The sequence below is a fragment of the Oncorhynchus gorbuscha genome, linkage group LG05 (assembly GCF_021184085.1).
Source record: "Oncorhynchus gorbuscha isolate QuinsamMale2020 ecotype Even-year linkage group LG05, OgorEven_v1.0, whole genome shotgun sequence".
NCBI classification, from domain to species: domain Eukaryota; kingdom Metazoa; phylum Chordata; class Actinopteri; order Salmoniformes; family Salmonidae; genus Oncorhynchus; species Oncorhynchus gorbuscha.
The window spans coordinates 20,112,195-20,256,373 of NC_060177.1; the positions used below are offsets into that span (position 1 = coordinate 20,112,195).

A 144,179-nucleotide genomic window follows, 5' to 3' on the forward strand; every position below is an offset into this window, starting at 1 on the left:
ACACACCTGTAACTATAGCATCAAAGGGTAGATCAAAGTTATTTTGCGGTTCCACCACAGTTCATTCTGAAATATTAAAATGTAAGAGCCGAACACCTTTGAGAGACACATGGAAATTCTTAAAGAAACTGGCAGCTACCTAATGCTAATAGAATATAAATGGATTGGGGAACTGATGCCATCTGGCGGGCACTTAGTATAATTCCTGTCAGGTTTTTGCATTAGGCCAGTGAGACATCCTCGAAGTACACTACATTTTACATGCAGTACTGGATGGGATGAAAACGTGATAATATATATATATTTTTTAAAACCATGATATTTGATTTGAAGTATTTCTGATATGAATAGGCTGCTATTTTCATGCCTGTATCCTCCAAGATACCCTAGACCCACTTAAATTTGCATACCTCCCCAACAGATTCACAGATGACGTAATCTCCACATTGCCCTTCCCCCCTGGACAAAAGGAACACCTATGTGAGAATGCTGTTCATTGACTACAGCTCAGCATTCAACCCCATAGTGCCCACAAAGCTCATCACAAAGCTCATCACTAAGTTAAGGACCCTGGGACTAAACACCTCCCTCTGCAACTGGATCCTTGACTTCCTAACGGGCTGCCCCCAGGTGGTAAGGGTAGGCAACAACATGTCTGCCACGCTGATCCTCAACACTGGGGCCCCTCAGGGGTGTGTGCTTAGTCCACTCCTGTACTCCCTGATCACCCAGACTGTGTGGCCAAACACGACTCCAACACCATCATTAAGTTTGCTATACATGTTCTATACATGTTCTTAGTTATACAGTAATTGTAGTGCACACATTTAAAATCCTGAAATATTTTATTTAAAAGGACATTATCAGAATGTTGTTAATAAGTTAAATAGCCTTTCATGCAAAACAATCCAGACACAACATATTTAGACAACACAGACTATGATTTTAAAACATATGAGTTGTGAAACACCATAGGAATAGAACAATAGAAAGTTATTGTTTTTGAAGTACATCCCAAAAAGTAAACATAGACATTTAAGGCATTGATCTACTGGTCATGTACTGTGGCTTCCACCCTGTACGCAAGAAGGACATGAGGAGTCAAGAGTCTCCCAAGGGATTGTGTCTGTATGGCTGAGAGTGGTGTTAGTCAAGCACTGGAATATTGACAAGCCTGAGATAGTGATGTAGCACGTGACTTTGAAGTTGAAGTTATACCAAGTCAAATCGTCCAGGGGTATATTTTCCACCATCAGCATGAGAGGATATTAACATTTCCAAAACAGATTAGTTCAAAACAGATGAACCTAGAAAAAGCCTACAAATAAAATCTGATCAATATATTACATAATTAACTGCATTATAAGACCTAAACCTACATTGAGCAAACTATACTTTACAAATGTAATCTGTACAACAATCTAAATAAGTGATTTGTTTACTGAACCTAATATGGCAACTACTGTACATACCCCAACATTTTTCATGTGTATACAGGCTGTGATAAAATAGTGTGAACTGATTGCTGTAAAGGGGACATTATGCAGGTTAAATGATGCATGTTTCCTTACATTGAATGTCTATGGGACAGGAGATTGTGATGCATACTCTGAGTCTATATACTGTATAGCTAACACCTCTGTTTTCACAACTCACTTTACAGTAACTTGAAATCTATTCAATAAGCTACAGTTCCTTTTGAAGTTGAATTTTATAACAATTGCTTTGCAACATGTAATCTAAAGTCAACTTTCCTTTTAATATGAGACCATCCAGACATGTTGGAATGATTGACATTAAACAGTAATAATGTAGTGGGGTTTTCTGTCTGAAAGACTCATTGGCTAAATAAAACCTGTCCCGTATAAGTGCTCTGTGCTAAATCAAGGCCACAAAGGCCTCCCATTGTGCTACTGAGTACAAATATAGAGTATGACTGAAAAGCAGATAGGAATGATCAACTTAACTTAAGTGAGTAATGACTAACAGGGCTGAGGAATCTGATTTTCCTGCTTACAATGAGTTTGATAAGTGTCAAAATAAAGAGCAGATAGATATGTGCAAGTAACACAGGCAAAAACACATTTGGGTCCCACACCAGAAGAAATCACACATGCAAGTTGCATATCTTGCCATAAATCTAAACAAGGAAGTGGAATGCAACCCCAAAAACAGGGCTAATATTTTGTCTGGTTTGATTTAATATGCCACTCAAAACATTTCAAACTGAGTGTAGATTATATTCACTGGAAAGGGCTCTATCAGACCAAACATATATACAGTAGACATGGGTGTATTACCGTCTTGGACCATTACAGTATCTCTATTCATCATTACCCAGCTGAGAGAAACCGTTTTTAAAGGGCCACTACAGTCAAAATGCTTTTTTTCCCCCTGTGTTTTATATTGAAATTATACAACGGCTGATGAAATTAACACTCTAAAAGTGTGAAAAAATGTGATCAGTGTTAATTCCTGATAATCGCTGGTTGAACATACAATATACACAGGACCTCCTAATCATCAGGTTTGCATGCATGGGAGTTTCAGCTTTCCATGGTGACATCACCATGTGGTAAATTTGTTGATAGACCAAAAACAAAGAGAGTTCCAAACCTCTCTGCCAATAACATCTAGTTTTGAGTTTTCCCCTCCCCACTCAGACTCCTCCCAGACAGTCCTAGCAAAATTCTTGATTGAAAAAATAGTTTTTTGATAAAAAGCGATTTTAGCCAATTTTTTTGTGGAAATCTATTACGGTACTTAATTGTTACCCAGAAATGATTTGATATTGATATACAGACGGTTGCATTGGTCCTTTAATTGACAGTTTTTACATCGACTCCCATGAAAATATTTCAAATACATGACATTAATCAAAGGAAAACACATCACATTTAATGTAGCCCAGTTCCAGCCAAATTGCAGCAGATAACATGCCAACATTTGAAGGCAAATAAATTAGATTTTATATGTTACATTCTATCAAACACGCATATGACTTTAAAGGTAATTCATTAGATAGCTGCCGATAAAAGCCATGGGATATCTTTGGCAGTCTTTGCTGGATATGTTAGTAACATATGACATTGTGGATAAGGTGAGCATTATAATACATTTTTTCAAGAAGCTGTATATTGTTGGTACAATATCATGAATCCCAATAAGTATTTAACAAGTTGGCACATACTTTTGTAGGATTCCATAATATCCTATCACGATCAACACTGGCACTGAATGACTGAATCAGTTGCAAGAAACATCATTGCACAGAAGATATGAAGCAAGCTGAACAATAGAAGCTTGCATTGCAACAGCATTGGACGCTGAGAAAAGGTGACGAGATGGGGTCATCGATCAAATTAATCCGTCCCTGCCTCCAATGAAAGTCCTAATATAGGCGAAAAGGTTGAAATCTGTTAGCTGCTCATTAGAAAATGAACAAACAACAAAACAAAGAGAAACAGTTGATAGGATTGCAACCACTGACAGAATCCCTTTACTGTACTTCTGTTTGCCTTCAGCGGAGGAGACTTCACAGCAACACCCTCCCAGTTAGGTTAGCCAGGTGGGTGTGAGTTACTGATTGGGGGCCTACAGGCACTCTGATAACAGGTCATGCATGTCGGTGGCAGTGCAGACCCCAGGTTTGGGTTCAATGATAAAACTCTGACTCAGCTGGATCTTGAGCTTCTCAACCTCGTAGTTGTGCAGGTATTCCTGGATGAGGTAACGTTCCCGTTTGATCCGAGCCTTCACCTCGGATGGCACATCCGGGATCAGCCAGGCCACAAAGAACTTCACCACAAACACCACGTGCTGATGGGAAAGGAAGAGGGTTTTTACAGAGCATACCATTATCACACACTCACCTTATGAAGTGCAGATGATAACATGTTGAAAGACAGTGATAGCAAAGATTGGGCTCTGCTGCATACTGTATATAATGGAGAGAGGCACCTGCTGGTTTAGAGTGGAGAGATGTGCTGTGTTCCATACACATATTTTGGATGGCTTACCTCCATGATAATGATGAAGGCCAGTTTGGCTGCCAGGATGTGCCAGAACTGCATAGTGTGGGAGTACTGCCTCTGGTGGCCTGGAGGGTAGCGGTAGTCACGGTACCTGAGACAACATATAGGACTAATGTCGGGACACAACAACTACATACACTAGTGCTAAACCCCAAGCATTGACCTGTCCTCTGTAAACATCTGGATTAATACAATCACAGCTCCATAGTCAATACTTCAAGTGAGGTCAAGACAAAGGGTATTTAAATGGGCAAGTGAGTGGCCTGGCATTGCAGTCGCTTCCCACCTGCAGGTGGTGATGAAGGAGCTGTTGAACCAGGCAGGAATCGCCCCCTCCTCGGGCGTACTGAGGAGAGGGATCTGGGAGATGTCATACACTGACAGGCTGTTGTTGATGTAGCCACTCATGGTGGCTTCAGAGCCAGGGTGGTAGGCATACAGGTAGACCAGGCGGGGGATCATGTCTGAAGTAAAGGCCATGATGAATGCCTGGGGAGATGAGAGAGCATGAGAGGGGATCCAAGACACACTGAACTATTGAATTATGGTATTTTGATTATACAGTATATATGAATTATAAAATGGGGCTGTTTAACAATAAAGACATAGATTTCAACACTTGATAACAACAATGTGGCTACAGATTAATAACATTTAATCCTACTCACATTGGTGACAACGGACAAGATGGCCACCACATTGAGGATCTCCTGCCATGCTCCGATGTTGTGGGCCTTGGCCGCCACAGGCCGGCGGAACTGGGTGGTGAACTTCCAGGCGTCCACTCTGACCTCCAGGATGTTGTTACAGAGGGCCAGTAGGGGGGCCAGGGGGAAAGAGGCCACAAACAGAGTGATGAAGCCAAACTGGATTACTGCACAGCGAGAGAGAGAGAGAGAGAGAGAGAGAGAGAGAGAGAGAGAGAGAGAGAGAATGTTAATGAACAGCCATACATAGTCTCCTGTCTATGTGGGAAGAGAGTGAAGTGGGTTAAGGGCCTCCTTACCCATCTCCAGGTACTCATAGAACAGGCCCAGCTGGCTGAAGTTCTGCAGGTCGTGGTCCTGCTCCCAGCGGCTGTACTGGTCTTTCCGGGCCTTCCTGCTGCACCACCAGTTCCTCAGCAGCCTGACAGGATATAATATTGATCAAGAGAATACTGAACTCTGAGGAGGGCACGTGTACAAATTACATACTGAATGTCAGACATGTTTAACAAGTTCAAGCTGGTTCACACCCAATGGTGGAGTAGATATGCAACTGAAAGGTCATTGATGTACATTTCACAGTCTATCAGAAGTAGGTCAGAGGTCAGTGAAACTCACGGTAGTAGGGCCTCCTGGATGTTCCCACACACCTGCTTCCCTGTCATGACGATCACCAGCTGGGTGGTCAGCTCAATCAAACAGCCTCCTGGGTCACACTGGGACAAGTTGCAGTGGGTGTTTAACAGTTAGGTTTGAGATCTAAACATAAATACTGTAGTTTATTCTTCAAAAGGTGTGAGTTTCATATAGTAAAATGTGTTCATATACTGTAGATGCTGTGTGACAAAGCTCACCTCCTCGTTCCTCAGCCTGCTGTATTTGCCAAACATGTACGTGTAGTTGCCTGGGTAACCCACAAACTTCCCCTTGAAGAAGGCCACGTAGAAACATGAAGAATAGTAGTTGACAAACTGGAAGAGGAACATCTTCATTGTCAACTTGTTTTCATACTCCAGATGTGTCTTGGGAATTTCTGTTGGAGCAAGTAGTTGGAGGTCAAAGGCATTCAAGGCACACAAGATACCTAAACTAACGGTGCAATGTACTGCTGAGGTATGAGTGAATTTTTAAAGGAGAGAAAATATATTTTTTAAATTAACAGGAAATGGGTAGTTAATGTGACCTGGGGTAAACATCACTTTAACTTGATGTGCCATCTGTGTTCCATCTCCCTGCATTTCCTGCTCCTCCTGATCTAATCGCCATGATAGCGAGCTACTCCTCCTCACCCATATCAGTGATCCAGATGGCCACTCGCTCATAGAAGAAGTTAAGGATCATAATGATGACAAAGTTGATAAAGGAGGCGGTGACAGAGGTAGCGAGCTGCGGGGTGATGAGAGAGCCCACCAGATGGATCTTCTTAGTGGGGCTGTCCTTCATGATGCTGGCGAAGGCTGCATACACAGCCAGCCTGTAGACTATTACCCCAGTGATACAGGCCACAATCAGAAGCATCTGTGGAGAACACAAAATCCACATGCTACTGTGCGCATACAGCACACATACAGTATACTGCACACTGGCGAACAAATGCTTGCAGACACACAGAGTTGATGTAGTATGTTGGCTTACCCAGAACAGAACAGTAACACCGGAGAGGCAAAAGCGACCACACTTTTTGGGGAGGGGTAGGTATGGCTCCATTTCCTGCACAATAACAAATAACGGAAAGCCCAATCAGTAGTTTACATTGAAAACTTTAGAATTTTCACACAAGCCGTGTGTAATAACCAGCTGGCAGCCCGTACCTGGGTGATCCGGTTGAGTCTCTGGTCAGTGCACTTGGTCTCAAACTCCGGGCGGATCTGGAGCTGCTGCTGCTCCTCCTCGAAATCCACCAGGTCCCACTCATACTCCAACTGGGCCTGGCGCCGCTTCCAGAACTCCAGGAACAGAGTCACTGCAGAACCGACAGGGTCATTACACTCTAACAGTAACCGTCTGTCTCCCACACAGGGGATGTACTGTAATTCTCCAACAGGGTAATACAGTAACAGAGTGGACAGACACTTACCCCAGATCCCCATAAACATGGCAAAGAACACGGTCCCCTCGTTATCAAACAGATGGGATTGCTGGAAGAGGGAACATGGGACAGGATGAGCTCCTAACCATCCAGAGGAAATGATATGCTGTGCTTTGGCCACAGCAATATGACATACTGCACACTCAGCATGGGAGATTTCACTGGCTTTGATTGACAGGATGGTTTAAACAATAAGCTAATCACGCATAATATTCACAGCCATAATTTCTTTAAGTGTGAGGAGCCATCAAGAATTAGATGTAATGGTTAATCATCAAGAGATTATGATTAGCCATTTTAGGAAAGGTTACGTTGTGACTGAATGACAGAATAAAATGTGTATGTTCCTTTACCCAGGATGAGAGGCACGTGGAGTTGAGCTTCCAGTAACTACACTTCTTATCACACAGCGGACACATCACAGTACTCCCTCCAATGCTGGGGTCACAGATCTCCTTACTGTGGGAGAGATAAATAGGAAGAATATAAAGTGGGAAAGAACATTAATACATTTGTTTATCTGGAGTACTTCTCCTGTCCTATTCGGTGTCCTGTGTAAATCTAAGTGTGCGTTCTCTAATTCTCTCCTTCTCTCTTTCTTTCTCTCTCTCGGAGGACCTGAGCCCTAGGACCATGCCCCAGGACTACCTGACATGATGACTCCTTGCTGTCCCCAGTCCACCTGGCCATGCTGCTGCTCCAGTTTCAACTGGCCTGGGCCCTAGGACCATGTCCCAGGACTACCTGACATGAGGACTCCTTGCTGTCCCCAGTCCACCTGGCCATGCTCCTGCTCCAGTTTCAACTGTTCTGCCTTACTATTATTCAACCATGCTGGTCATTTATGAACATTTGAACATCTTGGCCACTTTCTGTTATAATCTCCACCCGGCACAGCCAGAAGAGGACTGGCCACCCCACATATGCTCTCTCTAATTCTCTCTTTCTTTCTCTCTCTCGGAGGACCTGAGCCCTAGGACCGTACCCCAGGACTACCTGACATGATGGCTCCTTGCTGTCCCCAGTCCACCTGACTGTGCTGCTGCTCCAATTTCAACTGTTCTGCCTTATTATTATTTGACCATGCTGGTCATTTATGAACATTTGAACATCTTGGTCATGTTCTGTTATAATCTCTACCCGGCACAGCCAGAAGAGGACTGGCCACCCCACATAGCCCGGTTCCTCTCTAGGTTTCTTCCTAGGTTTTGGCCTTTCTAGGGAGTTTTTCCTAGCCACCGTGCTTTTACACCTGCATTGTTTGCTGTTTGGGGTTTTAGGCTGGGCATCTGTACAGCACTTTGAGATATCAGCTGATGTACGAAGGGCTATATAAATAAATTTGATTTGATTTGATTTGATTTGATTTGATTTGATTTGATATGACGTGACTTTACATGTCCTGTATAGACTGACAAAGTTGTGTGATTTAGTGTACTGTTGGATGTGCAACAACAAAGATTTCATTTTTTTTACACAATTATTATTAATACACTGACTACACACCATTAGGTGTGTGTGTATGATAGCCCACTTAGGCATGATTCAATGGCGGTGTTTACACAGGCAGCCCAATAATTCAATATCAGATCTTCTGCCAATAATTTGGCGAAATATTAGAATTGGGCTGCCTGTTTAAATGCAGCCAATTAACTGTTTTCCTGTTTTTCAAATAAGGCACATTTCTGCCCCCTGGTGGTACTAACCTTGTTAAATTATCATCGTAGCTTAGCACCCCATAGGTAAAACATATGACCCCCATGACCGCAGCAAAGAACAACATCTCGGTGTAGAAGCCCAGCCAGGCAAAGTAGATCCCAATCTTCTCCCCATAATACTTCCTGTTAACAACACAGACATAATTCAACTTATTTGGCATTAGGGAGTAGGGACACTTAGTATTTGCATGGAGCTATAGATCAGGGGTTCCCAAACTTTTTATCTCGGGGGCCCCCCTTCCATCATTGGGGGACATCCTGCATCTCCCATGCGCATGCACACACACCGCGTCTATTTCTATGGGCACAGGGACTGTTCATGATATAAACTGTTCACACCTCTCTTGTAGGTGGAGAGAAGGTTGCAGGTTTAAAGCAAATTTTCATGCAATTCTATACATTTGGTCATGTCTAATGTGTGTTCATGTGATATTTGAGTGACAACAATTATTACAACAATATCTATGGGCTAAAAAAACGAAATAAAAAACATCAGCTGACATTTCTGACAAGTTATAAATAGCTCTCTAAGATATGCAATGACTGACATGACAAGAGGAACTGATGATGTACTACCCTATTTAGAAATGGTACCTTGTGCATTCTACTATTACAACTTTCAAGAGTAAGTTTAAAGCCGGACTGAGTTCGCCCCCCTCCCTCCCCCTGTTACAGACGTAGATCTTTGTGTCTATGCATAGGGGAAATGTATCCGACGTCCAACCGATGTCTTACCTGATGAGGTTGAGGGGCTGCTCCTTGTAGAAACAGAGGAACCTAGCCCAATTCTTATAGAGGTGGTAGCGTTCGCTCTCACACTGCTCATTTGTGTTCCTCTCCCAGTATCGACACTGACAGCATAGAGGACAGGAGAATAATCAGCTCTAGTTTAGAAATAAATCTGACATCCTCACATGAAATCTACTGTGAGTATGTTGATGTGATGTAGGTGGGGCGTCACCTGTTTCTTACATCATGAAGTGGGAAGGCTGAGGTGTAGGTCCCGTTGTTCAGCAACCGCTTGATACCTTTCTTGTCTGTCTCCTTGAGGTCCTCTTTATGGTACGGACAGCGAGACAGGATGTAGTACACCTGACAGGAAGGGACATCAGATCAGTGTGTGTGTGTGTGTGTGTGTGTGTGTGTGTGTGTGTGTGTGTGTGTGTGTGTGTGTGTGTGTGTGTGTGTGTGTGTGTGTGTGTGTGTGTGTGTGTGTGTGTGTGTGTGGCTGGATTCTGTGTTAAGATACTGTACTCACTATTCTGTTGCGTGTGGAGGGGGGGAAGAAGGTGTCTTTGTTTTTGATGAGGAAGAAGTCTATCTTGTCCTTATCAAATGGAGAGGTGAAGTAGTCAGGCTGTGGGCGCATCACCTTCTCTGGCAGGCGGAACGGTCGGGAGAGCCACTCCAGTGGAACGTCCTGTCCGTGGGGGATGTCGCTTTCCTTAAAGGGAACCTTGATCTTCAGCACGTCAGCGTAGGTGGCCAACACCTCCCACGGGGCGTGGATCTTCAGGAAGTACGTTTTCAGATCATCTGAGTCCTAAGAGGATTGAGTTGAGAGAGGACAGAGAGAGGCAGTTTGACTGACCATACCATTTAAGCAAAAAACAGAGGAATCATTGAAAATATTGAGTACATTTAACATTTATAATATTTTCTACATTTTCCATTTGAATATAGTACACATTTCACCTAAAAATAGTAAAGAAAACATAGAAACACTGAGTGTATAAAATATTAGGAACATCTTCCTAATAGTGAGTTTTTTTGTTTGTCCTCAGAACAGCCTCAGGGGCTTTAAGTTGACTCCAATGTTCACACCTCTCTTGTAAGTGGAGAGTAGGTTGCAGGTTTAAAGCAAATTTTCACGCAATTCTATAAATTTTGTCAATGTATAGACCAATTTCAGTCTTTGTTTCCATTCCTTGCAAGGACTCCAGTCAATAACAACGGAGGTGGTGGTGTAAACGTGGTGGTGTAAACGACTGCATTGTGTCAAGTTGGCTGGATGTCCTTTGGGTGGTGGAACATTCTTGATACACACAGGAAACTGTTGAGGGTGAAAACCCCAGATGCGTTGCAGTTCTTGACACACACCAACCTGTGCACCCGGCACGTACTACCATACGCCATCCAAAGGCACTTAAATCCTTTGTCTTGCCCATTCACCCTCTGAATGGGACACATACACAATCCATGTCTCAATTGTCTCAAGGCTTAAATATCCTTCTTTAATTAACCTGTCTCCTCCCCTTCATCTACATTGAATGAAGGGATCATATAAGGTAAGCTTTCACCTGGATTCACCTATGTCGTGGAAAGAGCAGGTGTTCCTAATGTTTTGTACACTCAGTATACGTTAAACACCCTTCTACCACTTAGGAAAGAAGACTGTTGAGTGGAATTACCCTATAAGAAAGCTCTGCTGAGATATGCCCCACCTTGCAGTAATGTGATGTGCTGCTACATGATGACCACTAGAGGATGCCAGCGTGCCACGGCTTGGCTAACTCACCAATTTGTCCTCAGTCTCAAGCTCCAGTCCAGCCTTCTTAAGGTTGGCCTCAAACTCCCTCCTCCTCTCCTGTACAAATACAGAGACAGACACACATGCACTTTAAGCAATAGCAAGGACCAGGGCAGAAAAGCATTTTTCCTTGTATCTCCCCCTCTATCATCGCTGCTATTACTTTATCCTTCCATCCATCCTTGTATTCTAACTTCCCCATTCATTCTCATAATCCATTTTGTTCTTGTAGAAGCTCTGTTCAAAGACTGCCTGGCACCAGTCACAGCATTCTCAAAGTTCAAAAATCAGAGGGCCTGGTAATAATGAAATGTGATCTGTCTATGGTCTGTCTGTGGCATGAAATCTTTGCTTCTCTGTCAAGAAAGAGGTGATGCAATTACCCCAACAACAAAGTTTCAACCACTGGGAACTTGTCAGCCACTTCCTTTTAGCCACCTTCTCTTCTTTACCGCCCTGATTCAGGCTGATTATGAGTCATGGTCACGTGGCCAGTTGACCCCAGACACTGTCTTTACTGTGACAAAACGTTTTGCAACGGAAAACTTAAATATCTGTGTTCTTACTGAAGCCAGTCAGGCTCAAAGCAAACCTGACCACTCCAAGGTTAAGGCTCTGTGCTGTCATGTCCGTGTTGATAAACTGCCATGTGTCTCTCTGTAACCACACAAGGCTCTCTGTCTCTGTGTTGATGATGGTGTGTTATGCTGCCCACCTGCTTCTTCTCTCCATCCTTGTCATCTAGGTACGACAGTATGAAGTCAATCCTGCGAACCCCGTCCCTGAAGAACACGGTGTCTTTGTTCTGCTGTAGTCTGTCCGTCTGGAGGGCAGACAGAGAAGAGTGTCAGAACACTAACCCACACAAACTATTTCTCTCCTCCTCCTATGAACAGAGAACATCTGCTTAATGAATGTGACGATGTACGTTAGAAGCACATTAAAAGTACATGGTAGTAGTTTAGTATATGGTTTTGGACACGCCCAAAATGAAATAAACAGATTTATTTTGTAACGATTGTGGACTTTCTCTCTTTTGTGTAGTTTGTTTTATGTAACTTGAATAGGAGTTAGGAGGCAGTGGATCCTGGACATTTTCCAGTGAAGGCATGCCTATCATTATGCTAAACGTAGCCCTCAACTATGGCAAGCAAAAGAGGTACATACTGTACTAGGGCCTGAAATGAACTTTTTGTTTTTAATAATAACATTAAACCTAGTCTTGATATTCTCAGATCATCCCAGACCAGTATACAGCCACTTCTTGATTCAAGCCCCAAACCTGGCACAGACAATACTCTTCAATCACAATGCTCCACACTCCAGTTTGCATCTACACTCCACACTCCAGTTTATTTATAAGCATATTAAGCATATGCAGGAGTAAGTCTTAGTATAGAGAAACTGCACCCTTGTTAAAAGGAAAACTGCTTGTGAAATTGTATATACAGTGGGTTAAAGGCTGTTTCTCAACTATGTTTGTTTACTCCTGGTTTTATTCCACCTGAGGGGTACAGCTAAGCATATACAGTGGGTTAAAGGCTGTTTCTCAACTAGGTTTGTTTACTCCTGGTTTTAGTCCACCTGAGGGGTACAGCGAAGTATTTACAGCGCTATGCTCTGCAGCCAGGACGACAGAGGGAAAACAACCTTATCGACACAGCCTTGGACCTGGAGTGGAGGAAAATGGCTTTTCTTGATCCAATCGGCTAAGATTATGTTCACCAATTCCAGGTATTACATCATCTTTTGAACCTCATTTGTGAAAAAGGATTGTGTGGGGTCAGTTTCATCATGTGACTAGGAGGAAAAGCGCTTCAGTCCGATTAGCAATAAAGCACAGGCGTGTCCCTAAATTCAGCAGTATCCTGGCTCTGCAGGACACACTGTGGTCGGGAATAGAAACAGAGCCCCTCCCCTTTTTGTTTATCAGCCCCACACCCCCAAACAGGGAGGAAGGAAACAGGATGTGGATACAGCATACAATTCCCAAGATCATCAACAGAATTAGGTTGGCGAAAGCATATTAGAACAATTTGAAATGTATGGCCTTCCACCTTCATGTGTCAAAGCACGCTTGAATATGAGTGAGAGAGAAAGTGTTCAAGTTCCCTCGTTCTTGGACAACAGATTAATGCTGGATAGAGAACACGGACACAGACACATAACAGACACAGTAATATTCTCTCTGTAGGCAGTATTTTAGTTTGTGCTTATTGCCTGGGGAGATCTGATAAAGAGAGGAGCTCTCTGAGAGACACTGAGGTCTTGTGACTGAACAATGAGAACTGTAGTAGAAAGAGGTCAGTTGTTACCAACATAGGCAAGTTACAGAAAGGCATGCAAAACAACCTCTTTTCAATACACACTCACTATTGATCAAGAATATTGATTACAGATGAGGATCAATCAAGCATGTGGAGGAAGACTAAAAACAAGCACATAATCATACATTTCTTACAGCGATGTACACATAAGTGCAAAAATGAATCTACTAATCCAGTATACCTTCAAAGGCTTTCAATTAATTTGCCCGTTGCATTGCAGAACACTGCTGCATAACAGCACAGAGAGCTTGGGAAGTCATCTAGGGTAGGGACACGTTAATGCAGAGGGAAAGGAGAGTGTCCAGGCAGGTCAACATGGGGTCATGGGACTCAAATCAACGTTTATTTGTCACGTGCGCCGAATACAACAGGTGGAGACCTTACAGTGAAATGTGTGAAACTCACCTCTGTGTGTCCAGGTAGCTGTGTTCCTCCATCCTCTATAGAGTTATTATGACTGTGGCCATTACATTCCTCTGTGTAGAGAAAAGAAACACGAGCAGAGATGTGTTGAAAGGGGCAATCTGCAGTTGAAGTCAGAAGTTTACATGCACTTAGGTTGGAGTCATTAAAACTTGTTTTTCAACCACTCCACAAATTTCTTGTTAACAAACTATAGTTTTGGCAAGTCGGTTAGGAAATCTACTATGTGCATGACACAAGTAATTTTTCCAACAATTGTTTACAGACAGATTATTTCACTGTATCACAATTCCAGTGGGTCAGAAGTTTACATACATTAAGTTGACTGTGCGTTTAAACAGATTGGAAAACTCCAGAAAATGATGTCATGGCTTTAGAAGCTTCTGATAGGTTAATTGACATCATTTGAGTCAACTGGAGGTGTACCAATGTATGTATTTCAAGACCTACCTTCAAACTCAGTGTCTCTTTGCTTGACATCATGGGAAAATCAAAATAAATCAGCCAAGACATCAGAAAAATAATTGTAGACCTCCACAAGTCTGGTTCATCCTTGGGAGCAATTTCCAAACGCCTGAAGATACCACGTTCATCTGTACAAACAATAGTTCGCAAGAATAAACACCATGGGACCACGCAGCCGTCAAACCGCTCAGGAAGGAGACGTGTTCTGACTCCTAGAGATGAATGTACTTTGGTGCGAAAAGTGCAAATCAATCTCAGTGTCACGCCCTGGTCGAAGTATTTTGTGTTTATCTTTATGTATTGGGTCAGGCCAGGGTGTGGCATGGGGTTTTTGTATTGTGGTGTGTTTTGTCTTGGGGTTTTGGTTATTGTGGGATTGTAGCTTAGTGGGGTGTTCTATGTAAGTCTATGGCTGTCTGAAGTGGTTCTCAATCAGAGGCAGGTGTTTATCGTTGTCTCTGGTTGGGAACCATATTTAGGCAGCCATATTCTTTGGTTGTGTTGTGGGTGATTGTACTGAGTGTCTTGATGGCCTTGTGCTGTGTTAGTTGACACAAGTATAGGCTGTTTTCGGTTTTCGGTGCGTTTATTGTTTTGTAGTTTGTGTTTTGATTCGTGTTACATTTGTTTTATTAAACATGGATCGTAATCTACACGCTGCAGTTTGGTCCGACTCTCCTTCACCATTAGAAAACCGTTACACTCAGAACAACAACAAAGGACCTTGGGAAGATGCTGGAGGAAACAGCTAACAAAAGTATCCATGTCCACAATGAAATGAGTCCTACGTCGACATAACCTGAAAGGCCGCTCAGCAAGGAAAAAGCCACTGCTCCAAAACCGCCATAAAAAAGCCAAACTACAGATTGCAACTGCACATGGGGACGGAGAAATATCCAAAAATGTACAAAAATTCACCCAACTTATTGTGGGAAGCTTGTGGAAGGCTACCTGAAACATTTGACCCAAGTTAAACTATTTAAAGGCAATGCTACCAAATACTAATTGAGTGTATGTAAACTTCTGACCCACTGGGAATGTGATGAAAGAAATAAAAACTGAAATAAATCATTCCCTCTACTATTATTGACATTTCACATTCTTAAAATAAAGTGGTTATCCTAAATTACCTAAAACAGGGAATGTTTACTAGGATCAAATGTCAGGAATTGTGAAAAACTGAGTTTAAATGTATTTGTCTGACGTGTATGTAAACTTCCGAATTCAACTGGACATACATTTTGGACTTAGGATATATAGTATAATGATATACTGTATATGAGTCCATTGATTCTTGAAGGATATTACTTAAAAATGCCTCATGAGCTTAGTTTAACTGAACCCAAAACATACATTTGTTTTAATCCAATGTTTGTAAACATTGTAAATGTAAACAAACACTGTATGGCCTCATAACATGGTTAAAACTATATTGTTGATATCTTGGAAGGTCAGTCCTTGAATCTATTCCACAGGGCAAAAACTGGTTGAATCAATGTTGTTTTCACATTTCAAGAAAATAAAATCTAATGTGATGACATTGAATCATCATGGAAAACTGATTGGATTTGTAAAAAGACATCAACGTAAGGGAATTTCATTTCTATTTCACCTACCTTTGAACCTGAATCCAATGTCATGGTGAATTCACGTTAGTTGACAACTCAACCAAATGTAAATAAAAAAATGTACTTTGAACTGTGGTCTGTGCCCAGAGGTCTAAGGATGACCTCTAGCAGAAAACTATTTACAATGTACAAATTACATAGTGATATGTGTATCTACTCATTTATTTAAGAGAGAGAAAGCAATGGGTTGTTTGTCTAAATATTTTACTTCACTAGTCCAGAAGCGTAATTATTCCAGCTTCATCACACCAATTAGCCTAATAGGTCTTAATAAGATACATTTTCATATCTAGTGTATGTTGTGTATGTTGTGTATGTTGTCAAACATGTTCACTGTGTATGATACCTTCACTACATACAGTCAACTGGCTAAATGAATCCTGGAAAAATAAAGCTATGTTATTTAACAACAATTACTTTGTAATGTCATCAGATACACTCCATGAAATCCCATATACACTCCATGAAATCCCATATACACTACTAGGAATCCCATATACACTCCATGAAATCCCATATACACTCCATGAAATCCCATATACACTACTAGGAATCCCATATACACTCCATGAAATCCCATATACACTCCATGAAATCCCATATACACTCCATGAAATCCCATATACACTCCATGAAATCCCATATACACTCCATGAAATCCCATATACACTCCATGAAATCCCATATACACTCCATGAAATCCCATGTACACTCCATGAAATCCCATATACACTCCATGAAATCCCATATACACTCCATGAAATCCCATATACACTCCATGAAATCCCATATACACTCCATGAAATCCCATATACACTCCATGAAATCCCATATACACTACACTGAAATCCCATATACACTACATGAAATCCCATATACACTACATGAAATCCCATATACACTACATGAAATCCCATATACACTACATGAAATCCCATATACACTACATGAAATCCCATATACACTCCATGAAATCCCATGTACACTACATGAAATCCCATATACACTACATGAAATCCCATATACACTCCATGAAATCCCATATACACTACATGAAATCCCATATACACTACATGAAATCCCATATACACTACATGAAATCCCATATACACTATATACACTGAAATCCCATATACACTACATGAAATCCCATATACACTACATGAAATCCCATATACACTACATGAAATCCCATATACACTCCATGAAATCCCATATACACTCCATGAAATCCCATATACACTCCATGAAATCCCATATACACTCCATGAAATCCCATATACACTACATGAAATCCCATATACACTCCATGAAATCCCATATACACTACATGAAATCCCATATACACTCCATGAAATCCCATATACACTAATCCCATATACCATGAAATCTCATATACACTACATGAAATCCCATATACACTCCATGAAATCCCATATACACTCCATGAAATCCCATATACACTCCATGAAATCCCATATACACTACATGAAATCCCATATACACTACATGAAATCCCATATACACTCCATGAAATCCCATATACACTCCATGAAATCCCATATACACTCCATGAAATCCCATATACACTACATGAAATCTCATATACACTACATGAAATCCCATATACACTCCATGAAATCCCATATACACTCCATGAAATCCCATATACACTCCATGAAATCCCATATACACTCCATGAAATCCCATATACACTCCATGAAATCCCATATACACTCCATGAAATCCCATATACACTCCATGAAATCCCATATACACTCCATGAAATCCCATATACACTCCACCCATATACACTCCATGAAATCCCATATACACTCCATGAAATCCCATATACACTCCATGAAATCCCATATACACTCCATGAAATCCCATATACACTCCATGAAATCCCATATACACTCCATGAAATCCCATATACACTACATGAAATCCCATATACACTACATGAAATCCCATATACACTACATGAAATCCCATATACACTACATGAAATCCCATATACACTACATGAAATCCCATATACACTACATGAAATCCCATATACACTCCATGAAATCCCATATACACTAAATCATGAAATCCCATATACACTACATGAAATCCCATATACACTCCATGAAATCCCATATACACTACATGAAATCCCATATACACTACATGAAATCCCATATACACTACATGAAATCCCATATACACTACATGAAATCCCATATACACTACATGAAATCCCATATACACTACATGAAATCCCATATACACTACATGAAATCCCATATACACTCCATGAAATCCCATATACACTCCATGAAATCCCATATACACTCCATGAAATCCCATATACACTCCATGAAATCCCATATACACTCCATGAAATCCCATATACACTACATGAAATCCCATATACACTCCATGAAATCCCATATACACTACATGAAATCCCATATACACTCCATGAAATCCCATATACACTACATGAAATCTCATATACACTACATGAAATCCCATATACACTCCATGAAATCCCATATACACTCCATGAAATCCCATATACACTCCATGAAATCCCATATACACTACATGAAATCCCATATACACTACATGAAATCCCATATACACTCCATGAAATCCCATATACACTCCATGAAATCCCATATACACTCCATGAAATCCCATATACACTACATGAAATCTCATATACACTACTAGGAATCCCATATACACTCCATGAAATCCCATATACACTACATGAAATCCCATATACACTACATGAAATCCCATAAACACTACATGAAATCCCATATACACTCCATGAAATCCCATATACACTACATGAAATCCCATATACACTACATGAAATCCCATATACACTACATGAAATCCCATATACACTCCATGAAATCCCATATACACTACATGAAATCCCATATACACTACATGAAATGCCTTATGGCTAACGAGACATGGTGTGATCAAAGAAACATACAGGAACTCAAATCCTTCTGTTCACCTGATTTAGAATTCCTCACAATCAAATGTCGACCGCATTATCTACCAAGAGAATTCTCTTCGATTATAATCACAGCCGTATATATTCCCCCCCCAAGCAGACACATCAATGGCTCTGAACAAACTTTATTTGACTCTTTGTAAACTGGAATCCATTTATCTGGAGGCTGCATTCATTGTAGCTGGGGATTTTAACAAAGCTAATCCGAAAACAAGACTCCCTAAATTTTATCAGCATATCGATTGCACAACCAGGGGTGGAACAACCTTGGATCATTGTTACTCTAACTTCCGCGACGCATATAAGGCCCTGCCCCGCCCTCCTTTCGGAAAAGCTGACCACGACTCCATTTTGTTGATCCCTGCCTACAGACAGAAACTAAAACAAGAAGCTCCCACGCTGAGGTCTGTCCAACGCTGGTCCAACCAAGCTGATTCCACACTCCAAGACTGCTTCCATCACGTGGTCTGGGATATGTTTCGTATTGCGTCAGATAACAACATTTACGAATACACTGATTCGGTGTGCGAGTTCATTAGAACGTGCATTGAAGATGTCGTTCCCGTAGCAACGATTAAAACATTCCCTAACCAGAAACCGTGGATTGATGGCAGCATTTGTGTGAAACTGAAAGCGCGAACCACTGCTTTTAATCAGGGCAAGGTGACTGGTAACATGACCGAATACAAACAGTGCAGCTATTCCCTCCGCAAGGCTATCAAACAAGCTAAGCGTCAGTATAGAGACAAAGTAGAATCTCAATTCAACAGCTCAGACACAAGAGGTATGTGGCAGGGTCTACAGTCAATCACGGACTACAAGAAGAAAACCAGCCCAGTCACGGACCAGGATGCCTTGCTCCCAGGCAGACTAAATAACTTTTTTGCCCGCTTTGAGGACAATACAGTGTGACTGACACGGCCTGCAACGAAAACATGCAGACTCTCCTTCACTGCAGCCCAGGTGAGTAAAACATTTAAACGTGTTAACCCTCGCAAGGCTGCAGGCCCAGACGGCATCCCCAGCCGTGCCCTCAGAGCATGCGCAGACCAGCTGGCCGGTGTGTTTACGGACATATTCAATCAATCCCTATACCAGTCTGCTGTTCCCACATGCTTCAAGAGGGCCACCATTGTTCCTGTTCCCAAGAAAGCTAAGGTAACTGAGCTAAACGACTACTGCCCCGTAGCACTCACTTCCGTCATCATGAAGTGCTTTGACTAGTCAAGGACTATATCACCTCCACCCTACCTGACACCCTAGAACACATATGTCAGAGTCAAGGCCCGCGGGCCACATCCGGCCCGCGAGAAGGTTTTTTACGGCCCCTGGGATGATCTTGATTTATTATTAGAACCGGCCCGCAGACCGCAGCAAGCCGGCAGCCCGCAGATCTTTTACACGCACCAATACTACATTTCCCACAATGCAACGGTGACGCACCGAGCAGTAGGCTGCTTCATTTCAATATTTATTGGCACAGCAGTTGTCAGCATCACAGTAAAATTAACTTTCAGATACCCATCAAAAATGGCAAAACGGAAGGTGGACACTGAGAACCGGGGGTTTCAAACAAGGTGGGAGTCGGAGTATTTGTTCACGGAGGTAGCTGGAAAACCTGTGTGTCTTCTGTGTGGAGAAAGTGTGGCGGTACTGAAAGAGTATAATCTGAGACGACATTATGAAACGAAACACGCGGACAAAAACAAGAATATGGACATGGAACAAAGGCTACAAAAGGCAGAGGAATTAAAACGAGGCCTCAAATCTCGACAGGCTCTGTTCAAAAAAGCCAAATCACAAGGCCAGGCTGCTGTCAAGGCCAGTTTTATTTTGGCAGAAGAGATCGCTAAATCAGCCCGGCCATTTACGGAGGGGATTTCATCAAAAACTGCATGATTAAAGTTTGTGACGAAGTTTGCCCAGAAAAAAGGCAACTCTTTTTAAATGTGAGTCTGAGCAGAAACACCATTGCCGAGAGAGTAGACCAGTTGTCCATCAATCTAAAAGAGCAGCTTGTGAAAAAGGGAAAAGATTTCATTGCATATTCCTTGGCTGTGGATGAGAGCACCGACATTTCTGACATTGCCCAGTTGTCAATTTTCATCCGCGGAGTGGACTCCAGCCTAAGCGTGACAGAGGAGTTTTTGGCTTTACGTCCTATGCATGGCACAACTACGGGGCATGATTTGTATGAAGAGGTGTCAAGATGTGTAAATGAGATGGAGCTGCCTTGGGAAAAACTCGTGGGTTTGACAACCGACGGAGCACCTGCGATGTGTGGACACAGGAGCGGACTGGTGGCAAAGATACGGGAAAAGATGCAAGAGGAAAACGCGACAGGTGAGCTGACAGCTTATCATTGTATCATACACCAGGAAGCGTTGTGCGGTAAAGCCTTGAAAATGGAGCATGTAATGAGCATCATCACGCGCACAGTTAACTTTATCAGAGCCAAAGGTTTGAATCACCGCCAGTTCAAGGCATTTCTGACGGAGTTAGAAACGGAGCATGGTGATTTGCCTTATCACACAGAGGTGCGATGGCTAAGCCAGGGAAAGGTGCTTCAAAGATGTTTCGAGCTTCGTGAGGAGATTTGTCTGTTCTTGGACAGCAAAGGGAAAGACACAACACAACTCCGAGACGAAATGTTTCTGTGTGAAATGGCTTTTCTGTGTGACATTACGAGTCATCTGAATGCAATGAACTTGCAGCTGCAGGGTCGGGATCGTGTCATCTCTGATATGTACAGTACAGTGAAGGCATTTAAAACCAAACTGACTCTGTGGGAGACGCAGATGCGGAAAGAAAATTTGAGCCACTTTCCCAGCTGCCAGACCATGAAAGAGAAGCTCTCTACCAGTGCGTTCCCGAGCGCACAGTTGGCTGATAAAATAGGTATGCTTGCCGCTGACTTTCGACGCCGATTTGCTGACTTTGAAGCACAAAAAAGCAGGTTGGAACTGCTCGGTAACCCATTTGCTGTTGACGTGGAAAGCTCACCACCAAACCTCCAAATGGAGTTGATTGACCTCCAATGCAATGATGCACTGAGGGCAAAATATGCGGCAGTGGGTGCTGCGGAGTTCGCCCGTTTCCTCCCGACACAATGCCCCAGCTGCGCATCCAGGCTGCTCAAACGTTGTCTATGTTTGGCAGCACATACCTGTGTGAACAACTGTTTTCTTTGATGAACTTGAACAAAACATCACACAGAAGTCGACTTACTGCTGAACACCTCCACTCAATTCTGAGGATTTCCTCAGCTCAGAGCCTTACCCCGAACATTGATGAACTTGTGGAAAAGATGGGACACCACCAAGTATCACCCTCAACCTCAAACAAGTGAACATTACTGTGCAATCACATATTTAGAGTTTTTACTCAGTTCAAGTTTAAAAGTTCAAGTTTAATATTTGTTTTCACTGCATGTTACTTCTCCTTAAACAAAGTGTTGTTTTTGATTAATAGATTTTTGCACTTTATTTTATTGTATTTCAATCCAATTATATTTTTAAAATATTTCAGTTGAGTGGATGATAGAAAATTGCTATTATTGTTTTTTTCTTTGAAGTAAATTTAGCCCACTTTTGCTAAAATAGAAAATATAGGCTACTGATGGTGCCTTGAATACCGGTTTCTTTCATTTAATGTTCATGTTATGGGGATTTTTATATAAAGGAAATTTGTCTTTTGTGTCTGTTGTAAATTAAAGATTACTGACAGAGCCATAAGAAAATATTGCTTTATTTATCTGATCATATTGGAATATATTTGTTAGGTTTTCAGTAGGTTCAATTAGGTTCACTAGACTATATGCGTCATTTAAAAAATTTTCAATGAACATTCGAACAGTCCGGCCCTCGGCTTGTAGCTAAATTTTTTATTTGGCCCTCAGTCCATTTGACTTTGACACCCCTGCCCTAGACCCACTCCAATTTGCTTACCGCCCAAATAGGTCCACAGACGATGCAATCTCAACCACACTGCACACTGCCCTAACCCATCTGGACAAGAGGAATACCTATGTGAGAATGCTGTTCATCGACTACAGCTCGGCATTCAACACCATAGTACCCTCCAAGCTCGTTATCAAGCTCGAGACCCTGGGTCTCGACCCCGCCCTGTGCAACTGGGTACTGGACTTCCTGACGGGCCGCCCCCCAGGTGGTGAGGGTAGGCAACAACATCTCCAACCCGCTGATCCTCAACACTGGGGCCCCACAAGGGTGCGTTCTGAGCCCTCTCCTGTACTCCCTGTTCACCCACGACTGTGTGGCCACGCACGCCTCCAACTCAATCATCAAGTTTGCGGACGACACAACAGTGGTAGGCTTGATTACCAACAACGACGAGACGGCCTACAGGGAGGAGGTGAGGGCCCTCGGAGTGTGGTGTCAGGAAAATAACCTCACACTCAACGTCAACAAAACTAAGGAGATGATTGTGGACTTCAGGAAACAGCAGAGGGAACACCCCCCTATCCACATCGATGGAACAGTAGTGGAGAGGGTAGTAAGTTTTAAGTTCCTCGGCATATACATCACAGACAAACTGAATTGGTCCACTCACACAGACAGCATCGTGAAGAAGGCGCAGCAGCGCCTCTTCAACCTCAGGAGGCTGAAGAAATTCGGCTTGTCACGAAAAGCACTCACAAACTTCTACAGATGCACAATCGAGAGCATCCTGGCGGGCTGTATCACCACCTGGTACAGCAACTGCTCCGCCCACAACCGTAAGGCTCTCCAGAGGGTAGTGAGGTCTGCACAACGCATCACCGGGGGCAAACTACCTGCCCTCCAGGACACCTACACCACCAGATGTTACAGGAAGGCCATAAAGATCATCAAGGACAACAACCACCCGAGCCACTGCCTGTTCACCCCGCTATCATCCAGAAGGCGAGGTCAGTACAGGTGCATCAAAGCTGGGACCGAGAGACTGAAAAACAGCTTCTCAAGGCCATTAGACTGTTAAACAGCCACCACTAACATTGAGTGGCTGCTGCCAACACACTGACACCGACTCAACTCCAGCCGCTTTAATAATGGGAATTGATGGGAAATGATGTAAAATATATCACTAGCCACTTTAAACAATGCTACCTAATATAATGTTACATACCCTACATTATTCATCTCATATGCATACGTATATACTGTACTCTATATCATCTACTGCATCCTTATGTAATACACAGGTGCATCAGATACTTCAAATGCAGAGTACAACATGTTACTTCCGGCGCCGACTGAGATGGCCGCCTCGCTTCGCGTTCCTAGGAAACTATGCAGTTTTTTGTTTTTTTACGTGTTATTTCTTACATTAGTACCCCAGGTCATCTTAGGTTTCATTACATACAGTCGAGAAGAACTACTGAATATAAGATCAGCGTCAACTCACCATCAGTACGACCAAGAATATGTTTTCCGCGACGCGGATCCCGTGTTCTGCCTTACAAACAGGACAACGGAATGGATCGCATGCAGCGACCCAAGGAAACGACTCCGAAAAAGAGGGAAACGCGGCGGTGTTCTGGTCAGACTCCGAAAAAGGGCACATCGCGCACCACTTCCCAGTATTCTTCTTGCCAATGTCCAGTCTCTCGACAACAAGGTTGATGAAATCCGAGCAAGGGTGGCATTCCAGAGGGACATCAGAGACTGCAACGTTCTTTGCTTTACGGAGACATGGCTTACTGGGAAAACGCTATCCAGGGCGGTGCAGCCAACGGGTTTCTCCACGCATCGCGCCGACAGAAACAAACATCTCTCTGGTAAGAAGAGTGGCGGGGGCGTATGCCTCATGACTAACGGGACATGGTGTGATGAAGGAAACATACAGGAACTCAAATCCTTCTGTTCACCTGATTTAGAATTCCTCACAATCAAATGTAGACCGCATTATCTTCCAAGAGAATTCTCTTCAATTATAATCAAAGCCGTATATATCCCCCCCCCAAGCAGACACATCGATGGCTCTGAACGAACTTTATTTAACTCTTTGCAAACTGGAAAACATTTATCCGGAGGCTGCATTCATTGTAGCTGGGGATTTTAACAAAGCCAATCTGAAAACAAGACTCCCTAAATTTTATCAGCATATCGATTGCGCAACCAGGGGTGGTAAAACCTTGGATCATTGTTACTCTAACTTCTGCACGCATATAAGGCCCTGCCCCGCCCCCTTTCGGGAAAGCTGACCACGACTCCATTTTGCTGATCCCTGCCTACAGGCAGAAATTAAAACAAGAAGCTCCCACGCTGAGGTCTGTCCAACGCTGGTCAGACCAAGCTGACTCTACACTCCAAGACTGCTTCCATCACGTGGACTGGGACATGTTTCGTATTGCGTCAGATGGGAATATTGACGAATACGCTGATTCGGTGTGCGAGTTCATTAGAACGTGCGTCGAAGATGTCGTTCCCATAGCAACGATAAAAACATTCCCTAACCAGAAACCGTGGATTGATGGCAGCATTCGCGTGAAACTGAAAGCGCGAACCACTGCTTTTAATCAGGGCAAGGTGTCTGGCAACATGACTGAATACAAACAGTGCAGCTATTCCCTCCGTAAGGCTATCAAACAAGCTAAGCGTCAGTACAGAGACAAAGTGGAATCTCAATTCAATGGCTCAGACACAAGAGGCATGTGGCAGGGTCTACAGTCAATCACGGACTACAAGATGAAATCCAGCCCAGTCACGGACCAGGATGTCTTGCTCCCAGGCAGACTAAATAACTTTTGCCCGCTTTGAGGACAATACAGTGCCACTGACACGGCCTGCAACGGAAACATGCGGTCTCTCCTTCACTGCAGCCGAGGTGAGTAAGACATTTAAACGTGTTAACCCTCGCAAGGCTGCAGGCCCAGACGGCATCCCCAGCCGCGCCCTCAGAGCATGCGCAGACCAGCTGGCCGGTGTGTTTACGGACATATTCATTCAATCCCTATACCAGTCTGCTGTTCCCACATGCTTCAAGAGGGCCACCATTGTTCCTGTTCCCAAGAAAGCTAAGGTAACTGAGCTAAACGACTACCGCCCCGTAGCACTCACTTCCGTCATCATGAAGTGCTTTGAGAGACTAGTCAAGGACCATATCACCTCCACCCTACCTGACACCCTAGACCCACTCCAATTTGCTTACCGCCCAAATAGGTCCACAGACGATGCAATCTCAACCACACTGCACACTGCCCTAACCCACCTGGACAAGAGGAATACCTATGTGAGAATGCTGTTCATCGACTACAGCTCGGCATTCAACACCATAGTACCCTCCAAGCTCGTCATCAAGCTCGAGACCCTGGGTCTCGACCCCGCCCTGTGCAACTGGGTACTGGACTTCCTGACGGGCCGCCCCCAGGTGGTGAGGGTAGGCAACAACATCTCCTCCCCGCTGATCCTCAACACGGGGGCCCCACAAGGGTGCGTTCTGAGCCCTCTCCTGTACTCCCTGTTCACCCACGACTGCGTGGCCACGCACGCCTCCAACTCAATCATCAAGTTTGCGGACGACACAACAGTGGTAGGCTTGATTACCAACAACGACGAGACGGCCTACAGGGAGGAGGTGAGGGCCCTCGGAGTGTGGTGTCAGGAAAATAACCTCACACTCAACGTCAACAAAACTAAGGAGATGATTGTGGACTTCAGGAAACAGCAGAGGGAACACCCCCTATCCACATCGATGGAACAGTAGTGGAGAGGGTAGCTAGTTTTAAGTTCCTCGGCATACACATCACAGACAAACTGAATTGGTCCACTCACACTGACAGCGTCGTGAAGAAGGCGCAGCAGCGCCTATTCAACCTCAGGAGGCTGAAGAAATTCGGCTTGTCACCAAAAGCACTCACAAACTTCTACAGATGCACAATCGAGAGCATCCTGGCGGGCTGTATCACCGCCTGGTACGGCAACTGCTCCGCCCTCAACCGTAAGGCTCTCCAGAGGGTAGTGAGGACTGCACAACGCATCACCGGGGGCAAACTACCTGCCCTCCAGGACACCTACACCACCCGTTGTTACAGGAAGGCCATAAAGATCATCAAGGACATCAACCACCCGAACCACTGCCTGTTCACCCCGCTATCATCCAGAAGGCGAGGTCAGTACAGGTGCATCAAAGCTGGGACCGAGAGACTGAAAAACAGCTTCTATCTCAAGACCATCAGACTGTTAAACAGCCACCACTAACACTGAGTGGCTGCTGCCAACACACTGTCATTGACACTGACCCAACTCCAGCCATTTTAATAATGGGAATTGATGGGAAATGATGTAAATATATCACTAGCCACTTTAAACAATGCTACCTTATATAATGTTACTTACCCTACATTATTAATCTCATATGCATATGTATATACTGTACTCTACATCATCGACTGCATCCTTATGTAACACATGTATCACTAGCCACTTTAACTATGCCACTTTGTTTACTTTGTCTACACACTCATCTCATATGTATATACTGTACTCGATACCATCTACTGTATGCTGCTCTGTACCATCACTCATTCATATATCCTTATGTACATGTTCCTTATCCCCTTACACTGTGTATAAGACAGTAGTTTTGGAATTGTTAGTTAGATTACTTGTTGGTTATCACTGCATTGTCGGAACTAGAAGCACAAGCATTTCGCTACACTCGCATTAACATCTGCTAACCATGTGTATGTGACAAATAAATAAAATTTGATTTGATTTGATTTGATTTTTATACGTATCACTAGCCACTTTAACTATGCCACTTTGTTTACATACTCATCTCATATGTATATACTGTACTCGATACCATCTACTGTATCTTGCCTATGCTGCTCTGTACCATCACTCATTCATATATCTTTATGTACATACACTACATGAAATCCCATGAGCCATTCCTCTGTTTCCATCCACATTCCTTCTCTATAGATTTGCCAACGATTTTGCAGATGACAAAGTCGGTCTCCCTCCTATTACACAATAGTTCTATATTGAGAGCAGGGATTGCTGATGTGAAGAAAACAGCATTAGTCTGTGTTGTGGTCAGATGTCAGAACACCCCAACACAACACTGCGTTGACATGGACTGCCCTCAGGGCAACAGCATGGTGAAATAGACATGAAGACACTCATTCTCCCAAGAGCTCTCAGACATAAAACCAGGGGAAAGAACTAAACACATATACCTATAAAGACCCACTATCATAAAATCACACTTTCCATCTGGAGACACACAAACAGAAACACACAGCATTCCAGCAGCAGAGCAGAGCACTCCCCCAGCCTGGCAGACCCTGCTAGAGGAAATGTGCTCATGTTGCAGCACTGCCTGCCTCCTGGTTATTTCTGAATGCTGGGAAACAAGCACTTCCCGTGGGGGAGGTTAGGCCTCTACATGCACGGAGGGATGGGGGAGGGGGCAGCAGCCCAGTCAGAGGCCCTGTAGTTCCCTCAGACATAACACAATCTAGCTTACCACAGGAAGGACTTGTTCTGCCCTGAGCCTTTCTCCCATTGGATGAGGGGGATATTTTTTAAGAACCAGAATTTTACTGAGTGCCTTGCAAGCCAATGAGAGACTTGAGGGAGCAGCTCTGTACAGCTGAGAGGTAAATTATAGAGACAACTCATGAGGAAGGAATGATGTTGAGACTGCCAGCCAGCCAGATGAGTCTGAGCACAAGCCTCCCTAACCCCTATGAAGGTCACAGAAGTTGTGCCAAGCTGTGATGATTGTACTGCTAACAGTCCCGAGCTGAGCAAACACGGAGAGAGAGGGAGTGTGTTACCAAAGACAGACAAGGCCACTTTTATTAGACATTTACAGATAGCAGCACATCCACACACACATGCAGAAACACACAGTATAGTATACGTATAGTATACATACGTTCACATACACCTCAGCACCCAAGCAACACACATTTTTCAATGTTTTCAAAAATGAATACTATGGGGAACACATATTCTCAAATAAAACTACCACAGTATGGTTTAACACATAAATACACACACAAAGGTATGTGGACACCCCTTCACATGAGTGGATTCGGCTATTTCAGCTACACCCGTTGTATGAAGTGTATAAAAATCGAGCACACAGCCATACAATCTCCAAAGACAAATTTTGGTAGTAGAATGGCCTTACTGAAGAGCTCAGTGACTTTCAACGTGGCACTATAATAGGAGGCCACCTTTTACAATTTCTGCTCTGCAAGAGCTGCCCCTGTCAACTGTAAGTTCTGTGAAGTCGAAACATCTAGGAGCAACAACGGCATAGCCGCAAAGTGGTAGGCCACACAAGCTCACAGAACGGGACCATTGTGTGCTGAAGTCTGTCCTCGGTTGCAACACTCCCTACTGAGTTCCAAACTGCCTCTGGAAGCAACGTCAGCACAATAACTGTTTGTCAGAAGCTTCATAAAATGGGTTTCCATGGCAGAGCAGTTACACACAAGCCTAAAATCACCATGTGTAATGCCAAGCGTCGGCTGGAGTGATGTAAAGCCTGCCGCCATTGGACTCTGGAGCAGTGGAAACACGAATCATGCTTCACCACCTGGCAGTCCGATGGATGAATCTGGGTTTGGCGGATGCCAGAAGAACGCTACCTGCCTCAATGCATAGTGTTAACTGTAAAGTTTGGTGGAGGAGGCATAATGGTCTGTGGCTGTGTTTCATGGTTCAGGCTAGTCCCCTTAGATCCAGTGAAGGGAAATCTTAACGCTACAGCATACAATGACATTCTAGACGATACTGTGCTTCCAACTTTGTGGCAGTAGTTTGGGAAAGGCCCTTTCCTGTTTCAGCATGACAATGCCCCCGTACACAAAGCAAGGTCCATACAGAAGATTGTTGAGATCGGTGTGGAAGAACGTGACTGGCCTGCACAGAGCCTTGACCTCAACCCCATCGAACACCTTTGGGATGAATTGGAACGCCGACTGCGAGCCAGGCCTAATCGCCCAACATCAGTCCCCGACCTCACTAATGCTCTTGTGGCTGAATGGAAGAAAGTCCCCGCAGCAATGTTCCAACATCTAGTGGAAAGCCTTTCCAGAAGACTGGAGGCTGTTATAGCACCAAAGGGGGGACGCACTCCATATTAATGCCCATGATTTTGGAGTGAGATGTTTGATGAGCACATACTTTTGGTCATTTAGTGTACCACCTCTTGGAACTAGACCCACATTCAGATAGTAGGAGATCCACTAGTGAAGATGAACATCTAAATAACACCCACTGTCTGCAGAACACCAACTTACTGTAAACACGTCTGTAGTCTCCAGCACACGCTAAATTAAACTGACATTGATAACCCCATTGATGAAGTCCTAGAGAACATCTCATCCTACGGTAGCTGACCTACCAGTACCTTCAGTGGGTAGTCTGGAGTGATGAATAACTCACATTCATTTAAACAATAAAGTCCGAGGGGGTGTGGTATATGGCCAATATATGACGGCTAAAGGCTGTTGATATGCACAAGGTAATGCAGAGTGCCTGGATACAGCCCCTAGCTGGCCATATATTGGCCATATACCACAAACCCCCCGAGGTGTCTTATTGCTATTATATAAACAGGTTACCAACATAGTTAGCCTTAGCTCTTTATAAAGGGAGAGATCTGGCAGGTTTCTGTTCATGTTTCCCTTTCTGAAATATAAAATAATCCACAGAGAGATGCATATACGTAGATTAAATTATCCCAACAAAATCACACAAAACAATATATTTTAAATGTCAAATATGGTGTAGGTAAATTCAATTAATGTAGCGTATTGGATTTGAAATGTAATTTCCTTGCTTCCTGTACTAAATCAAATGGAGCGATCCACTGGTAAACCCAGGGCCTTGGCACTCACTCACACAGGACCAAAGGACTCACACTGGCTCTGCAGCCACTGGCATGAAGGGAGGGAGGCTGAGCAGAGTACAAGAACAGTACAAGCCTCAGAGTAACCAACAGCAGTACATACAGACACAGCCACTGACTATGAGGTGAGGTTTGGAGAGGAAATGATGAAAGGATGGATGGACAGACAGGCGTAACATTAAGCCTTTCATCTGCCAGTACCTGTTAATATGATCATCCTGAATGCTGTCAGCATAGCAGGTCCATCTTCTTCAGAGGAGAGACACGGGACAAAGGGGTTAGTCTGCTTAACAATATGCTGCTGGACATTGATAGATGGATTTATGATATCACAAATACACAAATTCTGAATTATAATATCTAGAGAAGCAGAAAAACAATCTGTTTTTGCACCCACCACTGACACAGACATACTAGCCTCAAAGAAACAGGCCAGCTGTTAAATATGTTTGATATATTCTCTGTTTGGATCAATCACAGCAAGTGGCAGTGTGAGGACAGGAATACATTATTCAAGTTTTATTTGTGCCATAAAGAAGCTGTCACTTTGATGCTGGTGAGGATCTAACAGCACCTGCGTCACCTGCTCCCACCGGTAGCACCTATCTACTTTCCAGTGATAAAGATAAACCTTTAGACAGCCTGGTAAATTATGTATTTCATCAGATCAAGCCAATCTGGTTAGTGATTTAAATGGTAATACGAGGCCTGAGCTTTAGGCTACTTTCCTCTAATGAACCTTCTCCTCTTCTGTTTCAGATACTTGACATCCCCTGTTATTCATGTTTCAAGTTTTATTAGTCGTTTGTACAGGATACACATGGCATACAACGTCCAACAAAATGTTTACTTGCAGGTTCCTTCTCGACAATGCAACAGCAATAAGAAATAAGAAAAGATAAGAATATGAACATAAAGTAAATGGCTCAGTTGTCACACCTTGACCTTAGAGAGCCTGTTTATTTCTCTATTTGGTTAGGTCTGGGTGTGATTTGGGTGGGCATTCTAGTTTTCTATTTCTTTGTTGGCCGGGTATGGTTCCCAATCAGAGGCAGCTGTCTATCGTTGTCTCTGATTTGGGAATCATACTTAGGCAGCCTGTTTTCCACCCTAGTTTGTGGGATCTTGTTTTTGCACAGTTATTAGGTAGCCTGCAGAACATTGCGTTTGTGTATTCTTTTGTTGGTGTTCATCTTAATAAAGAAAGATGTACGCTTACCACGCTGTGCCTTGGTCTCCTTCTAACGACGGACGTAACAGACGATCCCACCACCAAGTGACCAAGCAGCGTGCCCAGGAGTGGAGGACATCTTGGACCTGGGAGGAGGTAATGGCAGGGGACAAGACCCTGTCATGGAAGCAGGCGGAGGCAGCGAGAGAGGAACGGCGACGAGACCAGGAATATAGGACTCGACGCAAGCACGAGAGGCAGCCCCCCAATTTTTGGGGGGCGGGGGCACACGGAGTGGTCGGGGGAGCCGAGGGGTGAACCAGAGCCAGTCAGGGAGTCGAGTGAGGAGCTCGACACAAGATTCCGGAAAGAGGTGCTGGCGTCGAGAGTGCTGCAGAGCGGGCGTGCTGAGGAGCGTGACACCAGTCTGGTGTCATGTGCACCGGTTTCACGCATCTGGCCTTCGGTGCGCCTCCCCAGTCCGGTGCCTCCTGTGTCTCCTCCTCGCACTCACCCTGGGGTGTGTGTCACTGTTCAAGCACCATGTTATGTGGTTCTACGCACCGTGTCTCCACACTTGCCGGGCTAAAATAAGCATGCAGCCAGGACGGGTTGTTGCAGCTCTACGCTGCCCACTCGGACCCTCCCTCATAGAGTCAGGTTTTGTGGCCGGAGTCCGCACCTTTGGGGGGGTACTGTGTGTGTGAGTGAGTGAGTGCGTGTGTGCTAAGGTGAGGAGAGTCAGTGCAGGTGGTCAGTCCAGTTCAGGTGTTTAGAAGTCTGATGGCTTTTAGATAGAAACCGTCTCTAAGTCTGTTGGTATCAGACCTCATGCTACGATACAGTCTGCCCAATGGTAATGAAGTGAACAGCTGATGGCTGGGGTGTGTGAAGTGCTTGATGATGCTGTGTGTGTGAGTGAGTGCATGTGTGCTAAGGTGAGGAGAGTCAGTGCAGGTGGTCAGTCCAGTTCAGGTGTTCAGAAGTCTGATGGCTTTTAGATACCAACAGGCTTAGAGACGGTTTCTATCAGACCTCATGCTACGATACAGTCTGCCCAATGGTAATGACGTGAACAGCTGATGGCTGGGGTGTGTGAAGTGCTTGATGACGCTGCAGGCCTTCCTCAGGTACCATTTTGAGTAGATGTCCTGGAAGGGTGACAGCCCGGTTCCAGTGATGTGCTGGGCTGTCTTCACCACCCTCTGAAGGGGCTTGCGGTCTGGCCTGAGAAAATCCCGACCGTACCAGGCCATAATGCAAATAGTCAGAATAGTCAGGACGCTCTCGATGGTGCTCTCAAATTGCTTCAGCCGCCTTAGGAAGTAGAGACGCTGTTGCACCCTCTTGACAAGAGTGGTGGTGTTGTTGGTCCATGACAAGTCCTCTGTGATGTGGATGCTGAGGAATATAAAACTAGTGACTCTCTCTACTGCAGTCCTGTTGATGTGGATCGGGGAATGTTCCCTCCTCTGCTTCCTGAAGTCAAGAATCAACTCTTTTGTTTTGCTGATGTTGACAGAGAGGTTGCTGTCCTGGCACCACTATGTCAGTTCACTGACTTCCTCCCTATAGGCAGACTCATCATTGAAGGTTATCAGGCCTACAACCGTGGTGTTGTCAGCAACTTGATGTTGGAGTTGGTGTCGTGCAAAGCCACACAGCCGTTGTTGAACAGGAATTACAGCAGAGGGCCGAGGACACCCCTGGGGGCCCCCATGTTAAGAGTCAGTGCGGATTAGGTGTTGTTGCCTATCCCCAAAACCTGTGGTCTGCCCATCAGGAGGTCCAGGATCCAGTAGCAGAGGTTGGTGTCCAGACCCAGGGCTCTGAGCATCATTATCATATTACAGTTGGCTCTACCAGAGAAAGCTTATTGATGAAGGAGAAATTGTTCTCTGATGAACTAAAAAAGTGTTTCAGTCTCATCTCATGTTAGGCTAGGGATTCTCACTGTTTATAATAGATAGAAGGACAGTTTATAATAGATAAAATGGCAGTTTATAATAGGCATTGTGATGCTGCACAGTGATGCTGTACCCTGTTGCTAGCTATTTAATTAGATGTATCTCTAGACTAGAGGTTAAAGCATTCCAATATGTCTGTATATACTGTAAGTCAATAAGTACTAAATGGAAATCAGTGGCCCATTATGTGTCATTCATCCCCCACATAACTAGAGCTGATTAGTTTATCAGGGAAACACTGTCGGCCACATACATTCACAACATTCTCATTCACTCCTGACCAACATGGTAAGATAACCGGCCATATGTCTTATGGCCCTACAGACAGCAGATGGATCATCTAGAAGGCCAGCATGTGAGGCTTGTGCAACATACATCCTATTGTTGAAAGATGTTAGTGTTTTAGGAAACACAATGAATACACAACAATGTCACTATGTTGCTACCATGGCCTGATGTGACCTATTATGTCTAAACTATTATCATCCTTGTAGCTCCAACTAAAAATAGCACCATGATATATCAGATTGGCTTCTTTTAACTGACTCAAAAATACATGACTCCTGGCTCCAATAGCCTTACTATTGACATCATCCCCAAGTTCATTTTCTCAGGGGAAAGACAACATACAGGATACCTCACTGAAATTACAATGGTTTCCTTACCCTGTAGGAAGAGAGACCAATCCATGCTTTGCTTTTGTTTACCTTACTGAAGTCACCAAATGCTAACTTCAGGATTTTAAGTACATTTTATTTAGCATGTTTTAAATGAAGCAGCATAGGGTCTATGTTTAGGGGGAGGACATACTCCCAGTGCTAAAGGTAGAAACCCACTGGGTGCAGACGTCATTTCAACATCTAGTTTTGATTTACATTTGGTTGAGTTGTCAATGAACATTAATTCAACAGTGAAATCAACATTGGATTTAGGTTGTAAATTCAATGAAAAAAATATTAAATTCCCTTTTGTTGATGACTTAAAAAATCCAATCAGTTTTTTTAAAGCTAATTTTTTGTTGTTGAATTTTTACCCGTTTTTCTTGGTATCCAATTGTTGTAGTAGCTACTATCTTGTCTCATCGCTACAACTCCCGTACGGGCTCGGGAGAGATGAAGGTTGAAAGTTATGCGTCCTCCGATACACAACCCAACCAAGCCGCACTGCTTCTTAACACAGCGCGCATCCAACCCGGAAGCCAGCCGCACCAATGTGTCGGAGGAAACACCGTGCACCTGGCCACCTTGGTTAGCGCGCACCGCGCCCGGCCCGCCACAGGGGTCGCTGGTGCACGATGAGACAAGGACACACCTACCGACCAAGCCCTCCCTAACCCGGACGACGCTAGGCCAATTGTGCGTCGCCCCACGGACCTCCCGGTCGCGGCCGGTCACGACATAGCCTGGCTGCGAACCCAGGGACTCTGATGGCACAGCTGGCGCTGCAGTACAGCGCCCTTAACCACTGCGCCACCCGGGAGGCAGTTCTCCACGTTGATTCAGCGTCACCACATTACATTTTTTTGTTGAAATGATGTGGAATCAATGTTAATTCAACCAGTTTTTGCCCAGTTGGAAAGCTGTTTTGTATCCCTATTCTCACATCGTCTGTTGATGACTTTATGCACATGGAACAAACAAAATCTCCTTTCTTATCTCCAGGATACAATAGGCCTTGTCCCAGACGGGACAAAGTTAGATCAGTAGAGTGGACCAATACCCCGGTGCCCCTCCCAGCGAGGGATCGTGGGCAGAGCAGATAGCAGAATTCATACTTTATCTTCTCTAACACAGACATGAAATGTCATCCTTCTAACACTATACTGTTTGAATGAGGCATTCTTGCATAAGGAGGAAAGGTAGAAATGTTAGAATATTACAGATTTTATCCTTCCCCTAATTTTCCTCATCTCCCCCCTGTTTGGCCTTGCTGCTTACTGCATAATCGCCAGTGAGGATATGGCAGAGTACATGAAAACAAACTGGTGTTCTTTGTTCTTCGTAGCTTGTTGCCTGTTAGCCTAATCAGATGTGATGCCCAGGTTAACCCAGAGATAGAACATGAAATGCTTTGGCACAGAGCTTCCGAAACCCACAAAGCAACACAATCAAAGCCCACTGTGATCAAGTGCATCGATCAATGTTACTCAAGATGTATATATTAATCTGCTCATGGCCACTGAAATGTAATTGTGGAAGACCAAAGAAGGGATAATAACCAAATGGAGGTGAAAGGAGAAAAGTCCAGACATATAATGTGTTTTATCATCCAGTGCACTAACAGAAATGAGAAGTGGGTTAACCCTCACGCCAATATTCAGATTTTCAGATTCTGCCCACAGTCTGTCTAACTCAGCTATCAAAGAGAAAATATAATTACTCAGCTAGTTTCCATGGCAACACCGGGGCTCCCCCTAGTCTGTGAGCCAAGATGAATTCACTGGCTTGCCCTCCACACAACTATCTAATACGTTTCTTTTAGATCATCAATGATTAAGGGTGAGTGCTGTAATGCAAAGATGATTATTTAGGCCTAGTTTGTGCCGGACTGCCCCTGATCAAGACCAATTAGACATGCAGAATTGGAAACACACTATGACAGGCTTCGGTCTCATCACTTGAAGCATTGAGTTTGAATGAATAGAGGTTTTACTGTGATAGTGAGAGATGTTGTTTGTAGAATAGCAGGCCTAGTATTTGATAATACTACAGTGCCTTATCAGAACCTTTCAGTACAACTATTTTGACTATTTGACTATTTGACTATTTAAATGATTTAGAGCCATGAGAGCCATAACAAGGCAGCCAGTGTGAGCATGTGGGTAATATAACTATCAAAATAAATGATTCTGTAATAGAACTGTACTATAGATGCAGATGAACCTGAAGTCTATTCACGTTCAGTCCCTACATAAAACTGTCAACATGGTGATCCACAACACAGACGCACATATAAATAGATATTTTTTGTTATTGTGTAGGAAGGGTTTACCTGATAACACCCAACACAAATTTGTTGGTGTGAAAGGGCAGTCTATCAACACAGAACTCCACACTATCTAGACCCACTGTGGGTAGTCAGCCATACTGTGGATCTTTACTAACAAGAAGCCTTACCACCAAAGGGCAAGTGACAGATTGTCCTTAAATTAACCTGCTCAGTCAACTTACTTCACATTAAATGCCTATTGCTCAGAGATAGTGGAACCACATCGCTTGGCCTTGTTTCCGTACTACCAAAATAAGTAAAATGGACAGCAGAGTTTGTTTGAGGAATCTTCTATTTACGGTTTCCATTTACATTTTAGAAGACCCGCTTATCCAGAGTGACTTACAGGAGCAATTTGAGTTAAGTGCCTTGCTCAAGGGCACATCAGATTTTTCACCTAATTAACTCGGGGATTCAAACCAGCAACCTTTCAGTTACTGGCCCAACGCTCTTAAACACTAGGCTACCTGCCGCCCTATAGGGGGTGAGATGCTAAGAGGGATGTAAACAATGTGAGAGAGGTTGGAGAGATGCCGGACTGTTTCCATCCATCAATGAACTTGCTCCAACTCACTTAATTTCCCAGCAGAGGAGAGACGGATGTAACAATATCTCAAAACCATATTTACTGTGGCATTATTGAAACTGCTCTACTGTCAACATTATGAATGCTCAAGTACTTTTCTTTCTGTGAAGCCATACATAATAAATTGTAGCCTACAAAGTAATTTTAACAAAAGGAACATTTGTAATTGTTCAATATATTTATTACCCACAGCAGCTCTACATTTTCTGAGCTATCTCTCAACCAGCAACATTTCATAGAGGGACCCTTGCTACCATGACAGCTTAACACATTATGCAGTGGATGGCTGTATTGGAGACCAAGTTGGGTCTGTGGGCAACTCTGTATAGACACATTGCCACATTCTCACGAATTGTGAGAAAATATGACATTTCTGTTACAACAAATGTGATCTTGTAATATATTCTGCATATATTCTGACATGTATGTCTATTTGTCACTAAGCACAATTGGAAAAAGAGTAGTACTGTTACAGTCCAACTCCTCCCTACAGATCTCTTCAGTGAGTGACTGCTCAGTCAGTCCATAGCATCATGGTATATTCCCTGTCTAGATTGGCACTCAAGGTAGAGAGACTATCAGCAGATAATTGTGTTTAAGTGTTCATGCACTTAATGTTAACAACTATCTGGTCTCTAGCGTGTAATTATGTGAGTATTACCCTGGGACAGTGTTGCACCACACAAAGCAAAGGTTATAGATATGGATTAGGGAATAACTGAAAACAATTAGCAATCCAATTTGTGTTGGATTTTACAAATCCATGATTAGACAGTTAAGGACAACCCCATGCCATGTATTGGGAATGTCTGTTAGCACACCATTGCAGATGTCTATCTATAACGTGTTTCCTTTTTGCCATGAAATCTTACAGAAAACATGAACATAGGACACAGCTTATTCACACAGGAGCACATTAAGGGGAGACGTAGGGGAGCAATACTGAGAGCAATACTGAAGTTATGGAGCAGTTAATGGTGTTTAAAAGGGAGGGCATATACACAACAATGGCCAGTTTCAAGCGACATTCCTTGTGCAGTGTGGCGTGACAAATACTGTCAATTTTCAATAAAGGGATATAGATAAGCAGAGTGCCGCTTGCATCAGCTTTACTAGGCCTATACATTAGCACACCAGACCAACCTTCCATCGAATAAGACATCCATCTGCAATTTTTTTGAAAAATCACAAACCTGCTTGGAAACTACATCATTATGAATAATATTGAACTTATTTGGGGTCAATACTGATCACTTTGAATGCTGATGTATAAATCAACAAAGAAATGGCCAAATACATGCCATTTTACACACTTCTGCAATGGGCTTTAAGTAACTGTCCAGTAAAAATCTCTTTAAAAAAGTCATATTCTGATAACTCATACCCAAATAATGTTGCTGACTCATATTTGTGGCCAAAGCATAAATTGGAGAAAAAACACTATAAAAACACCCCTCCTCAATCCTGTATGTCAAACAGACATTTCAAAAATGCATGTTATTTCCTTACAGAGGATGATGTCATCCTAGATGGCCAATCAGCAGTCTACTAGTGTAAATATGTTTTGGGACCGGTATATGCCCACACCATTCTGTTGTTGGGCTATGCCCACACCATTCCAACACCATAACACACTTAATTGCTATTTTTTGGAAGGACAACTATTTCACTCATATTGCAATTAATTATTGGTCATATTTCATATAAAGACAGAGACACTGGACAGTTACTTTAATTTGTCAGTTTCTCAAACTTCAAATTTGTCTCCCAGTAGACCTGTCAGCATGTGAATGACGTCACCGCATGTATTTTCAGTCATTTCAGAACTATACATTTAGTTGTACAATTCTACAAACACATGGAACTGTTCCCGAAACATAATCTGTTATAAATAACATGTAAATTCCCTGAAATGTGCTCATCTTTAGGCTAAACATTGTATGTGCCTCTCATCTAGGTAGCACACTAACATAGTGACATATGTCACAGACACAAGTAAACCATTAGCCAAACATTATTCCAAACCCAAATAATAGACCGTGGTAGTTCCAGTCACAAAACTGATAGAAACAATTTTAAGTAGTGAACTGAGTGGGACATCCTATAGGTTAAGGAAGGATCACATAATTCCATCCAGGTCATCATGATCGGCCAATTAATTATACACACGATCAAACATCCAAATCGCCAACCTTGGCTTTATACCTGTTCAAACAACACTATGGGTGGCAATATGACTCCTTTCAGTTTGTTTCCTTGAACATTTTCTTAAAGCGCAATAGTAAACTTGTTAATAGCCAATGAAAACAAAGATTATGCTATAGCCTACGTTTACCGTGTATATTACCAAAATCGTCTAATCTCTGAATGTGCTCTTTACCTCCAATCTGCGAATCCATTGCGCTCTTCATTTCGATCAAAGTTTCTTCCCTTGCCATTCCCGTTATTCTTCTCATCTCCACCGACTACAAGGAAGGAGCTGCTTTTTCGGGAAAGTGAGGACGGAGAGAGAGGATGCACCCCACGACTCGATCCTAGCCACACTGTATTTAAGTTTGAGGCTTGGGTTTCACACCAAAATCAACGTTTCGGGCATTTATTGGCTGAAAGAATGCCCCGAAATTGTCTTGACATATCCTATCATATTATGGTTGAACTCATACTGCTTCTCTAGCCACTATACATATTTAAGGGGAGTGGCAAAACCAAGCACATTCTGTCGGCAAATCATTGTGCATAAAGAAGTAGCCTATTCACACAAGTAGCGCTTGGGAATTAGTGCATCATGCATTGGAATTCTGTCTGTGAGGGTTATGCTACCCATGTGAATGGCCTCAAACTTGATGTTTGGCAATTTTGTATGGTTTTGAAAACCCTTCAAATCTCACCAAATGAATTGATATTTTGTAGAGCCTAACCATATGAGCCTAATTGACTAGCCTACTCAATTCCTTCAATTTGAGCTATGTGAAGAAACACAGTACACCAAGCAAACTGCTATATATATTTTTTTTATTTTTGAAATCTTTCTCTTAGAATTAGGACAAATTGATTTATAATATAATTATATTTTATTCAAGAGATGTTCTCTCTGACAGATTACAGTACTAATTGAAGATGGGTGATGGTTCTTAAAATGTAATCTACTTTCTATCGTTATTTTTGTAGAAAAAGGGGGAAACACTGGAAGATGTTCATCGGTAGATTCGGTGGAAAAGGTTGTGTGTCAACTGTAGGAGCGTCCATGTTTACTGGGGATCGGGAGTGTCGGTGCCAGAGCGGCAGGTTAAATTGGCCAGGGTCAGAGTAAGTAGAACAGAAGGTGTTTTATGCTGAGGCACTGAAGAAAGTAGCGGAGGATGGGTCAAGGGTGAGGGATCCTGAGAGAATCCCTGTGAGTAGGCCTAGTAGATATATATAAATATATAAATATATATGCCATTTAGCAGACGCTTTTATCCAAAGCGACTTACAGTCATGTGTGCATTCATTCTACGTATGATCTGTGACAGCACAGAGGGATAGGTCAATTACTGACGTATGCTTCATAAGGATGGTTTTAATGAGTGTAGGGTTAGATGGTTGGGTCAGTTAAATGTTTTTACTTTCCCATTTTGTGGATCAAAATATAATTAATTTATACCCCAGTCTTGGTGGCGGTAATGCAACAGACATTGAATGCCATCCACCGTTAAACCTCAGCGAATAAGATAAAGGTTTAGCAACTCTGATGTAGGCCTACATGTACAATCCTGCAGACTATGGCGATAGGGTATCGAAGATTGGGTTATTTGCCCACCAAAGGTAGGAGCGGGGAAAACTACCCTACCCAGCATACATTGCAGCATGCAAACCGAAGTTGCAGCGCCAGCGTGAAGAAGGTAAAGACGGAGATGCAGCTAGCAACACAGATCAGCTTTGAACGCTTTATTTAGTATCTAGATAGTTTAATGAACACATCAATGAAGTATTGTAAGATATAGAATGATTATGTGGTTGTGGTGTGTTCCTCCCTTTATTCAAAGTCAGCTAGCCAACCAGGCTACTAGCTAACGTTAGCTAGATATCTAACGTGGATTTCCATAACTGGTTTACTTCGTGGTGGACTACTCAACCCTCCATGTTTTTCTGCTGTCTTCCCGTCGAATACCATGACAAACAAAAGCTAGCTAGGATCGCTGAGAGATGCTCGAACTAGCTACTAATGTTGGGGGGCGTAGTCGCTGTGTTAGCTCTTGTCCGTCGCACGACGACGAGGTGCCCATGTTCTGTCGTTTTCCATATTTTTTCATCGTAACTCACCAAAGTAAAACATTTTAGAGTGCGGGATTACTTTTCTCTGTATGTGCAGTGTGTAATTTCTCCCAAAATATGAGTACTTTGATTACCGTTAAAATACCCTGATCCACGCGTATGCGTGGGATCTGCACTACGAGCTGCGTGGACAAGAGCTTGTCTGGCGGTATAATTGAGCTGGATGGAGGACTTAGGCCCGTTTTAGGATGGCAGCGCCATTGAGGTTTTTAAATAATTTTAAGTAGTGAACTGAGTGGGACATCCTATAGGTTAAGGAAGGATCACATAATTCCATCCAGGTCATCATGATCGGCCAATTAATTATACACACGATCAAACATCCAAATCGCCAACCTTGGCTTTATACCTGTTCAAACAACACTCTGGGTGGCAATATGACTCCTTTCAGTTTGTTTGCACACTCCATAGTAGTAGAAGGAGAAAATTGACTACTTCAAAATGGAGGTGGCCTCAGTGGCATTGCCCATGCTCTAGCAGATTTCATAATGGGACAGATACAATGTTCCATCCTCTAACTACAAATCTCTATGGGTGGTATGGTATACAAGGCAACTCATAGTCGTTGCGTGATGGACCAGAGCTATTGTGTTGTATTTAGATCCATCTAAGTATATGACTCTGTAATCATTTTTTACATATATGCAGTGAGTGGTTAACAGACTGTAATCTGTGTGTATTTATTATTATTTTTTTTTATATATAGATTGTCGCTACACCATTTCACTCTGGTATTGGTCACACCATGGCAAAAGTTGGAGCTGTCATCTATCCCCACACGTTTGTTGTCTTATCTGAGCTGAGCAGAATTCCAACCAGCTCCCACAACCTGTGAGTCTGCAACTCCAGTAAGATACGTCCTCACACTAACACAAACGGTAACATTGCGTAGGATGTCAAACATTAAATTATTTGAAGGCCCTCGGTACTTACAGTACTCAATGCTCACACGACGCTGCAGAGGACTTATAGGCCTACTCCTCTGCAGTTGACTCACCACACCTGATGTCACACTTGACATCTTGTGTTGATGTTGTGCAACTGCTCTGTAATGAGTTTCATTGTTTTTAGCTGTCAATGTACTTATTATTTACAGTATAGGCCTAAGCTTTAAATGGCTAGATCCATATGGCTGTTTTTAATGTATATCTTTCTGTGTGTCTGTTAAGGGTGGAAGGACTGCCACCACCATTGAACCTCTCTGATACAGAAAGTGGCGGTGTTGCAGCTCTACCAGGCTAAGGTTAGTCATTTCTTGACAAAGTGAAAATATTATAATGCATGCTATATTACCATACATATTATATGTTTCAATTACCACTCAGAACAACCCTCTCATACTCTTCCAGGCTCTTGACCCCTTGACTGTGTGAAAGACGTCATTTCTTCCTGTGGTATCAGACCCAGGCCCTTGAGAGCAATGTGTGAGCAAGAGGACCATGGAGACAGTGGCCATAACAAGCTGTCCAACAGTGACGCCATCAAGCTGACAGATGACCTCTCTCTGAGTGACTCTGACCCTGAAGAGCGTAATGAGTCCATAGACCCAGAGGTGGAAGACTTGTCCTCATCTGATGATGAAGTGCACCAGAACTCCGGTCCCGGTCCCAAGAAACCCGCATTCAGTCTGACAGGTGGCAGCTCAAGCTTCTCCAACCGCAGCCGAAGCATCTTTGATTGCCTGGAGAGTGCCGCTAAGCTGTCCTCGTCCAATTTGGGCCAGGACAATGTCATTGACGGGGTCTTTGCACGTCCCCCACCACCCCCACTGCTGCCGAGTGGAAAGAAGTATGGGGAGAAGGTGGGGGAATTGGTCAGCAAGCCTCCTCAGAAGAGAGGAGTGCCAGATTACCTGGTGAATCCTGAGCGCTGGACGCGCTACGACCTGGAGGATGTGCCAGAGACCAGTGACAGCAAGAATAGCATGGTGGCTCAGCAGTACATACAAAGCCTGCAGCAGCAGAAGAAGGAGAACACGATGGAAGATGATCCTGAAGAGCCTTTTACACCTACTTTCAACCAGGGCCAGAGCAGTAGCTCAGAGCATAAGATCGTGTTCTCCAGGCCTAGCCGGCCACAGAAGGATGATTCTGAAGAAGTTAACAAGCCTGATCGAACCAAGAAGGTAGGGATGGGTCTCTGTCACTTAGATGATGATGATGAAGAAGAGGAGGGTATAGGCCTAGCAATCGCCCCCCAACGCCCAAAGGAGAGTGAGCGGAAGAGGAAGTGGACCCCGGTGGGAGAAGAAGGGGGCGCACTGAGTGATCGGAAGGATCAACCGCCTATTGGCTTCGTCATTAATAGGAACGTCAACAGGAAGAACTTCCGCAAGACATCAGAGAAAGAGGAGGACTGAGAGTACACATACTTGACCTCAATCAATTGAAGTCCTCTGGAAATAATGGAGGGCCCTAAATATGGACAGTATTTTAGTGCTTCCCTGTAGAACCTCAAGAAGAGGAGTTTTTTTCCTAATCAAGGGAATGGTTTCGACCTCTTGACTTTTCATCAGAATTAATGTAAAATGTGTATTTTGAATATTAACTTCAGACATGAAAATGCACTTGTCAGTAATGCTAATGTATATGGCTGTTTCGAAGTCCAAAGAATATTGAATTTAGCTGTCAAGTATACTGGTGGAAGTGTAATGTAAACAATTGTATTTGTAGTAGACCCTTGTAAGTGGCATCATTTTTCATATTGCTGTAACTATTATTGATTATTGGAGCAGTAAAGTCTTCCCACAACTAAATAGTTTCTTTGTCACTTATGAATCTTTGTTCCTGTATTTTCCGTGACTGATGTGAAGCCAATGGGTTATATTACAGTATTTGAAGAATGTGCTTATGAGAATCATAGACATTGCTACGTTCATATCAACTAATTAAATGTATTCGTTGGTTTCACAGATAAGAAAAGTCCATCATTTGCATGCACTTTCAGGAGTAGAGAGATATAAAGAGACTCAGTTTTGGTCACTAACTGTAGACCTATTAAACGATTGCGACTGTCCGATTATGACCAGATGGCCGCATTACTAATCCACCCGAAGCGCTCAATATCAGCGCCTCACCTTTTGAGAAGCATGACGCTACCTACCTGAAAGTAATTGACTCAGAAACGCGGAAGTGAAGTGAACTTATTTTTTTTTAGCTCAGTACAGTAGTTTTTCATATTTTTAGTATAATTAGAGCTCCCCGTCTGTCTGAAGTAGGGGTGAACGTTTCGTGAGTAATGACGACAACGGCGCTCGAACGACAGATGTGAATGGGGATTTTCAATATTCGCTCAATTTGGATATCGAGCGTATTGCAACATGTACTTAATGGATCCAGAGCAGGTGAGGAAGATTATTTATAAACAACTTACCTGCAAACAGTTTAGGAAACATGTTTTCATGTAGCCTACAGTATTTTGAATGAGTATAGAATTTGTTTGACTGAATAATGTCTTTTAAAAATGTTATGCTCATGGATAATGGTAATTAAACTTTTTTAGATAGTTTGAGGTGACGGTCATAGCAGGTTAAAATCTATTTCCGTATAGCTATAACCTGTATCAGACATCTATAAGTTTGTGTGCAAGTATGCTGAGTTGTGTTATGTTACCGTACCAAAAGTGATCTACAGTGCTTTATCTATGAACTAGATGTGGGTCAAACATCAAAACACACCCTAGATCTAGATCGAATCCCTGAGCTGACAAGGTAAACATCTGTTGTTCTGCCCCTGAACAAGGCCGTCATTGTAAATAAGAATTTGTTCTTAGCCGACTTGCCTAGTTAAATCAAATATTACATGTGTTTTATTTGGACTGAGAACACATGACTGTAGCTCATTGTAGCTGACGTTCCCTGAAACTATTTTCTGCCTCACCATGTGCAGTGCCTTTGAAAAGTATGCAGACCCCTTGCCTTTTTTTTAACACATTATGTTACGTTTCAGCATCGAGTCTTCTTGGGTATGATGCTGCAAGCTTGGTACAACTGTATTTGGGGAGTTTCTCCCATTATTCTCTGCAGATCCTCTCAAACTCTGTCAGGTTGGATGGAGTGCGTTTCTGCACAGCTATTTTCAGTTCTCTCCAGAGATGTTAGATCGGGTTCAAGTCCGGGCTCTGGCTGGGACACTCAAGGACATTCAGAGACTTGTCCCAAAGCCACTCCTGCGTTATCTTGGCTGTATGCTTAGGGTCATTGTCATGTTGGAAGGTGAACCTTCACCCCAGTCTGAGGTCCTGAGTGCTCTGGAGCAGGTTTTCGTCAAGGATCTCGCTGTACTTTGCTTTGTTTATCCTTGCCTCGATTCTGACTTGTGTCCCAGTCCCTGCCGCTGAGAAACATCTCCACAGCATTTTTTATTTTTATTTCACCTTTATTTAACCAGGTAGGCTAGTTGAGAACAAGTTCTCATTTACAACTGCAACCTGGCCAAGATAAAGCAAAACAGTGCAACACAAACAACAAAACAGAGTTACACATGGAATAAACAAACGTACAGTCAATAATACAATAGAAAAAAAATCTATATAACGTGTGTGCAAATTAGGGAGGTAAGGCAATAAATAGGCCGTAGTGGCGAAGTAATTACAATTTAGCAATTAAACACTAGAGTGATAGATGTGCAGAAGATTAATGTGCAAGTAGAGGTCCTGGGGTGCAAAGGACCAAAATAATAACAATATGGGGATGAGGTAGTTGGATGGGCTATTTACATGTATGATGCTGCCACCCCCATGCTTCACCGTAGGAATGGTGCCAGGTTTCCTCTAGACGTGACCCTTGGCATTTAGGTCAAAGAGACCAGAGAATCTTGTTTCTCATGGGGTGAGAGTCTTTAGGTGCCTTTTGGCTAACTCCAAGCAGGCTGTCATGTGCCTTTTACTGAGGAGTGGTTTCCTTCTGGCCACTCTACCGTAAAGGCCTGATTGGTGGAGTGCTGGTTGTCCTTCTGTAAGGTTCTCCCATCTCCACAGAGGAACTCTAGAGCTCTGTCAGAGTGACCATTGGCTTCTTAGTCACCTCCCTGACCAAGGCCCTTCTCTCCCCAAGTCTTGGTGGTTCCAAACTTCTTCCATTTAAGAATGATGGAGGCCATTGTGTGCTTGGGGACCTTCAATGTTGCAGACATTTGTTGGTACCCTTCCCCAGATCTGCGCCTCGACACAATCCAGTCTCGGAGCTCTACAGACAATCCCTTTGTCCTCAAGGCTTGGTTTTTGCTCTGACATGCACTGTCAACTGTGGGACCTTATAGACAGGTGTGTACCTTTCCAAATCATGTCCAGTCAATTGAATTTACCACAGGTGGACTCCAAGTTGTAGAAACATCTCAAGGATGATCAATGGAAACAGGATGTACCTGATCTCAATTTCGAGTCTCATAGCAAAGGGGTTGAATACTTATGTAAATAAGGTATTTCTGTTCAAATGTTTTAATAAATTAGCAAAGAATTCTAAAAACCTTTGTCGTTATGGGGTATTGTATGTAGATTGCTGAGGAATTGTTTTTATTTAATCCATTTTAGAACAGGGCTGTAACGTAACAAAATGTGGAAAATGTCAAGTGGTCTGAATACTTTCCGAAGGCACTGTATAGGCTAGATTCATTGCAGCAGCTAAATAAATTAATTATTTAAAAAAATCCCAGACCAACTTAAAATATTTACAGATTTAAAGGTCGCTTATCTGGCCTTTTGTGTTTTAAAGCATAACTTCAACTCATCTAAAGCATGCAGATCTTTGAGAAGTTGTCAGGTCAGCTTTTTACCTTGGACCATGTTTCTCTGAAGAGTGTCTATGATTAATGTGATGCTGAGGCCTGATGTATGACACCATTCCTCTGGCAACCCATGCCATATCCACTACACAGTAACCTACATCAGAGCCAGCCTCCTTTCAATGTTTGCCTGGTCTTCTTGGCTGTGCTCCTGGTGAAACAGGTTATCTCATTAAATCTTCTGCAAACTGCACTAAAGAGGGTAATAGTGGCACACCTCCAAAATATAATCAGTCAAGATTGTATCATATCTCTCGAGACATAGCAGAGCATAGAACTCCCACCCACTGAGTATGAGGAGCAGTCTATGGGATATTTTCACTGACGGGCGTGTTGGAGCATGTCATCTGGAAAATCCTGTGGGAGTCTGGAAGAATGAAAGTGAAAGACTGACAGGCTTTAGAGAGAAACATGCATAACAACAGAGATGGCAAGAGGGATGGCCCAGTTGCCTTTATTTGTTTTACCCCTTTGCTTAGAGATGTGTGTTATTGATATCTCATGGACTGTAACTGTAAAAAGGAATTTGCCTAGTGTCCCTTTTTTCGACACAGGATAGTGAAGCCACAATGACAATTTGGCGATAGTGAATGAAGGCATATCATTGACCATTATGTTAGCTGAGAGGTTCCTTGTGGTCCATGTTGACTGGCACATGCCTGGCAGACCACTTCAGTGAGGTGGGGAGGAGGGCCAGCCCTTGTATCACAAGAGAGATGTCAAATTGTCCCTCTTTGTTACCCTGTGTTTTAGGATGGTATTGAGCTGCAGGAGAGAAACACGGATGGCTTTGACAATACCATGGAGGCATTACTCCCAATTCTGGTGAGACCGCACAACACACACCATCTATTCATTTCACTGCATTCATAACTTAGAGACATACATAGTCATACAGGTGATAATTATTCAAGCTGTTTGTATGACACAGTCCCTAGAATACAGAAAAGCTTGTATGTCTCCCATAGCACCAGCAGAGGACATATGATTATGTTCTAGTTGCTGATGAAGTTGAGGACCAGGATCACCCAAAGTTTCTGAAGCAGGTGGCTTTTATTGACCACCTGAGGAAGAAAAACATGAAAGTAACAGTGAGTTTGTGACTTGATTAAATCACGTTTAAATTCCATATGGAGTGATGTTGAGGCAATGTTACTTTATTGGGTTGTGTACAATGTTTTATTGGGATGTGTACAACTGTAGAAAATGTGTGACATTTATACTGTAACATCATGGCCAATCTTCTCAAAATGAACCTGGTTCAATGCTCATCATGAACTTTGCCTTTTTGTGTCAGAAAATCGTTCATGATGACAAGGTGTTTTATGGTGTCCGGGCCCCAAAGGAGATCTTTGACAAGTACAGGTACCTACTAAAGGTGTCTGATGCTTGCAACTGGAGCGGCGACCGGAAATGTGTCATCATCCCTCACTCCACCAGGTGAGATGCATTGAACTCTCACTCTTGCCATTCCATATGCAAATAACGTTAACTTCCAACATGTCCTCTTACCTTCTTCCTGTTTTTCTTTCAGAATCAGAGTAGTGCATTACATCCTACACCACACCCATATCAACACAGGAGGTATGTGAAGTGCTCCCTCCATTGATCTCTTTAGCAACATATTTGTCCCTGACTTCAATTGTTCTGCACTCCTAACCCTCTTTTTAATTTAAACACAACAGAGAACCTCAGAGAGCTCCAGGAGAAGGGTGTCTTTGAGGCCGCGTTCTGCCTGCATGAGGTAAAAAAAACAGACATCATTATTTGTATACCTGATTGCTTGTTCAATTTTGAGGGGCATTGTAGCTGTTTATGTCTTATATGATCGTAAGTAGCCCATATGAAAATCATTGATGTGAAATACGTCTACAGTATGAGCCTCTTTCTGTTTTTATAGAGGAACAAGCAAAAGGTGTTGAAGCAAAAGTGGGCACGATGGTCTGCTCTCTGTATGACCCAGCCTGTCGATGATGTCAGGTAAGACCTTCTATATATCCTGCTGTGTTTCTGTGTCTTTTGGTTTCACAGTGGCCTTTCCTCAATTGGATTTACTCAACTCTTGCATCCTCTCACCTCCATCCTCTCTGGCCTCCTTTTGAAAAAGGTCATAGGTAATCAAGGAGATGAGGAAAAGTGGACAAAATTGTGCTTGTAATTAATGAGACTCCTTGTCATTTACATTTACATTTAAGTAATTTAGCAGACGCTCTTATCCAGAGCGACTTACAAATTGGTGCATTCACCTTATGACATCCAGTGGAACAGCCACTTTACAATAGTGCATCTAAATATTTTAAGGGGGGTGAGAAGGATTACTTTATCCTATCCTAGGTATTCCTTAAAGAGGTGGGGTTTCAGGTGTCTCCGGAAGGTGGTGATAGACTCCGCTGTCCTGGCGTCGTGAGGGAGTTTGTTCCACCATTGGGGGGCCAGAGCAGCGAACAGTTTTGACTGGGCTGAGCGGGAACTGTACTTCCTCAGTGGTAGGGAGGCGAGCAGGCCAGAGGTGGATGAACGCAGTGCCCTTGTTTGGGTGTAGGGCCTGATCAGAGCCTGGAGGTTCTGAGGTGCCGATCCCCTCACAGCTCCGTAGGCAAGCACCATGGTCTTGTAGTGGATGCGAGCTTCAACTGGAAGCCAGTGGAGAGAGCGGAGGAGCGGGGTGACGTGAGAGTACTTGGGAAGGTTGAACACCAGACGGGCTGCGGCGTTCTGGATGAGTTGTAGGGGTTTAATGGCACAGGCAGGGAGCCCAGCCAACAGCGAGTTGCAGTAATCCAGACGGGAGATGACAAGTGCCTGGATTAGGACCTGCGCCGCTTCCTGTGTGAGGCAGGGTCGTACTCTGCGGATGTTGTAGAGCATGAACCTACAGGAACGGGCCACCGCCTTGATGTTAGTTGAGAACGACAGGGTGTTGTCCAGGATCACGCCAAGGTTCTTAGCGCTCTGGGAGGAGGACACAATGGAGTTGTCAACCATGATGGCGCGATCATGGAACGGGCAGTCCTTCCCCGGGAGGAAGAACAGCTCCGTCTTGCCGAGGTTCAGCTTGAGGTGGTGATCCGTCATCCACACTGATATGTCTGCCAGACATGCAGAGATGTGATTCGCCACCTGGTCATCAGAAGGGGGAAAGGAGAAGATTAATTGTGTGTCGTCTGCATAGCAATGATAGGAGAGACCATGTGAGGTTGTGACAGAGCCAAGTGACTTGGTGTATAGCGAGAATAGGAGAGGGCCTAGAACAGAGCCCTGGGGACACCAGTGGTGAGAGCGTGGTGAGGAGACGTGGTGAGGAGACAGGTAGGACGCAATTGGGCTGCCCAACCAGAGGGTGGAGAGGAGGATCTGCCACCTGGTCTAGAACACATATGTCAGAGTCAAGACCTTTTTACGTCTTGAGGTAGGGCACCCGCAATCTTTTACACGCACCAATACGTGGGTGACGCACCGAGCAGTAGGCTGCTTCATTTCAATATTTATTGGCAGAGCATGCCAGATACCCATCAAAAATGGCAAAACGGGAGAGGGTGGTGGGAGTCGGAGTATTTGTTCACGGATCTGATGGTTCACTGAAAGTATAATCTGAAGGAAACAGCACGACAAAAACAAGAATATGGACATGGAACAAAGGCTACAAAAGAACACAAATATCTGTTCAAAAAAGCCAAATCACAAGGCCAGGCTGCAAGGCCAGTTTTATTTTGGCAGAAGAGATCGCTAAATCAGCCCGGCCATTTACGGAGGGGGATTTCATCAAAAACTGCATGATTAAAGTTTGTGACGGGAAAAAAAGATGCAAGAAACACCATTGGAAAACCAGTTGTCCATCAATCTAAAAGAGCAGGTGAGCTGATATTCAGCTTATCATTGTCATCATACACCAGGACAGAGGAGTTTTTGGCGTCCTGCATGGCACAACTACGGGGCATGAAAGCCTTGAAAATGGAGCATTTAATGAGCATCATCACAGCTTATCATTGCATACACCAGTTAACTTTATCAGAGCCAAGCCAAAGGTTTGAATCACCGCCAGTTCAAGGCATTTCTGACGGAGTTAGAAACGGAGCATGGTGATTTGCCTTATCACACAGAGGTGCGATGGCTAAGCCAGGGAAAGGTGCTTCAAAGATGTTTCGAGCTTCGTGAGGAGATTTGTCTGTTCTTGGACAGCAAAGGGAAAGACACAACACAACTCCGAGACTAAATGTTTCTGTGTGAAATGGCTTTTCTGTGTGACATTACGAGTCATCTGAATGCAATGAACTTGCAGCTGCAGGGTCGGGATCGTGTCATCTCTGATATGTACAGTACAGTGAAGGCATTTAAAACCAAACTGACTCTGTGGGAGACGCAGATGCGGAAAGAAAATTTGAGCCACTTTCCCAGCTGCCAGACCATGAAAGAGAAGCTCTCTACCAGTGCGTTCCCGAGCGCACAGTTGGCTGATAAAATAGGTATGCTTGCCGCTGACTTTCGACGCCGATTTGCTGACTTTGAAGCACAAAAAAGCAGGTTGGAACTGCTCGGTAACCCATTTGCTGTTGACGTGGAAAGCTCACCACCAAACCTCCAAATGGAGTTGATTGACCTCCAATGCAATGATGCACTGAGGGCAAAATATGCGGCAGTGGGTGCTGCGGAGTTCGCCCGTTTCCTCCCCGACACAATGCCCCAGCTGCGCATCCAGGCTGCTCAAACGTTGTCTATGTTTGGCAGCACATACCTGTGTGAACAACTGTTTTCTTTGATGAACTTGAACAAAACATCACACAGAAGTCGACTTACTGCTGAACACCTCCACTCAATTCTGAGGATTTCCTCAGCTCAGAGCCTTACCCCGAACATTGATGAACTTGTGGAAAAGATGGGACACCACCAAGTATCACCCTCAACCTCAAACAAGTGAACATTACTGTGCAATCACATATTTAGAGTTTTTACTCAGTTCAAGTTTAAAAGTTCAAGTTTAATATTTGTTTTCACTGCATGTTACTTCTCCTTAAACAAAGTGTTGTTTTTGATTAATAGATTTTTGCACTTTATTTTATTGTATTTCAATCCAATTATATTTTAAAAATATTTCAGTTGAGTGGATGATAGAAAATTGCTATTATTGTTTTTTTCTTTGAAGTAAATTTAGCCCACTTTTGCTAAAATAGAAAATATAGGCTACTGATGGTGCCTTGAATACCGGTTTCTTTCATTTAATGTTCATGTTATGGGGATTTTTATATAAAGGAAATTTGTCTTTTGTGTCTGTTGAAAATTAAAGATTACTGACAGAGCCATAAGAAAATATTGCTTTATTTATCTGATCATATTGGAATATATTTGTTAGGTTTTCAGTAGGTTCAATTAGGTTCACTAGACTATATGCGTCATTTAAAAATCTTTCAATGAACATTCGAACAGTCCGGCCCTCGGCTTGTAGCTAAATTTTTTATTTGGCCCTCCGTCCATTTGACTTTGACACCCCTGGTCTAGAAGGATGAGAGCAGAGGAGAGAGAGTTAGCTTTAGCAGTGCGGAGCGCCTCCGTGATACAGAGAAGAGCAGTCTCAGTTGAATGACTAGTCTTGAAACCTGACTGATTTGGATCAAGAAAGTAATTCTGAGAGAGATAGCGGGAGAGCTGGCCAAGGACGGCACGTTCAAGAGTTTTGGAGAGAAAAGAAAGAAGGGATACTGGTCTGTAGTTGTTGACATCGGAGGGATCGAGTGTAGGTTTTTTCAGAAGGGGTGCAACTCTCGCTCTCTTGAAGACGGAAGGGACGTAGCCAGCGGTCAGGGATGAGTTGATGAGCGAGGTGAGGTAAGGGAGAAGGTCTCCGGAAATGGTCTGGAGAAGAGAGGAGGGCATAGGGTCAAGCGGGCAGGTTGTTGGGCGGCCGGCCGTCACAAGACGCGAGATTTCATCTGGAGAGAGAGGGGAGAAAGAGGTCAGAGCACAGGGTAGGGCAGTGTGAGCAGAACCAGCGGTGTCGTTTGACTTAGCAAACGAGGATCGGATGTCGTCGACCTTCTTTTCAAAATGGTTGACGAAGTCATTTGCAGAGAGGGAGGAGGGGGGTGGAGGAGGATTCAGGAGGGAGGAGAAGGTGGCAAAGAGCTTCCTAGGGTTAGAGGCAGATGCTTGGAATTTAGAGTGGTAGAAAGTGGCTTTAGCAGCAGAGACAGAGGAGGAAAATGTAGAGAGGAGGGAGTTAAACGGATGCCAGGTCCGCAGGGAGGCGAGTTTTCCTCCATTTCCGCTCGGCTGCCCGGAGCCCTGTTCTTGTCCAATAGCACATTGACGAAAATTACGCTTACAGGGTGGAATCCCCAAGTAAATGTATACAGTGATTAAAATAAATGTAGCTAGCTAGTTGTGCAAGACGTTGTAGATAAATGATCAATAGAATATTGTTATGAAATGTTTACATGCTTTTCTCCTTAAGAAAATAGCTGATTTCAAACTGAGTGCGGAAGATTAAAACTCTTCCGCAAAGCAATCATGTAGAATTAATTTGTGCTTCCATTACAAAAGGATGCTATCAAGGAAGGGAGGACCATCTTCAGTTTGCCTACAAAAAATTGTCGCTCTCCTTGACCACTTATCGGTTTCCAAGTCAACGAGGAGAGAGGACTGGGGAGAGAGGGTGGAGAACAGACTTTTGCCCAATGAAGAAAAGGCCTATTTCTCTCGCCCAATGAAGAAAAGGCCTATTTCTCTCGCTTTCAAAGCAATTAACTCTGTTACCAAGAAGTATGCCAGCTAGTGGTTATATCCACACAGAACTTTGGGTTTGCCGATGCAGCTAAACGTGATGTGCTTACCTAAAGCAGGATTTCCCAAACTCGGTCCTGGGCCCGCCCCTGGGTGCTCGTTTCGTTTTTTTCCCTAGCACCACACAGCTGATTCAAATAACCAACTCATCATCAAGCTTAGTTTAAACCAGCTAAGAACAGCCCTTAGCTATGGTATATTGGCCATATACCACACCCCCTCATGCCTTATTGCTTAAATATACAGCATGCAAATGGCAATACAACATGTAATTTACCTCAGTCATGTGAAAGGGAAATTATCAAGATAAACTACATGTTAATTAAATATTTATTTTGATCCCCCTGGAAACCTAGTAAGGGGTGTCAACTGAAAAGAAATGTAATTTTCCTGGTTTGCATGTATCTATGTCTGTCAGGAGTTACTTTGGAGAGAAGGTGGCTCTGTATTACCTGTGGTTGGGCTGGTACACCATCCTGCTGGTCCCTGCAGCCATTCTGGGTGTGATTGTGTTCCTGTATGCACTGGCTTTCTTCAACACCAGCCCCCTCATGTGAGTTGACAGGCCCACTGAGCCAAATTCTTTATTAAGCTGATTGGTGCTGACATTTTAGTAGGAATAAAAAATTGGTTACATGGCGTTGCTCCTCTTTAAAACTCATGTGTTTCTGAAGGTGCATTGTGTGTCTTCATATTACAGAAAAGAGGTCTGTGAGTCTGACACTGTTATGTGCCCGAGGTGTGACAAGTGGTGTCCAGTATGGCAGCTGCGTGACACCTGTACCTATGCCAAGGTAACTCATGTCATTCTACCATACTGCATTGCAAACTTTACTATTTAAAAAAATAGTTAATTAAGTTTGTATGTTCAAAATGTGTCTTGTGTGCAGGTGAGTCATCTGTTTGACAATGAGGGGACGGTGTTCTTTGCTATGTTCATGGCAGTGTGGGGTAAGTCTCTCACACAGGATAAAACTGATTCTTTCCACCCAATACATTTTTAATTCAGATAAATCTAGACATTGTTATGACTCATGCCCTTCTTATTTTTCCAGCTACCATTTTTCTGGAGCTGTGGAAGAGACACAAAGCAACATTTGTGTCTAAATGGAAAGTCTTTGACTGGTGTGAGGAAGAGGTATGGCTTCACTTAGGCTTAAGAAACCATTATATGTCTGGATATACTGTATACTATAGGATGTTTTTAGCATGGTTTAGGTTGTCTGTTACTCATTCATATTACCCAATAATATGCTCTTTCAAATAACTAAAATAATGTCCCATTGATTACTGTCATCTTATGGTAGTGATCCATTGTGTGATTGATATGACCACAGACCTCTGTGGTATAATCCTGAATATTGTTCCATCTGGCCTGCAGGAGGAGCTCATCCTGGGAGTAGTCAATGATCCAGACTGCCATCCCAAAGCGTTTCGCCATTCTTATCTGCGCAGCACTCTAGTTCTGGTGCTGGTCACTCTCATGGTCAGTCACTCAGTACCATATTGAAACAGACGTAGCAATTTTCATCCTGGGCTATACCTGTGTTTAGCTCCGGTTCAGTCATTGTTGTCCTCTCACTGTGTGTGTTCTTTTACCAGTTGGTTCTGATCATCGGGCTAACCCAGGCTCTGGTGGTGTTCCGTGTGGTTGCTGCTGTGCTGTTGTCAGAGGGAACATGGGTTTTTGTAAAGGACCATGCCAACACTGTAGCAGTAATGCTGGGTGCTGTACTACACTACTTCACCATGCAAGTTATGACCAGAGTAAGTTCAACCAGCAACCCCTCTAAGTCATGTAGACCTGCACAGTCCCTAACTCTTCTCCTGTCTTACCCGGATAGGTCAACAAGGCCGTGGCCTTCAAGCTGTGTGAGATAGGTGAGTCTGAAGAGGGAACATCTTCATTTGGATGAGCAGAACATATGTTTGCATTGAACATTTTCATTTACAATCAAACATGTGCAGTTGAAGATGGATGTTTACATACACCTTAGCCAAGTACATTTGAACTCAGTTTTTCACAATTTCTGACATTTAATCCTAGTAAACATTCCCTGTATTAGGTCAGTTAGGATCACCACTTTATTTTAAGAATGTGAAATGTCAGAATAATAGAGAATGATTTATTTCATCTTTTATTTCTTTCATCACATTCCCAGTGGGTCAGAAGTTTACATGCACTCAATTAGTATTTGGTAGCATTGCCTTTAAATTGTTTAACTTCGGTCAAGTGTTTCGGATAGCCTTCCACAAGCTTCCCACAATAAGTTGGGTGAATTTTGGCACATTCCTCCTGACAGAGCTGGTGTAACTGAGTCAGGTTTGTAGGCCTCCTTGCTTGCACATGCTTTTCCAGTTCTGCCCACAAATGTTCTATAGGATTGAGGTCAGGACTTTGTGATGGCCAATACCTTGACTTTGTTGTCCTTAAGCCATTTTGTCACAAATTTGGAAGTATGCTTTGGGTCATTGTCCATTTGGAAGACCCATTTGCGAGCAAGCTTTAACTTCCTAACTGATGTCATGTGATGTTGCTTCAATATATCCACATCATTTTCCTGTCTCATGATGCCATCTATTTTGTGAAGTGTACCAGTCCCTCCTGCAGCAAAGCACCCCCAAAACATGATGCTGCCACCCCCGTGCTTCACGGTTGGGAAGGTGTTCTTCAGCGTGCAAACCTCCCCCTTTTTCCTCCAAATATAATGATGGTCACTATGGCCAAACAGTTATATTTTTGTTTCATCAGACCAGAGGACATTTCTCCAAAAAGTACGATCTTTGTCCCCATGTCCAGTTGAAAACCGTAGTCTGGCTTTTTTATGGCGGTTTTGCAGCAGGTCTTTGCTGAGCAGCCTTTCAGGTTATGTCGATATAGGACTCATTTTACTGTGGATATAGATACTTTTGTACCCGTTTCCTCCAGCATCTTCACAAGGTCCTTTGCTGCTGTGCTGGGATTGATTTGCACTTTCCGCATCAAAGTACATTCATCTCTAGGAGGCAGAACGCGTCTCCTTCCTAAGCGGTATGACAGCTGTGTGGTCCCACGGTGTTTATACTTGCGTACTATTGTTTGTACAGATGAATGTGGTACCTTTAGGCGTTTGGAAATTGCTCCCAAGGATGAACCAGCCTTGTGAAGGTCTACAATTTTGGCTTGGCTGATTTCTTTTGCTTTTCCTGATGTCAAGCAAAGAAGCACTGAGTTTGAAAGGTAGCCCTTGAAATACATCCACAGGTATACCTCCAATTGATTCAGATTATGTCAATTAGCCTATCAGAAGCTTCAAAAGCCATGACATCATTTTCTGTAGTTTTCCAATCTGTTTAAAGGCACAGTCAACTTAGTGTATGCAAACTTCTGAACCACTGGAATTGTGATACAGTGAAATAGTCTGTCCAAACAATTCTTGGAAAAATTACTTGTGTCATGCACATAGTAGCTGTCCAAACCGACTTGCCAAAACTATAGTTTGTTAACAAGACATTTGTGGAGTGGATGAAAAATATGTTTTAATGACTCCAACCTAAGTGTATGTATTATATTATAACTTCAACTGTACATGTTCATCACTGTCATTCTATCAGATGGAATTGTACTTAACTTATTTCACTGACTCACTTAGCTAATATTGCTGCTTTTGCCTGCAGAGAAGACACAGTCGCGTGCAGCCACTGAGAGGAGCTTCACTGTCAAGATGTTTACCTTCCAGTTCTTCACCCTCTTCTCCTCGCTCGTATATGTGGCATTTTTCCTGGGCAGGTACTGAGTGCAACGTGTGTGTGTAGTATTAATATTTGATCGGGCTGACGGTACATGGGGCTCCCGAGTGGCACAGCAGTCTAAGGCACTGCATCTCAGTGCTAGAGGTGTCACTACAGAACCTGGTTTGATCCCATGCTGTATCACAACCGGCCGTGTTTGGGAGTCCCATAGGGCGGCGCCCAGCGTCATCCGGGTTAAGGTTTAGCCGGGGTAGGCCGTCATTGTAAATAAGATTTTTTTCTTAACTGACTTGCCTAGTTAAATCAAATAAATAAAAGATGGCAGACTAGCCTAAAACCAAGGGGAAAACTGTTGGTAAAGCACTGCTCTGTGTCAGCTGTCATGGGCAGCCAAGCTGTATGGAGAAGGTGCTTTCTGTATCCACAAGTGTCCATGTATCTTGAAATGTTTGAGTCCTGAACCATAAATGTGTAAGTATTTGAAATGTTTATGCATATGTGCTTACATTTAATGAATCTAACACGTTGTTCTCGTGCATAGGATAAATGGTCGCCCAGGCAGCTATGTTCGTATTTTTGGTAAATGGAGATTGGAGGAGGTGGGTAGCTCATCACTATTATATATATTTTTTTAAGTATTACTTAACATGGGATTATGACATGGTTGAATGGTTTGGATTGTCTTTAGACTGTTGCCATATCTGCCTTTTCCTGTCCTTGCCAGTGTCATCCCAGTGGCTGCCTCACTGACCTCTTCATTCAAATGGCCGTCATCATGGTGCTCAAACAGACACTGAATAACATCTTTGAGTTTACTGTGCCGTAAGTACAATATATAGCTATGGTTTTCTACCTGCTTAACATAGATACATTCTGAGGAAATTAATAGGTTGAATAAGCCCTTTGATGTGTTGAGTAAGCTTTTGGTAATTCAAATAAACATTTGACTGTCAGTCAGATGATTAAAAACCCCATGTAAATATGAATTCTAGTTAATGAATTGAATTCATTCTAATGAACCGAATTGGACATCCAAAGTGGAGCATCATACTTTCTCACTTTAGGTTGTCCTATGTTGTTCTGCAGCTGGTTCAAGAGTTACTTCAAAAGGACTACAACTAAGAAGCTGGAAAGGAAGTGTGGCGACTGCTACAAAAATGCATGTCGCGAAGAGGAGAGGAGGGGCCATGACCCATGTGATATCTGCAAGCTGCATGATTGGCTGCGCAACTACGATCTGAATGACGTAAACTTTTTCAGTCTCTTCAATGAGTTTCTGGAAATGGGTACGTCACATTAACAAGTCACTACCTTCCATGGATGTCTCAGTCCAAAGTCTTCATTTATTTCACCGAAGTGATTCTATCTCTCTCTTACACTGTGATTCATGGTTTCTTTTATGTTCAATGTTTCTGCCCAGTTGTTTTTATTGACTTCCCAATCTCCTGTGTTGAATATTAAATCTCTGTTGTGTTATTACACTCTTCTCATGCAGTTCTTCAGTTCAGTTTCACCACCATCTTTGTGGCGGCCTTCCCTCTGGCCCCTCTACTGGCCCTCATCAACAATATCTTTGAGATCCGTCTGGATGCCATCAAGATGGTCAGCTTGGAACGCAGATTAGTCCCCAAGAAAACCAATAATATTGGTGAGTTAATCAGTATATGCAAAAGCTTGTGCATCTCTGGTAAACTCCTTACCATGTTTTTGTTGGGGCTTGTATGCTCATCCCATAATATGATTTCTCAGGTATATGGATCAAAGTTCTGGAAGCTATTGGTGTTCTGGCTGTCATTGCCAATGGGCTAGTCATTGGGGTGTCCTCAGACTTCATCCCTCGGCTGGTCTATCGCTATCACTACGGACCCTGTGCCAATGGAGAAGAAGATGTACAGTAAGTTGTACTCTAGCACATTGTGCAGTGACTGGTGCATGAGTTGCACCTACAGTAGAGTAGACCTCTCACACATGGTCTGGACTCTTAAAACAATGAATGCCATAGTAATAATGTAGATAATGTCATCTGATAGACTACATTCGAGCCTCCTGAGTGGTGCACTACAGACCCTGGTTTGGTCCCGGACTGTGTCGCAACCGGCCGCGACCGGGAGAACCATGAGGCGGCGCACAATTGGCCCAGCGTCATCCGTGTTAGGGGAGGGTTTGGCCGGCCGGGATGTCCTTGTCCCATCACGCTCTAGCGACTCCTGTGGCGGGCCGGGCGCATGCACGATGACACGGTTGCAAGTTGTACGGCGTTTCCTCCCACACATTGGTGCGGCTGGTTTCCGGGTTAAGCGAGCAGTGTGTCAAGAAGCAGAGCGGCTTGGCAGGGTCGTGTTTCGGAGGACACATGGCTCTCGACCTTCGCCTCTCCCAAGTCCATACGGGAGTTGCAGCGATTGGACAAGACTGTAACTACCGATTTTGATATCACGAAAATTGGGGAGAAAAATCAAATAAAGACTACATTCGCTACTGTCTCTCTATTGAAACTGTTCCAAAGGCAGAGTTCAACAGTTCCCTAGTTTAGTCTTCATTGGCATAAGTAACCATGCTGTGGGTAAACACTGGTGGCAGATGTCAAGGACATCCTAAAGTTGTAATAATACTGACTCACCATGTTATCATGTGACTATTTGTTTGCCCTTCAAGCTGGTTGTGTAAAAGCCTCTCCAAATTCCAAGACAAATTAACATGGAAATGTCAAATCAAATCAAATTTTATTTGTCACATACACATGGTTAGCAGATGTTAATGCGAGTGTAGCGACATGCTTGTGCTTCTAGTTCCGACAATGCAGTAATAACCAACAAGTAATCTAACTAACAATTCCAAAACTACTGTCTTATACACAGTGTAAAGGGATAAAGAATATTTACATAAAGATATATGAATGAGTGATGGTACAGAGCAGCATAGGCAAGATACAGTAGATGGTATCGAGTACAGTATATAAATATGAGATGAGTATGTAAACAAAGTGGCATAGTTAAAGTGGCTAGTGATACATGTATTACATAAGGATGCAGTCGATGATATAGAGTACAGTATATACGTATGCATATGAGATGAATAATGTAGGGTATGTAACATTATATAAGGTTGCACTGTTTAAAGTGGCTAGTGATATATTTCCAATTATGATTTTGTAAGCTAAGCTTAGTTGCTAAGTTGTATGTTTTGTGTTGATTCATGGGGCATTACTTTTTGGGTTCTCTAAACAGTTAGCTGCATAAAACCTCGTGAGTTGGAGAAGGGTTTGTTTTTATATGACCATAATCCCTTTTCCGCCCCTTATAGCTGTATGAAGGGCTATATCAACGACACCCTATCCACTGCTCAGATAACAGACCTGAATGTGCGGAAGGACTTTTCCCCCAGTCAACTGATCACAGAGAGCGGCTTCAATGTTACACAATGCAGGTGGGCATCTGTGAGGCACAACTAGGTCACTACAGAAGCTACTATTTACCAAAGCCTGGCTCAACCCTACTGCCCATCTCTGAATTTCACTGTTTATATTAACTGAGTGTTTGAATAATAATCAGAAACCAAAGCAACTAATTCTCCTCAGGCATCCATACATGTAGCTAGAGTCTATGCAGTCACAAACAGAAAAGAAAACAGTCCATTGATAACAGTAGTTGTTGCGAGAGATTGTTGATGGTGAAACTGGTGTGTGTTCCCAGCTATAAAGACTACAGAAATGATGTTGACTACAGCCTCACCTCCCAGTTCTGGCTCATCATGGCTGTACGCTTTGCCTTCGTCGTCCTATTTGAGGTATGTCTTTCTTTGCGACTGTATATTTACGTCGAACTACTTACTACTTACATTATTTTCAGTTTAGTTTTGGCACATCAGGAATCACTGAATTCCATGTTATTGATTTTAATTAAGCTCTGCACCCATGATCCAATCAAACATTATTTAAAATTGTGACACTTTACAATAAAACTAAAGATGTAAAAGCAAACACAAAGGATGTCTAAAACTATAAAATCACTTGTTAAAGGCCAAGCTAAAAAGATGAGTTTAGGGTTTTGTCAAAACCTTATCCTTGCAACTCCAAATGGACATTGTGCAATGCCAAATATCATGGATATGATTGAACAAGCCTGTCTGTCTTTCACCTCTATCTGTAGCATGTAGTGGTCATCTTTAAATGTATTGCTGCCTGGTTTGTGCCTGACTCCCCCATGCTGGTGATGAATGACAGACTGAAGGATAAACTCAGTAGGCTCAAAGAGGAACTGCAGTGAGTTAAAACATATGGCTATAGACTACCACAATATTCCTTGTATGAACATGTATGATTTAAGTGTTGCCGTACTTCATCTGCATGGAACTTATTATCACCATAGTGATTTCTATGATCGGATTAAAACTAATGTTGTCTGTGTTGACAGGGATATGAAGTACAGCCAGTCCACAGATGTGTGATGACAACAATGGAGGGACATCCTGAGGCATGACACATGACTTTGAAGCCTTGAAAAAGACACATTAAAAGTGATGCCCTCTGCACTGACCTGAGATCAGCATCTTACAGAATAGTTAGCGCCTGGTCACTATGAGAGGTAGGACAGCCCCATCTCCCAACACCTCTGCGCTTTCTCCCACATTGTCAACGCACTGTTTATACCTGTGTGATTAATGGCCACCCGTGGCGCATGCGAGGGTATCTTGATAGCCGATCGGGGTGACAAGTTTCTACGAGGATTAAACGGCATTTCACATATAAGCAAGTGTACCCCAATATAAATGAAGCAATATACTGACAGACTAACCCCAGATACCAGACGCCAAACCACAACTGGGGTTCATAAGAAGAGGTCCATATAACATTGTATTTTCTTGAATGACCAATGACCCAGCAGTAGCCTCAGCCGAGTCCCCAACAACCAGATGTTCCGGTTTTCAGGGGAAATGGAAAGAGAGTCTGTGACTTAACTTCCGCTTTTGGACGTTAACAAGGCGACACTCCATCTTAACTCCTCCTCCACATTTACTGGATTGGTTGAACAGTGCAGAAGATAACGTTTTTTTTTCTTCTCGTCAAGACCAGGGGATCTAGTTTCAGGCATTTATTTTTCCTAATCAAAAGGGGACCATCGCAGTCTCTCAGAAGTTTGGTTGGTGCGTAAAACGTGTGAAATCAGATAAATAAAAAGGTGTGATGGATCCGTACACCAAACATGTTTTGACTGCATCAGGGATAGTGTAAAGGTTTTTCGACTTTGCAGACTTCTTCAGTGTGTAGATTTATTTTATGCCTGCTCCATTAGGTTAACCTAGCAGGGATACCTATACAGTAACATAGTTTGGGTTAATTTTGTTTCACAAACTGTACATGCTATACAAATGGAAAACCTGAGTTTAAATGTATTGACTCCCCTACTCTGGCCAATATTCATGTTTTACAAAGAACTGCGGTAGTTTTATTTTGGAAAGGGTGTAACAACCTGTTTTGCAAATACTGTACTGATGTTTCCTGTTTACATGCTTTTAGTAACCTCAATGTTCTCTCAACATAAAGAATCACAAAATGTGAATAATGTAATTTAGCTTTGAAATATTCATATCTTTGTTATATAATTATGCATCTCTTAACTTTACATTTAATCCACTGCATTAATTCTTTATTTGAAATGATATTTGGGAGAATTGTGTTATTGCTTTTTAAATTCAAACATAGGGTCGCTTCATGTTGTGTGTATGAGTGATTTTACTCTCAGCTGAATGTGTACTTGAGGAAAAAAATACCTTTTACATTAGGTCAGGTAAATAAAATAAAGAGAGAGATGTTATAGAGACAATTGGTCCATTAGACGGTTGCTATGAAACAACCCTCTATGACCATAATGTCTGTATACCACAAGAGGGCAGAGTGGTCTTCTCTCCTACAGCCCAAAGTTATATACAGCACTAAACTACATAACCTACCTTGTGTAAACCGTTTTGGTGAAGGAAAATGAAAGGGCTCATCTACATGGTCTGCTTAAAGCAGTTCCTAACTACATGTCATCTTATTGTAGATGAAACTATTCTATCCATGTCCCCTGGCCTGTCATTTCATTGAGAGTTCCTCCCCTCTATTAGAGTTAAACCAAAAATATTCTCAGTGTTCCAATAACATAAATCCTCTTAGTGGGTTCACTTCATATCTGGAATGCATTCCGTGAGGTTGCAGAAATACTAACGTAACACTTTTGTTCTTATTTTAAAAACGTAATGTTTGTGTGGACATAGACTAACTCATGGTTGAACAGTTCATCACAATCTTCCTTTCTCTATTCTTAACTTTTGTTTCTCACTAAAACTCTCTAAGCCCCCTCTCTGCTGACTCTCTCTGGTCTCCCTCTGCTGACTCTGATCTCAGAGGAGATAAAACCAAGCCAGATCCTACTGTCTGCATTCCAAGGCTTTCTCCATTCCCTTTATAAAGAGGGTTGTTATAGCCTGTGTCTTTGCTCTTCATCTGGTCCTTTTACTCCCCCACCATTTCCCATGACTTCCCGGAGAACCTTACCCTCTCACCACAGTTCATACCTCATAGTGTGCTGCCAGACTGAGGAACAGTATCTGTAAACTTAAACACGCCCTGTTTGGCCTGCTGCCAATGAGAACAATTCCTCCCACAAGAGAAGGCAGAGTACAGGGAGCCCAAATGCTTCAGAGGAAACTCCGTACTATGTGCATGTAATTCAAATGACCAAGTAAAAAAGTGAAAACAGAAGTTCCCTTGAATTTGATTGTATCTTTAGAATGCAATCATGTATCATGCCAAATCATTTAAATTAAACTATTACTTATGAGAAGCAATTCAACTCACATACTGTAACCTAACACCTCACATACTGTAACCTAACACAGTCGGAGCTAGCCCACGTAGATGAATAATGCAGAGAAGTAATGACCTGTGTGTGCAGTGGTCTCAGAGTTGGGTTAACTCCCTGTATCAGACACCTCCAACTCGTCTATGCTTCACTCAGACATACATCAATGTGTCAGAGGTCATACTGAGTAGTACTGTAAAGTCTGTTTCCATATTCAGCACTTTATTTAGGCGTCATTATTACAAATTGCTTCTTAGTCATAAATGACACAAGGGAGAGTGAATTTCAGAGGCAGGGAACGTTTACGATTAGTAACCATTATTATTATGTTCTTTTTTTATTTAACTAGGCAAGTCAAGAACAAATTCTTATTTATAACGACAGCCTAGGAACAGTGCGTTAACTGCCTTGTTCAGGGGAAGAATGACAGATTTTTACCTTGTCAGCTCAGGGATTTGATCGAGCAACCTTTCTGGCCCAACACTCTAACCACTAGGCTACCTGCTGCCCCAGCAATGTAGCACAGATCTGTGAGGGAGGGGTAAGATAATGAGAAGTTTATTTTTGTTCTTAAAGGACACACTGGGGACAACTGTCTGGTCATGTCAGATGCTGTTTATTGTTAGTTATTTGGGGTGGAAATATGCACAGAAAAGCCTCCTTGGATGGAACAGGAAAGCATTGTATTACAATAAAGTGGATACTGGGGTGATTAAAAGCAGGGTCTGTTTAAATTGCTCTGGTGATTATTAGTTCAAATGGGAGTTTGAGGGCACCCATCCTGTATCTTGTCTTTCAGTGAAGCATCCATGTACAGTAGAACTAACAATATAGAGGATTGTATACACAGTATGTCTGTAGGAATGGCAAGTTGAGCCCATATGGTACCAGAGATGAAAAGAGGCATCCATTGCCTTTTACAGGACGAGTCCACTAAGTCCAAACATTCACACACATGCATGCACACAGGCATGCACCACGCACACGCACACACACCGTCCTAAAGTGAAGATTCCTCAGTCATCCAAAACACTCTCATGGCAATACAAATATTAAGCTGGTAAAGCAGTCCATTTTGAAAGACCAATAAAATGTGATAAAATCAACAACAAAAAAATTGAGTAAAGAAAAGCTGCTTCTCCTCTGTCCTTAAATACATTCGGTAAATACATTCCTCAGAATTCTTCAGGTTCCATCAATGCATCATTTGAGACCAGATGTGTCAGGTCCATTGTGGGGGTCCTCCTGCTGGCTCTACCAGCAGGTCCAGAATATGGATCCAGTAAAAGGGCCAAGCAGTCTGCTCTAAATGGCCGTGTCGATGAAGTCACACCTCGTGAACCCTTTCTGTAAAACACAAGGGAGAAGGCCACTTAGATAGAGCAGTCTGTTTTTAGAAAGGGTAAATAGTAGGCCCAGGACGATACCAGTATCACAATATTTTGTTCCATGGCAAAAATGAAAACACGAAGCAGATCAAACTCTTTGCTCCTTTAAAAACCTGCTGTATGTAAATAGTGTTGTGCTGTAGCTTGGAAAATCAATGCATGTGACTGGATGACAACATCCTGATGTTTGTTTCCAACATTAGGGCTAAAGAAGTTAAATCAATTTCAGCCATTATAATGAGCCATCCTCCCCCCTCAGCAGCCTTCACTGATGTAGGTAGTGCAATTATTGTTTTTTAAAATAAAGGTGCCAATGTAAATAGTCCAGGTAGCCATTATATTAACTGTTCAGCAATCTTATGGTTTGGGGGTAGAAGATGTTCAGGAGCCTTTTGGTCCCAGAAGCTCTTGTACCACTTGTCGTGAGGTAGAGAGAATAGTCTTATGACAATTTTTCACGATTCTGGTATCGTTCCGGCCCTAGTAAACAGGCCTAAATATTCTACAGTGTGAAGAGGGCACATAGAAGGGACAGTGTTTACAAGTGTCAACTGAAGATTGATATTTAGCACAGAGAAAAAACAGACAGCCGTTATCTTGCAAGAGACAATCAATGGTTGCTCCCAGCATTCCACTGCCAGATTCCAAACATACCATTTAACTGACCATCCAAGGAAACACAAGACACTGCACTACAAACTCAAGTAGCACTATAGCACAAAGAAGAGGACTGTCTAGTTGCTAACCACCAAACCAAGGTGTTTTACTGGTCCTGTTCAATAAACACCAAAACAACTCAAGCAAAGAAAACCATGATATAAAAGATAACTAGATTGTATAAACTTGAACTGATAACTGTAGTACCTGCACAGAATAAGGATTCCGAAGGTCCACGACAAATTCACTTCCATGAAAATGTAATAACTAACAGCTTTAGTGAAAATATTTACATTTGCTGTGCCAAAGAATTATGGGGGATATCAGTCGATCCGGAGGAGGGGAGAATTCTTAGAACTGATTAAAAAAAAGAGTTAGACTAACCGTTAGAGGCCATAAAGAAAATAAAGAACCATCTGGACCAAGACAAGAGGTTAGAAGGCCATGCACAATGGAAGAGGCCAAGCGACCCCCCCCCCCCCGTTTCCTGCTCTCCAAGCCCATCTATCACAATGTCTATGTTAAATGGTGTTGGCCTCACCTGTTTATAATCTTTATGCAGCTTGTTGTACTGGAACATGTTGAAGAGTACTGTGGAAGCAGCCTTGGCAGCCTTCAGCTTCCCTGAGCTATAGTAGGAGAAAAACACAGTCAAACACAACAGGAGCCAGACAGGACATTAGAAATAAAAAGCAGACACAATGAATAACAAAACCAAGAACACTGAGAGACAAGAGTCACTAACCTGTTGTCGTGGGAAGACTTAATTGCAACAAGTTTGGGGAGTCCATCAAAGAAGGCGATGTCTCTCGCTGCTAGTGAGCTGCCTGCAACCAGGTTATTAAGGGTCCCACATATGTTGACCACCACTTCACTGGATGGTTCCTTCTGGTGGCCATCACTGGGGAGCTTGGTCACCAGAATGTTCACTACCTTCGTAGCTAGAGGTCAGAAGGGAGAGAAGTAGCCATTCTTTAAAGTCTCCTTATAAGGGGAATTACTGTGATTAATATGCATGGAGTGGACGGATACAAGGTTGAGGGCAGGAGAGACAGAGGTAGAAATTAACAGTGTGGGGTACTGGGGGTTGAGTCTCACCCATGTCGTCCTTGTTTCTGCTGTGTCGGGACAGGTTCCTCAGGAGGCCAGTGAGGGAACGCATCTCCTGGTCACTTTGTGTCTGCAGGAGGTCCAGCACCACAGGCAGCATCCGCTCCTGCTCTAAAGCCACCCAACTCAGCACTGACGCCCACTGATACACAAGGAGGAAGGGGAATTCAACACCAGTGTTGAGTACATTTTCAGTTCAACTGTAAATGTGAATGAAGCATAAGTAGCCTGTCATGGTGAAGTGATGGCTCGGTCAGCTCGTGGGGGAGAGGAGGGGTGGGACCTACCCTGGTCTCTCCGGCTGTGATGTTCTGCAGGGCCCCTGCTGCAGCCTCTCGTGTTGCCGTGTTGGTCTCATAGTGCTGAAGCACGCGGTTATACAGCCCCACCACCTGGGGGTGCCACAGCCACTCCGCCCCCTTTGGCTGCTTAGCCACCTCTGAGAAGGTGGACAGTTCCTGGTTCTGTCGCTATAGAGATCAGGGGAATAGATTAATTACAGAAAAAACATATCATGGTCCCATGTCCATCAGGATTGTATGACGACATACTGTATAATGTTTCAGTATCTTGAAGTTTAGCCGTAATTTGATATTTCCTTTGGGTTTGCCTTGGGTAAATGACACCTACCTCCTTTGCCTTCTTGCTCTGTGGGGTGAAACAGCCAATGGACTCAGTCTCAGTAGTGGCTCTGGCCCGCGTAGGCCCCTCCAGTCGCAGTAGGGTTGAGGGAGGGATCTCACTGTACAGCTGATAAGACAGGTTCCTCAGGACACACACTGCATTCTCTACACCCTGCAGGCACAGACAAAGATTGAGGGAGGGGGGGGGAGAGAGAAAGTGAGAGAAGGGGTGAGGAGAGGGTGAGATAGAAACACTGGTGGCCATTGTGTCTCTCAAAGCAGCATGCATTACATACAGCAGATAGGCCACAGCATGACCAGTCTGGCCGTCTGGTAGATAATACAAACAGTAACACTAATGACGAACTGTACATATACAATGATTGGCTCTCACTATACTCCAGCTGAACCCATGAGTTGCTGAAGACTGTAGTATATGAGATCAAATCAAATGAGATATTAAATCAGGGGGAAGGGTTTACCTGGAAGAACATGCCCAGAAAAATAATCAAGTTGTGACAGAAACACACAATAATGTGACATAAGTAGAACAGTTGAGGTGTACTTTGTCCTCTGCTTTCTCATCCTGAAGGGAGTTCTGGATGTAGGCCACCAGCGAGTCCACCAGCCCTCGCATGTCTCTCATCTGCTGCCTCGTCCTCTCATTCACTGAGCTCAGGTTCCTGAACAGAGGAAGAGAGTACAGAGAAGTTGTATACAGTACATGTATCAGTCCGTGTACAGTGTGTATGTATACAACATGTAGGCAGATATGTATAGCTACCTCAGGCAGCCTGTGGTGTTGTAGAAGATGTCTGCCTCAGATGGACTCTGACAGATCAGCTCTGAATCTCCACCACTGCACAGGGGCACCAGCACCCTCTCTGTGAGCTCACTCAATGTCTCTCTGGCCAACTTCTCCTTCAGACTGTCCTTAGAGGACATGTTCCACAGAATACCTGCAGGACAGACAGAGGAGAGAGAGGGTTTATTGAACCACTCTGTCGGATACACAAAACAGCCTCTATGACCAGGATAGAGTGTGTGCTGATAACCTGACATCCAAATGATTGAACTTCAATAGGTCTAAATAATCACTATTATCACAGTGGGATTCATGTCATATGATTCCAAAGTAAACGCTGGGAATCCTATTTTCTATTTTCAATGTGGCCAATAAATAATATCTGATGTATTAATATCAAATCAAGTGTTATTTTGTCACATGCACCGAATACAACAGGTGTAGGTAGACCTTACAGTGAAATGCTTACTTAGAAGCCCTTAACCAACAATGCAGTTTTAAGAAAAAAACGTTTTTGGACAGTATTTACTCAAATAAACTGAAGTGGGGCGGGGGGGGGGGGGGGGCAATACAAATAGTCCGGGTAGTCATTTGATTAGCTGTTCAGGAGTCTTATGGCTTGGGGGTAGAAGCTGTTAAGAAGCCTTTTGGACCTTCTACGGATCTGTAATGGGAGATATTATGTCTATTATACATTAACTGTCACAGTATGATAAGAATTTCAGGGAAAATATTTACAGAGCATAAGTGACACATCTATCGCCCCCACACACTGGTTTATCTAATGGCCGAGGCTGCGGATCCGTAGGTAATTCCACCCCATCCCCCTGGATCCTTTTTCCCCAGCGCTGAAGATCCCAATCACTTGGCTCTGTCATAACCTCACATGGTCTCTCCTATCATTGCTATGCAGACGACACACAATTCATCTTCTCCTTTCCCCCTTCTGATGACCAGGTGGCGAATCGCATCTCTGCATGTCTGGCAGACATATCAGTGTGGATGACAGATCACCATCTCAAGCTGAACCTCGGCAAGACGGAGCTGCTCTTCCTCCCGGGGAAGGACTGCCCGTTCCATGATCTCGCCATCACGGTTGACAACTCCATTGTGTCCTCCTCCCAGAGCGCTAAGAACCTTGGCGTGATCCTGGACAACACCCTGTCGTTCTCAACTAACATCAAGGCGGTGGCCCGTTCCTGTAGGTTCATGCTCTACAACATTCGCAGAGTACGACCCTGTCTCACACAGGAAGCGGCGCAGGTCCTAATCCAGGCACTTGTCATCTCCCGTCTGGATTACTGCAACTCGCTGTTGGCTGGGCTCCCTGCCTGTGCCATTAAACCCCTACAACTCATCCAGAACGCCGCAGCCCGTCTGGTGTTCAACCTTCCCAAGTTCTCTCACGTCACCCCGCTCCTCCGCTTTCTCCACTGGCTTCCAGTTGAAGCTCGCATCCGCTACAAGACCATGGTGCTTGCCTACGGAGCTGTGAGGGGAACGGCACCTCAGTACCTCCAGGCTCTGATCAGGCCCTACACCCAAACAAGGGCACTGCGTTCATACACCTCTGGCCTGCTCGCCTCCCTACCACTGAGGAAGTATAGTTCCCGCTCAGCCCTGTCAAAACTGTTCGCTGCTCTGGCCCCCCAATGGTGGAACAAACTCCCTCACGACGCCAGGACAGCGGAGTCAATCACCACCTTCCGGAGACACCTGAAACCCCACCTCTTTAAGGAATACCTAGGATAGGATAAGTAATCCTTCTCACCCCCCCTTTAAGATTTAGATGCACTATTGTAAAGTGACTGTTCCACTGGATGTCATAAGGTGAATGCACCAATTTGTAAGTCGCTCTGGATAAGAGCGTCTGCTAAATGACTTAAATGTTTACCTCTAGTCACCAGGTTTTGTGGTCACCCTCCCTTCACATTTCTCACTGTCAGTCGTGAATTATAATTATTTTACAGGTGAAGTTCACAGGTGAAATGCCATGCAGCATCTGCATGCCAACCATTTGATCTCAATCCAATTCATGGGGATATGCATAGACAGCTGAAGTCAGAGGTTTACATACATTTAAACTCAGTTTTTCACAATTCCTGACATGTAATCCTAGTAAAATGCGATGTTTTAGGTCAGTGAGGATCACCACTTTATTTTAAGAAAATGAAATGTCAGAATAATAGTAGAGAGAATGATTTATTTCAGCTTTTATTTCTATCATCACATTCCCAGTAGGTCAGAAGTTTTCATACACTCAATTACTATTTGGTAGCATTGCCTTTAAATTGTTTAACTTCGGTCAAATGTTTCGGGTAGCCTTCCACAAGCTTCCCACAATAAGTTGGGTGGATTTTGGCCCATTCCTCCTGACAGAGATGGTGTAACTGAGTCCGGTTTGTAGGCCTCTTTGCTCGCACACACGTTTTCAGTTCTGCCCAAAGATTTCTATAGGAGTGAGGTCAGGGCCTTGTGATGGCCACTTTGTTGTCCTTAAGGCATTTTCCCACAACTTTGGAAGTATGCTTGGGGTCATTGTCCATTTGGAAGACCCATTTGCGACCAAGCTTTAACTTACTGATGTCTTGAGATGTTGCTTCAATATATCCACATAATTTTCCTTTGTCATGATGCAATCTATTTTGTGAAGGGCACCAGTCCCTCCTGCAGCAAAACACCCCCACAACATGATGCTGCCACCCCCGTGTTTCACGGTTGGGATGGTGTTCTTCGGCTTCCAAGCCTCCCCTTTTTCCTCCAAACATAATGATGGTCATTATGACCAAACAGTTCTATTTTTGTTTCATCAGACCAGAGGACATTTCTCCAAAAAGTATGATCTTTGTCCCCATGTGCAGTTGCAAACCCGTAGTCTGGCTTTTCTATAGTGGTTTTGGAGCAGTGGCTTCTTCCTTGCGGTACGGCCTTTCAGGTTATGTCGATATAGGACTCGTTTTACTGTGGATATAGATACTTTTGTACCTGTTTCCTCCAGCATCTTCACAAGGTCCTTTGTGTCACATGGAATGACGCTGGAGAGACGAAGCAGGTACGGGGAGTCAAACATTTAATATAGAACGGACATGGAACGAGACGTCGGCGAAATCCTGAGCTATGTGTGACCAGGGTCGGCTTCGACCTCTTCCCATACCCAGCCGCCTCTGGTCACACATAGCTCAGGATTTCATCACTGGCCTTCCTCCATCTAACGGTAACTCAGTCCAGGACTCAGTCCAGTGTCATTGCACCTGGAGGAGGGACCGGTCTGTTCTTCGTGCCTCCGGGGGGGGGGGGGTACTGTCACATCTGCTCCTGCCACACCCCCTAGTGGTCATCAGGTGTCTGCTTGACCTGCAGCCATTCCCCCAGTACACTCTCTCTCTCCCCCTCCCTTTCTGTTTGTGTGTGATTCTGTGGTTGGAGACAAGTGTGCTGGAGTCAGATCAGATCCCTATCAGCTGCAACTCGTTCCATTATCAAGACTTCCACTCTGTCAGATCGTAATCTCTGCTCAGTCACTTTATGCTTCTAGTCTTTATTATTATTCAAGATCCTGTTTCCCTGCTGTACCTGTTTCCCTGCTTGACAATGTTTATCTTCTCACTGCAGTTTTGCCCCCTGACTCTGGCTCCTGTCTCCTGTTCCACATCTCACCACCCTGCTGCCCTGTTCTGGACTCACCACACCACCACTCCCTTGGATTCCCCTCTGGACCTGTTTACCCTGTCCCAACCCATCACTCTCCAACCTCAGCCTCCACATCTGGTTTTCTACAACTCATCCAAGCTTCTCCAGATCTGCACTCCATATCTCCCTGTGTTACAATAAATACCTTGGTTCATTCATCTCTGTTTCCTAGTCTAAGTCTGCTCTTGGGTTCCCCTGTGCTGCTCCTCATAACACTTTGCTGTTGTTCTGGGATTGATTTGCACTTCGCACCAAAGTACGTTCATCTCTAGGAGACAGAACGCGTCTCCCTCCTGAGCGGTATGACGGCTGCGAGGTCCCAAATGTGGTACCTTCAGGCGTTTGGAAATTGCTCCCAAGGATGAAACAGACTTATGGAGGTCTACAATTGTTTTTCTGAGGTCTTGGCAGATTTCTTTTGATTTTCCCATGATGTCAAGCAAAGAAGCACTGAGTTTGAAAGTAGGCCTTGAAATACATACACAGGTACACCTCCAATTTACTCAGATGATGTCAATTAGCCTATCAGAAGCTTCTAAACCATGACATAATTTTCTGGAATTTTCCAAGCTGTTTAAAGGCACTGTCAACTTAGTGTTTTTTATTTATTTATTTCACCTTTATTTAACCAGGTAGGCTAGTTGAGAACAAGTTCTCATTTGCAACTGCGACCTGGCCAAGATAAAAGCATAGCAGTGTGAACAGACAACACAGAGTTACACATGGAATAAACAATTAACAAGTCAATAACACAGTAGAAAAAAATGGGCAGTCTATATACAATGTGTGCAAAAGGCATGAGGAGGTAGGCGAATAATACAGTTTTGCAGATTAACACTGGAGTGATAAATGATCAGGTCATGTACAGGTAGAGATATTGGTGTGCAAAAGAGCAGAAAAATAAATAAATAAAAACAGTATAAAAAACAGTATGGGAATGAGGTAGGTGAAAATGGGTGGGCTATTTTCCTATAGACTATGTACAGCTGCAGCGATCGGTTAGCTGCTCGGATAGCTGATGTTTGAAGTTGGTGAGGGAGATAAAAGTCTCCAACTTCAGCGATTTTTGCAATTCGTTCCAGTCACAGGCAGCAGAGTACTGGAACGAAAGGCGGTCAAATGATGTGTTGGTTTTAGGGATGATCAGTGAGATACACCTGCTGGAGCGCGTGCTACGGATGGGTGTTGCCATCGTGACCAGTGAACTGAGATAAGGCGGAGCTTTACCTAGCATGGACTTGTAGATGACCTGGAGCCAGTGGGTCTGGCGACGAATATGTAGTGAGGGCCAGCCGACTAGAGCATACAAGTCGCAGTGGTGGGTGGTATAAGGTGCTTTAGTGACAAAACGGATGGCACTGTGATAGACTGCATCCAGTTTGCTGAGTAGAGTGTTGGAAGCCATTTTGTAGATGACATCGCCGAAGTCGAGGATCGGTAGGATAGTCAGTTTAACTAGGGTAAGCTTGGCAGCGTGAGTGAAGGAGGCTTTGTTGCGGAATAGAAAGCCGACTCTTGATTTGATTTTCGATTGGAGATGTTTGATGTGGGTCTGGAAGGAGAGTTTGCAGTCTAGCCAGACACCTAGGTACTTATAGATGTCCACATATTCAAGGTCGGAACCATCCAGGGTGGTGATGCTAGTCGTGCATGCGGGTGCAGGCAGCGATCTTTTGAAAAGCATGCATTTGGTTTTACTCGCATTTAAGAGCAGTTGGAGGCCACGGAAGGAGTGCTGTATGGCATTGAAGCTCGTTTGGAGGTTAGATAGCACAGTGTCCAATGACGGGCCGAAAGTATATAGAATGGTGTCGTCTGCGTAGAGGTGGATCAGGGAATCGCCCGCAGCAAGAGCAACATCATTGATATACACAGAGAAAACAGTCGGCCCGAGAATTGAACCCTGTGGCACCCCCATAGAGACTGCCAGAGGACCGGACAGCATGCCCTCCGATTTGACACACTGAACTCTGTCTGCAAAGTAATTGGTGAACCAGGCAAGGCAGTCATCCGAAAAACCGAGGCTGTAGAGTCTGCCGATAAGAATATGGTGATTGACAGAGTCGAAAGCCTTGGCGAGGTCGATGAAGACGGCTGCACAGTACTGTCTTTTATCGATGGCGGTTATGATATCGTTTAGTACCTTGAGTGTGGCTGAGGTGCACCCATGACCGGCTCGGAAACCAGATTGCACAGCGGAGAAGGTACGGTGGGATTCGAGATGGTCAGTGACCTGTTTGTTGACTTGACTTTCGAAGACCTTAGATAGGCAGGGCAGGATGGATATAGGTCTGTAACAGTTTGGGTCCAGGGTGTCTCCCCTTTGAAGAGGGGATGACTGCGGCAGCTTTCCAATCCTTGGGGATCTCAGACGATATGAAAGAGAGGTTGGACAGGCTGGTAATAGGGGTTGCGACAATGGCGGCAGATAGTTTCAGAAATAGCGGGTCCAGATTGTCAAGCCCAGCTGATTTGTACGGGTCCAGGTTTTGCAGCTCTTTCAGAACATCTGCTATCTGGATTTGGGTAAAGGAGAACCTGGAGAGGCTTGGGTGAGGAGCTACGGGGGGGGGCGGAGCTGTTGGCCGAGGTTGGAGTAGCCAGGCGGAAGGCATGGCCAGCCGTTGAGAAGTGCTTATTGAAGTTTTCGATAATCATGCATTTATCGGTGGAGACCGTGTTTCCTAGCCTCAGAGCAGTGGGCAGCTGGGAGGAGGTGCTCTTGTTCTCCATGGACTTCACAGTGTCCCAGAACTTTTTGGAGTTGGAGCTACAGGATGCAAACTTCTGCCTGAAGAAGCTGGCCTTAGCTTTCCTGACTGACTGCGTGTATTGGTTCCTGACTTCCCTGAACAGTTGCATATCACGGGGGCTATGATGTAAACTTCTGACCCACTGGAATTGTGATACAGCGAATTATAAGTGAAATAATCTGTCTGTAAACAATTGTTGGAAAAAATACTTGTGTCATGCACAAAGTAGATGCCAAAACTATAGTTTGTTAACAAGAAATTTGTGGAGTGGTTGAAAAATATGTTTTAATGACTCCAACCTAAGTGTATTTAAACTTCCGACTTCAACTGTAGATCTTCTTGAGCTAAACAGTGAAGAAGCAAGCCTACAGTGTTGTTTTCAATTATGTACAATGAGCAAAAATCTTAGCAGATGGTGTTAACAAACTGTAGCACTAACCTGTGTTTAGTTTTTATCAAAGCACATATTTTGCCTAGTGGTGCGCATTGCTGAGTTTTGGCCACATGAGAGAAAAATCCAACCATTTGCACAATCATCCTAAAATCTCATATGAAATGTTTTATTATTTTTTGTCTAACAGTAACGTTATACTATGCTATTATATTCAGTTCTGTTATGTAGAATACTAGAATTATGTGATGTTGCAGACAATGATTCCCCAGACTACTTTGTTCTCTGGGCAGCCTAACAGTGGAGCAGAGACTGTGCGTAAAGTAGAGAATTCCGCACATTCGCAGAAGCTTCGGACCTTTAGCTTTCGGGAAGTGGGGTCTAGAGAAGTCGGATCCACAGCTACTCTGTTATCGTATTAGCCAATGAAAGGTCAGTGGCTCCACATACCCTCCAATCAACTGATCAGAGCAGCATGACCCTCTCTCTCTCTCTCTCTCTCTCTCTCTCTCTCTCTCTCTCTCTCTCTCTCTCTCTCTCTCTGTGAAGTGCAGTTGACACAGGGGAGGGTTCAAATACATACAGGGTCCAGGAATCTCAAGGACTATTACTCAGAGGAGGAGGCAGCCAAGCATGAACAAAGCACAAGAGACTGCTGTGAAATTAGGCTGCCGCTTTCAATGGTCTGAGGGATTTGAGTGTCCTCAGGTTACAGGGCATTCTTCATTCCCAGCTTGACCCACTTACAAAGGGAACCTCTATTACATAGTTACTACCGGTCCACATGCTCAACCTGTGTACAGACAGATTCTATCTCTACAGACTACAATTAGGCTCTGTTATATTTGACAGAATCTTCAGCACGTGAATGATAAAAAAATATATAGCCTAAACATTTGTGGTGGGCAACAATATTGAAAAACCTATATTGATATGAAATTGAATTATGATTGCTGTTACCTTACACAATTATGTAAAAATAAAAAAAACATACATGACTATTTCTGCAAGCACAACGTAACTGCCTGCTGATGGGGCATCAACTGGCTTTTCATTGTATCCAAAGTGTTTGGGTAGGTTAGGCCCCTAGAACATTCACACAGCAAGCAGTTGTCTGTACTTCTCAAAGCCGTAGAAGCAAACAGAAAATATAACATTCACACAGTAGCTATGTTATTCATAAAATGATATAATATTGATATCGGTTAGAAAAAAAGCAAATGGCATTGATATATAGATTTTACATATCGGTGCCCATCACTACTAAAAATATATTATTTTGGTTGGGATTCTATTTAAGATTTGAACTTTATTAACTTTATGTTGGACTCTAATTGAAAGAAAGTGATTACTTGAATCTCTGATTGGTGACAATATACTGTATGCTTCTTCTGCTCACCTCATGTCATGTTGACTATTTTGCTTTTGTTGCTCTCATATTGACAGTATTTCCTTGAACTTTAAAATTGTAACTTGGTTTGAGATCCAAGCTGATTGTTAAAGTATATAGATGATCTTACCAGTGATGTTCTTGCGAAGCTCCTCATCTGGTTCTTTCAGGACACTGATGAGCTTGGCTACTCCCCCAGCCTCAATGAGGGCCGCCTTGTTGTCCATGTTCTCATAGATGAGGTTGCGTGTAGCGCCTGTAGCGTAGCGCTGGACCTCCTGGCTGTCACTGCTGAAGAGCTGCACCAGGGCTGGGACACCCTTCAGCAGACGCACCTGTTGTCGACAGGGCGGGTCAGGGGGAGACAGACAGGTGGATGACTGACTAGTCTATATGACTATCAGGCTGACTTACTAAGCCATAACAAGACAACAAATTCTATATTACAATGGCATTTTTGATAAGAGCACGGAGAACTCAGTTTAGTTTAAACAGTAGGGCTGTAAATTCTATTTTGAGCAATGAAGTATGTTACTGTATATGGCTATTTTTATTGAGAAGGATCTGTTACCTGGTTCTTGGCATCACTGCTATGGTAACATTGGTGCTGGATGTAGGCTGCTCCCAGCACCTGCATGGCTGTGTCGGACATGGAGAGGTAGTTGACCGCGGTGGGCATGTCTAAACTGTGCATTCTGTTCACAAACACCAGGAAGACAAAGGAGAGTGAGGTTAATCTGAAGCCTATAACAGTTATGTAAGAAGAACAGAATGTACCTAGGGCAAAGTTTGTTTGTTTGATATTCCAGGAGATTTTAACAGTCCATGCTTCTCTCACCCTCCAAGTTTCTCATTGCTGTCAGCTGAATCCCTGCCCCCATCAGGCACGTCCATGCCTTTCCCCATACTCTTCATGCTGTTCAAGGAGGCCGGTCGGGGCAGGGAGTTCTGGTACTGCCCCCAGCCTCCGTACACACTGCCACCGCCCCCGCCAGACACCTGCTGCCACTGCTGCAGCCCCGACGCTGAGCTCAGATGTTGCTGCTGCTGTTGTCTGTTGTTGATGCGACTAATGGTACGGTGGGCGGGGCCTTTGTAGGAGTGCTGGTAAACTAGCTCCGCCTCTCTCCACCCACCGCTACCACCCCCCGCCAGGGTTCCACTGAGTGTGCGCCTCATCGTTGCTGGGGCAGGTATACCTCCACCATGGTAGGAGTGGAACTCTGTGGCCATGCCATCACGGGCCACCCAGCTGGCCACTGGGTTTTGCTGCTGGTGGCGCAGGGTGAGCAGGCCTCCCACACCCTGGACCACTGCCTCTTGGTCAGCCTGACAAACTGATCTGGACCTGGTGGTCCTCGTCCGGCTGGTCTGGTAGCCACCCAGCTGGATGTCGTCATGGTGGAGGTAGCCAGTGTTGACTGGAGGCTGGCTGATTCTGTATCTAGGTCCTAACTCCACCGCTGAGAGAGATGAGTACCTACCTCCCAAGTACTGCTGGGATACCGGGGGCATCTAGAGGCCATACAGAGAGGACACTGTTACACTTAACTATCTACACTACAATAATCCCCAAAAAGCAAACATTGGCCAAACTGTATAGTCTAAAAATGAGGTCATAGGTAAGATGTTTTTAGACTCTTTGGGCAGTAGAATCCTGTACAGAGATTTTTGTTCCTGTGACTCATCTAAACATAGTTATGGTAGGATCCTGTGAAATACTGCATGTATGTGCTGTGAGGGTGCAGCTGTGAAGTGTGTCACTGTGGTAGGACTGTGGAGTTTCTTTTTTTAACGCATATCTCTCCTGGTTTAGATAAGGGACAAAGGTGGCATGGCAATCAGCTAGAAAAGCAGGACTTTGGGGCTTTTAGATTAGGGATTTTCATGAAGGCAAAAATAAACACACAAAAAAAAATGAAGTCCTACAGTACTCACCTTCATGGTCCTGCTCCCTGTGTTATACACCATTGACTTAGAGCTGAATCCGGGGTTGTACGTGTTATATCTCATTGTGCCACCATGGTCTACATGTGGATAGAGAAAGACTTTGTCTTAGACAGAGGATGCAACCACAACTTTCTCCTGAGAATACAATTTCACAATTAGTCTAATTACATATTAATGAAGCTATAACCTGTCCTGCAAAGCACTTGTTCTTGTTACTAAAAAGTGTAACAAATGATGACTCTGATTAGCTTCTTGCCACTTGCTTTGCTATTTGGACTCATGGTTACTATGTTTGTGCATAAAAAACAACAACAATATCAGCCTCAGCTGTACACCAAGACAAGCAGCAAACATGTAGAAATGTAAACACGCACCCAGGGAGATATTGCACAATACCTCATGTTTTCGAGGGGATTAGCCTAAAACTGGAGCTGCACTGTACCGAGATATCGAAACATTGAGGACAGGATAATGTTGGACGAAGCAAGCAAGGTAGTATACCTTTGGGAGATTCTTTGTTTTGTGAGAGAGTGCATTAAAACAGACCCTGGCATTTCATGCTGGACCAGCTAAACACATAAAGACCACTAGAAAGTAATGCTGACACTATAGCTTAACTAATATGGTATAGTGAGGGTTAACTGAATGGATATGTCCCAGTGAGGCTGACTCCTTGCAGAGTGACCTAGCAGGGGTTGAGAGAGGCCAACTGAACTGTGTGGGAGGATTCCATGCCTGAGGGTTGACACTGAACAGGACAATTCTGGTCAAAAGAGAGTCTACTTACTCACAGGAAACGGCTAGAAAAACATTGATTTACGCTGACGACAGACGTTCACTTCAATCTGATATTAATACTGGACCTTTTATGTATATCTTAACTCATTAACTGTAATAGTGATATAAAAAAAACTAAACAAAGGGGAGGTTTGTTAAACTAATTCCCTGCATTCACAAAGTTGTCTCTGCACTGTGTGAGAGCTGAGCTCTGTCCACTACTTTGCAGGTCAAGTGTTACTCTACCTTTAGGTTTGAACATTAGGTCATTAAAAATCTACTTTTCTTACTGTGTATACAAATATTGTATGTTTTGACTGTATAACCATGGCAACAATGTGATAATATGGTGTTGTAAGTCATTTGAGACAGTATTATTTATAGCCCCTGTTGAGTTTGAATTAGAGTTGCGATAACATAAGCTTTTGTCAAATAAACTATGCATTAAATTCCCAATATCCCCTCAATTGTGAGTTTTACACACACACACACACACACACACACACACACACACACACACACACACACACACACACACACACACACACACACACACACACACACACACACACACACACACACACACACACACACACACACACACACACACACACACACAATCAATTGTTGGGAAGTACTTCACTGCTGAGTGAAATAGGCCCACTGTCACTGTATGTTTTCAATCAAAATACCTATCTTAATTACAGTTTGTAACAGCACTATAATTAAAAGTATAGTTTTCCCAACTCAAGTTGTTTGCCTTGTCATTGCAAAACACAGGCAGCTGACTGATTTATGTGTTGTTTTCACGTAGTTCTTTCTGAGACGCCATCTGACCACAATATCCAACCCAACCCACTCAACCCTGTCCAAAATAGAACATGAGTTGAGCAGCTTGGTGCTACTGATAACCCATTCTGAAGAGCTGAATGGATTGACAGGAATGTTCCATACATCAGAGGGTCCCATGTTTTATTTTTCTTATCTGAGCTTTATGTTATCAATAACCACCATGACTAGCCGTTCAAAAATACCATTATACTTTATCATATTATACTGTATTGTGCATCATTTTCCTCCCCAATCCTGTAAAAAATTATGTCATAAGGTGTCAACTATCCAAAATGGACATGCTCAAAACATTGCCTAGTAAACTAGCTACCTAATGATATCATTCTAGTGTTAAAAAAATAAACATTCTCCAACTGTGTAACCATGTTGAGGAATCCAGCTAAATTGTCCTTCTATTAGTATTGGGCATGAAATAATCTTTAAACCCTTAAGTGTTAAATCAGTCAGCACAAGGATCAAAAGCTCAGAGACTAAATACTAACCTTTTCTTCGATAATTAGCTGAGTTTATCTTCTGTCACTTATGAGCCGTGTGACTGTTACTTGTTCATACTGTATAGGCATCACACTTCTGCTAAAATCCAAAGCCTTGGGTGTGACAGCCCAGGACGCAAATGACAAATCCATGAAAAGGAATCTGTCACTCACATAATATGGTTCATTGCCACATGCAGTGATAATTCCTGGCTGTGACTAAATGTCCAGATTTTTCAGAATATCACATCTTCTGTGTAAAAGCATCTGTGTATAAATAACTTTTTCTATACAGAATTACTGTGAAAGTTTGGCATCTGGCAAGACAGATTGAACGCTTTACTGGTTTGGCGTAGCATCTGTAGACACAATGACTGCAGATGTGAGAACCATCTGTCAGATCACTCAGATGTGTTACCTTGCATGTTATGAAATACCTGCAGGCCTGCATTTATATGGCATGTAGGAGAGAGTAATATAGCCTAGATGGGGAGGTGGTCTTAGGGGAAACCGCTGTACCTTAATATGACTACTCACACCACACTATAAACGCTTAACCCCATCTGGTACCAGCAAGACCAGTCTGCCAAGACAAGGACAAGTTTCACTGATTACAATACAATAATAATCTATCAATATTGACAAGTCTTTAGGCTACCAATGATAAAATGACCTTTTCCATGTTTTGTACATCAAAGGAAAGCGGATCATAGTAAATTTGGACTGGACTTATGTTGAAAGAGTACGGTTGAGCCATCTTCCCTAAGGGTGTAATTGAAATATTTAATGAGTATTTGGTCTGGTCTACACACAGCCGGTAATTCGTTTGTTCGTTTGTTGAAAAACAAATGCCTCACATTTCTAAAATAGGACACAGGCTAAAATGTATAATAAGTTGCCCACCTGGGGAAATGCAGTTCGAGCCGTTCAGCCTTGTGAGGGACGAAGACCTCTTTTCGGCGAGGCGAAGATGGACTTGTTGTTGAACCCTCTTAGCCCTTTCCACCTCGTCCATTATGGAACCCCTCGGTCCCAACTGCACATCGGACGGGACTGCATAAGTGGTGACCGCGGTGTTGGGCTGTAGGGCGGACAGAAAGCAGCTCTCTGATGCAACGGTCGCACTCATTGCGATAACCGAAACAATCCTTTAAAATTGACAATCAAATAGAGTCCCTATACGTTATTATGTGTAAATGACGCCCGGCTCCTATGTATAAAGTGGCAGACTCATGCATTCAACTCCTATAATTCCCAAAGGAATGCAGACCACCCTGCTGCACTTCTTTCCCGTCAGTGACAACCTTCTCTCTGAGCTGATGCTTGCCTCCTCGAGCCAAACGCTAGGAGGAGTTATTTGATGTGACGCAGTCTCACATTGGCTACCTGGAGAATGTTTCAATTAAAGATGGAATCCTTAGTTGCAACATACATGTTTGGTCATAAATTAAAGCAACTGTTCCAGTGAAAATCGAATTTGTAAAAGTTCACATTTTGTTAACTCATATGTTGTTGACTCATTCTATTCTCGTATATACTCGTACGTGTGGCCAAAGCATAAAACACTTCAAAAACCCCACCTCAAAGTTGTAGGCTATCTCAATGCTTGCTAATCAGCGGTCTACTGGCATGATGTTTAATGACCGGTATATGCCCACAACATTCTGTTGTTGGCGTACGCCCAAAAATTTCAACACAGAGAAGCTGCTTTTTGACTAACATAATGAAAAATGTTTGGAAGGAAAACTATTTCAATCATATTTTAATTTATTGTATGTAACATGCAAAATAAATCTGGAAACAAACACTGTATAGCCTCAAAACGTGTTTAAAACTAATTTTGAGATCGTGGATGGTCAGTCGTTGCATCCATAGCACTTGTCTATGAATTTGAGAGTGGTTACATTTCTCCAAGCCCATCCCTCGATCTTTTACCACAACACAGACCCGGTGACCGATTCTAGCTTTAAACCAAGGCAGGCAGCATACTTTATTATCTTGTTTTTCCCTCACTACTGAATTGATGTGAAATGATTCTAAGTTGTTATTTAGCCTATTAATTAGCTATGAAAAGACAGGACATCATTTTATTTTTTTAAATCTATATTTAACTAGGCAAGTCAGTTATTTTCAATGACGGCCTAGGAACAGTGGGTAAACTGCCTTGTTCAGGTGCAGAATGAGATTTTTACCTTGTCAGCTCGAGGATTTGATCTTGCAACCTTTCGGTTACTATTCCAACGCTCTAACCACTACTTGCCGCCCCATTTGAGACCATGTCATCTCCTTTTGAACCAACATTGTTGGCATCTTTGACTCATGCCCAGTTTTAGGTACCTAATGTAGGCACTGTACATGGTACTGCGTGGTGCAAGATACAATAGGACACTCAAAAGGTTTACATATATCATTATCCCATCAGATAATCCAATCACCCCAACATAGTCAGATTAAGTGACTCACCATCATAATAGGTTTTATTATCCTTTGCCAGAGTGTTTAAAATATTTTCAGTATTTTTTCAGTATTCCTTCTTTCTGTCCTCTTCAGTTAGCTCTAGTCCGTCTGTTCTCTTTTCCTGAAATCTCTGCTCTTTTAGGGAGGCGGTGGTTTTAGACTAAGGAGTGCCGGGCTCTGAGGGCTCACCGCTGACTTAACCCTTCCCTAATACTCCACACCCTGGCCCAACGTAGATGAAGATGGGAGTATGGGAGAGTGATAAAGACAGAGAGAAAGTTGAGTCAAAGAGCATAGGCTAGGTTAGAAGTGAAGATGTGAGAACATATTTTACCTGAATGTGTCAAAATGAATCCCTAACTGTCAGGGCCCAAAATTGTTATGGTGATATCAATGGGTTTGATGTCAGTGTACTGGTTCTGTTTGGTGAAGATTTTGTATGAGTGTGTGGTGACATCAGAGGGTTGGACCAAAGGGGTAAAAGTGTTGAACACTTTGGTTGACCTTAGCATAGTCTGTACTGTATGTCATTAAATCAAATCAAATCAAATGTTATTTGTCACATACACATGGTTAGCAGATGTTAATGCAAGTTTAGCGAAATGCTTGTGCTTCTAGTTCCGACAATGCAGTAATAACCAACGAGTAATCTAACCTAACAATTCCAAAACTACTACCTTATACACACAAGTGTAAAGGGATAAAGAATATGTACATAAAGATATATGAATGAGTGATGGTGCAAAACGGCATAGGCAAGATGCAGTAGATGGTATCGAGTACAGTATATACATATGAGATGAGTAATGTAGGGTATGTAAACATAAAAGTGGCATAGTTTGAAGTGGCTAGTGATACAGTGCCTTGCGAAAGTATTCGGCCCCCTTGAACTTTGCGACCTTTTGCCACATTTCATGCTTCAAACATAAAGATATAAAACTGTATTTTTTTGTGAAAAATCAACAACAAGTGGGACACGATCATGAAGCGGAACGACATTTATTGGATATTTCAATTTTTTTTAACAAATCAAAAACTGAAAAATTGGGTGTGCAAAATTATTCAGCCCCTTTACTTTCAGTGCAGCAAACTCTCTCCAGAAGTTCAGTGAGGATCTCTGAATGATCCAATGTTGACCTAAATGACTAATGATGATAAATACAATCCACCTGTGTGTAATCATGTCTCCGTATAAATGCACCTGCACTGTGATAGTCTCAGAGGTCCGTTAAAAGCGCAGAGAGCATCATGAAGAACAAGGAACACACCAGGCAGGTCCGAGATACTGTTGTGAAGAAGTTTAAAGCCGGATTTGGATACAAAAATATTTCCCAAGCTTTAAACATCCCAAGGAGCACTGTGCAAGCGATAATATTGAAATGGAAGGAGTATCAGACCACTGAAAATCTACCAAGACCTGGCCGTCCCTCTAAACTTTCAGCTCATACAAGGAGAAGACTGATCAGAGGTGCAGCCAAGAGGACCATGATCACTCTGGATGAACTGCAGAGATCTACAGCTGAGGTGGGAGACTCTGTCCATAGGACAACAATCAGTCGTATATTGCACAAATCTGGCCTTTATGGAAGAGTGGCAAGAAGAAAGCCATTTCTTAAAGATATCCATAAAAAGTGTCGTTTAAAGTTTACCACAAGCCACCTGGGAGACACACGTGTGGAAGAAGGTGCTCTGGTCAGATGAAACCAAAATTGAACTTTTTGGCAACAATGCAAAACGTTATGTTTGGCATAAAAGCAACACAGCTCATCACCCTGAACACACCATCCCCACTGTCAAACATGGTGGTGGCAGCATCATGGTTTGGGCCTGCTTTTCTTCAGCAGGGACAGGGAAGATGGTTAAAATTGATGAGAAGATGGATGGAGCCAAATACAGGACCATTCTGGAAGAAAACCTGATGTAGTCTGCAAAAGACCTGAGACTGGGACGGAGATTTGTCTTCCAACAAGACAATGATCCAAAACATAAAGCAACATCTACAATGGAATGGTTCAAAAATAAACATATCCAGGTGTTAGAATGGCCAAGTCAAAGTCCAGACCTGAATCCAATCGAGAATCTGTGGAAAGAACTGAAAACTGCTGTTCACAAATGCTCTCCATCCAACCTCACTGAGCTCGAGCTGTTTTGCAAGGAGGAATGGGAAAACATTTCAGTCTCTTGATGTGCAAAACTGATAGAGACATACCCCAAGCGACTTACAGCTGTAATCGCAGCAAAAGGTGGTGCTACAAAGTATTAACTTAAGGGGGCTGAATAATTTTGCACGCCCAATTTTTCAGTTTTTGATTTGTTAAAAAAGTTTGAAATATCCAATAAATGTCGTTCCACTTCATGATTATGTCCCACTTGTTGTTGATTCTTCACAAAAAAATACAGTTTTATATCTTTATGTTTGAAGCCTGAAATGTGGCAAAAGGTCGCAAAGTTCAAGGGGGCCGAATACTTTCGCAAGGCACTGTACATGTATTACATAAAGATGCAGTAGATGATATAGAGTACAGTATATACATATACATATGAGATGAGTAATGTAGGGTATGTAAACATTATATTAAGTAGCATTGTTTAAAGTGGCTAGTGATATATTTTTACATCAATTTCCATCAATTTCCATTATTAAAGTGGCTGGAGTTGAGTCAGTGTGTTGGCAGCAGCCACTCAATGTTAGTGGTGGCTGTTTAACATTGGGTGGTGTAGGTGTCCTGGAGGGCAGGTAGTTTGCCCCCGGTGATGCGTTGTGCAGACCTCACTACCCTCTGGAGGGCCTTACACCACACTCCGAGGGGCCTCACCTCCTCCCTGTAGGCCATCTCGTCGTTGTTGGTAATCAAGCCTACCACTGAAGTGTCGTCCGCAAACTTGATGATTGAGTTGGAGGCGTACATGGCCACGCAGTCGTGGGTGAACAGGGAGTACAGGAGATGGCTCAGAAATCACCCTTGTGGGACCCCAGTGTTGAGGATCAGCGGGGTGGAGATGTTGTTACCTACCCTCACCACCTGGGGGTGGCCCGTCAGGAAGTCCAGTACCCAGTTGCACAGGGCGGGGTCGAGACCCAGGGTCTCGAGCTTGATGATGAGTTTGGAGGGTACTATGGTGTTAAATGCTGAGCTGTAGTCAATGAACAGCATTCTCACATATGTATTCCTCTTGTCCAGATGGGTTAGGGCAGTGTGCAGTGTGGTTGCGATTGCGTCGTCTGTGGACTTATTTGGGCGGTAAGCAAATTGGAGTGGGTCTAGGGTGTCGGGTAGGGTGGAGGTGATATGATCCTTGACTAGTCTCTCAAAGCACTTCATGACGACGGAAGTGAGTGCTTCGGGGCGGTAGTCGTTTAGCTCAGTTACCTTAGCTTTCTTGGGAACGGGGACATTGGTGGCCCTCTTGAAGCATGTGGGAACAGCAGACTGGGATAAGGATTGATTGAATAGGTCCGTAAACACACTAGCCAGCTGGTCTGCACATGCTCTGAGGACGCGGCTGGGGATGCCATGTGGGCCTGCAGCCTTGCGGTGGTTAACACGTTTAAATGTTTTACTCACGTCAGCTGCAGTGAAGGAGAGTCTGCAGGTTTTGGTTGTGGACCACGTCAGTGGCACTGTATTGACCTCAAAGCGTGCAAAAAAGTTATTTAGTCTGTCTGGGAGCAAGACATCCTGGTCCGCGACGGGGCTGGTTTTCTTTTTCTAATCTGTGATTGACTCTAGACCCTGCCTCTTGTGTCTGAGCCGTTAAATTGCGACTCTACTTTGTCTCTATACTCATACTTAGCTTGTTTGATTGCCTTGCGGAGGGAATAGCTTCACTGTTTGTATTCAGTTATGTTTCCAGTCACCCTGGTTAAAAGCAGTGGTTCGTGCTTTCAGTTTCACGCGAATGCTGCCATCAATTCACGGTTTCTGGTTTGGGAATGTTTTAATCGTTGCTATGGATACGAGATAGTCAATGCACTTTCTAATGAACTCGCTCACCGAATCATCGTATTCGTCAATGTTGTTGTTGGACGCAATGCGGAACATATTAACGTTCTCTGTGAACATGCTGCTGTCATTGATTATGTAATGTAGGGACCATGCCAAGGTCTGTCAAGGTGATGCAGGAAGGGGGCACCGTAGAGACCCTATAATTCATAATGTGATTCTATGGGTGGCACTGTGTGTCATGAAGTCTTTCTCGGGAACAGATGGCTGTCAATGATTCCCGTTTGACGACCGAACCTGTCAAGACCCGTCATGATCATCGGCAGCTAGCTGACTCAGGTTGAGGGTGGTTGCAGGTACACACACACACACTGAGGTCTTGACAATAACTTTATCTGTTGGGGGGGCATTCAACCTGAAAAGCAGCTCTTGTTTTCCCTTCCGGATGTCTCCATATATATGTCTACAAGCTAGTTCAGACGACCACACCGTACCTTCAAACTCACCATTGGCCTGAAATTTTACTGAAATTAAAGACATTTTTGAAAATCATTATTGTGATTGAAAAGCAGCCCATTGGATAAGAGACATTTATATTGCTGTTTGCATTTTTTTATGAATGAATACATTCAAAGCATTTGTTTGAAAAAGTCCAATCATTTGTTTCCACTGTGTTTCATTAGGACACAAGCTAAACTGATTTCAGTCCCAAATTGCATAGTTTTGAGTGAGAAGAAAAACAAGTATTAGTGAGGTCATCACATGTGCCTTTCCTTACTCGGAAACAGTGACATCACTTTGGGAGTCTGTTCAGAATCCATGGCTACTCATTACAAGCTGTGGTGACACTTTATTTGGATAGTTAATCAGTAAAATGTTCAGCTAACTAACTATCTCCTAACCTTAACTTTTACCTTTATTATAAACCTAAACCAAACCCTGACTGCATTCTTAGCAAGCAGTTGCTTACCAACAGATAATTTGTTGATAGTATGACCATCTGTAGAGATTCTTCAGATGGAAAAGATGGATTATACAAAAAAAGTGTTACACAGTGTAACGTGTACACTAGGAGTCGGGAAGCAAGTACAGGGAGTGAATATTTAATAAATAAACAAACATGGAATAATACAAGAAACACGAGTAGGGTACAGACATGAAACACAGGAACAGAAACAATAATACCTGGGGAAATAACCAAAGTGAGTGACAGTTATAGGGAAGGTATTCAGGAAGGTGATGGAGTCCAGGTGAGTCTGATCAGGCACTGGGGCGCGTAACGATGGTGACGGGTGTGTGTAACAATAAGCAGGCTGGCGACCTCGAGCGCCAGAGAGGGAGTATAGTTAGTTCCTTTGTTTTGTCTTTTGTTTTAGTATGGTCAGGGCGTGAGTTGGGTTGGTTGTCTATGTTAGTTTTTCTATGATTTTCTATTTCTGTGTTTGGCCTGGTATGGTTCTCAATCAGAGGCAGCTGTCAATCGTTGTCCCCGATTGAGAACCATATTTAGATAGCCTGTTTTCGATTGTGTTTGGTGGGTGGTTGTTTTTAGTCTTTGTGTGTCTACACCAGACAGAACTGTTCTGGTTGTTTTGTTATTCAGTTTACTTTATTAAAAAGATGACCACGTACCACGCTGCGCATTGGTCCTCACCTTCTTCCACCGACAACGGCCTTTACAGTAAGGGCAAGCCTCAATAAGTTCCGGAGTAAAAATGTGCTTAACAAGTAACATAATAAATTGCATGGTCTCACTTAGTGTGCAATATTAGTGTTTAACATTCTTTTTTAATGACTACCTCATCTTTGTACCCCACACATACAATTATCTGTAAGGTCCCTCAGACGAGCAGTGAATTTCAAACACATTTTCAACCACAAAGACCATGGATGTTTTCCAATGCCTCGCAAATTAGGGCAGACATTGAATATCCATCCCTTTGTCCATGGTAAAGTTACTGAATATCCATCCCTTTGTCCATGGTAAAGTTACTGAATATCCATCCCTTTGTCCATGGTAAAGTTACTGAATATCCCTTTGAACAAGTTATTAATTATACTTTGGTTGCTGTATCAATACACTTAGTCACTACAAAGATACAGGCATCCTTCCTAACTCAGTTGCAGGAGAGGAAGGTAATTGCTCAGGGATTTCACCATGTGCCAATGGTTACTTTGAAATAGCTATAGAGTTGAATGGCTGTGTTAGGAGAACACTGAGGATGGATCAAGAACATTGTAGTTACTCCACAATGCTAATCTAAATTACAGAGTGGAAAGAAGTATCCCACTCGGAGTGGAAAAAATATTCCAAAACATGCATCCTGTTTGCAACAAGACACTAAAGTAATACTGCAAAGAATGTGGCAAAGCTATTCACTTTTTGTCCTGAATGCAAATCCAATACCATCCATATTTTCAAGCATAGTGGTGGCTGCATCATGTTATGGGTATGCTTGTAATCGTTAAGGACTGGGGCGTTTTTCCAGGATAAAAAAAAACTGAATGGAGCTGAGCACAGGAAAAATCCTAGAGGAAAACCTGGTTCAGTCTACGTGCCAACATACATTGGGAGACAAAACCTTTCAGCAGGACAATAACCTAAAACACAAGGCCAAATATACACTGGAGCTGCTTACCAAGATGGCATTCCTGAGTGGCCTTGTTACAGTTTTGACTTAAACTGGCTTGAAAATCTACGGCATGACTTTGAAAATAGCTGTCTAGCAATGATCAACAACCAACTTGACAGAGCTTGAAGAATTAAAATAATCATAATGTGCAAATATTGTACAATCCAGGTGTGCACAGCTCTTGGAGACGTGCACACCTCTTGGAGACTTACCTAGAAAGACTCGCCAAAGCTGCTTCTACAAAATATTGACTCAGGGGTGTGAATAGTTACGTAAATGAGATATTTCTGTATTTAATTTTCAATACATTTGCAAACATGTCTACAAACTTATTTTCACTTTGTCTTTATGGAGTATTGTGTGTAGATGGGTGAGGAACATATATATATATATATATATACTCTGATTCTATACTGTATTGACTCAGGGGGTTGAATACTTATGTAATGATGATATATTAGTGTTTTATTTTTGAAATATTCTTTACAAATGTCTCTTCCACTTTAACATGGCAAACTATTTTTGTGTAGATCGTTGACAAAAAATGAAAATTAATTACATTTGAATCCCACCTTGTAACACAACAAAATGTGGGGGGACAAAATGGGTGTGAATACTTTCTGTAGGCACTGTATGTTATTGTCTTATAGCTGTGTTCCCTAAATCACAACATGACTAATCCAGAGAGACCAGGTTGGGGTCTGGGAGGACAAGGCTGAGAAATAACTCACGTTTCAGAAAGATAGAAACCCAGGGAAAGTAATTGAACAGTCCACTCTGCCTTAGACAATGAAACCACAGGATGTTCTGAAATAAGACAATAACAACTCAGCTGAGTTCTTGGATTTCATAGCTCATCATAGAGAAACAGTAATCTAGCCTCTCTGAGTAAACAGATTCAAGACAGGTTGAACAACACCAAAACCAGAGTTTTAAATAGCAACTGAACCAGGTTATGAAAAATAAGAAGTGAAGGCTTTCGACCCCCTAGAAACACTGGGGGATTTATTTTGGAGCCCCAGTAGGAGCTCATGCAGATAAACCCAGGGTTAGTGTTTGACAGGCTGGTGGGGAATGGGCTGCTAGCCACTACATTCTCACACTCCCCTGTGTATTTCTGAGTGTACTAACCAAAGCATAAAACAGCAGTTATACCAGATGTTAGTCTCACATATCATAGAGATAGCGCAGCACTGGGAGATGTTGGCAAGGTTGGATGAGCATTCCATCTTTCTGCTTGCTTCATCAATACATTTAGTTCTCTAGAATACAAAACTTGGTTTTCTCAGTGTATTGCTGATGTACTTTCTGCCTGGCAGTAATCAGCTACTTGGCTTATTTTGTCACACAAATTCATTGGTTTTCATATTTTAGATGAGATGTTTGAATGATTAATCTGCTTGGTGTTAAGATCATGATTGCCAAAGCCACATTTTACCATAATGGACAGATAGCAGAGGGGTCTATAAATCAGGCATGACTGTGTGCTTGTGCTCAGGATGGTCATAACAGCTGTCACACAACTGTCAATCACATCAGGACTCTCAATCAGTGACCCAATCAAATCGTCTCCTCGTCATTCTTTCACAGTCAGTTCCAACAGGGCTGTCACTGTCAGAGACATGTCGATTGTCTTCTTCTCTCTCCCATTCCTAATGGAGAACACAACCATCCCATCCTTCCAAAACAAAAACAGAATGTGCTTGCTGACACCTACCTCCTTTCACTTCCCAGCCAGCCACACCCTGTAATGTCAGAAATGTGTGGCATTTGTCACACCAAGCCTTTAAAAAATGACCAATGTGAGTATTTCACAGCCATCATCTCTGTGACTAGAGAGGTCTTAGGCCCACGGCTCGGCTGCTTGGGTTTGACACAGGTTATTTTGTACAGGACCTTTGTCATTTTACCAACGTAAATATGTCAGTGAGTGCTTCCCAATAATTGAGGTGTAACAAGTTTTGAATTAGTGATGTGACATTGGTATGGAAACTGTGCCACTCCCCTACTCCAGTGTCACAATACCAACAAGAATCAAGAAGCATTTTGTGTGTAAAGTATCTAACAGCTTTGGTATATTCAGAACGTAACTGTGTTAGGACCAAGGACACATGGTCTCAAAGGCATCTTGAAAACCTATTGGTACTGGACCATGTTATGCGTGGGTTATAAAGAGACCCTGTAGTCCAAAGAGACCACTGAGAGAGGGCTTTGATGGATACACTTTTTTGAAGTACAAAAACAAAACACTATGGACACCAACCATACACACTCCTCATGAGATTTGCACCACAGCCATTGGCTAAAAAAGGCTGAGAGGTACAAAGCGAGGCACATATATAGAGCCTTCACTGAGGTGAGAACTAAACAAGAAAAACACTTTGTTGGGACAGATCCACTGCAGTGTGTACAGACAGTAATGATAAAAAGCCATGGCCCCAAAGCCATGAGCGCATGAAGCCAGCTGGTTCCCATTGTTACCTTTAGTCTTGGAGTTTGATCAATGGTAGGCATTGTCCCCTATGTGCAGGTCCAGAATCTATAATTCCCGACCCATGTCTATGATTATAATTTACTATGAAATGGACCCAAAACATAAGATGGATGAAAGACATTGTACTCTGATAAGGTGAGATACTTCAGTACAACATGGACCACATAGAACCTTGTCCAGATACAGTATACTGTCTGCCCTCTCTTAGTAGTGTTAGAGGTTTTCTTGGAGTTTGCCTGGTCTTTATTCCCGAATGGGTCTGGTTGTAAGGTTGTTAAACTGTTCTGGTATGTGAAGAATCTGTGCAGCACTGTCGGGTCAGAGGAGTGGCCTCTTCATCCTTACAGTGAGGCCTTAAATCCGGGCTGAGGACAGCCAAAGTGCCTCACCACAAGAGGGTGAGTTGAGGTGTCCTAATGACAGAGGTGTAAAGTAACTAATTAACTACTCTCGTTACTGTAATTGAGTAGCTTTTCTGCTTGTACTTTTTTCAGTATTTTTCCAAATCAGTAGTGTTACTTCTACTTGAGTCAAATTTCATTCAAGTAACGGAACTTCTACTTGAGTAGGATATTGCAGTACTCTTTCCACCCCTGGTGAGTAAGTGAAGGAGGGGTTTCTTGAGTCAGTGAGTGAGTTAGTGAGGAAAGAGGGACTGAGTTAGTGAGAGTGAATGGGTGAGTGAGTGAATGTCAGTTGGTCACATGGACAAGTAATGAGTAAAAGAGGGGTGAATGAGTAATTGAATGGGTGAAAGAATTAGAAATGTTTATTTCTGGAGTCTGGCAACATTATTATTTATTCACTTAATTTTGTATTGCTTTTTATTTATCAATAGATTTTATGTTTAATTTATTTTCAAATGTTTAAAGTATATTTTTAACAAATCCTTATTATTTTTTTACATACAGATGTGCCTTGTTGCAACTCATAAAATAAATTAACGTAGTTCATTTCCTCTCTTCCTTTTAAAAATGTTACGCATGGAAAAGCTCATGTGTAACAACATTTGCGAAATTAGCTAATAATATTTTTATTTTAAAATTAACTCAATTTTTTAAATTTCACCTTTATTTAACCAGGTAGGCTAGTTAAGAACAAGTTCTCATTGTCAACTGCAACCTGGCCAAGATAAAGCAAAGCAGTGTGACACAGACAACACAGTTACACATGGAGTAAACAATAAACAAGCCAATAACACAAACAAGTCAATGACACAGTAGAGAAAAGAAAGTATATATACATTGTGTGCAAAAGGCATGAGGAGGTCGGCAATAAATAGGCCATAGGAGCGAATAATTACAATTTAGCAGATTAACACTGGAGTGATAAATGAGCAGATGATGTGCAAGTAGAAATACTTGCGTGTAAAAGAGCAGAAAAGTAAATAAATAAAAATACTTTTACTCTGAGTACTTTTCACTTTTACTTGAGTAGTTTTTTTCCACCAGTAATTTTACTTCTACTTGAGTCAAATTTAATTAAAATAATAGTACTTCTACATGAGTATGTTAGTGGTGGCTGTTTAACAGTCTGATGGCCTTGAGACAGAAGCTGTTTTTTAGTCTCTCGGTCCCAGCTTTGATGCACCTGCACTGACCTCGCCTTCTGGATGATAGCGGGGTGATCAGTCCGTGGCTCGGGTGGTTGATGTCCTTGATGATCTTTTTGCCCTTGCTGTGACATCGGGTGCTGTAGGTGTCCTGGAGGGCAGGCAGTGTGCCCCTGGTGATGTGTTGGGCAGGCCACACCACTCTCTGGAGAACCCTGGGGTTGCGGGTGGTGCAGTTGCCATACGAGGTGGTGATAAAGCCCGACAGGATGCTCTCCATTGTACATCTGTAAAAGTTTGTGAGGGTCTTAGGGGCCAAGCCAAATATCTTTAGCCTCCCGAGGTTGAATAGGCACCTTCTTCACCACACTGTCTGTGTGGGTGGATAATTTCAGATCAGTGATGTGTATGCAGAGAAACTTTAAGCTTTTCACCCTCTCAACTGCGGTCCCGTCGATGTGAATAGAGGCATGCTCTCTCTGTTGTCTCCTGATGTCCATGATGCTGCTGCTCCAGTTTCAACTGGCCTGGGCCCTAGGACCATGTCCCAGGACTACCTGACATGAGGACTCCTTGCTGTCCCCAGTCCACCTGGCCATGCTCCTGCTCCAGTTTCAACTGTTCTGCCTTACTATTATTCAACCATGCTGGTCATTATATATAATAATAATATATGCCATTTGAACATCCATGAACATTTGAACATCTTGGCCACGTTCTGTTATAATCTCCACCCGGCACAGCCGGGAGGACCTGAGCCCTAGGACCGTGCCCCAGGACTACCTGACATGATGGCTCCTTGCTGTCCCCAGTCCACCTGATGTGCTGCTGCTCCAGTTTCAACTGTTCTGCCTTATTATTATTTGACCATGCTGGTCATTTATGAACATTTGAACATCTTGGTCATGTTCTGTTATAATCTCTACCCGGCACAGCCAGAAGAGGACTGGCCACCCCACATAGCCCGGTTCCTCTCTAGGTTTCTTCCTAGGTTTTGGCCTTTCTAGGGAGTTTTTCCTAGCCACCGTGCTTTTACACCTGCATTGTTTGCTGTTTGGGGTTTTAGGCTGGGTTTCTGTACAGCACTTTGAGATATCAGCTGACGTACGAAGGGCTATATAAATAAATTTGATTTGATTTGATTTGATGATCAGCTCGTTCATTTTGTTGACGTTGAGGGAGAGGTTATTTTCCTGGAACCACTTTGCCAGGGCCCTCACCCTCTCCCTCTATATGTCTTGTAAATAGGCCTACTACTGTTGTGTCATCTGCAAACTTGATGATTGAGTAGAGGCGTGTGTGGCCACACAGTCATGGGTGAACAGGGAGTACAGGAGGGGGCTGAACACACACCCTTGTGCTACCCCTGTGTTGAGGATCAGCATAATGGGGTTGTTGTGCGAGTCGCACCGGTTTGTGTCAAGAACTGCAATGCTGCTGGGTTCAACAGTTTCCCGTGTCTATCAAGAATGATCCACCCCCCAATTAACATCCAGCCAACTTGAGACAACTGTGGGAAGCATTGGAGTCAGCATTGGAGTCAGCATTGGAGTCAGCATGGGCCAGCATCCCTGTGGAACGCTTTCAACACCTTGTGGAGTCCATACCCAAACAAATATTAGGAAGGTGTTCCTTTGGTATACTCAGTGTACATGTAACTATTGATAATCTATACTGACCAAAAATATACATGCAAAATGCAACAATTTCAACGATTTTACTGAGTTACAGTTCATAAAAGGAAATCAGTAAATTTAAATAAATCATTAGGCCCTAATCTATGGATTTCACATGACTGGGCAGGGGAGCATCCATGGTTCCCCCACAAAATGGCTTTATTACAGATAGAAATACTCCTCAGTTTCAGCAGCTGTTTTGGTGGCTGGTTTCAGAGGATCCCGCAGGTGAATAAGCCGGATGTGGAGGTCCTGGCTTGGCATGGTTGCAAGTGGTGTCACGCCCTGACCTTAGAGAGCTTTTTATGTCTCTATTTTGGTTTGGTCAGGGTGTGATTTGGGTGGGCATTCTATGTTCATTTTTCTATGTTTTGTATTTCTTTGAGAACCATACCTGGCCAAAACAATCAGGGACAGGGACAGCTGCACAAACCATCCAGCCAGGACGGGTTGTGCAGGCTCCTAGCTCGAGACCCCCAGTGTGCCTCCACGGCCCAGTGTATCCGGTGCCTCTGCCTAGGACAGGGCCTCCTGTATGTCTCTCCAGCCTGGTGAGTCCTGTGCCTGCGCCTAGAACTAACTCTCCCATATGTCTCCCCAGCCTGGTTAGCCCTGTGGCAGCTCAACGTACCAGACTGCCCATACGTCTCCTCCCTCCAGTGATGATCCATGGCACGATGCCTCCAGTGATGATCCATGGCACAAAGCCTCCAGTGATGATCCATGGCACGAAGCATCCAGCGACGATCCATGGCAAGAAGCCTCCAGTGACGATCCATGGCACGAAGCCTCCAGTGATGATTCATGGCAAGAAGCCTCCAGTGATGATCCATGGCAAGAAGCCTCCAGTGATGATCCATGGCAAGAAGCCTCCAGTGATGATCCATGGCAAGAAGCCTCCAGTGGTGAGAAATGGCACAAAGCCTCCAGCGACGTTCTCCAGTCCGGAGCCTCCAGCAACGAGGGTGCCCGGTCCGGAGCCTCCAGCAACGAGGGTGCCCAGTCCGGAGCCTCCAGCAACGAGGATGCCCAGTCCGGGGCCCACTGCGAGGGATCCCAGTCCGGCGGCCAGGGTCCCCACACCAGATGCGCCACCTAAGCGGGGTGAGCCAGAGGAGGAGCGGGGTCTCCGTCCCGCACCAGAGCAGCCACCGAGGATAGATGCCCACCCAGACCCTCTCCTATAGATTCAGGTTTTACGTCCAGAGTCTGCACCTTTGGGGGGGAGGATATGGGTCTCAATCAGGGACAGCTGTCTATCGTTGTCTCTGATTGGGAACCATACTTAGGCAGCCTTTTCCCACCTGTGATTTGTGGATAGTTATTTTGTGTTTCTGCACCTGACAGAACTGTTCGTTGTCGTTTTGCTCTTTGTTATTTTGTTCAAGTGTTTTGAAAATAAATCATGAACACTTAACACGCTGTGCTTTGGCACCACTCCTTCTTCAGACAAGTGTGACATGTGGTCCGTGGTTGTAAGACCAGTTGGACGCACTGCCAAATTCTCTAAAACGTCATTGGAGTTGGCTTATGGTAGAGAAATTAATATTCAATTCTCTGGCAATAGCTTTGGTGGACATTGCTGCAGTCAGCAGGTCAATTGCATGTTGGCATTGTGTGACAAAACATCCCCGTTTTAGAGTGGCCTTTATTGTCCCCAGCACAAGGTGCACCCGTGTAATGGTCATGCTGTTCAATCAGCTTCTTGACATGCCACACCTGACAGGTGGATGTATTATCTATAGAACATTTCTGGGATATTTTACATATTTATATGTATTATATTTTTGTTCATGTTGCATTTATTATTTTCTCCTTACAGAGTTTGATCATGTATTGATTTCCTGTCTAAACAAGCCGACCAAATACAAATTACAACCAATGGTGCTGACTTTTGAATCCATAGATGTTTTTCTCTATATCCATATAATTACGCAACTTTGTAATATGAGAAAAATATTTTTATGAAATTAGGGTGAACAAAGAAAACCCTGGTTTAAAACCTCTCTAGCCTAGAATAGAAAACACTGCCACATAGGGCCTACCTGTCAAGGTTATGTAAAGGATTTTAACATCAACTCGTGTACTATATAAGATGTGAAACAGACAGGTTATTCCTTTATTATTTGTAAAATACATTTAATCCCTTAATAATTGGGCAACAAAACCAAATCAAAATCTAAAACAGGAGAAAGGGCACAGATTTGGGCAGCAGTGGGCTATTCCGTCTCAGTCACTACATTGTGTATAGTGTTTTTACAGTAGGGCAGTGACATAGATACTTAAGAGAGACACTTTTGCTGGCATTGTTCTTCACCTTTGTGTTGTACAGCATATACAGCCATGTTGCTAATCTTACCAACCTTTAGTAACTCAACTGATTTCTCAGTCCAGCACACTGCCACTGAAGCCGACACCCATTTTTCTGTTGACAACGTACCAGACAAAATATCACAATGAAAGGCATAGCTACATTGCGTTTACATGGTCATTAGTACAATAATATATAGCTGTACATGTTACAAGACACTTAACCATATATCAGCATAGGCATTGTGTTAACAAGACAATGTTTTGGTTGGCTTAGAAAGCCATACAGTCTATTATGTAGGACTACACAAATGATGATGGAGTGAGTATGTGTGAGTGTTTAAGTGCTTATGTGTGTATATAGGTGAATGTTAAGGGCCTGGTTCCACTTCAGTCCCTAGCCCATACCCCTTTTGTGCTAACAGATCTGAAAGGACTGGATGGGTGTAGATAATAGGGTGATAGCTCCACCTCGCCCTCTAATGGATCAGATTCAAATCTGTGAACTCTGAAGGGAAGCTGAAGATTGAAATGGAACCAGCCGAGAAGTGCTTTGCAGTTGAGCATGCAACCCTAGTCAGAGTGGAGAAAGAACGAATGACAAGTGCTCCCCCTGGCTTTGGAACCATAGTCATGGAATACCATGAAGCATCACAACAGGTCTGCCCCCTAGTGGTTGGTTGGTTGTGGACTTGACTTGTTGACCTGGCCAGTATTGGACTTCCTGACACACAAACACAACCTCTCACAACTGCATGGTCAGTGGTATTATACAGTATCATCATACAGCACAGATACAACACTGTCTGGCAAGTCCCAGCATAATAAGATGTTTGACTGTCAGAGTATAAAAAGCAGGGGTAAAAAAAATAATATTTGAAAATAAAATAGATTCGTCTGAAGAGGTGACGTTTTTTTTGCGTTTATGGCACCTGGTATTCCCAGGCGGTCTCCCGTCCCAGTACTAACTAGGCCCGACCCTGAACAGGCGTGTTCAGGGTGGTATGGACACAAGCTTATTTTTTTACCCCGTATTAGGTCCTTTGGCTCATCTCTGCAACAGTCTTAGGAGAGGCGAAGGTTGAGTAATGTGTCCTCCAAAACATGACCCATCTGGCTGCCTACTTCTTATCATACTGCTCTCTTAACCCGGATGTCAGCCGCACCAATGTGTCGGAGGAAACGCCATTTGACTGATGACTGGAGTCAGCTTGCAGGCGTCCAGACCAGTCACAGCGAGTCACTACAGCAAGATGAGCCAAGGAAAGCCTCACCAGCCAAACCTTCCCCTACCCCGGACGGCACTGGGCTAATTGTGCGCCGTCCTATGGGGATCCCGGTCACGGCCGGTTGTGACCATCTGGGATCAAACCCCATGCTGTAGTGGCGCCTCAGCACTGCGGTGCAGTGCGTTTTACCGCTGTGCCAGCTTAGGACCCCAAGAGGTGAGGTTTCTGTAGGTATGCACAGTACACAGCAATAGGTTAAGGACAGGACATTCAATGTAGTTTAACAGGAACAAGGTGTTGTTGGGGAGGATGGGTTATTCCACTCATAAGGCTTGGAGGCATGGGGTCTCTATGGCTTGGATTGGTAGGTGTTATAAAAGCACAGGACAAACCATCACTTCTATTATCTTGGTTTTAGATGGGACAGACAAATCAATAGTATCCATTCACTGTTAGTGGTTGTTCTCTATGGAGAAAACTCAGGCAGACAAGCAGTGAGTGCAGAAACTTGTGGGGAGAAGGGATTCAATACATTACCCATGCTTGACAGTCATAAAGCACTGCAAATATATACAGTTTATACATATACATTTGAAAAGAGATTGATAAACCAATAGAATACAATGTTTTGGACTCCAGCATAACATATGGCAATACTTCACAATTAACACAAGAATTCCAGGATCTGTATTTGTGTGTGTGTGTGTTTAAAAGCCATGCCAATGTAAACCTCAACATTTTGTACAGACTAACATTAGTCAAAATATTGAACAGCTATCTGTGCCTGACAAGAATAGTTGGTACTGTATTATCAAAAACTGTGTGAGAAGATGCAATTTTGATCTTGACCAACTGACAAAATTAGCAAGCAACTATTTGAGGAAGTGACAGGCTATAAAAACAAAAAAGGAAGATAAATATTTTCCTTCAGTCATTGGCTAGTATCTCTAGAGGTCACTAGCCCTTGCTTCTTCCCCCTGGACTTTAGTACACCGGGCTGTTGCGGATCCCACAGCACAGGACCATACTAAAGGTCATCTCAAAGATCTGGCAGGAGAGAACAAAGAAACGAGAGGGGCATTATGGGTCTCTTCATAGAGAGACCAAGGATCCTTTATCTTGTATGAGCTACACTTCCACACAAGCTACATACTCTTTCATGATACTCACCATAATAATAGCAATTATCAGGGCAGTGATGCCAATCAGGTAAACCTTCTCGGTAAATAGCTCAGTGATTTTTCCGTGACAGTCCTGTCAAACAAAAAAAACACATTTGAGTCGAAATTGTACTTTGTGGTTTATGTACTATATAACCAACATTCTGTATTGTCCTCATAGTTGGCCATAAGAGTACTTACTGTAGTGGAAGCAGAGACTGACTTGGGGCAGATGTCTGTAAAACCTTGGGTGATTAACGTAGTGAACGGGTTGCTGATGCCCCTACCACAGCATTCCAACTAAAAGAAAAAAAGGCACGTGTTATTGGAGTTGTATTAGTGAGATGTGTGTCTGGATGTTGATATGAAATTCACTTTGCTGTGTTTGAAATCAGCCTACAAGTGAGTTTTGGACAGTTATGCTTTTAGTTTAAGTATGAGCTTGACTTACCGTCTTATGGAAGACCTTCAGCACAGCAGCTGCAGCCTGTTTCTTGTCCTTGTCCTGGTCTGTTAAAGTGGTTGCTACAGAGTTCTCGTACACATTGTCATAGAAGGTAATCAGCTCTTTGGAAATCTACAACCAAAGAGACAGGATGTGTCTGGTCAGGTTATGACAGATATGGGACTCTTAAGGAATAACTGAATGTAGTTATTCCGCCCTCAGTTACTCATGATCACATTAATGCCACACTATGACATTATCAAATGGAGTTTAACTCTATCATGTAGTACTGTATAATACACTGTGTGTTTCAACATACATTTTGTTTTTGTGTATGTGTGCAATGTGTCTGTGTGTGTAAGATCAGAGTTAGTATGTTTCCTCACCGAATCTTTGTGCATGAATCCAAAGATTCCAGCTGCCACCTCACAAGCGAACAGGATCACCAAGCAGGCAAAGAACTGGAGGAAAACAAAGTAATTCATTCAGTGGACAATTTAGGGGCTAGCCGGGAATGGGCTGGCTAGACCACATACAAGTGACTCTTTGCTGCATGGTGTTCTGTCTGTATGACTCACTGTTCCAAGAAGACACTGAGACTCCTGAATGGCACCATAGCAGCCGAGGAACCCGACAACCATCATCACTGCGCCAACAGCAATCAGGATGTGAACACCTAAAATAGATAGGGAGAGAGAATAAACAAAGACAACTTGGTCAATATTCTGCAGAACATTGCTAGTGTGTCTACTACCTTATGATGAGTGCAGTCATCTTAACAACCACCAGGTGGCATGAGTTGGTGTTATTTATTTGGTTTAACATGTTTTAATTCTGCCTAAATATGGGAACTTTGCAGTTATATTTACACAATGTGCTTGGCTCTCAATCCAATGCAATAAGCATTCATGTCTCATGTCAAGATGCATCCAAACATTGTAGATAAATGAAATGTTGGTCTGATGAAGAACATTTGGCATAAGAATTGAAGAGAATGCAGGAGTGGGGAAGGATATTTTGTTTTCAGTTGAAAGGTGTATAATATATCAAAGTCGTCTCTCGCCAGGCTCTGCATGTTTTGTTTTTACAGCTCCTTGGTGTGGTCAGATTTCATTAGCCTCTCCCATCATGGCTTGTTTTCATCCATCACATGCTCACACAGGGCTAGCTAGCGTGGTAACCATGGAAACCCATGGTAGCTCTGCTGACCTTGGTGTGCTGGATTGATTTCACCCATAAATTCAATCATAAACAATGCGCTTAGGAATAGTCCTACTATATGCATAAGACCATATAATGCCTATGGCCTCACACTGAATGTCAATCAGGGGGTTTAGGTGATATTTTCAACAGGTGGGTCCAATCCTGAATGCTGATTGGTTAATTATCTTTTGTTCTGACCCACCATCCTTCTTTCTTCCCCTCTCTTCCTGTGACCTCAGACTTTAGCATGTGGTCCAGAGCAACAGTTGCTGAGCCACCACTTCCCAAGGAACATAACATTATTGTTCACTGCTGTTTCCGTGACGATAGCCCTAAGGTTTTGCGGGGACAGTAGTTCCGAGAAGATAGGGTTGGTGTGAGGTGAGCCGTGTGGTGAATCTGTGTGGCACCCTTTTATCGGCTGAACAGTGAATGCAGCCCAGGGTAGAAATGACTCACTAACCACAGACAATATGTCACTTTTTAGCTCAAGAAAGATCTTTCTTTATGCCTTAGTCTACAGGCCTCTTCTTTTTCTTGTCCCCTTTCTCTTTCTGCAACCTTTCTCTAGATCTCTCAGATACATTCAGTTCATGGGACCTTCATGCAAAGTATTACGATACCAATTTTTATAAACCAACTTGGGGAAAAACACACCCTTTGTCTTGCTTGAAACACTATACAGGGCTTTAAGTAGGGGTACTGTATGTCTCCTATGATCTCTCCCCATCCATCATCCTTAAGACCTCCAACCACACCCCACAGACTACTACACTGCTATCCCATCCCTCTACTCTGTCCTTGATAGATACAAGGACGGGCCTGGTCACGATTTGAGTTCATGTTTTTTTTGTCCTACATATTGTAATCGCAAAGCTTATTGGATTCCCGTCCTCTCCCATCCCCTTATATTCCAGTGAAGGGACACAGACGGCCAGGACAGCGCCTCTCTCCTGCCTGCTCGCCTGGCTCATTTAAAAATCGATGGCTTGGAGGCTGACCAAGTGCTCCTTCTATTTCCTTGATTGTGGCTGTGCGGCGGGGGGAATTGAATCACGGATGGGGAGCTTTTTACGAGCGCTGCTCAGCCATCCCATCCCTTACCATGACATCATCAGAACAAAACAGGGGCGTGACCGGCATGTTTAGCAGTGGGTCGATGCAGTATCACACGCGTCTCTCGTGCTCCTTCTTTCCTTTTTCTTTCTTCCTTACCACTTGTTTGATCTATATCCATCCATTCATGCATTTGACCAATCTATGTGTGATCAACAATTGATTTCCTTTCAAATTAGTTTTCATCTGTATACAAATTTAAAAAAATGTTGCCCAGAGAGTCAACTGGTTGGCTAAAACAGCAGACTAGTCTGGAGGTCTCAGTCAGTTAATCCGAAAAGCATCAGAGGAATATCAACATTTTTGTCTTTGTGACCCAGGTGCTTCCTGTGGTGAGCAGCAAAAACAACATTTTTCCTGTGGGAAGCGGTGGCATTGATGACACACTGTAGCTGTCTAGATTTCTTATGACCAACGTTTGAATCATCCATCCTGCCTCACTCGTGTACTAGTGAGAACATGGTTGCTACCATAAGACATTGTTGGATACCACTAGATTTGAGGGAAGAGTGAACAGAGCCTACAAGTCTTTCCATTGGGTAGAAAAGGACATTTCAACCAAACTAGATGTTTTTATTATTACCAAAAAAGTTATGTTAGAACACAAATAATGTGTGTAATAACACAAATATGGTGAAATAATGTAGGCTTTGGTCTGAGGTAAACAGTATTTCTGCTGGTTGATTAATCCGGAGGTTCCAAACATAAGAGCCCCTGATGTGACCTTCTACTCTGACCTCACTCACAGTTGATGAATGGTGACCTACACTCTTAGACAAAAAGTGCTATCTAGAACCTAAAAGGGGTCTTTGGTTGTCCCCATAGGGGTACCCTTTGAAGAACCCTATTTGATTCCAGGTAGAACCCTTTTGGTTTCAGGTAGAACCCTTTTGGGTTCCATGTAGATCCTTTTCCACAGAGGGTTCTACATGGAACCCAAAAGGGTTTTACCTGGACCAAAAAGGGTTCTACCTGGACCAAAAAGGGTTCTACCTGGAAACAAAAAGGGTTCTACCTGGAAACAAAATGTGTTCTACCTGGAACCAAAAACAGTTATTCTATGGGGATAGCCGAAGAATCATTTTGGAACCTTTTTTCTAAGAGGGTAGTGCCCTGAAGAAACCCGGGACCCCATTCTAAAGATACTATTCAGTCTTCGCCTTTTGTACATATCATTTGACTTCTTTAGGGAAGTTTGATTACTAGAGGCATGGAAGAATATTCTGAAAACGGCACTTTGTCAAGTACTGTATGTGTTAAATCCTTCAGGTGAAGATAGAGAATACAAGTTGCTTCAAATGAATCTTAAGTTTATTTGAAGCACATACATTGTTCTTGGGTGCGTGACCAAGGATATACAGTACAATGGATTTCCACTGAGTCTTCACCAGTTATTACTTGTACTGAAATGATATGACAAACAGGGAGAAGTGCTGACCACCCCCAGATAATCTAAAAAAAGGGGGACTCCTTACCGCATTGTGTTTCAGTTCTTGTTTTATTTAAACTATTATCGGCCTCTCTGGAGGATACACTTTCTTTGCGTGTAATAAACACTAAACTTGAGAGTTAGATTCCAATGTACACTAAATTGAATTCAATATAACATAGACTGCATTCTAAACTTAATAGGTACGGGTGTGACATGAATTACTGTACTGTTCCGCTACCTTGTACAAACCGTAATGCCACTGCTTATGTCACTATTTGAATGTGTCTTTGGCTATGGAAAAACCTGTAGAGGCTGTGCGCATGAAAACTGATGCAGCACTGTGGTACTGGATAGTACATTATTATCCAGAAAAAGTGTGTCTGTGCTTGTGTGTGTCCATGTGCGTGCGTATGTGCACGTCAGTGAATTGTAATGCCTAATGCAGCTGTTAGTCTCATTAACTCCCGGGGCAGGCAGCTGGTTCAGAGCCAGGGGGGGAAAGACCCTTGAGTGAGAGGAGACATAAGGCCCAACACCAGCTCTGGTACCAGTGCAGTCTATGACATCAAGCTCTCCACACCACGGTGCTAGAGTACCCAGTCTATGACATCAAGCTCTCTCTCCACACCACGGTGCTAGAGTACCCAGTCTATGACATCAAGCTCTCTCTCCACACCACGGTGCTAAAGTACCCAGTCTATGACATCAAGCTCTCTCTCCACACCACGGTGCTAAAGTACCCAGTCTATGACATCAAGCTCTCCACACCACGGTGCTAGAGTACCCAGTCTATGGGCCAGGAGAGAGAGATGTGCTGTGTGGAGCCTATCACATGAGGAGAAGGTATAGGCACGAGGGAAAGAAATGGAAAAGAGAAGAGAGAAAGGAGAGAGGGTACCAGAGCAAGAGAGAGAGATGGACAGAGCAAGAGAAAAACAAGAGGATTGAGATAAGGATAGAGAGAGTGGTAGGGAGGTGGATGGAGGAGTGACAAAATCAAAGGAAGGAGGGAGAGAAAAGAAAGGACAGAGAGAGGTAGACAGAGAAAAGAAAGGACAGAGAGAGGTAGACAGAGAAAAGAAAGGACAGAGAGAGGTAGACAGAGAAAAGAAAGGACAGAGAGAGGTAGACAGAGAAAAGAAAGGACAGAGAGGATAGACAGAGAAAAGAAAGGACAGAGAGAGGTAGACAGAGAAAAATCAAAGGACAGAGAGGGAGACAGAAAAAGAAAGGACAGAGAGAGGTAGACAGAGAAAAGAAAGGACAGAGAGAGGTAGACAGAGAAAAGAAAGGACAGAGAGAGGTAGACAGAGAAAAGAAAGGACAGAGAGAGGTAGACAGAGAAAAGAAAGGACAGAGAGAGGTAGACAGAGCTGAAGAGGAGGGACAGAGAGAGGTAGACAGAGAAAAGAAAGGACAGAGAGAGGTAGACAGAGAAAAGAAAGGACAGAGAGAGGTAGACAGAGAAAAGAAAGGACAGAGAGAGGTAGACAGAGAAAAGAAAGGACAGAGAGAGGTAGACAGAGAAAAGAAAGGACAGAGAGAGGTAGACAGAGCTGAAGAGGAGGGAGAGAAAAGAAAGGACAGAGAGAGGTAGACAGAGCTGAAGAGGGAGAGAAAAGGACAGAGAGAGGTAGACAGAGCTGAAGAGGGAGAGAAAAGAAAGGACAGAGAGAGGTAGACAGAGCTGAAGAGGGAGAGAAAAGAAAGGACAGAGAGAGGTAGACAGAGCTGAAGAGGAGGTCGAGTGTAACACAGACGTTAAACACAAACAGATGGGGACAAAGTTGAACTTCAGTGGAAAGTAACAGGCTAAAGGGGAAAGAGGGTGGGGAAGTATGAGGAAGGAGAGGGGGAGACTGGTGAGGAATTTTTTCCTTTCGTTTAGAAAAAAAAGCAACAAGGACCATGCTCTGGAGAGAAAAACACTTTATTTAATGGGCAGGCTGTGATTATTTTTAAACAAGCGAGTAAATTGTTGAAGGACAGTTGCAGAAAAACCACCACAGTCTCTTGGTTTCTCTTAACCAACTTTAAAGAATACATTTGAAAATTTATGCCCTGAAAACGTCCACAACATCATTGGAAATCCCCTGAGGATGGACTGTGCTCCAGTTGGCTACTGTTTATTACATTTGCGTCTTCATCCGAATCAAGGCTAAATGGCTGTAGTTTCCTCTACTGCAAGTTCACTTCCCCCTCCATTTTACCTCCTTTCTTAACGTGATATCTGTTTACCCTTCTGACCTGCATTCATGAATGATAGAAATTAATGACTGGTAACAAGGAAGATGATTTATGAGGCCAACACTGAATGCAGATTTTGAATGTTGCAGCTAGTGAAAATTTAGTGGAGAGAGAGGACGTTTATGAAGGAAGTTGACCGCACAAGGAAGGAATTTGTGTTGTAAACAAAAGGGCAAACAAGTTTGGCCCCCCCGAGAAGCAGGACAAATTTTTCACTGATGTTAGTAACCTCAACCTAAGATAAAAAACATGAGCTGGCACACACCCAGAAAAATTAGTTTGTCTGGAAGTGCTGACTAAAGGTGAATAAACTAGAAACTATCAAAATAAAGAAAGTCGCACACTCCATGTATAAACTTTACCAACGTTTCGGCATCACTGTACCTTCCTCAGGGTCCTCAACCTAGTCACATAACTATGGCCAATTACACCGTATCTGACAGTGAAGTGTGAGTGATGCTACAATAGAACTGAACATGACAGAGGAGTGCATCTGGGGGTCATATAGTGGAATACTAGCTTTATAAGACACGCCGAGTCCAGACTCTGGAAGTAGCTCAGTATTACATTAACCATTGAGGCTCATTTAATGTTCTAGAATATCTCTACCTAAAGGACATTATCCAGAGGAAGTGGTAGGGAGAGGTATGAGTGAGAGTGCAAATTTTGACTCCTGGGGCAGGGGTGGTGCTAATAAGCATCTTCTGACTCTTTACTGGAATCTATCAACAGAAAAGTGGACATAGTACCGTATGTTTACTCCCACTGAGTGTTTAATGGACCAGTAGAATTACCCTCTTACCTCTCTCCTCTGTCTAATCTCACAAGGCACGAGAGGAACCTGAGTACCACCCAAGTCCTGACAAAATTGGTGGTTTTATTGGTTGTAGTTAATGTAAAATGTATTCACACTAATTTTAATTTGAGATCCGCTCTCCTTCTATGTCCCTCAATATGGGTTGGTGCGTAATGTAAGGTCATATGGGTTATGTTGGTAATGTGGTTATAGGTCAAAGGAAATGTCTATGTTTGTATTTTCCTGTTTGGCTGGGTGTCTCTAACCTCATGTGCTCGCCACATAGGTTCTTGCTCTCTGCAATACAATGTGTGTTGTGGTGAGGCTCCCAGTTCCATCTGAACATAACCAGACTTTGTCTGATAAAACATTTACACTTTGGACCAGAATTGTTCAAACTAGCAAACATAATACACTGGATCGGTTTTCACTGACAGACTTCACTGGAGCAAAAGGCAATTACAACTCCCTTAACTTTCCCAAATCACTAGCTGGGCAAGTTGCTTTCAGAACACAGAGCTACTATTTCAAAAAGTTTGAATGAATCAACATCAATACAATATCACCATCTTTCAAGCTATGACAAGCACGATGAAATTGAGTCCCTATTTGCTTATTTTCCCCATGTATAACATTTCTACAATATACATCCAATATCAAGATGCAGTTGTACAGTAGCAAGGCTGCAGTACTTCCTACTGCAACTCCCACAAAGCAGATCAATAGCCTTATGATATCCCCTTGCAGAGGTGGACAAACTACAGCCCATTCAATCAGGCCACTGTTGGATGTTTAAAACTAGATAGAAATTGGAGGTTGACCGATTAATTAGGGCCGATTTCAAGTTTTCATAACAATCGGGATGCCGATTATGGCCGATTACATTGCACTCCATGAGGAGACTGTGTGGCAGGCTGACCACCTGTTACGCAAGTGCAGCAAGGAGCCAAGTTAAGTTGCAAGCTAGCATTAAACTTATCTTATAAAACACAATACATCATAACATAATCACTAGTTAACTACACATGGTTGATGATATTACTAGTTTATCTAGCTTGTCCTGCATTGCATATAATCAATGCGATGCCTGTTAAATTTATCATCGAATCACAGCCTACTTCAACTTCACCAAACGGGTGATGGTTTAACAACGCATTCGCGAAAAAAGCACTGTCGTTGCACCAATGTACCTAACCATAAACATCTATACCTTTTTTAACATCAATACACAAGTATATATTTCTTTAAACCTGCATATTTGGTTAAAAGAAATTAATGTTAGCAGGCAATATTAACTAGGGAAATTGTGTCACTCCTCTTGCGTTCTGTGCAAGCAGAGTCAGGGTATATGCAGCAGTTTGGGCCGTCTGGCTTGTTGCGAACTATGTGAAGAACATTCTTCCTAACAAAGACTAATTAATTTGCCAGAATTTGACATACAGTGCCTTGCGAAAGTATTCGGCCCCCTTGAACTTTGCGACATTTCAGGCTTCAAACATAAAGATATAAACTTCTTCACAACAGTATCTCGGACCTGCCTGGTGTGTTCCTTGTTCTTCATGATGCTCTCTGCGCTTTTAACGGACCTCAGACTATCACAGTGCAGGTGCATTTATACGGAGACTTGATTACACACAGGTGGATTGTAATTTATCATCATTAGTCATTTAGGTCAACATTGGATCATTCAGAGATCCTCACTGAACTTCTGGAGAGAGTTTGCTGCACTGAAAGTAAAGGGGATGAATCATTTTGCACGCCCAATTTTTCAGTTTTTGATTTGTTAAAAAAGTTTGAAATATCCAATGAATGTCGTTCCGCTTCATGATTGTGTCCCACTTGTTGTTGATTCTTCACAAAAAAATACAGTTGTATATCTTTATGTTTGAAGCCTGAAATGTGGCAAAAGGTCGCAAAGTTCAAGGGGGCCGAATACTTTCACAAGGCACTGTAATTATGACATTACATTGAAGGTTGTGCAATGTAACAGCAATATTTAGACTTAGGGATGTCACCGTTCGATAAAATACGTAAAGGTTCCGTATTTCACTGAAAGAATAAACGTTTTGTTTTCGAAATGATAGTTTCCAGATTTGACCATAATGACTTAAGGCTCGTATTTCAGTGTTTATTATTGATATTTGATAGAGCAGTCTGTCTGAGTGGTGGTAGGCAGCAGCAGGCTCGTAAGCATTAATTCAAACAGCATATTCCTGCGTTTGCCAGCAGCTCTTCGCAATGCTTGAAGCACAGCACTGTTTGTGACTTCAAGTCTATCAACTCCCGAGATTAGGCTGGCAATACTATAGTGCCTATAAGAACATCCTATAGTCAAAGGTAAATTAAATACAAATGGTAGAGAGAGACATATTCATATAATTCCTACAACCTAAAACATCTTAACTGGGAATATTGAAGACTCATGCTAAAAGGAACCACCAGCTTTCATATGTTCTCATGTTCTGAGCAAGGAACTTAAACGTTAGCTTTCTTACATGGCACATATTACACTTTTACTTTCTTCTCCAACACGTTTTTTTGCATTATTTAAACCAAATTGAACATGTTTCATTTTTTATTTGAGACTAAATTGATTTTATTTATATTAAGTTACAAATAAAAGTGTTCATTCAAGTATTGTTGTAATTGTCATTATTACAAATATATATTTAAAAATAATAATAAAAAAATATATATAATAATAATCAAATGAAAATAATATAAGAAATGGTCTGATAAATCGGTATCGGCCTTTTCTTGTCCTCTAATAAATCGGTATCGGCGTTGAAAAATCAGAATCGGTCGACCTCTAATAGAAATTATAATGGGCCTATATATTTTTGAATAACTGCCATCTTTCTGGCCCATAAATTAATTTGGACAAACAAATCGGTAAAAAAACATGTTTATTCTGTACAGCCCTCTGTTGAATTTCAAAATCCCGATGTGGCCCTCGAGACCAAAAGTTTGCCCACCCCTGCAGGTATTGTTATCATGGCTGAGCAGCTCCTTCAGCTGTCCCCAGCCATCGATGGCAACCCACTGGGCAAGGACAACGGGTGCTGTGTCCATGGAGCCCCATGAAGTCATGGGTCAAGGCCTGCCCAGGCCATTACACTTCTATTACAACTTCACAGGCCATGGCCCAAATGGCATCCTATTCCTTTCAAATTGCATTACTGTTGGGCCCTGACCAAAAGTAGTCTACATATTATAGAGAGTATGGTGCCATTTGGGACACATCCCGTCTCTGGGACTGTGTGAAACACCCCCAACGGAACACACAAAATGGAAGCTGATAATGTGTATGAGCGACCTACTAGTGTCACTTCCACTAGCAATATTGTATTACTTGAAAACATTTCACACACCATCACTTCCCACAAGAGGAATATCACTATTAAATGTATGCACAAAGGGAGTGGGGTAATGCCTCCCTCTAACATACTATTTCAGGATATCTTAATGAGTCTTCACTTTGCCGTAATCGCTTAACTGTTGAGACAGTCGCATTCAAAGACTTTTGTCTTACATTTGAAGCTATGCCTTGTAATGACTGGGAATTTACAATATTGTAGATTATTATAATGTCATGCATTATACAGTTAGATATCACTTGAGTAATATGGATGTTAGTAGGCTAATATCTATGTTAATAACGTCTGGTTAATCATGACAGGCGAATGACCACAGTGATAAAATGGAGAGCTTTTGTCTCTTATAAAACAACAATTCACCTTGTGTAAAAATGCACAAACTCTACACAAGGCTGTGTTAATCATGGTCTTATTCACAAAAATTACTTAGAAAAGTGTTTTGACTGATTTTAATGTCGTAACCTTAGGAAAGAGAGGATGTGATGATTACTCCATTTCCTGGTGCTATTTACTCCCTTTCCTGCTGCCACGGGATTTCCATTAGGTCAGAAATACAATCATGGTCAGCATTATGCCATGATCCCTTTAAGAACAGGGAGGGAAGAGGACCCAGAGAGAGAGGCCTAGTGAGAGACGAGGAGTAGTGGGGGGTGAGACAGGAGAATATCAAAGTGGACATAATAGTGAACCTGAAAACCTGATCCACTTGGTGTGTGGAATCATTGTCATGGTCAGAAAAACAGACAGTTGATCCTCTCTGGAGAATTGTCCAAGCCTCCAAAACAAGAAAACATGTCAAAGCCTTTATGTAGACTCGGAAAGTGACAACATAAAAATTATGTTAACAGTTTTTAGAATAAGAAGTGTGTGTGTGCGCCCAGAAGCAGTTTCTCAACAGAAATACTGCATAAACACTGCTATGGCTGCTTCTACTTGAATTCCTCACTACTGTTACATGGGTATGACTTGCAGGATGTGATGATGATGGAGAATGTTTTATATAGCTGGTCTATTGTGACACTTGAACAGTTGGGGTTAGAGTGCTGTGACCCTTGTTTAGGGTGCTGTTGGTCCAGTTGTTACCAAGTACCTCTGTTAGACAGAAATAAAGACCTCAGCTATAGAACGCTTGGTCATAGCCCATAACGCCCAGCTTCTAACTAAGAATAACATGATTACCAGACGTATCTCCCTTTTTAGTGCAATGGAAAAATCCCTGGCAACCTCAGTCCAGAATTCAGACATAGTGGACTGCCACAAGATACTTTTCAGTGAATTGTGAGGTATAAACCCAATGCTACTGTCGCAGTATTGTACTAAACAAAACTCCCAAACTACCTTAGGGTACTATACCTGTAAATGTTAGGTAGATACACAAGTTTTATTCTGGAACTGGAAGTATGTGTGAGTTGTAGTTGTCTAAAAGATATTGGATAAACATTGCACTGCTCTCTGGGAAAACATGTTTCTTTCTCAACATGTGAGCAACATAGGCTACATTCTTCCTGATAACACAGGGGACTTTTCATTCTGTAAACCCCTCCATAAAAAGGTTAACTGAGGGAATTTACAATTCATCACTGATGGCATTCATTTTTCCAAATGAACACACACCCCTGCTTTTGAAAGAAATCAAAGGAATCCCTATTTTTAATAATTTAATTAAACTACTTAAGTAACCCTAGAGGAACTACGTTTGATCAATATGGCCATAATAGTAGAAAAGCGGAATCTGTCATTTAGAAAACACTGAGGGGTCAGTGGAGCATTGGGATACTGGTTGTTCTGCTTGACCTTGTCCCTGAGCACTCCAGGGGAGTACAACGACTCAATGGACCAGGTGTCAAATAGAGAGAACCCAGCTCACAACATCACGTTTATGGAACATCGATAAAATGTTTCTAACACATATTCACCATGTTAAATGCATGTTACAGTATAACCTGAAGACAAGGAGGGAGAGTTAAAGTACTTACTGTTTAAGAAGGTGGTTGGTGCTTGTTGGCCGTCAAACTTCAACTCCAGCAGGCTGCTGGTGTGGCCGTCATGTCGAAGCCATAGAGCCACGCCCAGGACCACACCTCCTGCGAGCTGGACAAAAGAGAGGGAATGAGAAGATTGAAAGAGTTAGACACATGCACTCACATAGAAGAACCAACATTAATTTGCCTTGCAAAATTCACTTGGAAGTCTTATTTTGTTCGGTGTAGCGAATAGAACTTCAGCGTTGTTCATGTTCTTAGCAGACTGAACATCGTCACTTCCACCACCCTCTTCTCCAAAGCAACAGTGTCTCTGGCTAATCTTGATGCCAAAGTAGGAGTCAATAGTGGAATCCCTGTGACTCCATGCTTTACCAAAACGGACAACTTTTATACAGCCCAGGTTTCTATTTCAGCAGTGTCTGGTTTCTCCCTGAATTTGGATGAACAGTGAAGTCTTTTCTACCATAGCCTCCATTTTGGCTCCAAGAATGGGGGACTTCTTGGCCCCCTGTCAGGTGCCTCTCCAGAAACTGCACAGAGCTGAACATTGGAGGACAGAAGAAGTGGGGAAAGTGAGGCCTTATTCAAATATTCATTTCTGCATACATGTTTGATTCTATTCAGCAGTATAGCAGCTGGGGATCTGCATACATTTCTGCATACATGTTTGATTCTATTCAGCAGTATAGCAGCTGGGGATCTGCATACATGTTTGATTCTATTCAGCAGTATAGCAGCTGGGTATCTGCATACATTTCTGCATACATTTTTGATTCTATTCAGCAGTATAGCAGCTGGGGATCTGCATACATTTCTGCATACATGTTTGATTCTATTCAGCAGTATAGCAGCTGGGGATCTGCATACATGTTTGATTCTATTCAGCAGTATAGCAGCTGGGGATCTGCATACATTTCTGCATACATTTTTTATTCTATTCAGCAGTATAGCAGCTGGGGTTCGCCAAGAGTAGATTGGTGTTGACAGATCTTTACGGTTGCTATTAGGATGGGGAGCGTTGGTTTTAGGTAATTCATCTACACAGCACCGCTTCTGCCACAGTCCCAACAAACACAGGCAGCACAACTCTGACTAACGATTGTCCAGACAAGTGGAGGAAAAAGGAGGCTCTGCTCATATATGTAATATATCTAACCCATATCTTCCTAGCAGGAATATGTGAAGACTTAACCTAAGTTAGCTGTATAATAATCATGATCCCTCTGGTTGAGTTCATTCATGGAGACTATCAGAAATACTGCCTGAAAATAGCCTCCCCTACCCAGCCTCTCTGCTCTTCTCTCCTCCACATCTCCCTCAGCAAGGTCCATTCCACCGCTGAGGCTCGCTGCTGCCTGGCAACAATATCAACACTGCAGCCTGCCAAAGGGTGAGGCTCCTGAACAGTTGCATTCTGGAGCAGCCAAGAGAGACATCTGAACAGTCGTCTCTCTTGGGATTTCTGTAATTTGGACATGAATATACTGTATCTAGTACTTGAGAGACACAGACCCCGAGACACACATAAATTACATTAATATGATCCTGTACTGTATCATACAATGTTTAATATAAACTTGTTATTAACTTTTTTTCTTTTCACAAATGGAAAGAGTCCATACTTATTTCCAAATTCTATACTGAGGCCTAATGGTTCCATAAAATATAAAGCTAAATTCAAATTCCTTAGGTGTTGCTAGGGAAAGAAATATGAATAAGAACAGTGGACAGAAATTAAGTCCAGTGACTGGGAAGGCATGCCAGTTCTCTGCAGCCTTATTGTCACCCTCCTCTTTCGGGTGTCTTCCCTCACCCCTGTCAGCTGTTCACAGTATGGGCAAAGGGCTGCTCTGTTGTCTACTGTAGACACAGTATGATTGCCCTCCCTCCCCCCACCTCCTCAATAAGTCAGGTTTCCCCTGCCTTTCCAACATGCTGGCCTGAGAGCAACCTGCAGAGACAGGTGGCTGCAGCATGGGGAAAATAACAGAGGTAGCATGTGTCAGTGCACAGTCATTTGTTTGCTTCCACACCAGGGGGTCTCATTGAAGAAGGGAACTTCAGACTCCTTTTCCTATCTGGACACAAAAGCCCTATAGTCCACTGTGTTTGATTCTCTGTGTGGTTTTTGGGGCAAGATTCAACTGTAGGATGGTAAACAGTTTGGAAAGTATTTCATGGTTCTATCCCAAGTACAGTGCTTCTTTCAATTGCCTCATTCCATCCCATGTACTGATCAAGCACAGATTTACGTAGAGTTGGCTTTGTAGGCTACAAAAAAAAGATGTTGCCACAGACAACAGTCACTATTCCACTAACATAATTATTAGGTAACACAAAATTTATAGAATATTGTTACTATAGTAATTACAATGATATGACACAGGTGTGAGCATTCACATCCAATCCATGATTATTTATATTATCAAAGTGGTACGAGGCCAACCAAGTGACAAGCAAGTGAGTCTTGTGAAACTCTCAGGGAGACCAACCAACCATATCATTATATTAACCCAATCCAATGAACTTAATCATGTCATTTCCATGCTAGCTAAAAGGTTAAATTCACAGAAGAAAATAACAATACTCCAAAACAGCTACTATCTTCAAGTACACATCATGAACTGCTTATCTCATTTCCCTCAACTCTTGCCTGGGAAAGAGCATTTTCAGCATGTTCACCGAGTTCGAGAGATAAATATGTCACTTATCTGTGTGAGAAAGTCCAGTACATGTTCTTCCTTTACTATGACTGGCAAACACAACATAGTATACCTCAGTGCCAGAACCCCACTGTGTTTCCCCTTTGCTGTATTAGAACTGTATCCTGATACTACAGAACTACATGCCTTGCTGCTATCTGTCTGGGACCAGATAACATACCACCATACCTCCCTAGCACCTCAGCTCTTTTTACTGCAGTCTAGTGAGAGGGCTATTTCTGCTACATGCCTTGTATGCAGGGGGTTGTAAAAATGCTTGGCACACTGGTGCTGCTGATGGGAATGGCTCAAATGCAGATCCTGTAAACCACGGGTCAGCCACCGGCCCCTTCACACTCAACTCTGATTTATGTTCTGAGAGGCCCATGAGTCTTGTCCTTCGAATGCAGGTGTACAAGAGGACACTGACGGACATTGTTGAAATCAGAATTGTATTTGGTACATCTCAATGACTTGGTGTCCCGGCTCAAAAGGCAATCCACAGGAATGAACAAAGTGATGGAAAAGTTTTCATGTGAAAGGATGTGTTCAAACTAAAGGTAATTAAACAGATCTCTCTTTTTTTGCAAGCTTGTTCTTGAAGTGATTTGCCACCTGTTCCAACATATGCAAAATGGCGTGGGTAGCAACCCTTAATCAAATGTTTTTGGGGGAAGGCTTTTAGTTTAATTCACAATGACAGCGTTTGGATGAATTATCCTGGAGAGAAAAGAGAATGGATGATATACATTTCCCGTCTAATGGATATGGTCATTGAGGAAGCAAAAGACCCTGACACATCAATCCATGCAACCACTTAAGCAATCATGAATCTTAAAAATGAGTATCTCTCAGTCTCCACAGATGACTGCTATGCCACACCCCAGTCCCTACTATAATTCATCCTTTCCAACCTTCTTCATGACTGAGCCAAGGCTCACAATGAATTTCACTCCCACATTACAACCAACATGAACAAGTGTGGGTCTTGGCACGGTCAATGATTTCTCAAGTGCAGTGCCCTCACCTAATCTGGGGTCACCTAAAGTAGCCTAGGGGGATGTGCTTACAACAACAGTCCAGAGGTCTACCAATACATGTCCTACCGGGTTGTTGTGGTTCTATACACGCTCTTAAGAATACCTCTGCCTAATCATCAATCAATAACATATCCCTAAAATAAAAATATACATCTCAAGACAGAATAATATGGAATGAGCTGCAACAAACACTCAAACTGGACAGTTTGATCTTCATTCAAAGACTCAATCATGGACACTCTGAATGACAGTTGTGGCTGCTTTGAGTGATGTATTGTTGTCTCTACCTTCTTGCCATTTGTGCTGTTGTCTGTGCCCAATAATGTTTGTACCCTGTTTTGTGCTGCTGCCATGTTGTTGTCATGTTGTGTTGCTACCACGCTGTGTTGTCATGTGTTGCTGCCATACTAGGTTGTTGTCTTAGTTCTCTCTTTATGTAGTGTTGTCTCTCTTGTCATGATGTGTGTTTTGTCCTATATCTTATTTATTTTTAATCCCAGCTCCCGTCCCCGCAGGAGGCGTTTTGCCTTTTGGTAGGCCTTCATTGTAAATAAGGATTTGTTCTTAGCTGGCTTGCCAGGGACATAAAAAGACCAAGGAACATTTCACTTCCACTAATGAAAGGATGGTGTGACAATCTGTTGGGTTTTGAAAAGACTGCATAAATGTTTGTGGTCTTTTAATCAAAGTTTGCCTCCATCCCAATGAGTCATCCATAATTAAAACATGTACCCAATGAATCACAGAGGCAAAGGCATTTCAGGGGATTTACACAACTTCACAATGATTAACGGGCCTATTTTAATAACATAAATTCCAGAATTTAATCAAGTTCATTGGAGGCAAAAACACCACTGAAAATGATGGGTGTATGTATGAGATTACCGAGGGACAACTTCGAGGTATTCCAATCTAAACAATGACTGAAATGTGATTTGTAGTCGAAAACGGACCACAATCTATGTACTGGAATACACACTATGTTCTTATTTCCTGCACAGTCATATTCCGGTCAATCATATCCTGCACTCGGTTATTATTTATATAATTCTTTACTTTATAGTCAGCAACATCATTTCGAATCTTCACATATCATGACGGTCTGTTCCCGATGCGGTCACTAAAATATGGCTGCTCTTGTACAGCTATTCGTAATAAATAAGAACGCACCTCATATCGCCATATGACAGCATAGGCTACGAGTCTAGGTCTATTTAAAAACAAAACTCTATTTTTATTTTAATAAAAATAAGACAAATAAAACAATAAACAAAACAACTATAAATAAAACTACTACATCGGCATCTGCAGGCCTATTTGTGTGAGGTTTTCCCCAGATCGTATACCTATTTGGCAACAACAAAGACCAAATAAATCTATTTTTAATAAAACTATTTTTAGCAGGAAGAGGGGGAGGTTACTGCCCCAATAGACAAGCAACCAATTGCTTGGCCAGTTAAAAGTCTATATTACAACAACAAAAAAGTCTCACCCAGAAGATGAAGTTGAAGAAGAAAAGCATGTATTTGATACATTTAGTGCAGCCTTCGACTCCCATGGTTGAAGTACTCAGATCCCTTTAGGTGGTGAGGCAACGGGCAAGAGACACAAGGCCAGGCGTTTGTAAAATGGAAATAATCAGATGGATACTGTCGAGTTCGACGCAAATGGGCAACACCCAAGTACTCCCCGCCCCTTAAAAACTAGGTGGAGGAGGAAGAGACTCACACTGCTTGCCAACAAGATATGTAGGGTCTGCAATCCCTTCGCGTGACCCCGCCTCAGTTTCTTTATTGAGCCTCTCTCCTTGCACAAATCGAACAATATGGTTGTACAACGGTGCCACCTACAGAGAAAGTAGGGCATGGCACTTTAGGAGAATATACCTATTGGGCCAGTGGGTGAGTGGGGCCGATATTATACAATCATTGTTAGGCCTATTACAAGACCCCGAGTGTGCATAGAGTCGACTTTTTTATTCCATAAATGTATCTGTGACTGGGGCTCCGGGTAGCATGGCATCAAACTGTTGGGGTCTGTGTTGTGCTCAGCTTTGCATGTTAGTAGGCTAGCTAGTAAGGTGTAGCTATTCACTTTGGTCTACAGAGAGGCTACAGGCCGCTGTATCATATGGAGTGATATTGTTATTGACATCCTGACAGGACAGGTTAGCTCTGAGATGGAGGTGGAAGCTCAATTACTGAGACCTTTGTAGTGCATGCTTTTTCATGGCTCATTCAAAGACCCAAATAGAGTCTTTACATTTGAATAGCCATTTGAAGTTGGAAGTCTTCCAGAATAGGGTAATTCAACAATTGTGATTCTTTGAGAAGCTATACCTCACAGTCACACCACATCTCTAGAAATCACCACCGAATATATAGAGGATATAGAGTGCAGATCTAGTATGGAAGTATTTCAGCATACTATAGGCATAAGCTATTTGAATATACAGTATGTTATAAAGACACAATGACAACAAAGATTAGAAGACATTTAGTAATACAAGCTTAGATTTGGGGATAGAGTAAGGCAGTCACACTAGCTCATAGTCATTTATAAATGACTTTCGGTATATTGAAATGACAATTGAACAGCAGGGAATCTTCCAGATTGTGTTGTTTTGTGTCCACTGGGTGTCAGCGCTTTACTATATCTTCATTTGAATGGATTCGTGTTTTCTACCATTTTTTACTGTACCTTTCATGAATCATGTATGAAGAGGATAACTGGGCATACTATATGCAACACTCTTCAAGTTGTCTGTTTGTGGGTCATAGTTGCAACCTTAATGGTCCTGGGGATATGGTAATGACTGCTCCATCAATCAGTAGTCATTTTAATGGCCGGTAACAATATCTCTTTAGCCTAATCTATTCAGGGATCAGGGATCATCAACCAGATTAAACTGCGGGGTGATTTTTTTTTTGAGTGGTTGTTCGGGGGGACGGAACATAATTTGCAGGCTGCAAATTGACCACAAGAAGCTCAAACAGATATAATATTTGACTAAAACACAATCATTTCAAACCTTGCTTACATTTGTTTGTATACAATCACATGTCTCTCTGTTATGCGTCGGTTTACTTGGGAACAGATTTCCACATATTTAAATCACTTGGAGATGATTTCCTGGTGTTTTTACAGTCTTTTCTGTCCAACAATAAAAAAAATAAACATTTACAAAAATGTTAACTATTGTAGGCTCAGAAAATTTTAGGGGCCAAATAAAACCACCGTTGGGCCAAGACAATAGATGAGTCCAGTCTAAGATCACATCACTGATCTGGAGAATCCTGATGTTGCTAAGGTAATGGATTCTGTCTGTAAGCTAATAAACTCATATGATCTTGAAAGCTGTTTTAACACACACGATTGAATGGGCACAACTGAAATGACCCGTAATAGTTTTTCCACAACAGGGCAGTGTCTGTACTGCATAATATACATACTTCTCTCCACATAAGTATTTTTTCCACATAACTATGCTATGTATACGTACCAACAGTACAGGCTGGTGGTTGCGGTGTAATGGTATTGGGAATATTTTCCTGCACACATTAGGTCCCTTGATACCAATTTAGCAACGTTTCCATGCCCCAAAGTATTCAGGCTGTTCTGGAGGGAAACGGGGTCCGACCCGGTACTAGAGGGGTGTACTTAAAATACTGGCAACTAAATGTATATGAGTGTACTATTTATAAGTATGTATAATATGTATAAGTAGCTTATATATACAGTACTAGTCAAATGTTTGGACACACCTACTCATTCAAGTTTTTTAAATTTATTTTGACTATATTCTACATTGTAAAATAATAGTGCAGACATCAAAGCAGGAGGAATGCGGAATGTTTTTTCAACAATCTTGAAGGAGTTCCGACATGTGCTGAGCACTTTTTGGCTGCTTTTCTTTCACTCTGCAGTCCAACTCATACCAAACTATCTAAATTGGGTTGAGGTCCGGTGATTGTGGAGGCCAGGTCATACGATGCAGCACTCCATAACACTCCTTCTTGGTCAAATAGCCCTTACACAGCCTGGAGTTGTGTTGGGAAATTGTCCTGTTGAAAAACAAATGATAGTCCCACTAAGCTCAAACCAGATGGGATGGCGTATCGCTGCAGAATACTGTGGTAGCTATGCTAGTTAAGTGTGCCTTGAATTCTAAATAAATCCCTGACAGTGTCACCAGCAAAGCACCCCCACACCATCAAATCTCCTCCTCCATGCTTCACGGTGGGAACCACACATGCAGAGATCATCCATTCACCTACTCTGCGTCTCCCAAAGACACAGCATTTGAAAAAAATGTATAAATAATATGATTTCCCCCGGTCTAATGTCCATTGCTCGTGTTTCTTGGCCAAAGCAAGTCTCGTCTTCTTATTGGTGTCCTTTAGTAGTGGTTTCTTTGCAGTCAATCAGCAAGGCCTGATTCACACAGTCTCCATTGAATAGCTGATGTTGAGATGTGTCTGTTACTTGAACTCTGTGAAGCATCTTTTTGGGCTGCAATTTCTGAGGCTGGTAACTCTAATGAACTTATCAAATGCAGCAGAGGTAAGTCTGGGTCTTCCTTTCCTGTGGATGTCGTCATGAGAGCCAGTTTCATCATAGCGCTTGATGGGTTTTGCGACTGCACTTGAAGTAACTTTCAAAGTTCTTCAAATTTTCCCGATTGATTGACCTCCATGTCCATGTAATGATGGACTGTAATTTCTCTTTGCTTATTTGAGCTGTTCTTGTCATAATATGTACTTGGTCTTTTGCCAAATAGGGCAATGGCGAACTTGGGAGAGAGTGAGATGAGAGAGATGTTGTGCAAGTGTGTTCTGCTCAACGGTCCAGAGCTTCAGGCGACGGTCCCCGGTCCAGAGCTTCAGGCGACGGTCCCCGGTCCAGATCTTCAGGCGACGGTCCCCGGTCCAGAGCTTCAGGCGACGGTCCCCGGTCCAGAGCTTCAGGCGACATTTCACGGGTCCGGAACATCCAGCGACGGTCAATGGTCCGGAACCTCCGGATACATGGCCGGAGCCTTCCCCTGCGCCGATGCCCAGTCTAAGCATGGCGTCCAGTCCAGCTCCAAGGCCAGAGTCTTCTTCTGCATTGGTGCCCAGTCCAGGCATAGAATCCAGTCTCACTCCATGGCGGGAGACTTCCCCTGGGCCGATGCCCAGTCCAGGCAACGCGTCCGGTCCAGCGCCATGGCCGGAGCCTTCTCCTGCGCCGGTGCTCAGTCCAGATACTGCGTCCAGGCCTGCTCCATGGCGGGAGCCTTTCTCTGCACTGATGTCCAGTCCAGCTCTGGTGTCTAGTCCCGCTTCATGGCAGGAGCCTTCCTTGATACCGAGGTCCAGTCCAGGCACAGTGTTCAGCCCGGGTCCATGGCTGGATCCATGGGATGAGCGGGTCCTTCGGCCCGCACCAGAGCCGCTACCAAAGATGGTGGATCCACGAGCTGAGCGGGTTCTTCGTCCCGCACCAGAGCCGCCCCCGATGCTGGCGGATCCGCGGGATGAGTGGGTTCTTCGTCCTGCACCAGAGCCGCCACCGATGCTGGTGGATCCGCGACCTGAGTGGGGGCTACGACCTGCACCAGAGCCGCCACTGACACTAATCACCACCCCTACCCTCCCCATTTGTTTCAGGTTTGGGGGGGGGGGTACTGTCACGCCTTGACCATAGAGAGCCTTTGTTTTTCTGTGGTATAGTAGGTCAGGGTGTGACTCTGGGGTTTTCTAGTTATAATTTTCTATGTGGGGTTCTAGTTTAGTTTTTCTATGTTGGTGTTTGGTATGATTCCCAATTACAGGCAGCTGGCTATCGTTGTCTCTAATTGGGGATCATATTTAAGTAGCATTTTTTTCAACCTGTGTTTTATGGGATATTGTTTTGAGTTAGTACACGTAGCACCTCTGTAGTCACGGTTCGTTGTTTGTTTTCGTTCATTCTTTGTTTTGTGCGTTTCAATTAAATAATATGTGGAAACCATATCACACTGCGGCTTGGTCCGATAATTATTTCAGCGAACGTGAAAATGATTCCATATGTGTTATTTCACAGTTTTGATGTCTTCACTATTATTCTACAATGTAGAAAATAGTAAAAATAAAGAAAAACCCTTGAATGAGTAGGTGTGTCCAAACTTTTGACTGGTACTGTATATCTACACTACCTTTCAAAAGTTTGGGGTCACATAGAAATGTCCTTGTTTTTGAAAGAAAAGCACATTTTTTTGTCCATTAAAATAACTTAAAATTGATCAGAAATACAGTGTAGACATTGTTAATGTTGTAAATGACTATTGTAGCTGGAAATGGCAGATGTTTTATGGAATATCTACAGTACATAGGCATAGAGGATCATTTTCTTTAAAAAACAAGATAATTTCTAAGTGACCCCAAACTTTTGAATGGTAGTGTATATACAGTGGGGCAAAAAGTATTTAGTCAGCCACCAATTGTGCAAGTTCTCCCACTTAAAAAGATGAGAGGCCTGTAATTTTCATCATAGGTACACTTCAACTATGACAGACAAAATGAGAGAAAAAAATCCAGAAAATCACATTGTAGGATTTTTAATTAATTAATTTGCTAATTATGGTGGAGAATAAGTATTTGGTCACCTACAAACAAGCAAGATTTTTGGCTCTCACAGACCTGTAACTTCTTCTTTAAGAGGCTCCTCTGTCCTCCACTCATTACCTGTATTAATGGCAACTGTTTGAACTTGTTATCAGTATAAAAGACACCTGTCCACAACCTCAAACAGTCAAACTCCAAACTCCACTATGGCCAAGACCAAAGAGCTGTCAAAGGACACCAGAAACAAAATTGTAGACCTGCACCAGGCTGGGAAGACTGAATCTGCAATAGGTAAGCAGTTTGGTTTGAAGAAATCAACTGTAGGAGCAATTATTAGGAAATGGAAGACATACAAGACCACTGATAATCTCCCTCGATCTGGGGCTCCACACAAGATCTCACCCCGTGGGGTCAAAATGATCACAAGAAAGGTGAGCAAAAATCCCAGAACCACATGGGGGGACCTAGTGAATGACCTGCAGAGAGCTGGGACCAAAGTAACAAAGCCTACTATCAGTAACACACTAAGCCGTCAGGGACTCAAATCCTGCAGTGCCAGACGTGTCCCCCTGCTTAAGCCAGTACATGTCCAGGCCCGTCTGAAGTTTGCTAGAGAGCATTTGGGTGATCCAGAAGAAGATGTCATATGGTCAGATGAAACCAAAATATAACTTTTTGGTAAAAACTCAACTCGTCGTGTTTGGAGGACAAAGAATGCTGAGTTGCATCCAAAGAACACCATACCTACTGTGAAGCATGGGGGTGAAAACATCATGCTTTGGGGCTGTTTTTCTGCAAAGGGACCAGGACGACTGATCCGTGTAAAGGAAAGAATGAATGGGGCCATGTATTGTGAGTGAAAACCTCCTTCCATCAGCAAGGGCATTGAAGAGGAAACGTGGCTGGGTCTTTCAGCATGACAATGATCCCAAACACACCGCCCGGGCAACGAAGGAGTGGCTTCATAACAAGCATTTCAAGGTTCTGGAGTGGCCTAGCCAGTCTCCAGATCTCAACCCCATAGAAAATCTTTGGAGGGTTGAAGGTCCGTGTTGCCCAGCAACAGCCCCAAAACATCACTGCTCTAGAGGAGATCTGCATGGAGGAATGGGCCAAAATACCAGCAACAGTGTGTGAAAACCTTGTGAAGACTTACAGAAAACGTTTGACCTCTGTCATTGCCAACAAAGAGTATATAACAAAGTATTGAGAAACTTTTGTTATTGACCAAATACTTATTTTCCACCATAATTTGCAAATAAATTCATAAAAAAATCCTACAATGTGATTTTCTGGATTTTTTTTCTTCTAATTTTGTCTGTCATAGTTGAAGTGTACCTATGATGAAAATTACAGGCCTCTCTCATCTTTTAAGTGGGAGAACTTGCACAATTGGTGGCTGACTAAATACTTTTTTTGCCCCACTGTATATATATATATATATATATATATATATATATATATATGGAGCCCTAACTGTTACAAATAGTAACTTGACTCAACTTCATGCTCAAAATAAGGGTGTTGTCATGTAGGTGATTCACCTGTGTGGAAGCCAGTATGTGACCTGTCCATGGTGCTGACAGAGCCCAAACAGCTGTCCGCAACACACGCCTCATCAATTTAGCTGCATTTACCTGTGCATCCTTATTGAATACAGAACATGTACAGTAATTGTCAAGAATCAATATTGATCTCCCTGTAGCATTCCTGCATCTGGGATCAAGGAGGAGAATATAAAGAAAGAAAAGGGACTAGGAAGTGCAAGAGTCTTGTCTCAAAGACAGTGGGAGGGGTATGATGAGAGAGAGAGAGAGAGAGAGAGAGAGAGAGAGAGAGAGAGAGAGAGGAGAGAGGGAGGGGGTGTGAGGAGTGTGCACTCAGAGAGACTGGTGCTGTCCTTTCAGCACCACAACCCTCATCTTTCGTTGAATGCAACAAGGGGTGTACGTTTCTCTAATTAAAAGACGGCGTGGATTTGGAACTAGGTTTTCATTATATGGAGTCATAGCCTACACACATTTTTCATCAACGCTTTTCGGAGGGGTCTTCATCTTTGGTTTTGTGATGTAGCTTAACCATGAACATTTAGATTTCCCCCCATCCTGTTTCTGGGGCAGGCACAGGCTGTTTCTTGCTTTAGCCTACCTTGCAACTATATTAAACATCCGTTGAGGCATTGCGTTCTTTTGTATTATTAAAAGTTGGGATCTATCTGAATGCTTGAGTGGAGCCTGTGCTTTTTTGCAGGCTGAATAAAAGAAGTCGGGAAGAAATCTGCCTTATCTTTTCCTCTTTCATCTCGAGTTCATGTGTCGGCCAGATCTCACTGCGTTGCCTCGCACATATTTTGCAATATAATGTCTGGAACCTGCTCGAGACATGCCTAAGCGACGCAATGGGACAAGGCGACGAGAACGATCGTATTGTGATTAACGTGGGAGGTATCAGACACCAAACCTACCGTAGCACCCTTCGTACATTACCGGGCACCCGGTTAGCTTGGCTCGCCGAGCCCGATGCCCACAGTCACTTTGACTACGATCCCAAGATTGAGGAATTTTTCTTTGACCGGCACCCGGGGGTGTTTGCCCACATCCTCAATTACTATAGGACCGGGAAGTTGCACTGCCCTGCAGATGTTTGCGGCCCGTTGTACGAGGAGGAGTTGGCATTTTGGGGTATCGATGAGACTGACGTGGAACCATGTTGTTGGATGACTTATCGGCAACATAGAGAGGCCGAGGAGGCATTGGATAGTTTTGGGGGTGGGCCCCCCGAGAATTCAGAGGAGGATGGGGATGAGGAAACGCTGGGAATGATCAATAGGTTGGCTCTTGATGGACCAGATGCCAAATCTGGGGGGCATTGGCGACGTTGGCAGCGGTTGCTTTGGGCACTCTTCGAGGATCCCTATTCATCTAAATATGCAAGGGTAAGTAAGAGTTGGAATCAGTCATCTTGAGTCAATAAAAGTTTAGATAGGCCTACTAATGGCCTGAAAAAAACTATGCTTTACAATCTCTCTCTCTCTCTCTCTCTCCATGCCCGTGCGCTCGTGCATGTGTGTGTGTGTGTGTTGGGCTCGTGAAAATTAATTGGGATTTTAAGCTTAAAGTTGAAATCTGAAGTTGGCACATACATTTTTAGACTTTTCAATTAATTACATATACACATTGATTATTGAATAATATAACTTACAAATTCCTGATTAGCGTAGTTCAACTGTTGTAGCCCATCAGAACCCAAAATATAAGCTTGTTTTACTTAATTGTTAAACAAGTCAATTGTAAACAAACACTGTATTGCCTCTAAAATGTTGATATCACGAATGGTCAAAACTTGCATCCATAGCCCTGTCTGTGAATTTGAAAGTGGTTACATTTCTCCAGCCCCATCTCTCAGCTGTTTACCAGAACAGTGGTGGGGTAAAGGTTTTGTTATTGTTTGAACTACAGATTTCCCCTTTAATGGGTCCAGCGTCGCACACAAAAGTGATGATGCACTGCGCACACTCTCTGAGATGTGCATTCTGGGCGTCTTGTCGCATGGATCGACTGCTGCCTGTCCTGCAGTTCAGCTGTGCAACATGCAACCACCCTGCTTTCGGTCCTGATGAGGTCTTATGAATTACCTCACAAGGACTAGATCAAATAAAACTTAGAATGAGAGTTTAATTGTTTATATGCCCTCACCATTTTTAATGAGGACCAGGATGTGTGGGGGAGTTAACAAGACATGCACTTCGCTCTTTCCTAGGCTGGAACAGAATGGTGATCAAGAAGATTAATATTTGTGATGGTCAATCGTTACATTGCCTGTTTGGAGCTGTCCATGTTCTGTAGGCTTGTAGTTGTATTTAGAACCTAATTATTAGCTTTGCCTGACCTTTCTGTCTCTTCTCCTTGTAATTGAACTTAGCTTTAAACAACAACACCTATCACACCTGGTATTCCCAATCCCAATTCATTTTAGTTTCACTTGAAAACAATTCAAAAGTAGTCTCTTACTGACCCTACAGGATCCTGGCCCACTGACCGGAGACAGCTGTAAGGAGATGCAGGGATCAGAAATCTATCGTCCCCGAGCTCAGCACAGGATACAACATGTTAGAGTATAACATCTTCAGAATGTATATAATCAATCAACTGGTCAATCAATCAATGAATGACCATGTACTGGTGCCTTAGCAACTGGCGATCACTTGAACCATAGAGACCATGCAGTGTACACAGACACACCATAGGGCCTTCACAGATCATTGTGAGAGCAAAACGTGAAGCTCCAGTTGTAGGATCTTAATTTGATCACTTATGTTGCTGCGAATGCACCGCAGGAAATGCAGTTGAGCTTTACATTAGGCCCAGTTTTGGTCAGCAGGGGCAAACATAACACTGATGTCAGAGGAAAAACATGTTGACCGTCTGTTCTTATCTTTTGCTCCAGTAACGTTGGTTTCCTCCTATGTAAATAATAGTTATAGAAGGAAGAAAGGAAAGAAAGAATCACATTTTTATATGCCCTTTGTTGGTGCTGGGTGACAAGGAGGACCTCATTATCACCTTTCTTAATAAACACCCAACCTCACCTGGGTGACAAGGTGGACCTCATTATCACCTTTCTTAATAAAGTCCCAATCTCACCTGGGTGACAAGGAGGGCCTCATTATCACCTTTCTTCATAAACACCCAACCTCACCTCTGCCACCTCATACTCCCTCCTGCCCTGCTGGCGGACATGCTGAGCTTACACTATATATCCCACTCGAAATGCAGAATTAATACCTAGGTATTACATGGTGATTAATGCAGTGGTGATGTAAGTAAATGCAGTCACATACAGTACCTGTGTATGTGAAGCAGGTGTAGCTTGTATAACTGATGTCTGTGTAGTGGTACTCATGTTGCTTTCAGACATGGCTCACATACTCCCAGTGAACACTATATGAATTTTTTATTTAACTAGTCAAGTCAGTTAAGAACAAATTCTTATTTACAATGACAACCTAGGAACAGTGGGTTAACTGCCTTGTTCAGAATGACAGATGTTTACCATGTCAGCTTGGGGATTCAATCTAGCAACCTTTTGGTTACTGGGCCAACGCTCTAACCACTTGGCTACCTGCCGCCCCATGAAATTGACCTGCCTTTAGTATGGAATGCAATCTAAGGGAACTTAGACTGACCATAATTCAGACACGTGGCTACAACTACTAGTCTTCCTACTTATGAAAGGGGTCATTGAGGCATCTTGTGCCCTTGGACTGTTGATGACTTGGCCCTTACTGCCTGGATTTGCAAGAGGGCAAATCGTTAGATTAGTTTAGTGATCAATCTAATTGCTGCTCATGTAAGGATGTAAATAAGTACTGAAGTAAAATGTGTTTAAATGGTGAGGATGATGAGAAATTACTTTGTGCAGCTGGGAGAGAAGGAAGTGCATGACTGAATGACACCAAACTGGGGTTTTGGGACAGGTAGGGTAGATGTGGGTTTGTTTAGGTTAGAAGTGGAAGAGGGAGCTGCTGGATGGGAATGGGTAGGAGGTTTCTTTTCACTCAGCCATGGCTGTGGGTTGTATGTTTCACTCCACGTCACATAAGAAACACAGCAGTGAGTTTATGTGGAGGGAGAGCTTTGAAATCAATATCATGCTTTTAAAGTGGACGTGTCAGCTTTAACGTGAGGAGCCTACTGACCATACAGACACCCTGCCAGCTACCACGACCTTCAGCTATCTGGGAGGAAACTGCTCTTGAGTTTAGAAGGAGATCCACTCTACTTAAAATGAGTGAGAATAGTGCACCTACATGGAAAGTAGCTATACGTCTACGTAATCACACTAGAGAGACAGTGTGGCCGGGACGTCAGCTTCTAACCAACACAGAGTGAGTAACAGATCCATGCTGAACTGAACATAGCAAGACTGGTTGCTCCTTTGGGGGCTGGAGCGATTAGCAGAAGCAGAGTTGGGCACAGACCCTGGTAATTAATGGAGAGAGAGAGGGAGGCATCCTATTACACTAAAGACATGCTGCATGGCTAACCTTGCCACACTTTAACAGGAAGTCATCTAGGTTTTAAGGAGATCCACATGGAGACTGACTCGTCTGGAGGGCTGGGGCCTAGATAGATGGACATATTGCTTTATCAAACAACACCTTCTCTTAGTCTACCATGTGGCATACTGTAGTACATTGAGGTTCACATGTGTAACTGTATGAACACACATCATGCACATGTAGGGGAGCTTGTGCATGATACACATCGACACAGTCCAACTCCAATAGGGAAATGCACAAACCAATCAAAAGCTGGTCACTGGGATATCTAACGCAGCTCTTTCTCCCAAAAGAAGTGGAGCAGGACACCCCTTAAAAAGCACTGGGGTTTGTCCCTGCGCTCCTGTATAATTAATATCCCATGCAGAGAGGAATGAGGCACCCAGCTAAAAGCACTCAAACTGGGGCAAATATAGAATACAGGCCTCTCACGCCACCATTACACTGCCAAACAGAGAGGAAAGTTACACTCACTTGTTCTGCCTTCATATACAAGATAACACTGGCTTCAACAACCTTTACTCTGAACATAGACCCAACAGTCATCTGACAAATCCTAAACACCAAAACGATTTGATCTTCATGACCTGCAAAACCACAAGATGTTCTGTCTTTCCAGTATCGGCCTGAATGGTCTGGCATGGTGAGGGAGTGTTTATTCAGTTTATTCATCACTTTTGTCCATTAGCTATACATGCTGGCATAGCCATTATCTCAGCCAGACCATACCATCTGACATGAGGGTGTCACTCAGATTTATCCCACTGAAGATATAACCCATATAAGACAGTTTTTTCAAATGTTGAGCCCTCCCTGTTGACATACTTGCTCTACCAGTTTTCACAGAAAACACTAATGTGTGGCTCTCAAATATCACTATGATTATTGAATGAAATACATGTCTTTCAATTGCTTCGTCTCTAAAACTACAGTGATTTAGCTACGTTTTGATTGAGATTGTTTTGCATTTGAATGTTAAGTGTTAACTGAATGTGTTTCTTGCTCTGTGCTAATTGGTGGACCAGACATGGACAGAGACATTAGGGACAGCAGGCAGGGTGATTATTATGGACGTGAATGTGACTAGAGGCTTTTCAACAGATCGTCATGTTTCTATCTGACATTAGGCTTAATTACGTCAGAATTCCCTCCGATTCATCTGATGTTTATTCACATGTTCATATATGTATTTATATTAAGTTTGTGTATGACTTACAAAAATAGGATTTAGTATGACAAATATGAAATAACCAAGTTAGCCACACAGGACACTGTACAGCAGGATGCAACTACCACACCAATATCACAGGGCATGTTTGTGGACAATAACATACACCTACTGTATGTAGTCACTTGCTATTGGTATGTGTGGCCAAGGTGATTACTGATGGATATAGGCCTGTCTGCTCCACTGGCTTCCAGTCAAAGCTCGTATACACTAGAAGACCATGATACTTGCCTACAGAGCAGCAAGAGGAACTGCCCTTCCCTACCTTCAGGCTATGCTCAAAACCTACACTACAAACCGAGCCCTCCGTTCTGCCACCTCAGGTCTCTTGGCCCTCCTACCCCTACAGGAGGGCAGCTCCCGCTCATCTCAGTCCAAGCGCTTCTCTGTCCTGGAACACCAATGGTGTAACCAGATTCCCCCTGAAGCTAGGACAGCATAGTCCCTGCCCATCTTCCAAAAACATCTAAAAACCTACTTCTTCAAAGAGTATTTTAAATAATCCCACATTACCCCCCCTCACCTCGCCCCATTTAAAAAATAAAAAAGGATTTTGTGATCTAACTCTTGCACTTGATTTTCCCCTCTTACTAGCTCTGACTTTGCTGTTAGTTACTTCATTGTGGAAGAATCTACTTACTATGACTATCTTAAGATGAATGCTCTAACTGTAAGTCGCTCTGGATAAGAGCTTCTGCAAAAGGACTAAAATGTAAGTGTTTTGTGTGAGTGGTGTGGGCAGCAGTGATGATGAGGAATGGCACACTGGCACTGAGCACGGGGACCACTGACACACATGGCCTAGGCAAATGTTTTGCGTGTCTGTTGCTGGGGGAGTCCATTATCAGAGAGAGCAGGCATTAAACCCAGGCCATGGGATAGCATGATGATGCACTGACCACGGTTTCCTTAAAATGCTCACTTATTGCTATCCCAACCACTTCAGCCAAGTGTCTGAGTCCTTCAGTATCTCATAATTTATTAGGGTGTTTATCTGCCTACATATATTGTCAAGCATGTTATAGTATGTTATGCCTCTGTGCTTGAGTCTCAGTAATCATAAGGGCTCTTGAGCTAAGTTAGTATACATAATTCAAGAATCATTCTCTGTCATTTCTGTCCTCTCATCAAAATAGAGGCTTTCATAGTCGATGTGAGTAATTTACCCAAGGTAAGGCATTGGAACAGTTGGAACAGAGCCACATTATGTGTTGGCACTATCAAGTCACGTTATTTGAAGTGTTTTAGAAAACCTAGAGCCAAAACTAGTTGAAAGACGGTTTTAGTAAAGGCTTTGCCTTTGATATTTGAATATGGCTGGCTTGAAGAAGATATAGTCAAGATGTGCAAGTTCTCATTATTCTTCTTCCTATAGTTTCAGATGACTCAATCTGTTGTGGTTTTGTGTATGAATGGATTTGTATAGTTCATTATAGTTCTGTAAATGCTACATATACATTCTCTCTTTCCGATGTGCACAGTAATAGAGGAAATCAGTTAAGTGGGAACGCCTGTTTCATAGCAATAACCTTTTCATGTTTTATCTCCCATCAGAGACTGCAGCAGGTGAGTGGAACAGGGAGGGAGGTGGTGGTGGAGATCTGAGCTAACTCAGCATTCTGAGGCATCACACAGCTTCGGCAGCACATGTTCAATCTCGACTGTCTCGACTGTCTCGACTGTCTCTACTGTCTCTACTGTCTCTACTGGCACTACTGTCTCTACTGGCACTCTCAGATCATACTCTGACAGGGTAATCTAATTACACCCTAAAACTAAAAACAGCCAGCAAGCATTTCAACCTTGGACGCATACCATGGTTACCAATGGCTGTTACTGGGCTAACAAACGTCTTCCAAACAAATGCTCAATCAATCAGTTCAATAAGACTTCCATTTTACAGTATAAAGGATCTGGTGTAGGCTATTTGTTGATTTGTTGGAGAGAAAACCAATATAGTCGTTTTTACATTTGCATAACCTTGTAACTATATGTGTATGTTATATGAATTTTGTTTCTGGACTTGACTGTCTGTATAGCATTAGTTTCATTCATTGGCGATATAATATCATTTATTATCAATGAAAGCCACTTATGATATTAGCCGCTGATTAAAATGTTTTTATTACCTTTATTGTAGTTAACAGGGAGTCATGCTGAGACCAAAGTCTTTTTCACAGATGAGCCCTGAATACACATCAATACACATCAAACACATCAATATTCACATCGATATTCACATCGATATTCACATCAATATTCACATCGATATAGCAAACGCAAAACACATACAGGATGATACGGGAGGGGCTGAGCCAGCTGTGAATGAGGCCTTAGCTGTTTATGTTGTCGGTAGTTACATTGGAATGTCTCCATTTATTGACACGGCTTTTAAACTGTCAGTCAAGGCCCTTCTAGAACTGCAAGGGAGTTCACACAAAGGCTAAGCATCTCATGTACTAAAACGTAGATGGACAATTATTAGGCAAGGCCTGTAACTTGATCCCTACACGGTAAAAATAATGCATGTTATTTTTAAGGTAATTTACTGTGAGCCAGTTACCTGTAAGTTACTGAAGGAAACAGTATGTTACATACAGTATACTATGTTACAGCAGTTGTTTTAACCCCACGGAGACAGTCCTTGATTCACAGAAAACAACACTATCCACCCTCATCATGTGAAAAGGTCCCCAGGGTTATAAATTAACATATTTTGCAGACACTCTTATCCAGAATGACTTACAGTAGTGAGTGCATTCAGTTTCATATTTGTTCATACTGTTCCCCCATGGGAATCAAACCCACAACCCTGGCATTGGGAGTGCCATGCTCTACCAACTGAGCCACACAGCACCTCACACATTTTCTCTCTCATGCAGATTCATGCCTAATAACATTTAGGAACAAACTCAAACAAACACACTTTACATGAAACAAATAGACTATATATACAAAAGTATTTATCTAAAATTACACACAATGCATGTAATACACACTCATAAACAGGCAATGCAAATACATTGTCACAAACGCATACAGTAAGCCCAGAGAAAGGCAGATTGATGGAGGGAAAGTTACATAAGAGAACGTGACATGCTTTCATCTCTAGGAGGCATGAGTCTAAAAGAGAGAGTGTGGGAGGGGTTGTAGGAGAGAAGGGTCTGGTTGCAGTTTTATTTTGTTTAGCATTGACTCAATGCTGTCTCCTACACTTGAAATGGCACTGTGACTGAAACATCTACAGACATAGGATCTTAATTTGAGGCAGTTTGCTACAGCAGGAAAATAATCTTACAGCTATAGGAAATCTGTTTTAATATGTGGATTATAACTCATGGACATTTTTTGTAGGGGTTGATACATTTTTCATGAGGGCAAATCAAGTCTGAAATGCCAAACTTTAGAAGCCTTTTTAATACTCAAAAACACTACAAGTTTGCATTTCAGCAACAAAAAAGTGATCAAATTAAGATCCTACATCTGTAACTTACTTCAAACATTTCCTAATTAAGCATTTGATATACTTGACATGTGCACGCATTCTGTGGCACACTCTACTTTGCAGCCTTTTAACTTAATTACATTGTGTATTCACTATCTCAATGCATCCTCTCAAACAAACGACATGCTTGCGATGTTGTTGCGTATTGTTAGATATTACTGCACTGTTGGAGCTAGGAACACAAGCATTCTGCTACACCTGCAATATCATCTGCTACATATGTGTATGTGACCAATGCAATTTGCAGAGTAGAACCCACAGCAAAATCCAAATATCTCCAAATATTTTGTGCTCAATATCATTGACTTAATTCCATATTTAATGTTAATATCCATGCAGTATTCTGCTCAGTGGTTGTGTCCTTAAACTAGCAGGTACAGCACACTCAGACTTACATACAGTATTTATTATGGTCACATTTCTATCTTTATTCATCTCTGTCCATTAAGCTTCTTATTCAGTGGTGTTGTTGTTAATTCAGTTCCACGTAGCAGAGTCTTGGTAGTGAAGCTGCTGGGTGTTTATTTCCCAGCAGTATGGCTCCTATAGTGTGTGATGTGTTCTGACAGAAAGGCCTGCTGGTTGGTTTCCTTGGAGGAAGGTTATATTCTCAGTTATAAACTCAGCATTGTCTTTGGCTCCCTCCCACTGAAGGGTGAGGCCTTGCCAGCCTAGACACAAAGGGAAAAGAACCACCCTCTCAAATAGAGCTGATAAGTGCAGTGCAAGTGCTTGCTTGCTCTGGTCAGTCTGCAGTGTAGACATTATGTTTGGGTCGGCATCAGTTCTGTGCATGGGATTGTACTGTATGAGTGGGATTGTAGGTAGGTAGTCCTGTGTGCAGGCGGTTCCTTCACCTGTAATGCAAACAGGTCAATGGCTCATGATCAGCACTTTTAAAACATATTTGCTCCAAACCGGAATAATACAGTTAAAGCATCTTCATTTGATCCCCCTATTGCAGGAGAGCTTTCCCTAAATAAAGGACATTTAAAACTTGTAGTGTAATTGAGGTTTAAAGAAGGTTTCTGAAGGTTGTCATTTCCACTTTGAAATTTCAGACTTGATTTTCCATTACGTAAAAAGTGTATTAACCCCTACAAAAATAGCCATTAATTATAATCTACATAATAGTTCAAATTTCCTGTTGCTGAAGGATTATCTTCCTGCTGTAGCAAATTAGCTCAAATTAAGATCATACATCTGTACGTTATGTCTTTTGGCTTATTTTCACTTGCCTATTACAGTGGTGGAAATTTGACTTCCTAATGGTTCATTCAATGACTTCCTGGCTTTCTGTAACACTGATTTATCACAACTCAACAAGCTAATCACACATCTATTACGGAAACACCCCCACATCCAAACCATGACAACATACAGTAATTCACTTGAGTGTGTTATAATGCACTTTGCCTCTCATTTATAGTTAGACACTCACTCATTTGATTTCTGTAAATGTTGTTGATACATGTTCTGTTGAGAACACCAGATCAAATACATCACAATCTGCCTTGGATGATGTCTACACACAGCCATGCATGCTAACAAGCACATGCTTTCACACATATGCTCAGACACATTCATGCATGCACACACATCGCTTGTAATATATAATAATAATAATATAATAATAATATATGCCATTTAGCAGACGCTTTTATCCAAAGCGACTTACAGTCATGTGTGCATACATTCTACGTATGGGTGGTCCCGGGGATCGAACCCACTACCCTGGCGTTACAAGCGCCATGCTCTACCAACTGAGCTACAGCTTGTGCTGCAGGTCAGAGGTAAGAACAAGGAAGGGTGGCTCTCATGTTGGCTTAATGTATTATAATATGAGATTAGCAGTTTGTCTCAAGATAAAATCTTTAGAGAATGCATTTAGGATACAAATGACGCACATGCCATGATACCACTTTGTCTAGAATTTCCTCAATAATGTGGTGATCGTTTCCCGTATCTACTGTATATTACAGTACTGTTTCTCTCTTCAGTACCAACAGTCTGTAGACATTCATGGAATAAAGATAAAGAAAAGGTTAGTGGACATTTTTCCAAGATAGCTGTTTCATTTCCTTTCGCTGGAGAGTTCAATTAGTCTCATGGAATTTGTGTTAACGGCTCAAGGTCCTTCATTAGTGAACAATGTGATACTTTTCCAATGTTCCAGGTTTTACTCTAACAGCTGCATATCATACATTATTAATAACGATGTTGTTGTATTGATACGGATAGTTGACTGTGTTGGAGAAAATGTTGGATGTTCTGAGAGCAATGTCACATAGACTTAGATGTTGGATATTCGGCACAGAAAGTTGACAGCAGTTAGAATGGATTCTCAGTCCAATGACAGGTCTCCGTAATTGAGCCCATGCAGGGATGCTGCTAATTTGTTTTCACACCAGTGAAAGAATGGAAGCAAGTCTGTCACCTTTGCTGGGCTTGTGAGAGAAAATGTTGTGGTGACAAGGACAGTAACAGTCGCTTCTCTTCCTTCTGGCCTTACCACAACCTGTCTTCATTTCAGACACCCAACCAGAAGGTTATTTTTATGTGGAGGACAGGACAGATGGAAACAGTCAGAGTGAAAACAAAGTAATTGAATTTCATTTACACTTGTGGGTTGAAGTGTTACTGTGGTTGTTGTTGCTGCAGTGATTGTTATGGTTATTGTTATTTCTTTATTTAAAAAAAATATTTCACCTTTATTTAACCATGTAGGCCAGTTGAGAACAAGTTCTCATTTACAACTGCGACCTGGCCAAGATAAAGCACAGCAGTGTGACAAAAAACAACACATAGGATAAACAGTCAATAACACAATAGAGTCAAAAACACAAGTACAGTCAATAACACAATAGAGAAATCTATACACAGTGTGTGCAAATGGAGTAAGGAGGTAAGGCAATAAATAGGCCATAGTACCGAAGTAATTACAATTAAGCAAATAAACACTGAAGTGATAGATGTGCAGATAAAGATGTGCAAGTCGAAGTACTGGTGTGCAAAAGAGCAAAAAGTAAATAAAAACAATATGGGGATGATGGGTGTGCTATTTACAGATGGGCTATGTACAGCTGCAGCGATCAGTAAGCTGCTCAGATAGCTGATGCTTAAAGTTATTGAGGGAGATATAAGTCTCCAACTTTTTTGCAATTCGTTCCAGTCATTGGCAGCAGAGAACTGGAAGGAAAGGCGGCCAAAGTGGGTGTCGGCTTTGGGGATGACCAGTGAGATATACCTGCTGGAGCGTGTGCAACGGATGGGTGTTGTTATTGTCATGCAGGTGATAGAGGACCCAAAAGCGACTTAACAGAAACAGAGTTTATTCAAGTCCAAACAGGGAATAACAGAAATCCTCTAGTCTGTAGAGGGGAATAACAAGAGAAGCGGCCACAGACTGCAGGTCGCTTCGGGTAGGCGCAGGCCGTAGTAGACAGAGACACCTGCTCACACGCAGCATCTGATGAAGGCAAAAAACACGACAGGACAGGGCGAAACACAATCACAGCATGGTGAATACTAAACAAGGAACCGACGGGACAGGAACGGAACACAAAGGAATAAATAGGGACTCTAATCAGGGGAAAGGATCGGGAACAGGTGTGGGAAGACTAAATGATGATTAGGGGAATAGGAACAGCTGGGAGCAGGAACGGAACGACAGAGAGAAGAGAGAGCGAGAGAGTGAGAGAGGGAGGGGGAGAGAGAGGGACAGAAAGAGGGAAAGAACCAAATAAGACCAGCAGAGGGAAACGAATAGAATGGGGAGCACAGGGACAAGACATGATAATAAATGACAAACATGACAGTACCCCCCCACTCACCGAGCGCCTCCTGGCGCACTCGAGGAGGAATCCTGGCGGCAACGGAGGAAATCATCGATGAGTGAACGGTCCAGCACGTCCCGAGACGGAACCCAACTCCTCTCCTCAGGACCGTAACCCTCCCAATCCACTAAGTATTGGTGACCCCGTCCCCGAGAACGCATGTCCATGATCTTATGTACCTTGTAAATAGGTGCGCTCTCGACAAGGACGGGAGGGGGGGAGGGGGAAGACGAACGGGGTGCGAAGAAAGGGCTTAACACAGGAGACATGGAAGACAGGATGGACGCGACGAAGATGTCGCGGAAGAAGCAGTCGCACAGCGACAGGATTGACGACCTGGGAGACACGGAACGGACCAATGAACCGCGGAGTCAACTTACGAGAAGCTGTCGTAAGAGGAAGGTTGCGAGTGGAAAGCCACACTCTCTGGCCGCAACAATACCTTGGACTCTTAATCCTGCGTTTATTGGCGGCTCTCACCGTCTGTGCCCTGTAACGGCAAAGTGCAGACCTCACCCTCCTCCAGGTGCGCTCACAACGTTGGACAAACGCTTGAGCGGAGGGAACGCTGGACTCGGCAAGCTGGGATGAGAACAGAGGAGGCTGGTAACCCAGACTACTCTGAAACGGAGATAACCCGGTAGCAGACGAAGGAAGCGAATTGTGAGCGTATTCTGCCCAGGGGAGCTGTTCTGCCCAAGACGCAGGGTTTCTGAAAGAAAGGCTGCGTAGTATGCGACCAATCGTCTGATTGGCCCTCTCTGCTTGACCGTTAGACTGGGGATGAAACCCGGAAGAGAGACTGACGGACGCACCAATCAAACGACAGAACTCCCTCCAAAACTGTGACGTGAATTGCGGGCCTCTGTCTGAAACGGCGTCTAACGGAAGGCCATGAATTCTGAATACATTCTCAATAATGATTTGTGCCGTCTCCTTAGCGGAAGGAAGTTTAGCGAGGGGAATGAAATGTGCCGCCTTAGAGAACCTATCGACAACCGTAAGAATCACAGTCTTCCCCGCAGACAAAGGCAGACCGGTAATGAAGTCTAAGGCGATGTGAGACCATGGTCGAGAAGGAATGGGGAGCGGTCTGAGACGACCGGCAGGAGGAGAGTTACCCGACTTAGTCTGCGCGCAGTCCGAACAAGCAGCCACGAAACGGCGCGTGTCACGCTCCTGAGTCGGCCACCAAAAGCGCTGGCGAATAGACGCAAGAGTGCCTCGAACACCGGGATGACCAGCTAACTTGGCAGAGTGAGCCCACTGAAGAACAGCCAGACGAGTGGAAACAGGAACGAAAAGGAGGTTACTAGGACAAGCGCGCGGCGACGCAGTGTGCGTGAGTGCTTGCTTAACCTGTCTTTCAATTCCCCAGACTGTTAACCCGACAACACGCCCATAAGGAAGAATCCCCTCGGGATCAGTAGAAGCCACAGAAGAACTAAACAGACGGGATAAGGCATCAGGCTTGGTGTTCTTGCTACCCGGACGGTAAGAAATCACAAACTCGAAACGAGCGAAAAACAACGCCCAACGAGCTTGACGGGCATTAAGTCGTTTGGCAGAACGGATGTACTCAAGGTTCTTATGGTCTGTCCAAACGACAAAAGGAACGGTCGCCCCCTCCAACCACTGTCGCCATTCGCCTAGGGCTAAGCGGATGGCGAGCAGTTCACGGTTACCCACATCATAGTTGCGCTCAGATGGCGACAGGCGATGAGAAAAATAAGCGCAAGGATGAACCTTATCGTCAGACTGGAAGCGCTGGGATAGAATGGCTCCCACGCCTACCTCTGAAGCGTCAACCTCGACAATGAATTGTCTAGTGACGTCAGGAGTAACGAGGATAGGAGCGGACGTAAAACGTTCTTTAAGAAGATCAAAAGCTCCCTGGGCGGAACCGGACCACTTAAAACACGTCTTGACAGAAGTAAGAGCTGTGAGAGGGGCAGCAACTTGACCGAAATTACGAATGAAACGCCGATAGAAATTAGCGAAACCTAAAAAGCGCTGCAACTCGACACGTGACCTTGGAACGGGCCAATCACTGACAGCTTGGACCTTAGCGGAATCCATCTGAATGCCTTCAGCGGAAATAACGGAACCGAGAAAAGTAACGGAGGAGACATGAAAAGAGCACTTCTCAGCCTTTACGTAGAGACAATTCTCTAAAAGGCGCTGTAGAACACGTCGAACGTGCTGAACATGAATCTCGAGTGACGGAGAAAAAATCAGGATATCGTCAAGATAGACAAAAACAAAGATGTTCAGCATGTCTCTCAGAACATCATTAACTAATGCCTGAAAAACAGCTGGCGCATTGGCGAGACCGAACGGCAGAACCCGGTACTCAAAATGCCCTAACGGAGTGTTAAACGGCGTTTTCCACTCGTCCCCCTCTCTGATGCGCACGAGATGGTAAGCGTTACGAAGGTCCAACTTAGTAAAGCACCTGGCTCCCTGCAGAATCTCGAAGGCTGATGACATAAGGGGAAGCGGATAACGATTCTTAACCGTTATGTCATTCAGCCCTCGATAATCCACGCAGGGGCGCAGAGTACCGTCCTTCTTCTTAACAAAAAGAACCCCGCCCCGGCCGGAGAAGAAGAAGGCACTATGGTACCGGCGTCAAGAGACACAGACAAATAATCCTCGAGAGCCTTACGTTCGGGAGCCGACAGAGAGTATAGTCTACCTCGAGGAGGAGTGGTCCCCGGAAGGAGATCAATACTACAATCATACGACCGGTGAGGAGGAAGGGAGTTGGCTCGGGACCGACTGAAGACCGTGCGCAGATCATGATATTCCTCCGGCACTCCTGTCAAATCGCCAGGTTCCTCCTGAGAAGTAGGGACAGAAGAAACGGGAGGGATGGCAGACATTAAACACTTCACATGACAAGAAACGTTCCAGGATAGGATAGAATTACTAGACCAATTAATAGAAGGATTATGACATACTAGCCAGGGATGACCCAAAACAACAGGTGTAAACGGTGAACGGAAAATCAAAAAAGAAATAGTCTCACTGTGGTTACCAGATACTGTGAGAGTTAAAGGTAGTGTCTCAAATTTGATACTGGGAAGATGACTACCATCTAAGGCAAACATGGGCGTAGGCTTGTCTAACGGTCTGAAAGGAATGTTATGTTTCCGAACCCATGCTTCGTCCATGAAACAACCCTCAGCCCCAGAGTCAATCAAGGCACTGCATGTAGCACCCGAACCGGTCCAGCGTAGATGGACCGACATAGTAGTACAAGATCTAGATGAAGGGACCTGAGTAGTAGCGCTCACCAGTAGCCCTCCGCTTACTGATGGGCTCTGGCCTCTTACTGGACATGAATTAACAAAATGTCCAGCAACTCCGCAATAGAGGCACAGGCGGTTGGTGATCCTCCGTTCCCTCTCCTTAGTCGAGATGCGAATCCCTCCCAGCTGCATGGGCTCAGTCTCAAAGCCAGAGGAGGGAGATGGTTGCGATGCGGAGCAGGGAAACACCGTTGATGCGAGCTCTCTTCCACGAGCCCGGTGACGAAGATCTACCCGTCGTTCTATGCGGATGGCGAGAGCAATCAAAGAGTCCACATCTGATGGAACCTCCCGGGAGAGAATCTCATCCTTAACCACTGCGTGGAGTCCCTCCAGAAAACGAGCGAGCAGCGCCGGCTCGTTCCACTCACTAGAGGCAGCAAGAGTGCGAAACTCAATAGAATAATCCGTTATGGACCGTTCACCTTGGCATAAGGAAGCCAGGGCCCTAGAAGCCTCCCTACCAAAAACTGAACGGTCAAAAACCCGAATCATCTCCTCTTTAAAGTTCTGGAACTTGTTAGAGCAATCAGCCCTTGCCTCCCAGATAGCTGTGCCCCATTCTCGAGCCCGGCCAGTAAGGAGTGAAATGACGTAAGCAACCCGAGCTCTCTCTCTAGAGTATGTGTTGGGTTGGAGAGAGAACACAATCTCACACTGCGTGAGAAAGGAGCGGCACTCAGTGGGCTGCCCGGAGTAGCAAGGTGGGTTATTAACCCTAGGTTCTGGAGGCTCGGCAGGCCAGGAAGTAACAGGTGGCACGAGACGTAGACTCTGGAACTGTCCAGAGAGGTCGGAAACCTGAGCGGCCAGGTTCTCCACGGCATGGCGAGCAGCAGACAATTCCTGCTCGTGTCTGCCGAGCATGGCTCCTTGGATCTCGACGGCAGTGTAACGAGCGTCTGAAGTCGCTGGGTCCATTCCTTGGTCGGTTCCTTCTGTCATGCAGGTGATAGAGGACCCAAAAGCGACTTAACAGAAACAGAGTTTATTCAAGTCCAAACAGGGAATAACAGAAATCCTCTAGTCTGTAGAGGGGAATAACAAGAGAAGCGGCCACAGACTGCAGGTCGCTTCGGGTAGGCGCAGGCCGTAGTAGACAGAGACACCTGCTCACACGCAGCATCTGATGAAGGCAAAAAACACGACAGGACAGGGCGAAACACAATCACAGCATGGTGAATACTAAACAAGGAACCGACGGGACAGGAACGGAACACAAAGGAATAAATAGGGACTCTAATCAGGGGAAAGGATCGGGAACAGGTGTGGGAAGACTAAATGATGATTAGGGGAATAGGAACAGCTGGGAGCAGGAACGGAACGACAGAGAGAAGAGAGAGCGAGAGAGTGAGAGAGGGAGGGGGAGAGAGAGGGACAGAAAGAGGGAAAGAACCAAATAAGACCAGCAGAGGGAAACGAATAGAATGGGGAGCACAGGGACAAGACATGATAATAAATGACAAACATGACAGTTATGGTGACCAGTGAGCTGAGATAAGGCGGAGCTTTACCTAGCAAAGACTTATAGATGACCTGGAGCCAGTGGGTCCGGCGACGAATATGTAGCGAGGGCCAGCCGATGAGAGCATACAGGTCGCAGTGGTGGATGGTATATGGGGCTTTGATGACAAAACAGATGGCACTGCATCCAGTTTGCTGAGTAGAGTGTTGGACGCTATTTTGTAAATGACATCGCCAAAGTCGAGGATTGGTAGGATAGTCAGTTTTATGAGGGTATGTTTGGCAGCGTGACTGAAGGATGCTTTGTGTAATGGGTGCGTGCTGGTGGCAGGGAAGTCAATCGCAGGAGAGTGAACTTGGTATAAACGGAGCAGTTTAATAAATGCTAAAAAAACTCAGAAAACCAATATATACAAAAATAATATATACAGGTACAAATCCCCAGTTGTGCAACAGAGGGCTCTGGGTGAGAATGGTGCCGGCTCACCTGGGGTGACGCCAGATAGCCCTGCCTGCTGCCTCAATTTTTAGAGGAACCAACCCGGCA

General features: G+C 43.2%; 6 protein-coding genes, 1 non-coding gene and 1 pseudogene across 16 annotated transcripts in view; 4 read left to right on the forward strand and 4 right to left on the reverse strand.

Annotated features, from left to right (window-relative positions):
- Window positions 1-2,801: 2,801 nt before the first annotated feature.
- On the reverse strand, window positions 2,802-40,217 carry LOC124035640 (anoctamin-5-like). The gene is made up of 20 exons (XM_046349193.1): window positions 39,919-40,217; window positions 13,811-13,881; window positions 11,794-11,901; window positions 11,067-11,135; window positions 9,807-10,091; window positions 9,521-9,640; window positions 9,284-9,399; window positions 8,537-8,671; window positions 7,184-7,289; window positions 6,819-6,879; window positions 6,553-6,704; window positions 6,377-6,451; window positions 6,031-6,259; window positions 5,596-5,774; window positions 5,360-5,457; window positions 5,041-5,162; window positions 4,703-4,908; window positions 4,321-4,523; window positions 4,020-4,125; window positions 2,802-3,819 (listed from the first exon to the last, which is right to left on the reverse strand). The coding sequence occupies exons 1-20, from the start codon at window positions 39,992-39,994 to the stop codon at window positions 3,595-3,597; spliced, it is 2,742 nt and encodes a 913-aa protein (XP_046205149.1). The 5' UTR covers window positions 39,995-40,217; the 3' UTR covers window positions 2,802-3,594.
- LOC124035644 lies at window positions 20,480-22,298 on the forward strand (annotated as a pseudogene).
- A 495-nt stretch (window positions 40,218-40,712) lies between the features above and the next one.
- LOC124035645 (protein TSSC4-like) lies at window positions 40,713-44,607 on the forward strand. Of its 6 annotated transcripts, none has more exons than XM_046349201.1 (4): window positions 40,713-40,844; window positions 42,559-42,700; window positions 43,022-43,095; window positions 43,202-44,607. In XM_046349201.1, exon 4 carries the CDS (start codon window positions 43,273-43,275, stop codon window positions 44,209-44,211), a length of 939 nt encoding a protein of 312 aa, XP_046205157.1. In that variant the 5' UTR covers window positions 40,713-40,844; window positions 42,559-42,700; window positions 43,022-43,095; window positions 43,202-43,272; the 3' UTR covers window positions 44,212-44,607. The 6 variants fall into 6 exon arrangements, with proteins under 6 accessions (XP_046205157.1, XP_046205155.1, XP_046205154.1 ...); XM_046349199.1 differs by having other exon boundaries at window positions 40,827-40,932; XM_046349198.1 differs by lacking the exon at window positions 40,713-40,844 and adding an exon at window positions 41,272-41,419.
- Window positions 44,608-44,982: 375 nt separating this feature from the next.
- LOC124035642 (anoctamin-9-like) lies at window positions 44,983-63,849 on the forward strand. Its single transcript, XM_046349196.1, has 24 exons — window positions 44,983-45,195; window positions 48,386-48,457; window positions 48,601-48,723; window positions 48,930-49,072; window positions 49,167-49,216; window positions 49,318-49,376; window positions 49,533-49,612; window positions 54,825-54,959; window positions 55,107-55,200; window positions 55,297-55,357; window positions 55,462-55,544; window positions 55,788-55,892; window positions 56,009-56,173; window positions 56,251-56,287; window positions 58,064-58,175; window positions 58,680-58,737; window positions 58,863-58,960; window positions 59,225-59,424; window positions 59,634-59,786; window positions 59,888-60,032; window positions 61,442-61,564; window positions 61,831-61,924; window positions 62,287-62,399; window positions 62,551-63,849. Exons 1-24 carry the CDS (start codon window positions 45,172-45,174, stop codon window positions 62,582-62,584), a joined length of 2,361 nt encoding a protein of 786 aa, XP_046205152.1. The 5' UTR covers window positions 44,983-45,171; the 3' UTR covers window positions 62,585-63,849.
- A 1,728-nt stretch (window positions 63,850-65,577) lies between these two features.
- On the reverse strand, window positions 65,578-84,424 carry pkp3b (plakophilin 3b). Of its 2 annotated transcripts, XM_046349195.1 has the most exons (14): window positions 84,303-84,424; window positions 82,743-82,920; window positions 79,726-79,814; window positions 78,626-79,302; window positions 78,359-78,482; window positions 77,918-78,122; window positions 69,543-69,717; window positions 69,324-69,441; window positions 68,766-68,930; window positions 68,423-68,605; window positions 68,124-68,277; window positions 67,771-67,966; window positions 67,567-67,654; window positions 65,578-66,327 (listed from the first exon to the last, which is right to left on the reverse strand). In XM_046349195.1, exons 1-14 carry the CDS (start codon window positions 84,306-84,308, stop codon window positions 66,286-66,288), a joined length of 2,400 nt encoding a protein of 799 aa, XP_046205151.1. In that variant the 5' UTR covers window positions 84,309-84,424; the 3' UTR covers window positions 65,578-66,285. The 2 variants fall into 2 exon arrangements, with proteins under 2 accessions (XP_046205151.1, XP_046205150.1); XM_046349194.1 differs by lacking the exon at window positions 84,303-84,424 and having other exon boundaries at window positions 82,743-83,157.
- Window positions 84,425-98,686: 14,262 nt separating this feature from the next.
- On the reverse strand, window positions 98,687-119,385 carry LOC124035647 (CD81 antigen-like). The gene is made up of 8 exons (XM_046349208.1): window positions 119,130-119,385; window positions 113,887-114,001; window positions 102,318-102,415; window positions 102,126-102,200; window positions 101,746-101,871; window positions 101,496-101,594; window positions 101,305-101,388; window positions 98,687-101,181 (listed from the first exon to the last, which is right to left on the reverse strand). The coding sequence occupies exons 1-8, from the start codon at window positions 119,193-119,195 to the stop codon at window positions 101,119-101,121; spliced, it is 726 nt and encodes a 241-aa protein (XP_046205164.1). The 5' UTR covers window positions 119,196-119,385; the 3' UTR covers window positions 98,687-101,118.
- A 6,783-nt stretch (window positions 119,386-126,168) lies between these two features.
- Window positions 126,169-144,179, forward strand: part of LOC124035646 (potassium voltage-gated channel subfamily C member 1-like) — a 51,219-nt gene continuing 33,208 nt past the window's right edge. For all 4 annotated transcript variants that reach the window (XM_046349205.1, XM_046349204.1, XM_046349206.1 and 1 more), the window contains exon 1: window positions 126,169-127,159. In XM_046349205.1, the coding sequence (XP_046205161.1) occupies window positions 126,623-127,159 (537 nt within the window). In that variant the 5' untranslated portion in view covers window positions 126,169-126,622. The remainder of the gene's footprint in view (window positions 127,160-144,179) is intronic.
- Window positions 134,296-134,365, reverse strand: trnag-ccc. Its single transcript has one exon. It is a non-coding gene; the product is annotated as a tRNA-Gly (tRNA).

What these genes read in the sequence shown, in the direction of transcription:
- LOC124035640 (XM_046349193.1), bottom strand. Translation starts at nt 39,994, where the DNA reads ATGAGAAGAATAACGGGAATGGCAAGGGAAGAAACTTTGATCGAAATG. An exon ending in GTGTTACTGTTCTGTTCTGG is followed by an intron (nt 6,260 to 6,376) that starts GTAAGCCAACAT and finishes TGTTCTCCACAG; the next exon opens with ATGCTTCTGATTGTGGCCTG. An exon ending in CTATGAGTACCTGGAGATGG is followed by an intron (nt 4,909 to 5,040) that starts GTAAGGAGGCCC and finishes CTCGCTGTGCAG; the next exon opens with TAATCCAGTTTGGCTTCATC.
- LOC124035645 (XM_046349201.1), top strand. Translation starts at nt 43,273, where the DNA reads ATGTGTGAGCAAGAGGACCATGGAGACAGTGGCCATAACAAGCTGTCC.
- LOC124035642 (XM_046349196.1), top strand. Translation starts at nt 45,172, where the DNA reads ATGTACTTAATGGATCCAGAGCAG. An exon ending in CAAGAAAACCAATAATATTG is followed by an intron (nt 59,787 to 59,887) that starts GTGAGTTAATCA and finishes ATGATTTCTCAG; the next exon opens with GTATATGGATCAAAGTTCTG. An exon ending in CCTTCGTCGTCCTATTTGAG is followed by an intron (nt 61,925 to 62,286) that starts GTATGTCTTTCT and finishes CTCTATCTGTAG; the next exon opens with CATGTAGTGGTCATCTTTAA.
- pkp3b (XM_046349194.1), bottom strand. Translation starts at nt 82,968, where the DNA reads ATGAGTGCGACCGTTGCATCAGAGAGCTGCTTTCTGTCCGCCCTACAG. An exon ending in CAGGGAGCAGGACCATGAAG is followed by an intron (nt 79,303 to 79,725) that starts GTGAGTACTGTA and finishes TATGGCCTCTAG; the next exon opens with ATGCCCCCGGTATCCCAGCA. An exon ending in TCACAGCCGGAGAGACCAGG is followed by an intron (nt 68,278 to 68,422) that starts GTAGGTCCCACC and finishes CTTGTGTATCAG; the next exon opens with TGGGCGTCAGTGCTGAGTTG.
- LOC124035647 (XM_046349208.1), bottom strand. Translation starts at nt 119,195, where the DNA reads ATGGGAGTCGAAGGCTGCACTAAATGTATCAAATACATGCTTTTCTTC. An exon ending in ACCAACCACCTTCTTAAACA is followed by an intron (nt 102,416 to 113,886) that starts GTAAGTACTTTA and finishes TATCTATTTTAG; the next exon opens with GTGTTCACATCCTGATTGCT. An exon ending in TGAAGGTCTTCCATAAGACG is followed by an intron (nt 101,595 to 101,745) that starts GTAAGTCAAGCT and finishes TTTTTCTTTTAG; the next exon opens with TTGGAATGCTGTGGTAGGGG.